Source organism: Rhipicephalus microplus, chromosome 4 (genome assembly GCF_043290135.1).
Source record: "Rhipicephalus microplus isolate Deutch F79 chromosome 4, USDA_Rmic, whole genome shotgun sequence".
NCBI lineage: Eukaryota > Metazoa > Arthropoda > Arachnida > Ixodida > Ixodidae > Rhipicephalus > Rhipicephalus microplus.
The window spans coordinates 133605542-133749720 of record NC_134703.1 but is presented as its reverse complement, the minus strand read 5'-3'; the positions used below and the strand labels follow the sequence as shown (position 1 = coordinate 133749720).

General features: G+C 46.8%; 1 protein-coding gene and 1 long non-coding RNA gene across 5 annotated transcripts in view; one reads left to right on the top strand and one right to left on the bottom strand.

Moving 5' to 3' along the window:
* The window catches only part of LOC119172369 (protein sax-3-like), a 169184-nt gene extending 156571 nt beyond the window's left edge, over window positions 1-12613 (top strand). Inside the window, exons 15-27 of one of the 4 annotated variants that reach the window (XM_075893668.1) lie at window positions 129-156; window positions 323-487; window positions 1159-1321; window positions 4066-4156; window positions 4284-4358; window positions 4928-5124; window positions 5769-6075; window positions 7846-7953; window positions 8907-9101; window positions 9393-9500; window positions 9620-9730; window positions 10312-10441; window positions 11730-12613. In XM_075893668.1, coding sequence (XP_075749783.1) covers window positions 129-156; window positions 323-487; window positions 1159-1321; window positions 4066-4156; window positions 4284-4358; window positions 4928-5124; window positions 5769-6075; window positions 7846-7953; window positions 8907-9101; window positions 9393-9500; window positions 9620-9730; window positions 10312-10441; window positions 11730-11757 — 1706 coding nt within the window. In that variant the 3' untranslated portion in view covers window positions 11758-12613. Of the gene's footprint in view, window positions 1-128; window positions 157-322; window positions 488-1158; window positions 1322-4065; window positions 4157-4283; window positions 4359-4927; window positions 5125-5768; window positions 6138-7845; window positions 7954-8906; window positions 9102-9392; window positions 9501-9619; window positions 9731-10311; window positions 10442-11729 lie in introns of those variants that run through there. The other 3 variants (XM_075893669.1, XR_012894987.1, XR_012894986.1) reach the window with 3 other exon arrangements.
* Window positions 12614-28626: 16013 nt separating this feature from the next.
* Window positions 28627-131429, bottom strand: LOC142814617 (uncharacterized). Its single transcript, XR_012894984.1, has 3 exons — window positions 131071-131429; window positions 64428-64563; window positions 28627-28929 (listed from the first exon to the last, which is right to left on the bottom strand). It is a non-coding gene; the product is annotated as an uncharacterized LOC142814617 (long non-coding RNA).
* Between the last annotated feature and the right edge of the window lie 12750 nt (window positions 131430-144179).

Genomic DNA, 144179 nt, shown 5'->3' with positions numbered 1-144179 from the left:
TATACCATATGTTTGCTATCAACTCCACACTTTACATTGTAAAAGAAGTCCCATACATACATTTTGTCTTCTAATACTGTCTATTTTCATTGTACAATTCCTTTTTTTTCCTTATTTTTTTTTCCTAGTTCCTGTGCACAAGCAAGAAGACATCAGGTAAGCAATTCTGCTTACTAAGGTTTTGCGTTTGCGTTACTACTTTTTAATCATACTGTTTTACACTTGGCATGCCTGTTGCATGCTTAGAGAAAAATGTGTTGACAAACCAGACTAGTGAAAATAACGAACCAATGACTTCCTTGCTTCCCCCCTAAACCCCCAGCAACTGCTTCAATTCCCTCAATGGCCGTCCTGGCCTCAGTCCTCACGAAGCCTTGTGGATTAACCATAGTGCCTGGAGAACCTCTGACCAATCCAAGGACCCCTTTTGCGAAACCAAGCTTCTTAACAAAATGAGCTGTGCTACGAATGATCTTAATTACTCTAGGTGAGTTGCTTCCCAGCATGTCAATATTATGCTTAAACTTAGCATGTAACCGTTATGATAACCTGCAAATATTGCTGTTTGCATAAGCAATGCTGTATAATATTATCCTTGGCATTCCCAGAGGATTTTTCAATGGAAATTGCATCGTTATCAGGAGGTGCTTCTCAGCTGATATTTTAGTCTGTGTGAGTATAGAAAGAGTTTTTTAACGATTTAGAGTACGATGTGCTCTGCCATGAAAGAGTAAAAAGCCGTTCGTTGGCGTCGAACATCGCGATGCCGAAAGAAGCCCACGTATAATAACGAAAAGTGTTCAAAAAAAGCGGTTAAAAATTTTGAGTACTTGGTACTGTACAATGGGAGAGCATAGAGCCGTCCCGTGGGCCTCACAGCACCATTTTCCTTGCTTTCTGCACAGCAAAATTGCTACCAATCAACCGTAAATCCAAAGTACAGGTGACGAGAAACGTTGAATTGTGCAAAGCTTTGGAGATGAATACACCATTTGAACATGTTAACGTGTCCCAGGAGGTAGTTGAATGGGCCAAAATAAATATGCGCCTCAACGGCCTGTCAACATAACGATATAAAATGGAAATACGTGAGTTTCACGATGCGCATTAGTGTTTTTACCGAGTGATAACATTGTTATTCATTTCTTTCATTTACAGTGTCTATGCACCTCTAAACTGTGGGATCAATGCGCCTGACTATGCAGAAGTAGATGCCCAAAGCATGACAACTTTCTACAAGAAAGACCTTCCCTCAATCCCAGAGCCCTATGCAACAACCACGTTGATAAACCCATCACTCCAGAAGAGCCTAAATGGTTCTGTAAGTGAAATGGTATTGTCGCACTATTTTAACGCAGAGGTGCGTTTATTCGAAGCATTTTCACCCGATGAAGTTATGACTACTGAAGGCAGCTTCGTAGAAAAATATTGTGACGGCTATGCGCTAGGGGTGCAAAGACAGGAAAAAGCAGAGCTGATAGCCGTATTCTCATTTTTTTTCTCCTCCTGAGTCTCACATCACTCCTAACCTTCGCAGCCCTTTCCCATGTCCTTGCTATACTGCGATATTCATAACTATGCTACGCTTTACACTCTTGCCCAATTCCTTCCCTCCTCCTCTTCAATTTCCATTCACAGCCCCTGATTGATTGATTGATTGATTGGTGGGGTTTAACGTCCCAAAACCACCATATGATTATGAGAGAAGCCGTAGTGGAGGGCTCCGGAAATTTTAACCACCTGGGGTTCTTTAACGTGCACCCAAATCTGAGAACACGGGCCTCGACATTCACAGCCCCTAGCTAAACTACACTATACATGCTATGTTATCTTTTTTTTCTTTTGCTCTTTCCTTTCTTCCAAAGTTTTTATTCCTTGCATTTTTTCTCATTCTCTCGCCAATGGAAAAGCAACCATAAAGGTTGCCGTAACTACTTGTAGTACTAGCGTGCTTGGGTGGCCGAGTTGTTTACCACGATTGCCTTTGAATAGTGAGCGTCCGTGTTGGACTGCCGCCTCACCAAAAATATTAATTTCACATTTGTCTCCTCCTTCATCTCCTCATCTCCATTTTTTCCCTCTCCACCTCGACGAGCAAAGATTTCGCGTAACACTCACCGCCAACCTACCACCGACTCGTTGCCTGAGCCCTTCTCGTTTTACTTGGCTTTACTCTCTCTTACCCTTGCGGACTTAAACCTAGATCTCCCTCCTCCCCTCCTCTATCCGCCTCTCTTCTTCACTGCGCTCTTTCCTTCTACTGTTTTTGCTTTCCCTCGCACCTGCTGCACATAGTAGTGAGGGGGGGGGGGGGCTCGCCCGGTTTCTGTGACGAACATCCGCCTGAGTAGCTTTAAGCGAACGACACAGGGACCAAGCTCGAGCTTAAACAGCTCCGACGCCAAAGACTCCACGAGGGTTGGATAATTCTCGTAAGACATGCATTGTCAATGGTTACTGAATCTTCTGAATAGACATGTGTATAGGCATCTATATAGCAGCGAAGGCTGTTGTGAGATCGCGACAAGAGTCGCGTGCGCCGTTTTTGTCCGCCACCGCCGCAGGGGCCCTTAACTACTGTTACACGAAATAAGAAAAAAAAATGTTAGCAAATAAAGGCACCAAAGACACAACGGCATTCAAACCCGGGTAGCCTGCGTTCCAGTCCAGTATTCTACCGCTAAGTCATGACGACGCTTGAAATTTCGTCGCGAACTTTCCCTAGCAGACTTCCTGACGGGAGAGTGCCCCGCCGCGGTGGTCTAGTGGCTAAGGTACTCGTCTGCTGACCCGCAGGTCGCGGACTCGAATGCCGGCTGCGGCGGCTGCATTTTCGATGGAGGCGGAAATGTTGTAGGCCCGTGTGCTTAGATTTGGGTGCACGTTAAAGAACCCCAGGTGGTCGAAATTTCCGGAGTCCTCCACTACGGCGTCTCTCATAATCACATGGTGGCTTTGGGACGTTACACCCCACATATCAATCAATCAATCAATCGATCCTGATGGGAGAGGGATCGCGTTAGTATAAGTAGTAAAGTGCTTCAGCACAAAGAAGCAAAGGGACAATTGGGCGCCTCACAATGCGAATTGCGTAACGAGTGGTCGGCCAATGCTTCAACCCATTACAAAAGCTTGTTCTTGTTCATTTATCAATTGTCACGCATACCCACTTCAGGTATAATTCTCTATAGTCATCAGCTCCTGCGTAAAAATTTACGCAAAATTCCTTGTAAGTGTATCGTGGATACCACGCTTCTCCCAAGAACGCCTAAGGATAGCGTAGTGAGTGCCTGCCTGCTACACGAAATTTAATAATATTGCGTAGGATACCCTGCGAATATGCCTGTAGCAGTTACCCAAGAAGTGTTTAGAAAAAGCTCTGAAAGGTCGCGCTCACAACTTTTGCTATGACTGTGCTGTGTGTTCTGCGTAGGCCTAGTGGTTTTTAATTTTTTTTTGAGACATCTCGTTCGTGCGTTCTCAGTAACGCGGCAACACCTTTTCGTGTTGATTAATCTGTTAGCACATCGGCATTTCTTAATATTGGGAGAGCGCACTAACTGTGTAGTTAGATCAGTTGTTTCATCGAGACATTAGCGTTATGATCATACACATGATAAACTGTCAAAACGTGTCTTGTATATTGGTGGATTTGGAATACGAACTAAAAAAAACGCCTTAGCTACATACTTTCCACGAAGGTTTTATGTAGCGGCGGACAAAAAACGTTCGTCTGTAATGCAGTGGTATATATTCGAAAATCAGCAATCAAGCATGGAAAGCAAGTTCTAGGTCATAAGATATAGCACTAACAGCGCTTCGCTAAATAGTATACCTTGACAAATCCACCCGTTTTAGTGTGGCGTCTGCGTCTGTTGACTAGTTGAAACTCGGCGATTATAACGCATGTTTTTTTTTTTTTCAACTTTTTGCGAAATGTTTTATTGAATAATTTTATGCACCACCACTGATCGAAATATGTCTTCTACATATCGATTGTTGTTCGAATTTTCACAATTCCAATAGAATCAAGAAACCTTATTTCTTTTTTTTTCTCCATCTCAGGCTAAGGATGCTCGCAGTGGTAGCTCAGCCGAGGAAGGAAGCCGGAAATCTGAAAAGGGCTTTGACTTGGAGCTCACGCGCGCGAGTGAAGGTGGGCATTGGTGTTTCTTTTTTTTTTCAGCTGGCTCATGAAGCCAAATTATTACTTAAAACAGCTTAACCATTATGATGCTTTTTTGCAGTAAAATTAACCCTTAGTGCTTTGATAATTTTTGCAGATGGTATTACAGATAGGCTGCTAGATTCTGACAAGCTTGCCAGTCCAGCAAGTGACTCGGGAAGCTACACAACAGGTAATAGTTTTGTTCACAGTATATCGGAGTTGATTTCAACTGTGTACAGCATATATATCTGACCACAAGAACAACTATTTCTAATGAAAATAATATGCCAGCCATGTAAACAATGAGAGGTATCATGTGGCTGTTTAACGTGAGTGGTTATAGAGGCAATACATTTTGGTGCTTTCCGTACAACTTTGAAATTCTGACACTTACTCTTATTACAATAAAATTTTTACTTGGGAAATGTTCCGAGTGCATAACGCATTTCCGTTGAGCGATTTTTGTTTTATGCTCAACTTCTTACTGTTCTTTATTTTGATGAGCGTTCAGAGCTTCGACCATTTTTATTGTAAATATTTCTAACGGTTATAACAGTGCTTTTGATCTAATTGGTCATTATTTGTACTGCTAATAGCTCAGAACACCCTGAGAAGCCGTATGACGCATACACACAATGGGGATTAGTATTTAGTATTCATATGGGGCTTAGTATTTAGAAGCACAATCACTGCGGCCAAAGACTGCGCTAGAACAGAAGTGTACCTTGAACGCCGTGCACGGTATGACTGTCGTTTCAGATGAGTATGGAATGCCTATCAAAAAGTGCCGCCAAAAATTTTCTCGGGGAGGGTCTTCGTCCAAGGGACCAATGATGAATTGGTCCGAACTTATTCCTCCACCGCCTGAGCAACCACCCAGCGAGGCTGGGTCTCCAACAGGTACTCCAGCCTGCCTTAGAGGAACGCCACCTCGCAATGCGCAGCTCAAGCAGAAGGTGAGCACTGTTAGAATGCGTGCATTAAGTACAACGCATGCAGTGGAAGCTCTACATTTGGAGTGGTAACCAACTGGCATTCGATAAGCATTTATTGCAACACCAAAATGATAATTAGAAATACTTTGTACTCCCAGCATAGTTTTGTTTTTAAATATTGATTATCACTATATGTGACCTAGGGATGTACCTCGTATCTGTTAAGGTGTGTCTTTTTTAAAGGAAGCACCAGTGTATGTTATTTCATACCTCAATCTTGTTAAACAACTTCTCTGTTTACGGTTTTTTTTTCTTAAGGGCAGTTTAGTTAGACGGGCCTTTTGATTGAGCTACCAATAAAATGAGCATATGAACAATGCCTCAAAGGCTTTGGGGAGAGGGTTTCGCTTGAGTGGTATCTGTGTGTATTGCATGACTGTGCATATGCATATTGAGTATATATCCAACCAATGCATGAAATAGACATGAAAACTAAGCCCTGTTTTAGCCTAGGTAGGCTGCTAAAAATAAATGAACGCTCACGTTTGCCTGTACACTACAGCATCTGCCATGTCCTTCAGCTTCTGAACGAGAAGCATGGGTCTATTTATTCGTCGCCTATTTTGCTTCCATCTCTCGCAGTACAACAAACTTTTTTTTTTCAGTTTCAAATAAACGGAGCACAACCGACGTCCAACATGAGGGGAGCACACGGTCAGCCTCGAGTACAAACGCACTCCCCAAGGAGCATCATGAACCAATCCAGCAACAGCCTAGGAAGCTCCTATGGCGACTCCTATCAAAACGTCCCGCCATTCTTTCCCAAGGGGCAAAGGCCCCTTCTCAAACCGCTGCTGCCCCAGCAGTCACAGCAGCAGCCAAATCAGCAGCAGCAGCAGCAGCAGCAGCAGCAGCTGTTCAGCAACCCTTTCATAGACAGGGGAGTGCAGTCCTCGCTGCCATCACTCATCAGTGAGCCCCGTTATTCGATCTCTGTCACAGACCCAACAGGATATCGGTTCGGCGCCGCCCAGGTTGAGTACAAGCATCGACGTCTGTTGAAAGTGTGTCGTAGCACAGTGCCTGCTTTTTCGTGTACCTAAACGATCGAAAAAGTTGCGTCCCTTACACAAAATGAACTTAGAATGTACGAACGATAACTTTAAAACAAAAAGAAACTTGAAACGAACTCTTCTACCGAACCCGTTGCATCAACTAGTGCTGAAGATGTTTTGAACCACTTCTTCAAGTAATCATGAAATGATGCTGGTGTCGGAGTTTATTAACCCGCAAGTCGACCACCGCGAAACTTTGCCGAATACGTTGAAATTGTGTGGAGCCGCACTGATTTGTCACACGCTTTATGTGCTCTCTGATCGCGTACAGACACGTTCGGTGGTAGCTGCACAGGGGTGGGTAGCACGGGAGAAAAGAAATTTAGTCAGAACATGTCACGACCTTGAGCACTGTAATGAGTGCTGTCGCTTTTTTTTTTTTCGTAGAGGTTCCTGTGCGTGAGTGTGGCTATAGCTTTGTATATTAGCAGACTATCAGGCGTCGTGCCGGCAATTCGGGGAATCCTGTGGCAAGGAGCACATCAGATCTAACCACCTCTCTCGATTCTCTCGCATATTGGTCAAACGTATGATGTATTTTGTTCGTAGTGAAAAAAAAAAAACAGTAGGTGCTGCCAACTCCGAAAGCAGTTAGCCCAGGCCGCTGTATAAAAAAACTGGTGCCCGAAAAAATAGCACCCTCGCGCAACGCTGGTAAGCTCTCTTTGCCACACATGAGTGCGAAATTTGGTCGAGATGTTCATAGCGGTGTATGCTATCCTCTACAGGATGTGTTTTTCCACCGAGCACAATTGCTGGTTCATGACCCTCTCATAAATGCAGCTGATACATCGCAGAGAGTTAGGAAAGGCGGTTAAATGTAGGCTTTAAACGTCAAGAAAGCGTGGACATGAAATAAGAAACGAGAGTGTTCGCCCAACTAAGATCTGTTTTTTAACACGAAAGTGTTTAATGCCGGGGTTCAACACGGCTCCGCTGACGTCCATCGCGGAAGTGATGTTGAAAAATCTATAATAAGAGCTTGCAAAGCAAAAGTCAGGAGGTAAAGATACGTCGCGCGGAATCGAAGCAGCAACTTCTCGATCCTCAGCGTGCATTACTACGCTACAAAACGTACAATGTCTGGAGGGCTAGCGGCAAGGCATTTGTATACACCAGACACCATTTGGCAGTTCTCAGAGCTTTGAAACTTTAGCGCGTTTTCGTTATCAGTGGCGACATGACGTGACGATCTCGTGTTCGACGAGCTCTCAAGGTCATCGCCTCCACGAAGCCCCACCCCCATGGTCCCACCGAGTGTGGTTTCTTCTGCGCGTGCACTTATCAGACTCGTAATTCTGGAGAAGACGAAGGTCACTTCACAAGCGGCCACGGCCGCGGTAGCGAAAGGAGCACGCTGCTGACGCACGACGCAGGAAAAAATGTGGCAGTTTTTAGTCCGCACTCCTCCTGTGTATGCTAATTTCGTGAGTGTGTTCTGCTTGAAGTGCGCGCTGCAAGTTTCGAGCTGCTTGCCGTTCCTAACGCGTCTTAGCAATTTGTTGCTGATGCTGAAACGATGCACAATAAACGCTCACCTACCTCTGCAAAGACACGTTTTACTTTAGTGTTAATCGATTTCTATATGGAAGGACCAGCCAAGTTTTTTTTTGTTTTTTTTTCGTAGGTTACATATACGAGCCCACAAATGCTGACTCGGATTTGGAACTAATGACACGGCCGCGTTCAATAGAGTCCAGCATTGCCGGAGACACAGATTATGCACCAAGCCACGGTTAGTATTTGTTGCCACGAAGTTTAGTACGCCTTCATATTTACGAGCAATAAAAAAAGAGAGCTTGGGGCAACCTTAGCACGATTTATCTATTGACAGCATCACTGTATGTTTTCATGTGGGCTTGTGTTGACTATCAACTGAATTTGCCCTTGTGGGGTAGCATTGCCATGCCTTATGTTAGGCTTAGCTGGAAAGTATGCCTTAACCCTGCATAGATGGAGCGTGCAAGGCCACGCTCTGCCGTTCGGAGAACACGACGTTTGCGTAGATTTACCCCCATTCCTACCAGTATGCAAGTCGCACTAATACGTCACACGAAAGAACAGAGGAACGAAGGGCCGCTTGTGCCGACGTTAGCTGGGGGAAACAAGGAGATTGCGTTCTGAAACTGGCGCTCGCAGCATAACAGGGTAGTTACGTTACTTCTAACTCATCGAAAGCAAAAATAGTATCAAAATTATTTTGGTAAAAGGTTGTCTAGACAATAGCTTACACCCTACAACTGGTTTTGAAGGGGAACGAAGTAATAATGTGTGAACAAGATACGTTTTATGATGTTGGCGGAGAGAAAAAAGAGGTGTGTGATTCAAGGAACCGGGGTTGTATAGAGGCGTAGCTAACAACAGGTTATAAAGGCGGTCTTGTATATAAGCAAGAAATAAAGAAGCAGGAATCGTGGACCAGCAAGAAATGAAGAAATAAGCGAGAAATAAGGTTGTACTGTATTTCGTAAAGTAAAGCTGTGAATAAAAGGGACATCCTGTGTAGCTATTGGTCATCGCTACGTTTTGAAAAAAAAAAGGATGCCGACAAAGATAACAATCAGTTACAATGAAAACTGTTACTCGTCACTTGTGGTGGGGTACTTCCGTGTTGCTGTTCCATAACTGCCGGCTCAGTAGTTTTTATTAGAAGTTACGTAATGTTCTTCTCTTTGCTTCTTTACGCAGCGCCATCGTGGGCCAGCACGACGGAGCGGAGCAACAGCTCTTGCACCAGCGGCCGCTCTAGCCGCGCGAGTTCCTATGACGACCCCGTCTACAACGAGGTGGACTTTGCTAGCGCAGTAGTGCGAGCAGCGCAGAATTCCGGCTTCCAAGTCAACGGCTCAGTCGTATCTACAACAACACCGGCACAAGAGCAAGGTCCGCTATTCACCATTTTGAGAGAGGCACTCCGTACATGATGCGCGAACTCAGAGATGCGGCCATAGTGCTGATAGATAGCTGCCGTAGATTATATTGCCTGCGATATCTACTAACCAGTAAAAATTGCATTTAATGACGAGAGGGACGTCATTTCGCGTCACGTAAAACTTGTAAATGTGTACGTTACTCATGAGATTTGAATCCTCGGCATAGCTTAATGGCAGAAAAAAGAAATGCTCCTCTATTTCTGCTTTAAACAAAAGCGTGTGCCGTCTCATTGATGTGCAGGTGCCAAGCGCCGTGCTAACGAAAGGCATCATAACCAGCAAAATCAAAAAGTCACGAACTTGCCGCCCAATGCGAGTAAGACACTAACGCATCAGATGAAGAATACTGGTAAGTACGACAGAACGAAGCGTTAAGGAGGTCTTGTTAATTGAAATGTACTATTGCAAAAAGAAAGTTCCACGACCTTCAATATATTTATTCTTGAAATTTTTATTTTCGTTTTGCAGAAGCACATCCCCAGAATCAGCTTTTTTCATTAAGCCTGCCTAGTCAGAGGACGTTTGATGACCAGCGTCTCGAACACGATGAAAATAATCAGCCTATGCAAAGCAATGATGGTAAGCACTTTTAAGCGGCCGAGAAATGTTTGGCATGACCATCGCAGTTTAATAGACAATTTAAGGACATGGTCTTTACTAGTCGATTGCGATTAAAAATTTTTAAGTGGCGGGTTTTTTTTTTAAGTCAAACTTGTCCAGCAGCGTCTGCAACGCAATGAATTGGGCGAGCTATATTGAGCTTCAGTACTCACTTCATTACGGAAGTGAAATGCCATTCACAAATATTTATATTTGCGCAGCAATAAAACAACTTTTGGTGCTCCGATTTTTCTAAAACTGTTTACCACAAGTGTGCGCTAGTCGCTTACACCTACTAATGCGACAGTGCATTTACATAAAAGCTACAATCTAATAATAATGATTGTCTGTGATAACGCGCCTGCCTCAACTCATAGCCCGATTAACACACCTTCGCTGTCCTTCCTCCTCCTCCTCCTTAATAACACACACATAGTTTTTTATGTTCGTAGAATTACTTTTTTCTAGTGATGTGAGTGAATTCTCAATAGGCATTGTGCTAATTTTACGTTATCATTCATGAGCTCGTAACTGCATTTACTTGTTTGTTTACTTTTCAGGTGCACCATACAAGCCACCTAGCTTCCACATTTACCACGATCCTCCCCACTTGCTGACGCCTCCTGAGAGTGGACGAAAACAGTGGAGAGCAGTAAGTCGAGACGGAGAAGTCAGTGCCCAAATATTAAAGTGAGTAGGAAAAAAATCTCCAGTTTATTTTTTGTTTGTTCTACAAGTACATCAGGCATTTGTTGCCCAGTGGCTGCTTGGCTCTTTTGTAAAGATTCAATCGACTATTACGTGCCGGAATATTTCTTTAGAGGGGCCCTTAACCACTTTTCTAAGTAATCACCCTATGGCCCCATTACCTTCGTTTACGGTCTCACGAATACACTGCTGCAAATTTTCTCGACTTGTTAAAGAACGCGCGCAGTACAGGACTCAGTGGCTTAGCGAGGGAGGAGCATACCGGGCCCGCGCCCCCTCCAGAATTTTTGTTTCGCCAAGGCATGCCAAATGAAAAATCACCATTTCAACCCTTCCCCCTCTTCCATCCGCCCCTCCCCCCGAAAAAAATTCCGCCTACGGCCCTCACAGTAGTTTGCCATGCCCTTTAATTGGTTTTTCTGTTCTCTCGTCCCGACGTGCATGCTGGGAGCGGCATAAAAGCTGCAGGCAGAAGTGGCGTGGCGTAAATAAGTTACTTCAGAGCGCGTCCTGATCTTGAACACGCGTGATGAAACGCTCTCTCGCGTTTTGGTTCCCCTGCGCGAGTGTGGTTTACGGTTAGCAGTATATAAAGCACAGTGCCGGCATGAGGTGCTATCCCGTGGAAGAAAGTGCACTTTAACCCAATGCCGTCGTTTCTGTCGACAGCGTTTGTGTCGATCATTGACCAATGGCATGTTAGCTGGTTTTTGACGCGATGCAGCAGGCGCCGGCAGTTTTGGAGAGAGTGAGCATGGACTACTCAGAAAAGATTGGCTTCGTGCTCTCTTCTAATGCCTTTTTGTCATGCACGACTGCAAGATTTGACAGAACTTTCCGTAACAGTATGTGCTATTCCTAGGATGTGTGTGTGTGTTTTCACCTAGCCCGGGGGTAACCGTTGACTTTTTGAACACGTTTTGTGGTTTCCAAAGGTACAAAGGCATATTTTCTTAAGGTTACTTATAAAGATTGAGGACGGCAAGCGTGAAGGCATGAAAAAATATTAAGGCAAGATTAATCACAAGACAGAAGAATAGGATAACATAAAACATGTGGAGTAAAGGTGCCAATAAATTGGTTTGAATGCATATGAACTTAAGTGACATGTGCAAGAAGTGGAGGCGTGCACTTCAGTTTAGCTGGAAGCTCACATACTCCATCAATGTTGTCGAACACGAAAGTTTGGCGCGCAGTGTCTGCATATGCCTGGATGCCTTAAATTTATAGAGAACCTCACAGACTTTCTTTTTTGTGTGTGTGTTTCCAGTGACCATTTCTACCATGGGTCGACATGAAGTGCGTTGCTTCTTCAAAGAAGAAAAAACAACAACAAAGAATGAAAGAAGCGCTTCTACTTCATCAAGACAAAATGGCGGTCCTGCATCAGGACCGCTAATCAAGATCCTGCCATTTACATACGGATGCAAACGCGAAAAGTTGGTGGAAATGTAACTGCTGTGTAAACGCGTCGACGTGACTTGCCGACCAAGTTCCTTCCGTTGCTGTCGTAGAAGGTGCACTTTAGCGCGACAAGTCCGTCAAAGTATGCAAGTGGATGCGACGAGTGCCAAATACGGATATACTATGCAATAATTGGAAGAAAAATCGAGACACCTCGGGCATCAGGCCTCTCGTGTACCGGAGGACGAAGCTGGTGTGTTTGTGTTTTCGTGAGTGTGAGTGCTTGTGTGGTGCGTGTGAACTTAGCAAGAGGTGTACAAAAAATTATATATATGCAAGATTCTGTTTTGTAGATATGCAAGCGCGAAGGCGATCGCAACCTGTTGTATGTGCCGACTCCAAGCCTGTACAGCGGTGGACATCGTCAGCGCCTCGCTCACTCTTACAGTGCCGCCACTTCAGAGCATATCACTACTGGACTGAGCTCTGCGTATTGTGATTGCTGAGTGGGCGCTGCGGGACACTCTTCCTACGTGGCGCAGCTTTTAGCCGAAGTCTTCAGAGATGATCACCGGTTTGTGTACAGACGACATTATCCCTTTCGTGTGGGTCAGCGTACCCTGGCTTTTTTTCTTTTAATTTATTGTTGAAGACTTTGCTTAATTTTTTACGTAAAATGCGTGTACAAAAACCAGAAGACAGAATGAAGTCACGGAAATAAAAGAAGTCACTATTGTTTACCTGCTGAAAGTCTGAGACGTGTGTTACTCGAGAACGATTGTCTGTCTTCTTGCCGCATGCTGTTCTTGAATTTTGATACTTCTTCAGAAACATATCTTCTTACTTTTTCATTGACATATTCAGGTCATTTTTTTACGCTATCTGTCAAGTGCCATTGCACTGTTCCCCATTCCTTCTTCGCTTTTTTAACAGAATGAGCACCGAGTAAAAGTTTTTTGCGATCTTCCAGACCATCATGTCTTGCGCCGTTTCGAGTTGTGTGAAAACGATCATAAAAATAAAACCGTATATAATATGCGTGGAATAGGTTAAGTTAAGACTTAGAAGGCACAATGCGGTAGGCCGTACGTTAAAATTGCAGTCATATCTTTAGTAGCATTTCAGGAGTACTGACCCAGCTGTCTTTAAGGTTAACGGTTTTTTTGGGCGCTTCTACGACTTCTCGAGAAATTTTTTCTACCAGAACTGCGTATATAGTGTACGCGTGCTGCTGAATTGAGGTGAGTATTCACAGTCTCGGATTATTGGATGCCTAGATGCCCTGCAACTAGCACGGTCACAATGTCTAAGAAACTTTTGTTCAGGTTAGACCGACATAAATGAAGCCGCTAGACAAGGGTGTAGAATAAACGGCGCCTTCACCACAGCACGAACTGATCGCGTTGATTTGTGGTGCAGCCGACATTCGTACGTCCTGTATTATTTACTCTTCAAATTTATTGGGCGAGTTGGTGAGTCATGACGGTTTGAAATGCGAGCGCAAAACGTAGACAGGGGCAGTAAAGACGGAGACAAGCGCTCGTTCGAGTTTTAGCTTTCCCGTCTACGTATCACGCTCGTATTACTCGTTTGCAAAGACATGGCAAGCGACCAAGAGCCGAAAGAGGACGCGTATTCGATTTCTGCTGCCTATATTTTTCAGGTTGACTGTGAAGTAGATTATGTAAAGAAAAGGCACAGCAGTGCGAGATGCCATGCGCTTATCGAAAGAGGGCACACTCTTTTACGTATGTCCTTTCTGTCCTCAAAGAACTCTTAACCGCGAAAGTTTTGTTTGAAAGTTATTTAACAGTAATTTGTAGCTTTGCGTCTGGCACTGCCAAAATTATACCGTAAATGTTTCAACACAACGTATAATTAATGCTAGCGGCGTTAATTCACAACGATTTCACGTCAGTTCAAAAGACCCGCCTAAACACCGTAAGAAACTTGCGCCCGACAGTGAAGCAGCGCCTAAGACCTGCGTGCGATGAAGACTGAAATGATGCGTTGGGTTTGAGAGTGCCCCCCCCTCCCCCTCAAAAAAAAAAAAAAAGAAAAGCATTCCTGGTGTTAGCAGCCTAACCCATCTGGAGAGTAGGCTGACAACAGAGTGAGAGGGGATTCTGTCTGTGTGACCGTTCGTCCATCTAGTCAACACTCCAAGTACCACCACCTCGCATCGTTTCATCATATATTCCGCATATAGAAGCACCGCCATCCAGCGGACATTCCAAGGACTAAAGGAGAGGTGGCACACGCACGCTTTCTTAAGGCTTGCGCTTCATGTTTACTTCCCACCTTTAACCACCTCGAGTTCATGGTATATACTAGTTAACTGTATTCATGGCACTGCGGCTCAACGCTCGCTAAACCTTTCTAAAACCTAAGAGGTTACGCCCAGCGAGTATAACGTAGCAACCCTTTCTTGTCAGATAGCGCTCAATGTACATGCCAATGTCTGCTAATAAGGAATGAGAGACAGGAAAATTCGGCTTTTAGTTAACGCGCACGCTGCGAATTTTTTATTGTTCAACAACACACAGGAGAAATCTCCCACCGGCACCACCTTGCAGGTCAAAGCGTAAAACATGTTACGCACTACTACGAGGGACGAACGGGTGCCGCTTTAAGGAGCTTCGCCCCTAAAAAAGCTCGTTTTCTTGAATGCTCCCGCGTTCTTTCTTCGGCTAGTACATGTCTCCCGCGGCTTCGGTACCACCAGTGGCTCTGCTTTCTCTTCGATTAGTGCGAACATAACAATTCTATCCGTGCTCCCTCAGTGCATTTCTATATACATCGCAAACTTTTGCCCTACGTGTCGTGATTGCTTTCCCGACTGCAGCAAGCGAGGTCAATATTTGTTTCGCTACCGGAGCTTCGGTATGTCAGCTCGCCGAGTTTGACATTTCCGGCCGTGTCCCCTGTTCCCTGAAGCGTGGGCCATTTCATCCCAACCTTCTTGTCTTGCCTTGCTTGGAAATGCCAAGGATGGACCGTCGTCATCTTTGTTCTTTTTCTTGAGCTGTCAGCGCACACTTCCGAAGTGCCCATACTGCCCTTCTTTCTTCCCAGCCTGCGCACTCTTTATTGTCAGGAAATATCGAAATATAAGCCGACTGTGGGAGGTGATTGACCTCTGGGTTGCTTAATGTCGGCATCCAAGGCGCCTATTTTACGCCTTTCGTTGATTTTGTAACAAGGGAGATATTTTACTCCATCGTTTCGAATCACGCTTCGAAGGACCCTCATCCTGGTCTTCATTGACCCGCAAAGGATCTATATAACGGTTGCGTATTTATCGGGTACGTTAGAAAACGAATACGGAAGGTGATCGATCAATGCCAATTTATGGTGTTTTCGTTCCAAAATAGCCAGCGAGGACAAAGCGCTTAGCAAGGGTATCAGCAATTGCTGAATGCCTATCAAGACTTGTGCACAGGAAACGACCACCTTTGTTTTTTTTTTATTTCACCATTGCTCTTGTTAGGGTAACTCGAGAAACAACGCCTATGAATATGTTTATATTATAGTTAGTTTCTTGATTCTTTTTTTTGATGTTGTTGAAAACTTTCTGAAGCATACCGCGCCTTTAGACGCCTATGCTTGGTATATAAACAATCAGGCAGAGGGGAGGGAAGTGATTTAAAATGAAAAGAAGAGAAATGTGAGCCCCGTAACTGTCTCTCAGGGGGAGGACACCTCAACAGCAGCTCACGAGGGGTAGGGGTAAAGGAGGGATTAAAAAAGATAGGATTAAAAGGTAAAGAGATAGAGAGTGGGGAAGGAGAGAGCGAGGCGCAGTGACAGCAAACGACGGAATTAAGGAGAAGATAGGAATGATGGACATAGTCGCAAGAGTCCGATAATGGGGCACCACTCGGCGAGAGCTCTTGTCGGCGTCAGGAGATGGCGTAGGGCGAGCCCAATCGGCCAGAGCTGTGCTGTCGTTGGAGATCGCGGGGCCACAACTGGTCGGCACGAAATCCAGCGAGCGAGTAATCAGGCACTCCAGGGAGTGTTTGAAATCTACTGCTAGGCTTCTGGCACATTTATGTCGCGTTCGCTCAAAGGTAAACAACATGGCGTAAAAATTTTGACCTCTTCATGTGGAACATACAGCTACCGCTCAGTTTGCTTTATAACGTAGGTTCTTTTACTGTGTGTCTTGCACTAAATCTGCAGAGATGATAGATGCACGATCGAAAACAAAAACATACAAGACAAATGGGTTATTTCTAACAGAGCCCGCGTCTCAAGCACGTAATCAAAAACAGCCGGAGGCGTCAAGATTCGAATAAAGGATAGCTGAAATAGTTGGTGCTTATTGCCAGTAGAATGCTGGGAGTGCAAGCCCTAGCATTGCCTACAAACAACGGCGTACAAATACGCCAAAAAAAGTCACATTGCAATCTCTCAACAGCGCCACAACAGTGCATGTTACCGCTCTGATAAATCTTACGTTAACCGAATATATCCTGCCTGAAACCAAGGAAATCAGGATATGGAAAACAGATTGCCCTATTCAATTCGTAGAGTCACGGATGACGCACAGAAGATGTGAATTCTCACGCTTCGTCACATCTCACTCTATGTGTTGGAAATACATAGATGATGTTCGTGTGTATATCCGCTATAAATGTCCACACTCCCACCTCTTTTCACCGGAATGCTTGAGCGTTGAGACAAACTGTTTTGGCACCCGTTGATTCTCACAGTTGCATACGATGAGTAAGGCTGTTTATTATTGGGGGAATTGTACGTGGTATACGAACCAATGACATTTTTATATTTTAGCCTTGGCGATTCGATGTGTAATAAACAATTAAAGTACTAACTAAATGATCTGAAAATAATGTGCTATGAATATATTGCCTCTTCTCGTTATCCAACAAATTCGGCTGATTTGTATTACCCCCATAGCAAGATGCAACGGTGGGAGTAAACTTCTAAGATTGTTTTCTTCATTTAAATAAAAATGCTTTAATTAGTTTTTTTGTACAAAAGTTGTCATGATTCTGAATCGTAGGCGCTAAACTGCTTTTCTTGAACCATCCTAGTGCGGTGCAGACGTCTGAACTAAGCCCAAAAAGGAGTTCTTACCTAATTCAAGATTTTATTTTAGAGCTTATGCACGGCATTATTGAAAAATAGAAATTTAGGAAATGGTATATTTTATGAAAAAGTTCTATACAATAGTTCATGCATTTCATATTTGATCGTGTTTTGTAAAGAAAAAGTTCTTGAAATACTAAAATTTTGTCAATATTACCCAGCTGCTAAGGAGCAAAAGATATAATGCCACTTCAACGAACACTCCTAAATCAAATAATGATACTCTAAGAACGCGAAAACAAAAGCCCGTGATGACAGAATCTCCGAAACGGCCTCTTTATAGCAAATATTTTTGTACCTGTTTTTTCAACGTTTGATGAAGTTCAAATGGCACTCACGTGTACAAGAATAGCTTTGCCGATCATAATATTTTGGGAAGCTACTGTAGAAGTAATGAGTGTATGCGCGTAATGTGCTGCCATTTACAGAGATGTCGGTTTTTTTGTCGAGCGCTGAAATTGGGACAGGTGGTGTGGAATATCCGAACCCAAAGTTCCAATGGCACGTGTTATGCTTCGGGTAAGCAGAATTTCCCACAATTTCCGAACATAATTTGAGTGTAAGCTGAACAAGTATATGTTTCTAAAAGAAAACTATTTTGCACTCTTACCAACCAAAACCCCAATAGGATTGAGCACACCTTCTTCGCGAACTAAGTACAAATAGGGGAACTACCCGGAAATCCTTGGCGTTCGCCTTGAAGGGAGTACATGGGTGTCCAAGCATTTCGGCCCCATCAATATGTGACCGGCGAGGCTCGAAATCGAACCCGTGTCATCGGGCTTAGCAGTGCAAAAACCTTAGCGACTAAGCCGCCTCAATGGCTAAGGAATTCCACTTTCTCTCTCTCTCTCTCTGCTTGTCGGAAAGCAGGAGAACTGAAACAGGTTATTACTGCCATAAAATCGGGAAGTTTGAGGGGGAGAAGGAGGCTGAATTCTGTCGAAGGAGGAAGCCTCTATCGGAAGGGATTGCTGCCGCCCGCTTGGTTGTGAGTCGATTGCGCGTGTCTCCTGTGCTGTGCTCAGCGAGGGAAAAGGGGCGCCGAAGGGGTGCATCCTAATTTCGCGGTCCAGTGGCCACGCTCCCCGAACGGCGCTCAAAGAGGGAGAGGCTCGCTTTAAAAAAGAGCAGCTCGTGGCTCTCCCGGCATGCATGCGCGCACGAACTCTGGCCTCCCTGCGAAAGCTTGCAGGATGTGCGCGTTCGCCCGGCGCGACTTCGGTTTTGGCAAAGAGGGCCGAATGGAAAAGTGGAGACAGTAATGGACGCTCAGATTTGGAAAGTATGGCGACTATTGTGATCCACTCGAAGCTCACCGCTATCGCATTTGGCATCACTAATGATACGCGTGCAGGAAACAGGGCTTCACGACTGGCTTCACAAAGCACACAAACAAAGAAATGAACACCACGAGTGCTGTTCTCAACCCCATAAAGCACTCGTGGTGCTGGAAACAATGATAGAAAAAAACGAAGATGACTATGCTCAACAGCGTCAACGCGGCACTTTCGCATGACACCGTCGTAAAGGTTTTTTTTTTGATTGTGGCTTCGAATCCCATTGCTTCGTCAATGGCGGAAGAGTGCTGACCGCGGATCCCCTCATTCTCATGGGCATAACGGACTTACCTGCGAAACAGCGGAAATAGTTGCGCTGTGCACGCAAACATTGAGCCTCTTCGGTGAAGAGAATCAGATTAACTTGAAGTGGAAGAACCTGTTTAGCGAGCCTGAATTTGAAGAAGACAACTGTTCATGAGTAGTGGGCTCCTCTTTAGGGTGTTAGTACTTTTGCGCTGCGTCGCTACATTGCTACTGGTAAGACCCTAACAGTTTATAAGGTAACTACGCTGCGACTCTGCTGCCGTATCCTATAGCTGCACGTATCCCGTTGAGTTTCATTGTCCTGTCAAAAGCTGAATACAGCATACTGCTCACTTGAATACAGATATGAGCTATGCCTGCCTGAGTCACTGTATATTAAGATAAGGCAAATGATAACTTTGATCGTTATAGGAATGCTCCTTTCTTTTTCTTCGCTAATTCATGTTATATTAGGTTTCTAACGAATAAGGTCATTTGCTTCCGAACAGTTGCTTGTTCATGTTAGCAGTATATGGTATTCAAAGCCGATATATGCACGAACACTTGACGTGCTATGAATGCACGTACACACACACACACACACACACACACACACACACACACACACACACATATATATATATATATATATATATATATATATATATATATATATATATATATATATATATATATATATATATATATATATATATATATATATATATATATTAGGCCCGGAAGACACGATGAAGCGACCACGCTCAAGGCACAGAACTCAGACAGGCCAAGTCTCCACAGCAGATGAAGATGACGACCACTCACGATGATGAATATGCGTAAAGAGAGCAGATGTGCTTAATGAATGCCTACACTAACTTTAAAGCGAAGATGAACGCCGTATAAAAGGCTTCATGCGGAATACGTGGACTATTTCTGCTGCCCGGTAGCGGCGGTTCGTCGGAAGAAGAACGGGCGCCACGCGATATTTCACAGGAGACGTTTGCTCCAAGACAGTGTAGGGGCTAATAAAACGTAATTGAAACTTCTTGCACAGTCCGGGAGTGCGAATGGGTGTAAGAAGGAGGACTTCATCGCCAGGGCTGAAAGACACGGCACGATGAGAGGCATCATATTCAAGCTTGCGATCCTGTTGCTTGGCTTCAGTGTTGACGCGAGCCAGCTGGCGGCAATGAAGTAGACGAGACACGTATTCTTCACTTGAAGATGAACATGGTTTGACAGGTGCAGAGAAGAACGAAACATCGAGTAAAGAAGAAGGGAAGCGACCGTGGACGAGGTAGAACGGCGAGTAACCGGTTGTGCGCTGTACAGAGGTATTATACGCAAAAGTGACAAATGGCAAAATGGTGTCCCAGTTTATGTGGTCGGGTTCGATATACATCGCTATCATATCTGACAGTGTACGATGAAACCATTCAGTCAGGCCGTTCGTCTGAGGATGGTAACTGGAGCTTGTTTTGTGTGTAGTGCCGGATGCCTTGAGCACTTCTTCGACGAGTTCTGAAAGAAATACTCTTGCACGGTCGCTCAGGATTACACGACGAGCTCCGTGTCGAAGGAAGATTGCTCGAAGCATGAGGTCGGCCACTTCCGAAGCTGATGCAGAAAGGCACGGGAGCTGTTTCGGCGTAGCGGGTCAGGTGGTCGACAGCTGTAACTATCCATCGATTGCCCGTGACAGGCATAGGAAGCGTATACCATACAGGTCAATGCCAACTACCTCGAATGGTTGCAGGCGACACGGGAGCGGTTGTCATTGTCCACTTCGGGTCGATGTAAGTAGCTTGCGACGCTGACAAAGGGTGTATGAGGCAACGTACTTCGCGACACAGGTGGACAAGTTCGGCCAGTAGTAGTGACATCTTATGCGGTCATACGTTTTCTGGAAGCCCATGTGTCCAGCAGACATGTCGTCGTGATATGTCTTGAGGACTTGAGCCCGAAGAGAGCGAGGTAGAACGGGCACCCAGCGTTGACCATCAGGGTGGTAGATATGACGGTACAGGACGTGGTTGTTGAGCTTGAATTGCGTCAGCTGTCGGCGAAGATGGGCGTTAGGGGGCCGGCAAGTCCCGTCAAGACGGTTCATGATGCGGCGACAGTAAGGGTCAGCACGTTGGTGAGATAAGAACAAACCGCTTGGAGAAGTTGGGTCCACAGTAGCTAATGACGAAACATGTAGGGAAGAGACGGCCGAAAGCTTCTCGAGTGCGGCAGTGGCGGGTTTGTTAAGTGGCTCCGAAGAGAGCGGGCAACGCGAAAGTGCGTCGGCGTCTTGATGCTTGTTTCCCGACTTGTATGTGATCGTGAAGTCGTATTCTTGTAAGCGAAGAATCCAGCGACCAAGGCGGCCGGACAAGTTCTTGATTGTCGAGAGCCAGCACAAGGCGTGATGGTCCGTAACCACAGTAAAGTGGCGGCCGTGGAGATAAGGTCGAAACTTTTGTATCGACCATACGACCGCGAGGCACTCCTGTTCGGTCATGGTATAATTCTTTTCGGCAGGGGTCAGTGCACGGCTCGCGTATGCGACGACTTTCTCACGTGAAGATTTGTCTCGCTGTAGGAGAATTCCACCAATGCCTCGACCACTAGCCTGTGTATGCAGGAGCGTAGGCGCGGTTTCGTCGAAATGGCAGAGGAATGGTTCGGATGTGAGTGCACACTTCAGTTGAGCAAACGCCGCTTCACATTCAGGAGACCACACAAAGGCGACGCCTGAACCGAGCAACTTGTGCAATGGTGAAGCTATTGAGGCGAAGTCTCGAATGAATCGGCGAAAATAAGAAGCGAGGCCGAGGAAACTGCGCAAGTCTTTGGCTTTTGCAGGACGCGGGAAGTGTTGGACAGCGGAAATATTGTCAGGATCGGGACGAATACCGTCCTTGCTTACGATGTGGCCTAACACTTTAATTGTCTTGCTCGCAAAATGGCTCTTCTTGGTGTTCAGCTGAAGGCTTGCGTTTGCAAGGCGCGTAAGAACTTCGTCCAGTCGTTGCAAGTGCTGAGGGAAGGTTGACGAGAAAATAACGATATCGTCTAAATAGCACAAGCAAGTCTTCCACTTCAAGCCTCGTAAAACAGTGTCGATCATCTGCTCGAATGTTGCTGGAGCATTACAAAGGCCGAATGGCATGACGTTGAATTCGTACAGCCCATCTGGTGTTGAAAACGCTGTCTTTTCTTTGTCATCCTCGTGCATGGGTATTTGCCAGTAACCTGAACGCAGGTCTAGGCTTGAGAAGTACTCAGCACCTTGCAGTGAATCCAACGCATCGTCTATGCGCGGCATGGGGTAAAGATCCTTGTTGGTAATCTTAATAAGTGCTCTGTAGTCCATGCAAAATCGCACGGAGCCACCTTTTTTCCTTACTAAAACAACAGGGGATGACCAAGGACTCGCGGAGGGACGTATAATGTTCCGTTGCAGCATATCGGCTACATTTTGTTCAGTGATCTGACGCTCGGACGAAGAGACGCGATATGGTCGACGGCGTACGATGGAAGTGCCATCGGTCTGGATACGATGCCTAATAATGGACGTCTGTCCCAGAGATGAGGAATGGGCATCACACAATCTCCTATGTTTTTGTAGCAAGGCAAGCAACTCATCTGTCTGTGAAGAGGTCAGTTCTGACCTAATAGTCGCAGCAAGAACAGAAATGCTTGATGAACGTCCAATAGAAGGAAGGTCAGAACACGCTGGCATAAGCGGGACAACAGAGACAGGTTGAGATTCAGAAACGCAAGCCATTGTGGTGCCTTTAGGAATGAGAATTTTCTCAGAAGTCTGGTTTGTAGCGTAGAGAAGTCCGGAGCCATTGTGGAACCGCGCTAGACCTGAAGCAAGGGCTATACCTCTTGTGAGACAGCGTGCAGATGGTTGGACAAACACGTCACCAGAATCGATCACATTAGAAGTTATGGTAACTATCCGCTGATGACCAGGTGGTAGCTCGGTATTTTCAGCAGCGAGCAAGTGAACGGGCTTGTCATCCGCATACAGGGCATAGTCAGTTTCCATCATATGAACAACATTTTATCGACAGCAGATGGAAGCGTTCGCCGTAGACAGAAAATCCCAGCCTAATATAAGCTGGTGGGCACACGAACTCAGCACAGCAAATTGCACAAAATGAAGAAGACAGCTATAAAAACACAAGCGGTGCACATAGCGGCAGGTCTAATGGCGTCCCCTTGAGCAGCGTGCAGTGTAGGTCTATCGTAAGGGGTGGTGACTTTTCGCAGACGTGAGCACAAAGAACGATGAATCACAGATAAACAAGCACCAGTGTCTATTAAAGCGTCCACGTACACACCTTCTATTAAAACAGATATCGTATTATATGGATGCAGTGGAGGAATTTCTGTCTTTTCGTTCGATGCAGCTTTTCTTCCAAAAGCTGCAGAGGTTAGTTTTCCGGGCGTTGGTTGGTGAATTGCGAGACAGGTCGCAATGGAGACGTGGAGCGGCGGAGGGGTGAGAGTGAGCGGCGTCTAGTAGAGCGGTAAGAACTGGTTGGCTCAGATGTCGCAGTTGGAGACGTTGAGCAACGTATCGGCGGATCAAAGGGACGACGTTGGAAAGCGTACCAGCTTGTCCCATCATCCCGTCCGTAGGTGTCGAATCCACGACGTTCGTCCTGCTGACGCTTCCGACAGACGCGTGCAATGTGCCCCCGATAGCCGCAGTAATAACAGATTGGACGAGGTGGCCGCCACGGTGGGTGAAAGGGTTGGCTAGGCGCAGTCGGAGTCAACGAAGCCAGCGGGACAGGCGTCAAGAGTGCGGGCATCGGTTGTACGACGGGTGGTGATCCAGCGAGGACTTGTGCGTACGTCGGCTTGGGTCGAGGTACTGGAGCGTCTACATACGCTGGCCCAGTCATGGGCGCCAACTCCTCTTTGATAACGTCGCGCAAAACAGTGTTGGAGGGGGGAGGTGGACTCGTTGTCGTTGAGAGGCCGAACGATTGTAGCTCTTCCCGCATAATCGCCCGGATGATGGCACGCAATGAAGCATCAGTCGTGGTGGTGTTTTCAGCGCTGTCCGGCGGTAACCGTTGGGATTCAAGTTCCTCTAGGCGTTGGCACGTGGCAACAACGTCAGCGATTGTAGTCGGGTTTCGAATGACCAAGGCATTGAACGCGACTGTGCCGATCCCTTTCAATAGATGACGAACTCTTTCTGATTCAGACATGGACGTGTTGAAACGGTGACAGAGAGCAAGCACATCCTCTATGTAGGATGTGTAAGACTCACCGCATTGTTGCTTGCGAGCATCTAGTGTCTTCTTCGCGAGAGCTGAACGAACCCCCGGGGTGCCGAAAATTTGGCGAAGCTGTTGCTTGAAACGTGTCCAGTCCGTAATGTCCGTTTCATGATTGAAAAACCATGTTTTCGCTACGCCTGTCAGATAGAAAGAAACACGGCGAAGCTTGGTAGGATCATCCCAATTGTTAGTGGAACTCGCTTGATTGAACTGGTCCAACCAATTCTCCACATCTTCACCTCGAAGTCCGGCGAACGTGGGCGGCTCACGCTGGTGCGCGGTGATAATCCACGATGAATAGGCCGCGGTAGGCGGGGCCGTGGAGGTAGACGCAGAAGCGCCGGTTGGCTCGTCCTGAGGCATGTTACCGGACACCTGGCACAAACGACGACCTGAGCGGAGCTCCAGGAGGCAGATCGGGCTGCGAGAGGACGGAAGATCGTAGAGCACACTCCACCACTTGTGATGTAACGGTGAAGGAAACCTTTATTAGGCCCGGAAGACACGACGAAGCGACCACACTCAAGGCACACAGCAGATGAAGATGACGACCACTCACGATGATGAATATGTGTAAAGAGAGCAGATGTGCTTAATGAATGCCTACAATCTATATATATATATATATATATATATATAAATATATATATATATACATATATATATATATATATATACATGCAGTAACATACACATACGCACGCGCGATCTTCGCGCAGGCGTTGCGTGATATACGCACATGTGAAAAGAAAAATGCTTGGCAGGAATGATTACAGCAGCTTAATTTTAGAATGGGTAGCACTACCAGTTGCTCAGAAAAAAAGTATATGCGAGAAATACATTCAGGCACATAACAAAACACATTTCTTAAAACGCTTACTCATATAAACAATATTCTGCGCCTAAAGAAGCCCGACAACTGGTAAAAATGAACATACGCCAAAGATTAGCGTACTCACCAAGAAACATTAAGTTGTCCGAGTGAATTGTTTAGAACAAACTACCGTAGTGTCCGGCACCTCCTTTCCATTGCGTAAGTTTCTGATTTGCATAAGTTTCTGATCTGGCTAACCTCCTTGTTTTTCCTCTTTCGTTCCTCTTCCTCCTCCTCCTCTGATTTGCGCTGTTCTCCGTGGCGTGTCTTCTACATCCCTCCGGAAGTGCTAGAAGGATACGTTGCCGTCTTTCTACCGTAATGAAATTCATTGCACGTGTAGCAATGGCTTCTGGACATGGCTTTCTTCTTTTTTGGGATTGCACGTGTAGCATAGTAAAAAAAAAAAGAAAAGTAAGCGGCCGCTTCTCAACGAGCGCGACGTATTAACATATTTTCTTTCAAAGTTGTCCTTATTAGCGTCGTTTGCCGGCGTTGCCACTAGGTGGCGAGCGCTCAATTGGAGTCACGAATAGCGTTCATTACGTTCTTCGCCAAGCTGTCCGTACTCTTATCTGTTCTTAGTACTCACACAATTGTTACCATGCATCCGTCGCTACCATTACACTTTTTCTTCGTGTGTGCGTTGCGCAATCATTCATGAATCGGTTTCAACTCGTGAAATGGCCAGTACTGCTGTGACTTGGGTCTTGACTGCTGCTTTGTGTTCATTTCTGAAAACTTTAATTCCGTAGACTTATGGAGAGTTGAGAGAATAAAAATCTGTTTCCCATCTCGAGAAATAGTAGTCACTAAACCATCCTTGATACACAATCAAGGCTGTATTGTTCAATCACTTGTTCTAACGCCTCTTATATAAATCTTACAGGTGACCTTTCCGGATTTCTTGAAAAGCCCTATATTCATAATAAGCCATCGTCTTTGTCAACCATGGCTTCAGTGCTCTACACAAGTAATTGTATGATTGTTCCCCAAAACTCAATCATTAATGCCGCCCGCATCTTCGATGTCTGTCTTTAACGCCCAAAAATAAACAACTTACGAATCCTTCACGATCAATTATTTTTGGTACTATATTTGCAAACAAAGAGTAAATAATGACTGAGATTGTGCCAGTTAATTCAACGTCATATTTCTCACTGCGAAAAATTTGAGCTCTTGTGAGCCATGCACGTGATAGCTTTGAAACCAAACAGTTGTATTCTTATTTTTCGACCAAAATCAGCAATACACTTTCCTTGATTATGCAACGTATATGATCATGGTCTGTCTACTGAGTGTACGTATGAAGTTAAACAGGAGAAGTATCTTCGTTTTCTAGCATAAAATGTGAAATTTCAACGTTAATAATTGAGGTTTTATAGAGCAAGCACGTTTAATTAATTTATATCAGGCGTCGTGCTCTTCCATAAACTGAAACAAAATGAATAAATGTATATTCAATATACAATACTTCAACTAATCCTGTATTAACACGATGATTGCAATATAGTTCGCTTTTATCATTTCAAGCATCGCTAAGGTGTCAAGACGTTTTGTCATCTCAATCGTTCTTTACACTAACCCCGGTATTCATGATCGCTCCTTCACTCAAGAACTCTCCTCGACTTGAAAAAGCCGATGGGAGCGCTGTCTCTTGGCAGACCAAGTCACTGCATATCAGCAATATTCTGCAGCGATTCTTGAGAAGCGCAGCGTCGATTTCAGTCGAGCAGCGGCGCAGTGCTCAACTCAGTCAAGTGAAGGATGGAATTCGAGTCGAGGAGTGTTTCTGAATACGGGGGTTAGAACAACGCACTACCGCTGTTTAAACTACAAAAGAGCGGTCCATCATTTCCACTCGTTATTTATTTATCGTGTTCCACACGGCAGGAGAAAGATAAATAGAAATAATCTTTCTGTGTTTTAGCGTTTCTGCTTCGTCTCTTCTCCAAATGAACAAATCCGGACTGCCCACGGTGAACAGAAGTCATTCACTTTATCGAGTCATCATTTCATGTTTCATCGCTTGGTTATATTGTTTCATATGACCCACTTTGCAACCTCTTGTGTAGAGATGACAGAGTGAGTACTTCACGCTGTCACAATACGAGCCTTTAATGTGTGCAGCCAATGGGCTCTCTCCTGAGACTCTCGTGCAGAAAGAGAACAAAGAGGTGAGAGCAAAGCCCGTAAAAATCATCGTTGTTTGAAAGAAAACGCGTTAGCGTCACGAAGCACATGATTGATTTCGCAAACATTGGTCGCTCGTCTTTTGTCATCTCCTCCGTCGTTCAGTGTTGAGCGGGTCACCACCGCAAGGAGCATTGCAAGGCTGCGTGTTGCGTTCACGGCAGAAGCGGTCACGGTAAAACGGTATCAAGTTTCCAAGGTGACATTTGGTGATTAGGTGTTCATTGAAGAATCTGCAGAAATATTTTTCCTTCTACTACTCTCTTACGAGGCCTATGTATGTGGTCTGGGCAAGGCCATGAACCCACCGCGCTGTATGCCATCCAGTAAACAACAATCACAGCGAAACTGTGGACCTGGTTTAAAGCTTTTGGTCGGAATATTATCAAAACGAAAGTTCTGCGCAACCATTCTGTACTCAAATGCGTAGCACATGGCGTATTTTTTATGGCTTCATTCGCTCATTTTCTGTAACTTGGTGTGCACAGTGTGCGCAATCATTTCTACCTAATTCAGGTCAGAGGACCTTCTCAGATTTTTTTTCATGACTGGAAGCGAAAAATCGTGGCTAAATTCAGAGATCGTATAAAGCCCGGGAATGGACGATCCGCCTGACCTTAAAAGCAGTGTCCCTGACAGTGGCCATGCTGTGTCTTTTAGTGAAGAGGAATCACGACCAGGGAAACCTGGGGCGAGGTTGGTGTAGAAAACCTTTCCTAAAAAATTTAAGGACACTTTGTAAATTCCAAAGTGTGTTCGGCGAAAGCTATTGGCCATTCGACTGACTGTGCCATGTCTCTTGCTCAATATTTTGTCTGTTCTTTACTTGTTTCTTTTTTGTATTTTTACACTCACTCAGCAACGCCGCGATTCTTGAGAGAGTGTGAGGAGGAGAGGCCACGGTCAGCACCATTTCAGGGCACGGACAGGCGGATATAAAAAGTTTAAGGTTTTCAATTTAAATTATGTGTGAGGTGCGATGTCTGTATAGGATGCATTTTATAGTTGGAAGACTCTAAGTACACTGAAACTTGTGCCGTTGGGAATGTCTCTTATACTTTCTTCCACGAACAGCCTCTTAGCTATCGTGTTTTCACCTAAATTGGGGTGTTCGCTTACGATCAATCCCTTGCCTACTGTCTGGAACAGGCATTATGCAAGGCAACGTTAAAATTTAAATTAAAACGTGCATAAATTTGCTCGGATCACTCTATAACTTTGGAATGTTAAAGGCAGTCTTAGCGAGAGACCATACTTTGGCTAGACAAAAATGCACGCTTCGAAATTGAAGTTAACAAAATGGTGTATTCAGTCAATGAACATGAATATGAGCATTTAAATGCTTCTTTATCTATTTGCTGCCACACCACCTTAGTGATTTTATTTTTATTGCCCCTGTTTTTATTGATTTTCGTGGTTTGTTTTATTTTCATTGAAAATTTTTGTTCCACTTGTCCTGGCCTTTTCTTTCATTTGCCCATGTCGATGTTCTATGAACCACGTAAATAACGCAACAGTTTTCCTGTTTCCAACACCACTCGTCGTGTTTATTCCCATGCAGATTTGCGAGAAAACGAATACTTATGGTTCCCACGTGAAATTTGTGGGGCCGTTCATGGCTGTAGCAGCCCCATCAATCTGCTTAGTTTAGCAGCTTCCATGTGGTTCGCTTTTCTTGACAATTACATAAAAATAAAATTGGTGTAATAATATGTGTATTTTATTGATTTACACCGGAGAACATGAGCTTGTTGTCGATTCTCCAAGAAAGGAAAGAAACCACAAAGGATCGAAATTTATCTGCTCGCGAGTCGGCTTCTGAGAACACGCTCGAAAGGCGTCAGAAACTTTGAAAAGTAAGAGCCTGGCAACAAATATTCATACGGTGCGAGAATGCGCTCGGTAGCGCCACGGTGGGGCTTGATAGATGGCGGAGCGGATTGAATGTGCGCCCGTGCTTTTTCTTCCCGGACATCGACTGCAGTTGCGGCGGAGATGTATCTAGAAAAAAGGAAAGAACATACGAAAAATTAAAATTGAGAGGCTCTAACAATACGTCCGGAGGAATGGGCAAAGAGGATAGATGTATGGCGCCAGCTGGTTGGCGTACCCGGGGTAGAAAGGAAAAGCTACCAATCATCGAGAAAAATGACGACTCTCCGTATTCAGAATTCGGCTCGATATTTCATTGCTCGCGTATACCTCCGCGACCCGGCTCCCTACACTCAGAGATCTATGTATATTTGTTTTTTGTCTCAATGTTTTGTTTCGTAATGCGATGTGCTTCTTTCGTTATTTTAGCGTGCATGTCGGGAATAAAGGTTGGGCGGCGTTCCTTTAAAAAATGGCGATATCTTAGAAGTTCGCGTTTCGAAGGCTATACGCGTGTAGTTGCGCGGGTGTTTGCACAACCAGCACAACGTTGGTTTATTAGATAGTTTTAGAATACCATCCGCAATGCTTGTGGGTGTATCGTTGCAGCAGTCTCCACAACGTTGGTTTATCAGAGAGTTTTGGACATACGCAAAGCTTCTAAAGTGGCTGCTTGGGCGTGATTGCACGACATATTGGAAGGAAACTTAGCGAAAAACGAGAAACCAGACAGAGAACGACAAGAAGGAGGCTCTCTGTATGTGTCCTTTATTTGCTTTCTCAATTTTCTTGCTGTTTACTTTTAATACGCAGAGCTTGTAGATGGTGCGGGTGTATAGCGGTAGTGTTCGTCACTTCACGGCAGTCTGCAAGAGCTTAGCGTATGACGCGTGTGTAACAGTTTCAAACGCTAACACAAAGCGCAGCGTCACGCTATTCTAAAACTCTCTATCAAAGTCAAAGGCTTAGATGCCTCATAAAACTTGAAAGATAACTATCACCCGCTGGTCTTGGCGTCAGCACGACTGATGCCAAAAAATCATTCCCACATTCACTAAGTTAATGGCGTTAGTAGAGCTTGCTCAGAGGAACACGGGGTGTTTCTTGGGGAGACCATTTCTGTAGGAAGGCTTGTAACGAGCCAGTGCATGTCGCGTACGTCAAAGGCAGCGTTGTGAGCCAGGTTCCATGGCGGGCACTGTACAGGGTTGGCCACGCCGATCAGAACGTTAACCACCGGCCTCTTTAGGCCATACTGGCCGTTGCCGTGAGTCAAATGCCTAACGCTCATAAATGGCAGACGTAGAGCTATCACGAATTCCTCAACGGGGTTGACAGCAGGCACCTAAAAAGGGCTTGGGAAAATTTCAGTACCCGTGAGTAGCACTCATTGTAGGAACTTGCCACGTGATGTCACGCCTACGAGAAGACGAGAACGAAGTGGACATAGTCACGAGGAGGTGGGTGGGTGGGCCAACAGAAACCGATGCCTTGAGCGGCGGCGTGGCACTGTTGGCACTAGTGGGCACTGTTGGAATTACCGGCGAGGTGACCGGGGCAGCGGCCTTGAGCGGAGACTGGAGAAGTGTACACTGACAACAATGGTGCACATGCCGGCAGCCACTGGACAAGGCGCGAGCATGAGAAGCTTGCCGAGCAAGCTTCCGAATTTATAGCGTGATGGTTGCCATAATTTGCAAAGTCATCATGACGTCACATGGCGTCATGTCATCACATTGCGGCTAAGTCAAAAGTGGGCCGATCCCAGAGGCACTTTGCACTCTGCAGGCTCCAAGCACGCGAGGTGCAAACAGAATACGATGCATTTGATCTCGGAGGCATTGCAAAAGCGTGTTAGGTGCAGAAGGTTTTCGGGAGAGAGATGTGGGGTGTGTATCACTGCGTCAATCATGCGATCAGTATTGTTGCTGCCTGGCAAGAAAACGAAGATCTCATTGGCCTTCCAGTCACCTAGGCAAATTAATAATAAACCTTGTGTGGCTGTTCTTTCTTTACAAAAAAGAAAGTTGTCGTTGTCGACCGTGTCATGAAACACTGCACAGTATTCGACTATGCCTAGAGATAGCTTTGACTGATCGTTAAGCTATTATATAAAAATCGATGTCACGCACATGTGCGTAGGACAATCAAAAGTAATTGTGTATCATGTCAGCAGCCATTTTTTTGACTCAGATACCAAGCGACGTAAGATTCGCAAGAGACACACGTAAGATTGGCAGTGGATAACACTGCCAATCTTACGGCAGTGGCATCCACTAGACTCTTGCACTAATGGTAGTCCTCGCGAAAGTTTGAAGAGACAATCACTAGTAGTTGCTCGCGCTTGCCTTGACCATAGACCGATGATAGCAGAACCATAGACCGATGATAGCAGAAATCGTTGTAGAATACCGTCCTCAAAAGACATCGTAGATGAAGGTGACGAAAGCATTACTAAACGTTCTTCAGGATGACAGATTTTCCCCGGAGGTTGGAGACCGATGAAGATCTTAGGATTGTGAGGAGTGTAATCTCACAATCTGTAGGATTGTGAGGAGTGTAAACCGCACGTCTGTCTCGCACGTCTGTCTCGCGCTTAAGCGCGAGACAGCGTGAGACAGACGTGTGGTTTGCTCTGCGATTCGGCGTGCGGTGCGACGATGCGACTGGCGGAGTGGTGACTATTCGTGACGTTTCGTGACGTATCATCGCGTCGCACCGCCGCACAGCCAATGCGGCGAGCATCAAACCGGCCAGGAATTTTCGTCGCAGCATCGCACCGCCGCATGACAGCAGCCAATCATAAGACGGGCAGATGAGTGACGTCACGCTGCTAGTGGCGCCATCTCCCTGTAGCTACTCCCATCACCCGTGATCCAGGCCAGTTCAAGCGATTCTATGGAGTGGTGCGAGCGTTGCTTTGCTGGCATCGCCGACTGTGGTGGCGTGACAATCATCTAGTACATTTCCCTGGTGACGTGATATCATTCCGGATTGAATAAAGTGAGGTTTGAAGTGTGCCATTTATGCACGACAACGCCTGTTTTGAAACCGCTAGCGAGATCGGAGATCGTGAGCAGCGATGCAAGGCCATTTCGCAGGTAAACACGGCTACCGGCGTCTCTGCGCTGGCTCGCTTCACTTCCACCTTTGCTCTTTACATCAATGTATGCTAACGCATTGCATACGAGTGCAAAGCTTGATAATGTTGTCAAACACAAGCACTCAATGAAGAGCTCGCGTTTGAACGGCGTAGGCGACGGCCGGCACCCACGATGCTAGGCCTACCTGTCGGAGTCGTGAATAATCAGCTGTGGCCGCTGTTGCGACGTGCTTGTCGTTCACGAATGCGATTTATTATATATTTTAAGTGTGAATACACTTTATAAGCGACCCCAAACCATCCACCGCCGTCGGCGGCGTCCGCAGTCTTCTCTCTATCTTTAAAAGAAAGAGGACTTGGCGAGCCGCAGCGCGACGCTCTACCGAATAAGCTACGGACGCGACGCTGATATCGGTTTCAGTAACGCGCCTTATATCTTTAACGCCGCGGCGCACATCCCACTCCTCCTTCGCTCGCTCCTCCGCTCTCTTCGCTCGCTGCAGCTGCGTGCGCACCCCTCTCTCTCGCGTGCCTGCCTTCTTTCTCAGTCTCCCGTCGAGAGTGGGTCGTGCGATGGATGTCCCGGAGGCAACGCTACCATCAACAACGAATGCAGTACAACCGAATGCCAGCACTGCACCCGTCGTTGGAGGTGACGGTACCGCGGTGGTTTCGCCGACGTTGGAAGACAAGGCCGCGCTGCGAAGGGCTCGTGAGACAGAACGTAAGCGGGCGAAGCGTGCAGCGGATGCCGAACTGTGTGCTCGCGAGGCCGAGTGCAAGCGGGCGAAGCGTGCAGCGGATGCCGAACTGTGTGCTCGCGAGGCCGTGGACAAGCGGGCGAAGCGTGCGAGACGTTTTTAGTGGTCAAGGATTGCCCGTACGAGCTACTAGGTGGTCTTCCTTTTTGTCGAGCAGCCCGGCTTCTCATTGATTTCTCCAAAGAAGAGCTGCAACTAAACGGTGAAATTTTCCGGCTACGTATAGACTCAAGTGCCCCCGAACATAATGATGTACTTACAGTGCGGTGCCACGAGCAAATTCGCATATAACCTCGCACAGAAGTCGCTATTGAAGTAAAGGTCGCAAGGGACGGAACTCACCTCGTCGAACCGAACAGCACGCTCAGAAACGGACTTCAGGTTGCACGCACAATAACGAGGATCGTGCATTGGAGAGGCCTCATTCGCATAGCTAATCCTACCATGTCGCCAGTAAACCTGCTCAGCGGAACAAAGCTTGGATGGGCTTCATCTATTCATGACGCACAGCTGGCAATCACGGCCCCCGAGAATGATTGAGTGCCTCAAGAGTTTGACACAGAGACTGGGGATCACCTACAGCCATCTGAGCGGGATGAACTGCTGTCGCTCATTGAGAAGTACCGCCATCTATTTACGAGCAGTGACAACCCCATCCGGCAGACTCATGTCGCTGAACATGTGATCGACACAGGCGATTCTCGACCAATTCATCAGCACCCATATCGTCATTCCCCTTTCGAAAGACAACAGATTGAGCAACAAGTAGAAGAAATGCTGCGCGATGGGATAATTAGAGAGTCTCACAGTCCTTGGTCATCACCTGTCGTCCTCGTGAAGAAGCCAAATGGGACTTGGCGTTTCTGCGTCGATTTCCGCAGAGTCAATGAGGTCACTAAAAAAGATGTGCACCCACTGCCACGAATTGATGACATTCTCGACGTGCTACAGGGGTCAAAATACTTCACAACACTTGATCTAACATCAGGCTACTGGCCAGTGGGCATCAAGGAGGAAGATAAGCAAAAGACCGCATTTGCCTGTGGACCCGGCCTGTACGAATTCAATGTTGTCCCTTTCGGCCTGTGCAACGCCCCTGCCACATTCCAGAGAATGATTAACAAAGTCCTCAGTGGTCTTCTCTGGAGAGTTTTTTTGGCCTACTTGGACGACATCGTTATTTTCTCGAAGACTATGGCAACTCATTTGCAAGATTTGGAAAGTGTGTTTTCGGCTTTGGACGCGGCAAAATTACGACTGAAGTCCGAGAAATGCAGCTTCGCCCGCCAGGAGATCAAATATCTTGGGCACATTCTCACAGGTGAAAGCATTCGGCCAGACCCAGACAAAGTAGCAGCGATCGAAAAATTCCCCAAGCCACGAAACAAGAAAGGTGTACAGAGCTTTCTCGGAATCTGTAACTACTATCGGCGATTCATCAAAGATTTCTCTCGCATTTCTCGACCTCTGACCAACTTAACCAAAAAGGATGTTCCTTTTGTCTGGGATGCGGCATGCGAAGTGGCCATGCAATCCCTCAAAGAGAAACTGATCACAGCCCCAATTCTGCGTCAGTTTGAGCCGGGAAAGCCGATAGAGGTGCACACTGATGCCTGTGATAACAGCATTGGCGCCGTGCTTGTACAGAAAATTGAAAATCAAGAGAGAGTCGTCGCCTATGCCAGCCGCCACCTTAACAAGGCTGAGATGAACTACAGTACAACTGAGAAAGAATGCCTTGCCGTTGTGTACGCCTGTGGACAGTTTCGGCCATACGTCTGTGGTGCTAAGTTCACGGTCGTAACTGACCAAGCCAGCCTGGCTTGGCTAATGAAAGTAAGGAATCCGAATGGTCGTCTTATGCGATGGTCCCTGTTGCTTCAGGAATTCGACATAACGTTGCGACACCGCCCTGGCCTCAAGAATGGAAATGCTGACACGCTTTCCCGCCTTCCTCATGATCCCGCGCCTGTGAGCGAAGAAAACTCCTTACCGTTGCTGGTTCTGGATCAGGTGGATGTTGGAAAAAATCAAAAATCAGAGGGCAGACCCATGGATGAAAGAAATTATGCAGCACCTCGAGCACCCGGATGCGCCCGTTGTCAGAAAAACTAAAAGAACGGCACGGAGCTTTCGGTTGATCGCCGGTGTACTGTACCGAAGGGCGAAAGGATTTCAGGAGGATCATGCGGTGCTCGTTGTCCCCAAGTGCTTGAGATCTGAGATTTTAAGGTACTGCCATGACGACACCACGGCAGGCCACTTAGGTGTCAAGCGCACATGGGAGAAAGTTCGTTGCCGATATTTCTGGCCGAAGATGTTCTCGTACGTAAGCAAGTACGTTCTCTCCTGCCCTGACTGCCAGACACGAAAGCAACCACCGGGGAGGCCGGTCGGTTTCTTCCAACCGATCCCACCTGCAGGTCGACCTTTTCAGCAGGTGGCCATGGACTTCATTGGGCCTATCACTAAATCCAAAGCAGGGAACCACTACATCGTCGTGATTACCGACTATCATACGAAATGGGTCGAGGCTGTCGCGTGTCCAGCGGCCACTGCCGTAGAAGCAGCAAGAGCTTTCGTCGAACAAATCGTCCTACGTCATGGTGCCCCGGAGAAAGTAATAAGCGATCGGGGGCAGCACTTTGTCGCCAACTTGACCGAAGAAATATTCCGGCTCGTGGGTAGCGAGCATGCCACCACAACAGCATACCACCCACAGGCCAACGGCTTGTGCGAGCGTTTTAACCGCACGTTGGCTGACATGCTCAGCATGTACGTTTCCTCACACCACCGCGACTGGGATGAATTTCTACCGTACGTTATTTTGCATACAATTCTTCCACCCACGAGACGACTGGATTCACTCCCTTCTTTCTTCTTCACGGACATGAACCGACACTACCGGTGGATGTAGGGTTGGGCGCGCAACACGGATTCGGCTACACCCCGGATGCAATGAAAGTGGCTCGCAGGCTGCGGCAGGCTCGAAAAACAGTAAATGAACGGGAGAAGCGTTAGCAGGAGAAGAACAAGCGCAGCTATGATGCTAGGCGATAAAGTGTTATTTATCATCAGGGCGACTTGGTGTACTTGTGGACTCCCTCCCGGGCGAAAGGGAAGACGACGAAGCTTCTTCACAAATATCACGGACCTTTCCGTCTTATGCGCCGGGTAGCCGAGAACAACTGGGAGGTGGTAGACCAAACTGGGAAAAAACGTGACGTTGTGAATGTGGCGCATTTAAAGCCCTGCCACGTTCAATTGGGCTCCGAAGCCGACGACGCGGACGATGAGTCTGATGATAATCATGAGGTGCGCGATCTCGGTGGTGATGTGCGCGAGGGCAGTTCCAGGAGAGATGACCACGGATTGCACCGAAGTGTTGTGCGCGGGAACATTGCAACGAGTGATGAACAGGGATTCCATCAAAGTGATGTGCGCGAGAGCGGCTCCAATGGTGATGTGCGTGAGTGCGGTTCGCGAGTGGGTCAAGAACTCCGTTTGCAACATTGTGCGCGCATGACACAGACCAGTGTTCCACTACAGCAGTGCGAAAGCTACGACACGGACACTGAACTTTACTCTGACTGGAAGACATTTTCAAGTAATTACAACGCACAACAGAATGTCAGTGCTTACGAAATGGACACGGAGTTGTATTGCAGTACCGACGAGAGAACCTGTATATTTCTGTGCCCAATGATTTTGTTTTGTTTTTTCATCTGTTGTTTTTATGTAATTTTTTGAAGCCTCTCACCTTTTATACACATGCATAAGTGTCTTTCAGTAAGCATTTCACACACTTGTTGAATGCAAAACCTTTTTGTATATTTAGTCTATTTCTTGTCGTGTTTTACAGATAAAATGAGTGGGGCACTCTTTTTCGTAGGGGGGAGGTGTCGCGAGAGCAATGTTTCGCGGAAAACCTTGTTCTTTTTCGGCTGCAGCTGGAGCTTGTTCTTTGCCAGACGCCCTTCTTAGCGGCCCCGTTTAACTTGTCTCGGGGAGCGCGCCTTAAGGAAGAAGGAGTGAACAGAAAGGGCTGCGTCTAGCTGGTCTCTGTGCACTTGGCGCCAGGGTAGGCACGACGCCGTACTTTGGACTAGATTGCAGAAATTGGGTGCCTTTCTCCTTCTTCTAACCACTAAGCCCACACGCTTCAAACGAACGAGCCGCCGTTTTGGTCCTCCGGGGACAAAGGGCACCTACATTTGAGCGGTCGGTAGCGCGTCAAGGCCGTTTCGGAGAACGCGCCCGTTTCAGAAGCTGCCACAGTGTTGTCGCAGACAGGCTGCAGGCAACCACATGTTGATTTGATTATCCTCGGCTTGCCCGGTTGGTCCGCGCCACCGGGGACGCTAAGAAAAACCCTATTTAAGCAGTGACTTGGTCTCTTTTTGGAGTAAGCGGAGTCGGGGTAAACAGTGGATCTCACCACCGGAGACCATGCCATGCAGGCCGAAGGGTATGCCACCATTTTCTATGTTTTGTCTTTGTGACCTAGTGCATTTTGTAAATTGAAGTTGTGTTAGCTAAATAAACCCCCAATGAGTGCTCCCCAAAATCATCGTGTTGACTTCTCAACGATTGCCTCCGCGGAGTTTCACCCACACTTATTCGTCTCCCTGGTCGTCCGATGCGCCTAACTTTGAACAACCCCGACGTTTCGCTACAAGAGGATGCCGAACATCGCGCTCGCGAGGCCGAGGACAAGCGGGCGAAGCGTGCAGCGGATGGTGAACTGCGCGCTCGCGAGGCCGAGATAAGGCGTCAGCATCGACCCGCGAACGCGGCCCAAGAAGCGGAACGACAACGCAAGCGTAAGGCGGAGAAGGGCGATGAAGGCCGGCGTCAAGACGACGGATTTTAACTTTACTCCCCCTCATAGCATCATCCCGTGCATTCGCACTTAACCATGTTTACCCTCGGGGAAATGTTTGGGAGTTTTTTTATGGAACAAACCGTGCCTGTGCAATGTTGTTTGTTTTGAGCCTCATTACGAGGATACCAAGTCGTTCGACCCTGCGTGCCGAAGCGCCGCATGGGGGCGGAGCCTGCCGCTGATAGCACCTTCGCCCTCGTGTGTCCCGAAACGTCGCATGCGGCACGCCGCATCGCACGGAAAATCGCACGTCTGTCTCGCGCTTTACGTAGACAACATGCGTCTCCCTCGTTTCGTGACGGAGGGACGCTGGACGCGCAGAAACACGCATGCGTCAAAGCAACGTCGTGCGGCGCGCGACTGCGAGTATATGGCAGGACCGGCGCCTGGCATGGCAACGCTGGCGCGGCGCGACGAAATGAACGCCGGCGAACACGCGCACCTCGTCACGTTGAAATGTATTCGCGTCTTGACTGTGGCATGCAGTCATGGTCTCACACGACATGCTACTCATTATTATCACGTTTGCACCAGTCACCTACCTTCGTCATCTATTGGCGTCGCGCAATACCGAGTTTGGTACATGTGAAGCTAACAAAACAGCCGCGAGCGCATCATGACCGTAACATGTAGTCATGTTGTTACATGACACGCATCTGATGTTTATCATGTTTGCACCAATATCATACCTTTGTCATCCATTCACGTCCCGTACTATGAAACTTGGTATAAGTGAAGCTAGCAAAACCGCCTACAGCGCATCATGAGCGTAGCATGTAGTCATGCTGTTACATCTAACGCATCTCATGATTACCATGTTTGCACCAGTCATGTACCGTCGTCTTTCAATCACGTACCGTAATACCAAATTTGATATATGTTACGCAAGTGAAACGGCCGTGAGTGGATCATCAGCGCGAGATGTAGTCATGTTGTTACATGACATGCATGTCATGATTTCCATATTAGGGTCTGTCGCTTGTGTTCGCCATGCAATCATGTCATACCTTACCAGTTTTGCAACAAGCCATGTGAGCGAAACCACCGGAAGAGTTGCAGGACCATGACATGTAAATCATGACATTCATGACAAACATGTCATCATTTTCATGTTATGACTAGTCAAATATATTCTTCATGCAGTCATGCTATGCCATGGCAAGTTTGGTATCCCCCGCCGTGGTGGTCTAGTGGCAAAGGTACTCGGCTGCTGACCCGCAGGTCGCGGGTTTGATTCCCGGCTGCGGCGGCTGCATTTCCGATGGAGGCGGAAGTGTTGTAGGCCTGTGTGCTCAGATTTGGGCGCACGTTAAAGAACCCCAGGTGGTCTAAATTTCCGGAGCCCTCCACTACGGCGTCTCTCATAATCATATGGTGGTTTTGGGACGTTAAACCCTACAAATCAATCAAATCAAGTTTGGTATCGGTACCTATATTGAAAAAGCCAGGACAGCTAAAAGTCTTAGGCGGCTAAATAGGTAGATAGAGAGATAGATAGATGGATAGATACGCTCAAAGTCGTCGAAGTTCGCTAAGAAATGCTTCGCATTTAAAAGTGTTTAACGATTTAGAGTACTCGGTACACTACCATGGGAGAGCTCAAAGACATCCCCACACCACTACACAATCAAACTTGTTTGTTTAGAAAAACCGTGTGTTTAGAGAAAGTTGTTAATGATTTAGAGTACGAAGTACTCTACTATGGCAGAGCATAAAGCCGTCCCTTTGCAGTCCTAAAGTTCCCGTTCAACGAATTGTGTTTAGAAAAAGAGGGTAACGATTTAGAGTAGTAGGTACTCTACTATGGCAGAGCATGAAGCCATCCCGTGAAGAGTTGAAACGAATGGCCAAGGTTTCAACGGCTTGTTTAGAAAATGGAGGTAACAATTTAGAGTACCGGGTATACTCTACTATGGGAGAGCTGAAAGCCTTCGCGTGGGCTTCCCACCTAATTACGGGCAAAAACAATTTTATTGCAGATACCTTGCAGCAAGTCAGTCGCGCGTGCTTCGAGGATTTCACACTGAGGACATATGCTTATTTTCCTCGTTGTAGGAACGAAACTTTGAACACCCCTAACTAAACTAACAAGGATTCTTCAAAGAATACTCCGCCACACGAAATATTTTAAATATACATGTCCGACTCTTATTTTCTAGTATGCCTAGAGAATAACATTAGCGGTATAAATTGCGCTCCGTACTTCGCTCAGTCCAGCGCGGTCGCGCGCCTATCTTTACAGACGTTGATCAGCACACGACTCACCCATATCAACCAGATAAAGAACACAGGGGATTTAGAAAAGGGAAGCATTGGTTCAATGAGTCAAACGATCCTGGTGGGCCGGACACAGCAATAGGACAGTAATTACTAGATCTAGTGTAATGGGCTTTTGTCAGGTAACTAACCTTCAACAACCTCGGCGGTGAGCATGGCATCTTTGCTGCGGTGTGGAGCCTCAGGTCGATCGTTGGCAACTGGTGCTTTTGAACTACTGTGGTTGTTGCATAGAAAGCGGCAAAGCCAAGTTCAGGTTGCCAGCACACATTGGCCCCAGTGTGATTCCGAGTGAATTGCTCGTGTAGTCCAACAGACAGCTCTGGAAGAGTGGCGGCGAGAGCAGAGTGGCTTCGTCTGGGGCATGAACTTGAAGTCGTAGTGTTGTCGCAGGAAACGATCACGAAGGATCCGTGCGTGAATTCGCGTGCAGAAGACGACCATTCCGGAAGGGTGTCACATAGTAGCCTCACGGGCAGCGTGCGCTTATTCATTGACGAAAACGACCTTTATAGCCAGGGGAGAGAGGGGATGAGCGCACTGGTTGGTGCCTACGTGCGACTAGCTGTGTAGTGAAGTGATAAGCGGCGCCGATGGCAGCAAGATAGGTTCAGCTTCTACAAGCGCTGTCCACGAGATGCAGGTGCCCAGAACGGAGAAGACCACAGCCCAGAGCTCACATAACCGCAGCCTGCAACAACAATGGTGGTAAGCGTGACACCTTTGCTGCGGTGTCGAGCTTCATCTGTCATTCTTTTTAATTTCATACTGAAGTACACGTACTAAAAGGGTTGCCGAGGGATGGTTTAAGTGCACCTTATATTGTTTTTTTAATTTATCAGCTGCACAGCCCAGCATGATATCAGTAGCTGAGCACAATAGATGACGACTTATTGCCGACAAACGTGTGTGAGCTGTTAATAATAATATTACTCCTATTACTATCGTTATGGTTACTTTAAACGCAGAGCAATTTTTAGTCGCACGATGTCACACTTCGACGTCGACGGTGCCCTCTCAGTGCCACTGCGCATGCTCACGTCTCGTGCCCAGACGCACATGCTCGGATTTCGCGCCGGCCCAGAAAGACACCCGAAAAACTGTCGCTCTAGGAGACAACAAAGGATAGGACACCAACGGCCTTTCAGCAAGTCGAGCACACGGAGAGGGCTCGCTTACCTTTACCCGTACTCCTCTTCCACAAACGTGGGTGGTGTGTATACAATCGGTCGAGCGCGCGTTCATAATTGTCACGAGCGTCATCACTTGGTTTTCGCTTGACTATACACTTTGCTTGCCTGGAGTAGATGCAATGGAAGCAGCAGTACTATACGGCCGCTGGGTTACCTTCCACTGCAGTATTGGGGCACAACCCAACATCAGCTTCCCTCCAGATGTTGAAGGGAACGCTTCTCCTTCATTCAATAAATAAGAAAATTAAAGACAAAATAACAAGCGTAACCAAACCATCCCCAGTTACGCAGCATTTACGCGATACCCTAATCAATATGCGGCGCTTTGCTTGCGTTACCCCCATGGGAAGATGCGGACGTTTTCTTGTTCTTTTAAAGAAATTGAGGCTGAATATATTACAGAGCCTACCGTTATAGATGGAGTTTATTCAAAGCCACGTGATACTTTGTTGCTCAGGTCATGTCTCAAGACCACTACTCTCTCCTCTGTGTATGCGAAAAATAACGTTATGAAAGGACAAGTATTCTGCGGCAAGCGAGCTCATTGCTTTAAGATAATGTGGGTTGTTCGTTTGGCCCGGCGATTCGTCTGGGCAGACGCCATTGTGCGTAAGCTGGTCTACTGGGGAGGCTCTCTATCCCTTCGGCGCCCAGTCTGCCAGACGCTGTCGAAGATTTCGGCAATTACCCAGACCATGTGGCAAGCAAAGGCGAGTTCCTGACTTTCAACTACGGACCCCATCGTCGTCCCTTCGAACAGCAGCGGTGACTGATGGCCTCGGCGACTCATCTGGCGATGGGGAAGCTGTTGTGACCGGTGCTAGAGCTGACAGGGGAGCGGCGCTCTTTTAATCCTCAATCACGTAGCCGACCAGCGGGCTGCCTATGCCCGCCAGGCATTGTCCCTGCTAGCCCGAGGGTGAGACGTCGTGTCGCCACGACACCGTTAACCGTTCGAGAGAGGACAACAAAGACAGCATCTTCCTTGGAAGAGACCGTGGCGGCCGCCGCAAATCGCCCCGCTAATTAAGCGAACAAATCGACGGACCCTTTGATGTAGGTTGTCAGGATCTTGGGACCTCTCCACTAGCAGCACACACACGACGAGGAAGAGCCCTGCTGGCGCCACCTTGCAGTGCAGTGATCACGACTCAATATTCAATATTGGATGTGCACGTGGGCCGTGCATGCTCGTCCCCCTCACCTGTTGTGTGTGTGTGATTGGTGTTCCACACAGAGAGGAGGAGCCAGACAGGGCTTAAAACGACGTTGCAGAATGCTGAACGTCGCTCTGAACCATGTAACGCTTCAACCACCACACTCGTGATTTGTAAAACCACTAATCTTTCTTCACCGTAAATAAGTGTAATTAGTGTCATAAACCTGTTTGTTTTCGTATCCTCTTCTTGTCAGCGTTCGTTCCCTCCACCCGGTTATACCACGCTACCACAAGAGACCGGGTAGACCCCCATTCGCTACAACTGGTGGCAGCGGACGGATTGTCATCATGACCGATCCTCCTTCCGAACCTTAATAGGGTGTGGCTGCACACTGAAGTTATGAAAGTTTATTAATAGATACAAGGTAGAAACATAAATATATATTTGGAGGGCCCACAGTGAAAACTGTCGAGGGAGCCTCCTAAAAAAATAAATAGGGTTTACAAGAATATCAGCGAACAGCGAGTTATGCATTTTATACAATATGAAGTGTGTCTATAGCAAAGGGGAAGTCTAAACCCAAAAATAGCTATATGATAATCACAATGACAAATAGACGGATTGAAAAAGTAAATTAGAATAAAGTATAGGTAAATTCACACAAGAATAAATGGCACGTGCAACCAGCAAGGTGAAGACGCATCAAATATTGCCAAGCTTTATACATAGGCAAAATTCAAACACATAAAATGCACAACTGTACGTCAGAAAATCTTTCGTAGAAAAAAAACGTAATGATTTCTATGCGTGCGACAGAGTGTTAGCTTTCATCTCATATATCTTTTCCTCCTCAGAAAGTCGTGATGATCAATCGAATATGTAATATGGTTATCTTCAGTGCTTTTTCTTTAATTCGGTATTGAGTTCGCTATTGTGCTTCTTTTTCCGAACATTAGATGGCGCCTACACGAAAACTGTACTGCACATAAGGGCTAATGAGTTTAGATAAGGTACAGTTTCTACGTGATTGTTTTCTTTGCTCCACTTCGACATAGCAAAATGTAGTTAACGAACCACATCAACTTTTATCCTCACTTCGTTTTAGTGAATCGGGTATTGCCCGTTGTTGGACTTGCTCGTTCCTTCAAAATGTTGTTTTATAACAAAGTCGCCGACTTGATCTGGGGCTTGATTTCATCAATGGCACCGCAGTTATTTTCTGCAGAAAAAAAATGTAAGAAGAACAGCGCGATTTCCCTGCTGTAGCTTGGGAAACCACTCGAAGCGCAAGAAGCACAGCAAAAGGATCATTGAGCGGGAAGAAGCGCTGCTACGTGCTCGAAGCTGTAGGCGGACGTGCTGCCTTGATTGGTCCAGATTCGGCCTTGTGATGGATGGTCTCTCGGTTAGCGCTGAAGGGTGCCACCTGACTGACGACACCTGCCGTTACTGAGAGTGTGGAGGCCCGACTGGCAGGCATAGGCTGGCGGCGTAACTGATCGATGTTGGTACGCGCTACAACTTTCTTGGTGGGCATTAACAGCAACAAAAACGATGAAAAATAACAAAAAACTATAAATATTGGGTCGTGCGGGTTCCTGACAAGACTTAGAATTTACACCAAAGCACAGGCCAAGCGCAATAAGTGTTACATGGTGGGATTTGACGCCCCACAACCACGATATGAATATGCAGAACACCGTAGCCGAGGGATCCGTTAGTATTGTTCTCCTGGTGTTTCTTAACGTACACTTAGATCTATGTACCCTCCAGAAGAAAATAAGAGCTGCATCTCACCGGTACTTACCTACAGAGCAGAAACTTGGGGAATTGTAAAGAGAGTCCAACTTAAGTTGAGGACGACGCAGCGAGCAATGGAAAGGAAACTGAATAGGTTTAATCCTAGGGACAAGAAGTGAGCAGAGTGGATCAGTTAATAAGCGGGTGTTAAGGATATCATAGTCGAAACCAAGAAGAAATGGTCATGGGTAGGGCACGTAGCGCGAAGGCAAGATAATCGCTGGTCATGAAGGTTCACAGACTAGACTCCAAGAGAAGGCAAGCGGGTGAGGGAGAGGCAGAAAGTTAGGTGGGCAGAGGGGATTAGAAAGTTTGCGGGTATAAAGTGGCAGCAGCAAGCACAGGACTGAGTAGACTGGTGGAACGTGGGAGAGGCCTTTGTCTTGCAGTGAGCATCGTCAGGCTGATCCTGATGGTGATGATGAAATCTATGTACAGAAGCCTTTAGAACTTTGCCTTCATCAAAGTGGCTTCGTCGCGGATGAAATGCAATCTCGTGACGTTTGGCTCAGCAGTAAAGCAGTAGATTGTGCACCGGGTAGGCGTAAGTATCGGATGAGGAGACGAATTCTTTAGCCGTGATCACACAGCGAATGAAGCGATGAAAAAAATCGTCCCGCCACGATGGTCTAGTGGATAAGGTACTCGGCTGCTGACCCGCAGGTCGCGGGGTCGAATCTCAGCTGCGGCGGCTGCATTTTCGATGCAGTGGAAAATGCTTTAGGCCCGTGTGTTCTGATTTGAGTGCACGTTGAAGAATCCTAGGTGGTAGAAATTTCTGGAGTCCCCTAATACAGATTCTCCCAAAACAATATGATGATTTTGGGACGTTATAATTCACATATCAATTGAATCATCAATCGAAGAGATGAATGTTGGCAATTGCGGCTTTTACACTGCTGCTATGCAAAATAGGCACTGATATTGTGTATGAATATAGGAAAGGAAAGTACACGGTAGACATCTGTTTCTTCTTATAATGCTTTGACGAATTCAGCATTTGGTTAGTTTGGTGAAGTATTCAAGACCTTGATATCTAAATTCTCGAGTCTTATTGTTTCGCAATAGCAGTTTTGTAAAAGATATGGTATGGTACAGCCACTGGATGAAAACGCACTGGGTGTGCTTTTTGATCCTGTGTCAGTGGGTACAGTAACATAGTGTGCTCGGTTCCAGGCGATGGTGGCCACATCTCAATATGGACGAAATGCAGCAACACCTATATAATCGGATTCATATGTTCCTTTACAACAGACACTAGATGTTCATAAATATTGCGTAGCCCCACAGTAGCACGTGCCTTATAATATTATTTTGTTCTTGCTCGCGAAACTCCTGAAACACTCCTGAAAATAATTGTTAATTGGAACTCAATTTATTAATTCAAGTTTTCACTTGTCGAGGTCCGTAGACCATACTTTCGGAGCTGCAATAAATTTTGTATTCTCTGTCCAATCGTTGCTTATAGAATGTAGATCTGCAGTGGTACCGGTACTGTTTCTGTGGAGACCCACGCTTCAAATGATGACAACATAGATACTACATAGATTATGAAACTTTTGAGTAGGCTCTACGGTACTGAGTCTTTCAATTCTTGTGTTGAGACTAGTCATCCAACATTTTTGTTTATTTGTGACACGAAGCGCTCACACCCGTAGGCGATAAAACCTGTCAGGAGGTCAGGTGACCAAGGGGAGGTACGGGGAGACGAAATGCCCAGTGAGAGACAGGTGATCGACTGCAATGGAACCTGTAGCGTTGGTGGCATGAAAGAGAGAGTAATGATGGTCCCGTGTCGTCCACGTTGATTTCCCAAGGTGCCCCATTTGCCCCGCGGCCAGATTCAATTAGCCACCCCTGCGCCTCTATGGCAGCCACATCGCTCTGATAGGCGGCGCCACGGCGGCTGTCTCCTGTGCCTAGCGTCACTCCGTAGAGTATTCAAATCGGCCGCCACCACAGCCGCACGCTTGCCCCTTATTCCCCTCGCATGGCTTAATTAAACGAAAGGTCACGCAGCCTTCCTGTCTAGGCCACCAATGAGCCGTAGCTGCACCAACCCAAATGCTTCGCACGTAGTTCCTGTTGTTCACAGAGCGACTAATGTTTCAAAACCTAGGATTGAGCTCCTGAAATGCTGTGCAGCCTTTCGGAGGCCGTTTTGCCTGAGAAATTTCTGCACGGGAAAACAGCTTCGTTCCAATAAAGAACGTAGAGTGGAGCAGCGTCGTCACTGCAGTAGTGCTTACTTGAAGTGAACGTGAACTGATCGAGGCTCCGACAGTGCTGCAGAAATATTTCCGAATAAAATGAAATAAAGTGATGCCATTTAGTGCGACAACTTACGGAACATGAAAAAAGGTGGAGATTTTACGGATTTTGGATTGTGGAAAAGGTAGCCACCTTTTCTACAATTCGATATCCGTGAAATCTCAACAACGCTTTATGTATTTGCAAGCTGGCAAGTCGAGTGCAATATATTTAAAAGTGACGCATGATTATTTCCGAATTTCGACATACCATGACATTTTTGTACTTTATTGTGACCTCGCGTGACTGCTGTGCAGTTTTCATTCTTCTATTCCATTATTTGACGAATACGTACTTTTTGAATCCTGTCCAAAAGATCTGTGTTCAGTAGCTAAGCGAAACAAGAAAGCTAACAGCCATCTGACCAGATAAATTTTTTATACTGACATAACAGAGGACAAAGCTCCCGCCAATGTTCGTGTGTGGCGTGTCTGAACATGGCGCACTAAACGCGAACTGTGGCAGCGAATTTGCGATTACGCCTTTTTTTGCTACGGTCAATTATGCAGAAAATCACGTTAGAAGTTGCCGTTGTCTCTCTGCCTCGTAGAGGCCCGCTTCTGCATGCATTGGACGAAGCTCGCTGGTAAAAAGGGCAGTTTCTCTGGAATTTCCTCGTGGATGAAATAAAAGCAAAAAACTGAAGCAGGACGAAGACGTCTGACAGGTGAACGCCTCATTACCCGTAACCGATGGCGCCCGCATCTAAATGCAAATTCGCAGAATGGGTCTTCCTTTCACTCCATCTGCTTAGAAAGAGCGATAGCTCCCTAAACGGCGTTGGTTCCCGCCTTCCCTTCGCAGCAAGTCTTTACTCGTCTCGCCTTGAGTGTGCGCCCCGCACTTGAGGAGTCCCTTGTGCGTTGTATTTCCCGTGCCCACTACGCTGATCTTGGGGGGTAATTAACTTCCTTCGGGAAGAAAAGGTAAAGAAACAAAGGGTCCTCTTGTACATCGATGCAAGGTAAAGGTCAACAACCTTGCTTTTGTTTGCGGGTACGTACGGGTGACTTGCTAGCCTATTGCCAAAGACAAGCATCGGTGTACAAAGCTCCTTGGATGCCACGCCCTTTGGTCTTTTTTAAACGTAGATTTGTTCACGTGACTGTGCTTGAAGGAGGAGGTGAATATAGTATAACGATGATTTGGAAGTGTAATTGCTTCTGTTTTGCTTCCTTCATGACTCGGACGATTCCTTTGGTAAACCGATGACTGCAATAGAAGTGTGATTTGAGATCGCGTATTTCCTGACCGAGCTGCCTTATCCTACTCGGCATTACGCTGTTAAGATTCGATCACTATTCGCGGCACTTGGTCTGTTCCATCGCTGTCTAGTCACGTTTTGCCACTATCCCCATTTTTTTCATCCCTTTTTATTTCTGCACTTTCTTTCTTAAGATCGTTCAATGCCGCTGTTTTTCAAGAAGAGAGGAAGTTAAAACTAGAAGCTTCAAGTTCCCGAGCTTGTAGTGATGGACTTCTTACGTACTCCCCACTTCGGCGCAGCGTGTCTTCCGCCTGAAAGAAGAAGAATCCGGGCTGCAGTCGACGCATTCGGATAGAGGTAGGTGTATGTTAACGCATCTGAAGTGGGCGAAATGTCTGGACACCTCCACTACTGCATATTCGTATTGTTGTATTGGCACATAGGACTTCAGGTATTGTAATATCAAACAAAATACTCCTCCGAAAGCTTCTTGTGGAAACTGTAAATTCATTTCATATAGTTTCAGACTTAGAAAAGTTAGCATGCCAATCATCCATGTACGTGCTAATGCAACAAAAAAGTTAGGTAACGGCGTCATTTGTTAAGTAATAGCATTCAAGTAATAGCAATCAAGTAATAGCATTCAAGTAGCATCATGTTTTTGTTTTTCTTTTACACTTGCAAGAAGCACACAACACAATTATAAACTGCGATAGTATGCGGCTCGAACTTTCTTTGCGTGAAAATACCGTTCACTTGTCCGTAGTTATCAAGCATTTAATGTTCTGGTAGCCAAATTTAGCTGAAAGAGAAACACATTACTATCCCTCGCTATCTCCATCTTGCCATTTTCTTTTCATTGCGTTTGTCGCGCAACTACTCATAGACGCTTATAAATGAAGGAATTAAGTGTAAATAACACACACCACACATGCCGAAGCAGGTGAAGAATAAGCGCCGTTTCCGTCCACCTTCGCTCGTGAAAAAACGCGTAAGACAAGACTGGACTATCACTGATTGTGCGCGCGTGTGCTGCCGAATGTGCAGTGTTTATCTATCTTCCCTCTCTGCTCTCAATTTTGCATCTCCCCCATACCCCTCCCTTGCGCAGGGTAGCAAACCGGCTGCCTATAGACTGGTTAACCTCCCAGCCGTTCTTTTCCTCCTATTTTCCTTCCTTTCATTTCCTTGGCGCTTGTATCCAACATGTCTCGAACCCAGCGACTACCGGTACGCGGTTCTTGTCCAGTCCGCAGCCAGCCGATCGAGTGCTCTGGACAAGTCTGATTTTGTCTCTACTTTATTATTTGTACTTTCTTACAATATTCTTGCACTTTCATCTTCTGGTAAAGCATCGGGACGATGCCTTATAAAGAGGTAGTCTTTCTTGGGTGTCTTCAACGCAAAAAATTTTGCTCTGTCTGTCTGTACACTTGTATGTTTGTCCGCCCTTAACGGTACCTATTACGACACCAAACGATACCCCAAAACGGCGGACCCCGTCCGCAGCGCCCACCATTATTGCTCAAGTTATAGCGTTCCTACTTGTACAACTGTCAATTGAAAAGCGATTGTTGCGCATATCCAAGGCACAATAACAATACGTAAATATTTTGTAGGTGTGTCTCTATACTAGAAAACACATGCATAAGTAATTCTAAGGACCGTAGCGTTTATCACGCTGCGCTGATAATGCAACGCTTGCACGAAAAGGCAAGTGTTTCCAGCGCTTTGCTAAGACGACACGGTGGCGGCACCTACCCGCCGTTTTGCGTTCTACACCTTATCGCCTCGAAGACGGGTGCACACACCACGCACTTAGTTTTCCAAGATAACTGCCAGATAACGCTCATGTCTCACGTCTGACGTGACCCAATGCGCTCGTTCGCCTCCGCTGCACGCTCGTGGCACTCTGACGCAGCGCCTCCAGATTACCATTTACCGATTTTCTCGCTCAGAACATCAAATAAAAATTTTCTTCACTCTCTACAGACGCCAGAGTATCGTGTAGATACGGGGCCAATTTTTGAGAGGGGGGCAATGCCACGCCCTTTCCTCAAGTTTTCTTATCACTCCGTTACGATGTACGCGATTCTCAGCGCAAACTGCGCTTACAGTGTTCGAGAAGCTTCAGGGCTGCCGTAGATAATTTTGTTGAGATTACGCCCACGTCGTCAGCATTTCCGAATATTCTGGAATCGACGTCGCCGCTTGCGATAACGCAAGAATGTTCAAAGGCAAGTGTATAGATGCAGGCACGCTTCGCCACTAGTCTGTTGATCAACAGCCGACGCTCTGCTCGCCACTATCAGCGCCAGTGTCTTGGTGCAAGCTGACTTTCTTTTTACGTGGCCACAAGTTCAGTCCGAATAAACAGTTTATTATTCCACCTGCAGTAGGTTCCCTTCGTCCACGTCACGACGTCGTGACAATATCAATTACAAGGACAAAACGTCCCTGATACTTTGCCCTAAGCGCGCAATGGCAGAAAGATCGCCATTCATTTATTGCTCTCAGGCCAGGTACATGTGCGAGTTCTGATTGAAGCGAATGATCGCTTTTTCACAGAGGCTGCCATGTTGTCGCGGGATAGCAACTATCGGCAGCTGCTTCTACAACAATCGCATGCTTCTCACGAGCTTGAAAATCATGAATAACAATAAATGGGGCTTTACGTTCCAAATCCAAGATATGATTATAAGATACGACGTAGTGGAGGGATCCAAAGGTCTTGAACAATTTTTCTTCTTCGTGCACTGACACCGCTTTGTACATAACAAGGCACGCATGATTGCCAGTCCACCGTGGCGGACAAGGAATTATGATTAGCATGTCACGTATTGCTTGGATGTAACACGTGCCGCACGAAAGTGTGTGGCTTGCTCACTACTTATAGCTTCCACCATGCTGCAACCAGCTTGTGAATTATAGATACGCACTTCTATAACGAGTATAGTTTCGTTTCGACAATTATGCAAATATTTATATGCTCCAGGTCATGATCACACCAGTGTTGCATGTGCCTGACGGATTGGTGGTCAACATATTTGTGTACAGATGCATTGAGTATCTTAGTCACGAGAACAGTGATTAGTTCTTTTCCCTTGTGTTGTTCTTCTTTTTTTGTTTTGATCGTATACCGCAGTGGGTTGGTGTGCCTTGTTCTTTCTAACTCTTGTTGTAGTTAACTTTGCTGGATTCTAGTGTCTTTTGTCTCTTTCGTTATCTTTTATATCTAAGACAATACTGTAGACACCAGACACTTAGCATTTCTGTCCTTCTTCTTCGGTACGAGTTTGTCCGCTGTCCGCGCGAGTGCTGCGGCCTCAACGACGGCGCGTTGAAGCTCGGGGCAGCTTTTTATGGCTCCCAACGGTGCCACCAGCTGAGCCCACCAATCTTAAGAGCTTCGCTCTCCCTGACAACGGCCAAGCCTCGTCGAAGACCCGGCAAACACCAGCAACAATGCCAGAAGGTCGAAACATTCGCTCACTCTTTACTTAGTCCTCTAACTTCTTTTGGAGTATTATTCCTGGTACGGTTTCTGGGCCTCTTCACGTGAAATTGGTAGCCCGTCGGCCTTAGTGCGGCGCGTTCCGAGGGGCCTTTAGGAATTGCAGTTTCTTCGGGGTGGCGGGAAATCTTGCGAGTTCTCGCGATGGGGAGGCTGATCCCCATGCGGGCTCACTACCATTCTCCCTGTTTCGAACTACGCCATTTATTCCCTACGTCTTTATCGCTGGCAGCCATCGCTAGCTACGCCGCATTTCGGCGGCTCAGTGGTTCCGCGCCAAATAAATATCCGCCCACTTTTCTCTGAACCGGTGCCTCCCGTGCACAGTCGTTTATCTCTCCCTGTTCGGGAAAGGAAAGCCTCGCTCCGACCATCACGTCCGGTCTTAAGGACATAAGCAAGGAATGAGGAGGGAAAGAGGTTGCACAATACCACGTTTGGGTTTTCGTACACTTGAAGAAAAGGCTGCCTTTTATTTTTACTTGGCCCCGCTTATCAAAGTAGCTTAGCCCGCTAGACTGTGCTCTAGATGTCCTTGAACTCGATAGCGTTAAAGAGCTTGTTTCGAAGAAGTTTTGATGTCAGCATGTTGTGAGCTAAAGGGAGCTAACTAGTGACCGAAAATTCAAGACATATACTAACATATAGTAAAAACCTGTGGTTTAAGTAGGAGTGCTCCCAGCTTTTTTTCGTCCTCTGCACGACAAGTAGGCATTTTGCTATGAAACGACGCCAGTACTTAAATTCGCTTAAAAAGGGACACTATGCGAGTGTCATGAGGCACGACGAGTTTCCCTACCGCATGTTATATTGCATTGCAGAACAATACTTTGTGCCAAAACATGCGAATTCACGCAGCGAGTTTTTGGTTTAAAGGCCCTCCGCAAAGCATCATCAAAGTGTGCCGCAGCGCAGCAGCATGTGTCGCCTTATAAATGCATTGTAAGTACTTCGCCAATCGCAAAGGGAAGAATTATGGTGTAGCGAGCCCTTCACAAATGCTCTTGCAGTAGCCATTTTTTCATAGTTTGAAGATAGATGCTGCGTCCTGATTTTGGCGCCCTCCATGAAGAGAAGTAAGACTAGCTATTGAAAAGGCGATGCGAACGGCACCCGATTGGGGAGTGCCAATCTTTTCTTGAAGGTGAAGTTCAAGCGTGTTCCACTTTTTTATTTGAAGGTAATACCCTTTATGAGCTCTGGACTCTACCTCAGTAAATTTTCGTACGCTCTTGTACGCTTATAATAAACATCTTATCCTCCAAGACAGCGAGTACATGCTCAACAGCAAACACAAGTTATCGAACCAAAGGAGAACGAAGCATTCCCAAGAAATATTTGACGATTGTTTGACAGACTCATACTTTTACTGTAGCTAACCGTTTGATAATAAACACCCTAAACAATGCCTAGAGTTGGGGCCTGGAAAACTGGCAAACTATTGCGAAACCCGAGACAATTTTCTTCCCGTGCAATTATCAACGTACGCCTATTAACAAAAGTGGCTGTGACTGTGTTTAGCAAGTTTAGAGAAAAACAGACCGCATTATTTTTGGGCCTGCTAACAGTGTTTATTAATGGCGATGTACTGTTATATAATTGCTCTCCTGCTGAGAACTGAGCGATTGCCTCGAATTCAGTCACTGCCGCAAAAAAAAAAAAGATCAGAAGTGCTGTTCTAATTGTATATTACGAGGTGTTGCTTTTTTTACTGAGCTTTCCGTTTTTCCTGTAGCTTATTAACAAACATCTGATATCACTGCTGTTTGTGGCGATACATTCCGAAATGATGACTTTTTAAGTGACCATGTCGTATTTTTACATATGTTATGCTGAAAAAAAAACGAACCTGAAATAACGAAATACCTATTACATGAAACAGAAAGGAGTGTGACGAACAGTAACACTCCTTTTTTTCAGACCAGTATTTCATCAATTAGTTTTATGAGACGGTTACTCATAACTATAATGAATTACATGTTTCACCGAAATGACTTTATTTTACTGACTGCTTTTTCTTACGTGTGCAATGGACACTATGTGAATATATTCAAGGCGGCTTTCCAGTAAGGTCGTTTACCGACCAAAAACTCTTGTTTACAGACTGGTCATCTCGCTCATTGTGCTTTTACCACTCCTAATTCTATTGAAAGGCACACAAGAACAACGAAACGTTTTTCCCCCCAACAACTACTGTGGAATTGTCCCGCTTCATACGTACCCTCTGGCGTTGCATGGAGGACGACATAGCACCGGTCGGTCGAGAGCAAAGGGGGAAAGGTAAAAAGACAATAGGTGAGAAAAGTAGTGCATGAGCGAGATTTGTTTGAAAAACTACCTTACAGGAAAGCCGCCTTCCACATTTTTGCAATCAGTGTGCAATCAACTACGAGAAAATGAATCTGGTCGCTTTCCTGAGTGCCCGTAGAGACCGTAAAATGAGTGCCAACACAAACGTTAGTTCTGAGATGCGTTTCAATACCAGAGCAGTGTACAATGAACCACCATATCTAGGAACCACATGCTCAAGTCTCGCGCTGCTCATTCTGCTTTTTGAGTCATCCTTCAAAATGGCTTCCTGTCCTTGCAATAAGTAACATGATCATCATCATAGTAATAACAAAATAACAGTACTACTACTACTAATAATAATAATAATAATGATAGTTTGGCTTTTACCTGCCATAGCCATCGTATGAGGCACGCCGCAGTGAAGATCTCCGGAAGCTTTGACCATCTGGTGATTGTTAACGAGCACTGACATTGCATAGTAAAAGAGCCTCCAGCATATAGTGTCCATAAAAACGTTACCAACTTGGCCGGGATTGCACCCACGACCTTTGTGACGCCAGCAGAGCACTGCAACTGCTACAACAGCACTGCGTACTAAGTACCATTCGGTTTACGGGAAAGCGGGACATAGACTATAGCTTAGTACAGAGGAAGGGCGTGTCCAGAGGGGAACAAGCTCGGAGGTGGTGGTCATTGTTGCCAATATTGATGAAACTCCCTCTCATCGCAGACTGTAGAAGCACACAAATTTATTGGCAGTTAGCCCTTGAAGCGGTTGTTCATGTCATTCTTTTTCACGCTTTCCTCGTTTATGTTTACCATACAAAGAAGCCCTATCTACATTTGTTGTGGCAGCATGGATTGGGGGCAAATACAAACCATGTGTAGGGCGAGAAAGCGGGACATAGACGATATCTATAGCTTAGTACAGATATTATGAACGAGAGCATCGACGCCGTGATCGTTCCTGAGACGCGATTACCGGAAATGGACATTCCATTCACCATGGAAAAACTGGAAGGTGCTTTAGTCGCTTCTAAGCGCATGTCATCGCCAGGTCCTGATGGTATTACTTATAGTGCGTTGAAACACATTGGACAAAAAGCCAGAAAGAACTTATAACATGCTTCAACAACTCCTGGCTCAGCGGCAGTGTTCCCCGAGAATGGAAAATAAGTCGATTAATACCACTTTTGAAATCGGGAAAATCACCATTGGACTTGACAGCGTATCGCCCTATTGCCCTCGCAAGCTGCCTCGGAAAAGTGATGGAAAGAATGGTTCTATTTCATCTCGAGTGGTACTTCGAACGATACACCAAATACCCTTCTTGCATGGCAGGCTTTCGTCGGGGCCGCTCCTCCATCGACTGTGTGCTTGACTTATCGACAACTGTTAAACAAGAAAAAAGTCGCAAGCGCATATCAGTGGCACTCTTTCTTGACGTGAAAGGTGCATATGATAATGTAGCTCACGATGCCATCCTCACTTCTCTCGCAGCAATGGGCATTGGTGGACGAATGTTTCATTGGATAAAAGATTATATAACTGGCAGGTGTTTCTTTGTGCAAACATATGAGGGTACAACTGCTGAACATTACACCTACTGCGGAGTACCTCAGGGAGGTGTTTTAAGCCCCACATTGTTCAATGTGGCCCTTATTGGTCTGGTGAAGGTTCTGCCAAAGTCGGTGTGCCTATCCATATACGCCGATGATATTTGCCTCTGGAGTGTTGCAGTTAATCGCCCTCAGGTGCGTGCGCGAATACAGCGGGCAGCAACCCTCACAACAGCCTACCTTCAGAAACAAGGCCTAACTATATCAACTGTGAAGTGTGCGTTGATGGCGTTTACACGCAAACCAATGACGCCATACCCTGTTTACATCAATGGACAGAGTGTGAAATATGCACGGATGCATCGTTTCCTGGGCATAATAATCAACAGAAGTCTTTCGTGGAGCCCACATTGTGCGTACTTGAAGAAGAGACTGCTATCTATTGTGCATATAATGAAATTCATGTGTGGAAAAGCATGGGGAACTTCTGTGGCCTCCATGCTACAGCTGTACAGGGCCCTATTTCTGGGTCTATTGTGCTACAGCTTGCCGGTACTGACTAACACTTGCAAATCCAATACTCATTCATTGGAGAGTTTGCAGGGTCAGGCACTGCGTATCTGCCTAGGACTGCCCCGATGCGCTTCTACTTATGCCACAATCATGCTTGCCAAAGACCACACGGTCAGGACATATAGAGTTGTGGATTGCCTCAGAGCGCACATTCGACATGCTAGCCGTGTCCCCGACCACCACTTGGCCCTTCTACCTTCCGGAAGACCACGTGCTTTGTTTTCAGACGTCATAGCCAAGCACCTAAACAGTATTCCATCAGGATATACGCCAGCTGCGAGAATGGCATGTCCTTTGTGGTGCCTCGACCAGCCGCAAGTACGTCTAGAAATTCCGGGAATCAAAAAGAAAAGCAATCACTCCAGAGTAGCATTGAAGCAAGCAACACTGCAAATATTACATGAGTTGTACTTAGACCGAACGCAGGTATACACTGATGGGTCCGTCTCGTCCAGCAGCTCATCAGGTGCCGCTGTAATTCCGGCTGCAGCAATGAGAATCAAGTTTAAATTGTCGCATATGACTACATCTACGGCATCAGAGCTTGCTGCCATAAGGGCTGAGTTACAATATCTCGTTCAAGAACGTCCAGGAAAATGGGTCATATTCTTTGATTCGAAGGCAGCGCTTCAGAGTTTGCAGTCTGCCATGCGTAGGAGGAGTCATGACTAATTGGTACCAGAAATAAGACATTGCCGTCATGAAGCTCTAGCACGAGGGCATTATATTATATATCGATGGCTGCCTGGACATATCGGTATTACCGGAAATCAATTAGCCGATGGTGCAGCCCGCTCAGCCCATGAAGGAACCCGTGTAGTCCCGATTCCTCTATCAAGGAATGATGCAGCAAGACAACTTTACCTGCTGGCTCGAGATCTCACACGCACGTTCTGGTCGTCTACCAGCTTCCAAAGGTGTCAATTTTATGAACTGGATCCTTCGCTCAAGCTAAAGCTACCATCACAAGTTTCCCGCTCCGATGCGACACTGTTATGCCACCTTTGGTTGGGTGTTGCATTTACAAAGGTGTACTCCTTTCGCATTGGTATGGCAGACACTCCTACATGCGACTACTGCGGAGCTGAAGAGACCATCGAACACGTCCTGTGCAGCTGCGCTTGCTGCGACACATAGCGAAGCCAGCTCCGGATGGTTTTGAATCAACTTGACCCCGGACCATTTTGTGTGCAGAAGATAATAGGACCTTGGGCATCTGCCTCAGTTGCGCAGAAAGCAACTAAAGCACTGCTAATTTACCTAAAGTCAACAAACCTTAGCGACCACTTGTAGACTGTGTGTGCTCCCCGAGTGTGCTCGTGATTGTGTGTACCTTCTCATCTCTTTGAAACCTCTTTTCTCCCCTTTATCCCTTCCCCAGTGCAGGGTAGCAAACCGGATGTGCGTCTGGTTAACTTCCCTGCCTTTCCTTGCATTTTTATCTCTCTCTCTCTCTCTCTAGTACAGAAGAAGGGGGTGTCCAGAGGAGAACTAACCCGGCGGTGGTGGTCATCGTTGCCAATATTGATGAAATTCACTCTCATCGCAGACTGTAGAAACTGAAAAATTACTTGGCAGTTAGTACTATCTGCTTCAAATACAATGCATACCACGGGAAGGATATGAAATGGCGTGCCATCCCGTCGTCGCCATCAACAATAGCGCAGCTACCACTCCAGTAAGTCAGCACTGCGCATGCCGATGGTGCGCAAAAAAGCACGTAAAATGGTTCGTAAAAACAGCACAAATATAAACAAACAGATGCAGAACTCCAGAGGAAGTGCACAACCGCAGGCTTTGCATTCTCTCACTGCGTTAATGCTTCCGAGCACCTGCGGCTTTATTCGCTTCCTTTTGAGTCGTGTCTTTCTGATTTCTCCCTCTTCTATACACGCCTTTGTGGTTTTGCCCTGAGGGTGGCGTACTTCCGCCAGTCCATTTCTCGTCGGCGCCACTGCTCAAATGCACGAGGAGGGTTCTTCGATGACTCCGGGCAGGCGTTTCCGTTTTGACGGCTCTTCTTTTCGAGTTCTACGCATTGGCTAAAAACAGGTCTTGATAGAACATGCAAAAGCGGTGTTTGGCTGCTGTGGGGTGCTGCTTTGAAGCTTATAAGGAGAAAACCAGGGAGCCTCGCGCAATGGCATTTCATGATTCGTAGGTGCATGTGTGCTTTCGGCTGTGAAAAGCTTAAACGATGTTTGTCTCTTTTTAAATGCGAAGCATTTTTTAGCAAACTTCGGCAACCTTGAGCATATCTATCTATCTATCTATCTATCTATCTATCTATCTATCTATCTATCTATCTATCTATCTATCTATCTATCTATCTATCTATCTATCTATCTATCTATCTATCTATCTATCTATCTATCTATCTATCTATCTATCTATCTATCTATCTATCTATCTATCTATCTATCTATCTATCTATCTGCCTACGACATTTAGCTCTCCTGGCCGTTTCCGTAATGTTATCGATACCAAACTTGGTGTGGCAAAACGCGACTGTATGAAGAAAATATTTGACTAGTCAAAACATGAAAATCATGATATGTATGTCATGAATGTCATGAATTACATTTCATGGTCCTGCAGCTATTGCGGTGGTTACGTTCACATGGCAAGTTGCAAAACTTGTATGGCATGGCATGATTGCATGGCCAACACAAGCGACAGACCCTAACATGAGAATCACGACATGCGCGTCATGTAACAATATGACTACATGCCGCGCTCATGATGCGCTCGTGGCTGTTTCACTAGCGTCACATATTCCGAATTTGGTATTATGGGACGTGAATGAATGCGAAGGTTTGATACGGGTGCAAACATGATAAACATGAGATGCGTGTCATGTAACAACATGACTATAAGCTACGCTCATGATGCGCTCGCGGCCGTTCCGCTAGCTTCACATGTACCAAACTCGGTATTACGTGAAATTTTCCTCGGGATTCACTCCTGCATCTGAACCATCCATACCCCCTTGGTGTCCTATTCGACCCACAGTGCATTTTAGTGTACCAGGGATCTGGAGGAAATCTCAGCTTTCATCGCCCGTGCTGAAACAACTCTCTTCTTCCTTTGCACGAGAAATATTCAGACAGTGTACATATATATACCAGTAGCTCCACGTACCACCAGTGTTCGTCAGGTGCAGTAGTCGTCCCAGCAAGAGGTGTTACCATCAGCTTTAGCACTGACCACTCCACGGCATCTACAGCAGCGGAACTAGCTGCTTTGCGCGTTGCACTTTGTGTGATCAATCGGGAACCACCGCAACAATGGTTGACTTTCAGCGACTCAAGGGCTGCCCTACAGTCTGTGCTCTCAGCACTGCGTCACGGGCCGTACGAACAGCTTCTTTTCTAAATTCTATGCCTTCTCCACACTTCACACGAGAAAGGGCATAATGGGACGTTTCAGTGGCTGCCAAGTCACTGTGGCGTTATAGGGAACGAACATGCCGATACTGCCACACGGGCAGCTCTTGAATGAACACTAGAAGAAGCCATACCACTTTCGCGGACCCATACAGCCAGTAATCTTCGATGACTTGCGCGTGAAATCACGTTTTCACTTTGGTGCCAACCAAGCTACGAGACGATTCTCCAACACCACCTGTCTTCTTTGATGGCTCTCCGCATGCCCACTGATGGCTCTCCGCAAGACACGAACGGACGACGTAGGTAAGTGACGCCTCCAAACATGATAATCACGACATGCGTGTCATGTAACAATATGGCTACAAGCCACACTGATGATGTGTTCGCGGTCGTTTCGCTAGCTTCACATATGCCAAATTTGGTAATACGTGACGAAAATGAATGACGAAGGTATGTGACTGGTGCAAACATGGTAAGCATGAGATGCATGTAATGTGAGAATATGACTACATGCCAAAGTCAAGGCGCCAATACATTGCGACGTGACGCGGTGCGCGTGCTCGCCGGTGCTGCCACGCCAGGCGCCGGTCCTGCCATATACACGCAGGTGCGCGCCGCGCTGCGTTGCTTTGACGCATGCGCGTTTCAGCGCGTCCGGCGTACCTTCGTCACGAAAAGAGAGAGCCGCAGTGTTGTCTGGGTAACGCATCGGCGCGAAATGCAGCATGTCGTATTTCGCGCTGGTTGCCGTCGGGCCGTGCCGACGGACGCTGGTCACGCCTGGCGTAAGACTCGCGTTTTGCTAACGTATAGCGTCACTGTGCCCAGCGTGCGCTCGCGTCAACGCTACATTGGAGTATATTGGGCGCATCATGATGCGCTCTCTGCCGTTTTGCTAGCTCCACATATACATAGTGTTCATGTGATGCCACTTCCACCATTGTCGCCCTCTCCCGCCATGCCGGGGTACCTATTTGGGTACCTACGGCAGTTCGCGTGCTGCAGCGCGGTTTGTTTGGAGCTCTTCATCTGTTACTGTGTACGATGTTGAAAGGGAAGCATTGTGTTTTTTAAATGCGAAGCATGTCTTAGCGAACTTCAGCGACTTTGAGCGTATCTATCTATCTATCTATCTATCTATCTATCTATCTATCTATCTATCTATCTATCTATCTATCTATCTATCTATCTATCTATCTATCTATCTATCTATCTACCTATCTATCTATCTATCTATCTATCTATCTATCTATCTATCTATCTATCTATCTATCTATCTATCTATCTATCTATCTATCTATCTATCTATCTATCTATCTATCCAGCTATCTATCTATCTATCTATCTATCTATCTATCTATCTATCTATCTATCTATCTATCTATCTATCTATCTATCTATCTATCTATCTAGCCGCTTACGTTTGGGGGCTCTCGTGGGCACCTCCTTAACTTGGCGTGAACCAAAAGTAGTATGGAAAGGTAAAATGGTTTTACAAAAAGGACGCGCTAGTGAAGGCATGAATAATGTCACACTCCCGTCACGTACGTCGTCAAACACTTCCCGCCAGACAGTGGCACACACCCATGGGTGAGTATGTTCCGCTGCTATGCGGGTATTTGCCACAGGTGATTGACACTTAGTATATACCTAGGAACGACGAGATACCAGACATTGGTAGCGTCGACCCGACAAATGCAAGGAATAAATGCCAGGGTCCCAGCTGCAATCGAACCCAAGCATTCTGCGTGGCCGTGAAGCATCTTACCACAGAGCTACGCCACGTCTCGAAACTTCTTTTTAAATGACGCTAATCTTCGTGAAACGTCAATATTGGTTGCAGTGCTGCCTACCCAATTATAAAAACATCACTATGTACTCTTTCGATACAGCCGTCACGTCGGGTTAACATCAATTGTGGTTAGTCACCATGTACTCAAGCTGATTTATGTAGCAGGGTACAGGGCCAGTATCCTCGCGAGCCTCCGCGCTTCACATCAGCTTCTAGTGTTGCTAATACGCATGTTCAAGTTGGCATAGTTGCGCAAGTGCAAACAACTGATTATATACACATTTGCAACTCTTCAACATATCTCTGTGCGTGCAACATTTGTACATATATTAACACCAGTTTATGACGAGTCACTCAATAGGAAAATTGCAACACGGTCACCTTCCCTCTGCATGCTTCGCATAACGTCGATTCCCAGGTAGGTGAAATCTGGCATTTTTTTAACGAGCTCCTTGGATCAGGAAGGCCTCGTTTGTTCACTCGATACAAGACCAGAAAATCAAGATGTGCGACACGTATACCAGCCACCGTGTTCACTGGCTGCCCGCCACGACCTACGAAGGTCCATTATCTCGCTTTCTCTACAAACACTACAAATTCCGTGGCCCAAGAACAAGTGAAAGCCCAAAGTCTCTCAAGGTACAATTTTAAGAGTGGATGAGCGAAGCAGCAGCTCCCATCAAAAAGAAGTAGCGCAGAGCTAGGCAAGTTTACAAGATATATAATAATAATTATATATTGCTGCGGCCCACGCCACCAAAGTAGCAGCACCCCCCCCCTCCCCCCAAGTGTTTTAAACAGTGCTGATGTTGAGCCTCTTTGATTGAAAGTTGTGGAAACAGCCGTGAAAAATATTATGCGAGACAGATAGAGACTTCGTGTGGTGCGTGCCGCGGTAATGCCGGTCATCACTTTTTTTGTTCGCGTATGTTATGACACTGTTTTCACCTTGTATTTTACTTTTTTGTATGCTAATGTACAGTAGAGTCCCGGGAAAGAATGAAGACCGTGTTAGGGAATTGACCAATTTTTCAAAATCCTGACCCCCCAACTCGAACCGATCAGCTATACTTCAAAGTGAACTAATATTGTTTCGCATCCAGTTTCAGTTGGTTTCAATGCAATACCCGAATTTCCGCAATCGCCATCACGATTTTAACCGCCTTCCTGACACTCTGATTGTGCATGCAGTGGTCGCGGGCAAGTTTGTATGTATGTACAGTATCTTGGCAAGCTATCTCAGTTGGCAGGTAAGTGCTTGGCTATGGCACTTATCCGGAGTGGAGTTACACCTGAAGACGCAAGTATCACCGACTTTCTTCCGTGCCAGCCAAAGACGCCGGTACTTTTCGGAAAATCGCTATGTGCGTTCTCAATTTTAGGTAACAACATTTGCCGAAGCAACACCCCGAAGCTCTGCTTCCTCTTCGGGGACTACTCAATCAACTTGCTTCACTAGCAGCCCTCAAACTTGCATCGTGAGCAAAACTAAAGGGGCGCAAGCACGAGGAGACAACATGGCAGCGGTTGGCGACGGCGTCGGTAGGTAGCTAACGTGGTTGCTTGGGCGAGTTGGTACGACATGATTCACTTAAAAAACAGCAGTGCCGCTGTCCGTCTCCTTCTTTTCTCTTGTCCCTCGTTATTGGCGCTGTTTTTTAAGTGAGTCGGTAGGTAGCCGGGCATGTCGGTGGCGCATTTCGGAAGTGACGAAGGGGCGCTGCGTGACGCATGTGCACACTATGTACACCGAATTCTGTGCTAAGTGACGTCAATGGGTGACGAAATATATTAGTGGCGCAAACATGATAATCCTGACACGCGTGTCATGTAAGAACATGACATCATACCACGCTCACAGCGTGCTCATGGCCGTTTGTTTCACTAGCTCCACATATACTAAATTTGGTATCACGTGACGTGAATAGATGACGAAGGAAAACGACACATCCAAACATGAATATCATGACATGGAAGGCATGTACGGTGCCTCGCAAGGTTGTGCTGATTTTAAGGTTACATATAAAGATTTCTCATTCATGCTTCGCATATCATCGTTTCCCACTGTACGTGGGATCTGCCAATTTTTTTTTATTATGAGTAAACAACTTGACTTATTTAATAAAGATATAACGTCAGAGAACAGTATAAACAGTATAGTATAAATAGAAGTGTCAAAAAAGGGAAACTCTAAGTAAGATTGCTTCTTTTTTATTTTACAATAGCGATAGACTCGAGTATTGGCAACTTTAGGATAACGATTTCATGATAAGATGCTACAAATTAACATAAGAAGCCTTTTTCTTGCGCTTGATATATTCTTCGGTTTGTTGAGTTTTGAATACACCAACCAATTGCTTCCTTGCTTCTCACTCGGAAGCTTCTTCAATTCTGACTTCGGCTCAAATAAACTCAGCCGAGCATTCAGCCGGGACTCGGCGCCGACATTGTGAAAACTTTATTTTTCAAAGGGCCTAGAAGCTTTATGAAGGAGCACTTTCTGTAGTTTAGGTGGGCCTTCTTAGAAATCACCTCCCAAGAACTTCGCTCCTAATTTTGTCTTGACGAATGTTACATCTTGGTGTAGCTTTGCATCCAGAATGCACGATGACTATGAATTTCGTCCAGTTCGGAACAGAAAATAATGGTCTTGTTAGAGCCACTTTAAGCGACCACTTATTATGCGCCTGGACCGACATCGTAAAGGCGTTCGAGAACGCGGCAATAGCAGGGAGTGGACAAACACTTGAAAGCGAATTGACACAGCCGTGCCGAATGGCGTGCAGTCGAGCCTTGGCAACAAGACACGTTTCGGTAAATAATCGCCCGTGAAGGACTCCGCAGTGACGTTGCTCGCTAGCCTAATGATCGCTTCGAAGTGCTCTCTTTCGTACGCTTGTGTTCAGAAGATCTCGGGTTTTGACTCGCTAATATTGATCGTGTGATTTTTTTTCCTTCTTATTTGTGGTGCTTGCAGCTCTTGTGCGAACCTCTTGTGTGCCCATGAACATGCCCGCCCCCGTGCGCGACTAGTGCGTACTTTGTGTTCCCATGTTTTCGTCATGTCATCTTACATGCCAGTGAAGGGACTCTTTCAACATCGGCTCATAGTAGCGCTGCACGATCACGCTTATCCCTTTGCATCTGCCTTCGTCGAATGATTGGCGAATGATTGAATCGGCGAATGATTGAATGCTGAGGTTCGTATTGCCCATTAATAAGGACCCGTATTTTTCTTTCTCCCTCAGTTTAATCCATATTGTGTTATTGTCCTGCCTATACAATTATCTTGACAAGCTGACAGACTTCATTGTCTTAGATTACCTCTTTGTTTTTGCGGAGTCACCTGCAAGAAGAATGTTGTCTAGTTAGTGTAAAGGTCCTAGAACAATGAAATAACGGAGATATGGGGGGTTGAGTCTATGTTATAAAATACCAACCGTGAGGATAAGAGAAATTAGGATTGTGGCTTTATTGCATACCATACTTGATAACAAAACGTTCAAAAGACTATTCGCCACTTAGACGCAGATAATTTGGCGGGCATTATGAGATGGAACACCTAAATTACATGAGCAATTGGCAAACACGACACTATAGTCGTGACATAAAGTACTCCTACTGAAAGGTATCTCTGGTCATTTATTACGTCACGTTCGTGTCCGTATATCACAAGAAATTGATCATGATATGTGAATACGTTCCAGCTCAGTGTACTCGTAATATTAAATCAATCTCGCTCCTATACCCGTCAATCAATGTGTGGCCTTTCTCATGCTTTTTATGCAGAATGTTCACAAAAACCCACTTACGGTAACTGCTCAGCAAGAACCGGAGCTTGTTTCCCCTGTTTCTTCCCTCCTCCCGAAAAAGTGAGCATGTGTTGTGCCCCTCCAGGTGGCAGTTGCGAGCTTGCTTTCTCCCTCTTTGCTCTGTGTAGCTTTGTATCTGTGTATGCGAATCAAATTAATAAATAAATATATAAATATGTGTGCATATGCGTGTTCGTACATGTGTGTGTGCGTGTGCGTCAGTGCATGCGAGAGAGTGTGCGCGTGTGTGCGCGCGCGCTTTTAAAGAGAATTTTAATGCCCAAGCTGTGATGAATAAAGGAAAGTTCTTCAAACAGTTTAAAGTGCACAATGCTCGAAATTTCGAAACCGTTTCTTTTAAAAACATATGTACAATAAAATACATGACATTTCAGTCCTGTTTTCACCACGTAACAGACTCATTCGGACAATTGCTAGTGAGCTCCTTCCTCATATTTATTGCAAGTATCAATCAATACATCGACGTAGAAGTTCTACAAGTGAATGTTCATACGATTACATCACTTATTATATGAATATGAGGAAATTGCAAAATGTAACGTGCATGTGTGCCAGGCTAGAAAAGTTTGTAATTATTCCATTTTAGGCCAGGACCCACATAATTGCTACGCCTAGATTTGCAGCATTTTATATCGTCTAAACATTTGTCACCACCTTCATGACTTTCAAGAGGGCGTCCAACATTTCATGCAGATACAATTCAGTCGAGTGCTTCAGTTCGGCCTAACAGCAATCTCTGGTGGAGTGTGGCTGCACCACGCACGTCACACATAAAATCCCGTGATTTGCCAGCGCGCGTCAAATGACAGGCTTCCTTCACCAGGCGTGCGGATTCTCAACAGTGTTGGTACACCTATTAAAATGAAGGCTTCACATTCGAGGGCTGTGAAATAGGGTGGTGAACCAGCACGAGAAACCTCAAGCTGATTAATAGTTACTTGTTACGTTTAGGTGACGCAAACTCTTACTTGCAAGAGCCTCTTTACTTCTGAGGCAGGAATGTGTAGTTGTTCGCGTGCGCCCACCAGTCAGTGTGCGTTCCTGCTCAGTCACGACCTGCGGACAGCGCAGAAACACGGTTGTGGCAGAAGAGAGAGTAGCTGCTGTCGGAGCGCTAGAGCCTGCTGAATATCCTCTCTGAGCCTTGAATGCTCGCCGAGTGGCCGGAACATACGCTACTGGATCGTACTTGGCTGCTCGCGCGTTGAAGGCCACTCTCACAACCACGTCCATTGCGTTAATTAGAACTCGCAGATTTCTCGCCACACGCCTGGGAGGTTAGGTCATTGAATAGGTGCGGGGTGCGTTATGTTTTGGCCCATCACGTGGTGAGCGCGAGCTCTTCAGAGACTGCTTTGCCCACACGCTTTATGCCCGGAGAGTCGTAATTAGGCGTGTTCCTTTCCCGCAGTATAGCGTTAGTTGTCCGCCGCTGGACATGGTAGCACGGTGTGAGAGTGTTAATGAGCGAGAAAGGTAACAGCTCACGGTGAGTCTCTTGTATCAGGTATGCGCAGCCCGTTTGTCAGAATTTCACATCCTGCTTTCGTCCCCCGACTCACTTCAACTCTTCGAGTTAATTTTTGTGCGTGTGCTTTCGCAAGGGCGAGAATGCTTCCCTGCGCGTCTGCATGTGAAACCTGGAAGGGGCAATTTTAAGTGACGAAGTGAAGAATTGCTTACCTATCTAAAGACAGTGCCGAAAAAATTCAACTGAAATCCTAACTCGTTTTAAAATGTATTAATTTGATAGAGGTCTAATAAACTTATTGCCAAGTAATACATTTTAAAAATCAGTAAATGATAAATGAGCATGTACTAAAGCGACAGATCACAAAATTGATCTTATATATCACAAATAAATTTCCTATCGTTACAGTATTTCCCTCCCACCGCCGAATACAGAAGTATCTATATTAGGCAGAAAACCGTCCCGAGAATGACCAACTGCTAACGGCATTTTTGTGCGTAAAAGATTGATGCTTGTGGAATATCTGAGAAGTTTGCTGACTGCTATGACCTAAAGTGGCAATGTCTCCAGAATTGTGAATATTTACATTTTATTGGTAAGTTCCTTCTTTCCTAAACAAGGAATGACCTTTCACATAAGGCGTTAGTCGTTAATATTATTTTCTGTTTCAGTAATTATTCCAAATCTAAATACGTTCGTTTAATATATCGTATTTGTTACTGCTTTAGTGTGCATTTGAATATAGCTGGCTTATGCGAGGCGCTTACATGCAAAGCTTAATACAGCATATCTACCACACGCACACTCACATGCCCACAGGCAGATGGCAGCGCCTTCGCAGATGCGCATACACACGCGCGGGCGCCAGCTAACCTAAACGTGTTCAAACACGCATACAAAGACAAAATCATTCGAGCGCATACATTCACACGTGTGCGCAGACACACGCACACACACTGAAATATAAAACCTAATCAACTACTGACTGCATCTTAGTACTCTAAATAAATACATATAACGACTTTTCTGCATATTGCGTACCTGTTCAGGATACTAATGGCACACTTTCCGCTGAACTAGCACATTTTTTTTTATTCCTGAAAGCAGCGTGCCCGCTTAGGGCTCTCCCAACTGTACGGAGCTCTGCATCCCAACCTTCAAATGCGCAAGGCATCCTTTCCACTGTTGTGCCACAGACATGTTCCTCGTTCGGGAGCACGTCTCGCAAGATCTAGCCCTGTTTCGACGAACTGTCTCCCCCCCTCCCAGCGCCGCCTTCTGTGCAGGAGAACCGTGCAGTCCGGGGATAACGTCGTTTCCTCCGCCGAACCACTTTGCAGTTCCGGGTATGGCTACATCTCCCCCTTCGAGCCCGAGAACTGGTCGGAGAGAATGGACCAAAGACGCTATTTAAGGCCGAGCCGGCCCCATGTTAGTAGATTTTGCCCCAGCCGACGTTGTCGTGCTGGCCGGCTCTGTAAACCTGCTACAGTAAACGCTCCTTTTGTTGCTGTTTTCCAAACGGATTGCCTCCCTGTTTCACCTTCGGGCTAAGGCTTCATCGAAGTCCGCTCGACGGCTCGCCGCTCTCCGCAACCGCTACCGTCGCGACAGAGCAAAATTCCTAACAGTGGTTGGCAGCTGCGGGATACGCTACCCCTGTCCTCAACGTTTTGCTGCTCTGGGACCCGCTACCCCAATCTCAACGGCTGAAAAGTTGGATCGGATCCCTGCAAACCCGAGGACGACCACCGTGATATCGTTTTGCTGCCCTGGGACCCGCTACGCCGACTTCTACGGCTGGAAAGTTGGAGCGGATCTTGGCAGGCCCGAGGACACCCACGACACCGCTCGACGGCAACGACCAGATGGCCGAAGTCACCCGCTCTAGTTGGGTGAGTGCCTGACGTTCGTCTTTTGTCGTCAGACCCTGTTAGCACAGAGTAGCCAAGTATGTTCTTTTAGATCTTTAGGTGGCTAGTGCTTGGCTGGTTCTCGACTTGCTTCACGTCGAAGAATATAGCTTCTGAGAAAAAGCTATTTCAGAAAGGAACGTGCACGAGTTGCGGTACACAATGGAGAAGCTCAGAGTGAGGGACCTTCTCGATGTTTGTGAGCAGCTGGGTGTTTCTGTTGCTAGGACGAGCCGCAAAGGAAATATTCTTGATGTCATGAGAGCGGAAGGAATAACTGAAGAGGAGGTAGAAGAGGCTATGGAGACAATTAAAGAAAAACAGCGGGAGGCTGAGGAGCGTCAAAAACGCGAGGAGGCTGAGGAGCGTCAAAAACGCGAACGCGAGGAGGCTGAGGAGCGTCGAAAACGCGAAGGCGAGGAGGCTGAGGAGCGAAAAAGGCGAGAAGAGCGTCAACATGTTCTTAGAATGAAAGAGCTGGAACTTGAGCAACTTCACATAACATCGGCGCAGTCTAGTTCGCTATCCGTGGCAGACGAAATGCCAAGACAGAAAATCCAAGATTTGATTCTGCCGTTTAGGACGGGTGGAGACATCGCGCTTTTTTTAGTGAACTTTGAGCGCACGTGCGAGAAAATTGGGATAAATGAGGGTGTCTGGTCCCAGAAGCTTCTGTCAGTCATTCCGGGAGAGGCCGCGGAAGTAATCGCACGGTTGTCTAAAGAAGACTCTGACGACTACGCTAAGGTCAAAGCGGCCCTCCTTCGTAAGTACCGCTTGTCTGCCGAGGCATTTCGGCAGCGATTTCGGCAAGCAAAAAGGGGCAGTGAATCATGCACAGAGTTCGTGTACCAGCTTAAGTCTAATTTGAAAGAATGGCTTAGAAGTGCGGATGCTTACGGTAACCACGACAGGGTGATTGATTGTGTGGCCCTCGAGCAATTCTATCGTGTGTTGCCTGAAGATGCCAGACTCTGGCTTCAGGACAGAATGAAGGGAACAGACATTGACAAAGCGGCTGAGCTAGCTGATGAGTATTATACGCGAAGGAATTTTCAGTTGGATCGCGATGATACAAAAGAGAAGAGAGACTCCTCAAGGCGGCTTGCTGCTCAAAATGCAGCACAAAAGATGGCTCCGCCGCGTAACGAATTCAGTCAGGGAGCGACTAACAATGAGAGAGAAAGGAGAAAGCCAGGAGAGGCACCTGAGTTGACAGCAAGTGCGAGGGAACGCGTCGACACCCCTCGAGCTTTTGAATCAAAACGACCAATTGTATGCTACAATTGTAAAAAGGAGGGTCATATCTCATCTAGCTGTAAGCAAAAGTTTGTTTTCGCTGGCATTCGCGAGTCGGACGAGAACTTGAAGTTACTCGAGCCTTACATGCGCGAAATTGTGGTCAACGGAAAGAAATGCCGGGCACTCCGGGATTCAGCTGCGACGATGGACGTAGCACACCCATCTTGCATCTCCCCTGGCGACTATACTGGCGAATGCGCCTGGATCAGACAGGTTGCAGAAGAGCAAAGTGCCTGTTTGCCAATTGCTGCGGTTGTTCTAGAGGGAAGTTTTGGAAAATTGCGCACTGAGGCGGCCGTGAGCCCTAATTTGCCCCAAGATTTTCCGTACCTTTTTTCCAACAAATCAGAGCAGCTCCTTAAAGAAAAGGGACAGTCATTTTCATCTCCCCTCGCGTGCATGGCACTCACGCGATCGCGGTCCCGCGCTCTCGCGGGGAGACTTGAGGTCTCGGTTTCGAACGAGGAGGCGGACGAGCGTGAGGCAACTCCCCAGGGAGACTCGGGCCAAGAGGCGACTAGTGTATCACCGGACATCGAAGACAGTAGGGCTCCGGATACGGTAGTGGCTGCCGAACGCGACGAGCCTGTGGAGGTGGATGAAAGCAGAGCGCTTCAGGAGAGCGTTCAGTCGTCCCTGCTTGGTCCAACATCCACTTGTTGGGAAGAGCTCAGTAAAGTAGACAGAAACACACTCGGCACTGCGCAGGCAAGTGATGATACCATTAAGAATCTGCAGCATAACGGGAAAGAAGGAGTAGCCCGAACGAACATCTCATTCTACACGAAGGCAGGGCTCATGTATCGAAAGTATCGGGACGCTGAGGGTAGAACGTTCGACCAGCTTCTAGTGCCAGAGAAGTACCGACGACAGTTTTTAGAACTGGCGCACGGAAATGCCTGGGCGGGCCACCTTGGCATCAAGAAAACAAAGGCGAGGCTCGCACAGGATTTCTATTGGCCTGGATGCTGGAAAGATGTAGAAAACTTCGTACGATCGTGCGACACGTGTCAGAGAGTAGGCAAATCTACTGACAAACGGAAGTCCCCGATGAGATTAGTGCCTGTTATCACAGAGCCGTTCCGGAGGCTCGTAATTGATATTGTTGGCCCCCTTCCAGAGTCCCGTTCCGGTTTTCGCTACATTTTAACTGTTTTGTGCGTGGGAACGAAATTTCCCGAAGCGGTTCCGCTAAAAGAGCTCACCTCTCCCTGCATTGTGGACGCACTTTTGTCCATTTTTGCTCGCGTTGGCTTTCCAGCCGAGATTCAGAGTGACAATGGGAGCGTATTTACCAGTTGTCTCACAACAGCGTTTTTTGAACGCTGTGGAATAAAAATAATCCACAGCTCTATAGGACATCCACAGTCTAACCCCGTGGAGAGGATGCATGCTGTACTCAAGCGAGTTCTGAGAGCTCTTTGCTTTGAACATAACAAAGATTGGGAGGCATGCATACCCGCGGCACTGTTCGCCATACGGTCCGCTCCCCACGAGACAACGGGATTCAGTCCCGCCGAGCTTGTCTACGGAAGAAACTTAAGATCTCCATTTCGGCTATTGAGAGACTCGTGGGAAGGATATGAAGAAGACCCACGCGTAGTCAGCTACGTTTTAGATCTGTTGGAAAGACTATCTGAAACCAGAGAGCTAGTTGAGGAAAACATGAAGGCGGCTCAGAGTTTAGCGAAGACTTACTACGATAAGTTGTCCCGGAAGCGCACGTTCAACATCGGCGACCAGGTAATGCTGCTACGACAGTGTAAAAAGAACAAAATGGACATGCAGTGGGAAGGGCCAGCTAAAGTAAGGTCCAAGCTTTCAGACACAAACTACGAGGTAAAACTGGGCCGAAAGAAAGGTAAGGTTTACCACAGTAATTTAATGAAGCCTTACATCCAGCGCCATGCCGTGGTTAACATGACACTGAATGCGGCGAACGAAGTGGAGACCGACCTTTTAAGTTTTCCACGTGAGAGCGACGCGCCAGCTAACAGGCTCGTACAGCTTATTGCCGAAGAGCAAAGTCTCACGGAGAGTCAGCGTGATGATCTCACGAAAGTAGTTAGAGACTACGCAGACGTGTTTTGCGACAAACCAGGGAAAACCTCTTTGGTAGAGCATGATATTCAGTTATCAAGTGAAGAACCGATCTCTAGCAAGGCTTACCGCGTATCGCCGAGGCAAAGAGAGATCATGGAAGCCGAGATCCGCCGCATGTGTGACCTGGGGGTCATCATTCCAGGTGAAAGCGATTACACCTCCCCACTCATACTAGTCGAGGTTCCGGGAAAAGACCCTAGGCCATGCGTGGACTACCGCCGGCTAAATAAGATCACTTTAGATCAGACGTATCCGATACCTAATATCGAGGAGAGAGTAGAAACCGTGGCAAAATCCACATATATCTCCCTCTTAGATCTGGTACGGGGATACTGGCAGGTCCCGTTGACGGAGCGAGCCTCTCGTTATGCCGCATTCATTTCCCCATTGGGAACATTTCGCCCTTTAATGCTTGCTTTCGGCTTAAAGAATGCTCCCTACTGCTTCTCAAACCTCATGGATCGGGTGTTGCGGGGTTTAGGAGATTTCGCCCTGCCGTATCTCGATGATGTGGCAATATTCTCTGATACGTGGGTCGAGCATGTGACTCACTTGAGGACCGTTCTGGCTCGACTACGTGATGCAGGCCTCACCGTGAGAGCGCAGAAATGCCACTTAGGGTGCGCAAGCGTAAGTTATCTCGGCCACATCGTGGGTCGTGGCCAGCGTAGCCCGTCCGAGCTGAAAGTTGCGGCCGTTTTAGAGTATCGTCGTCCCACCACAAAGTCGGAATTGAGGGCGATTTTGGGACTGGCGGGGTATTATCAACACTACGTCAAAGGTTACTCAAACCTCGCTAGTCCGCTGACGGACTCTCTCCGCAAAACCGAGCCCACCGTCATTTCGTGGGACACAAGAAAAGAGAATGCTTCCAAGAGCCTCAAGAGCGCTCTCGCAGAACGACCCGTGCTAGCGGCACCGGACTTTTCTCAGAGTTTTATTATTCAGTGTGATGCCAGTGACCGCGGCCTAGGAGCAGTTTTGTGCCAAAAAGACGCCGAAGGGCACGAGCGGCCAGTTTTGTATCTCAGCAGAAAGCTCAGTGTCAGAGAGGAAGCTTACAGCACTTCAGAAAAAGAGTGCGCCTGCCTTGTTTGGGCAATTGGTAAGCTAGCATGTTACGTCTCAGGGTCGAGCTTCATAGTAGAAACTGATCACTGCCCCTTGACTTTGTTGCACAACATGTCGTCTAGAAGCGGTCGGTTACTTAGGTGGAGCCTGATGCTTCAGCACCATAACTTTAGTGTGCGCTATAAGAAAAAGAAGCTGCACACAAATGCAGATGATCTCAGCAGAGCTTATTGAAGTGCAGCCCAGCTCCCTCATACAAGTTGAGGCACATGCTTCTGGTTTGACGTGTTTCGCAAAATTTTGGCGTCTATTATTTCATTTTGATTTAAACTGTATTAACAATGTCGCATTGCACTAACAGATGTAATTTTGTTTGAAGTGTACTCTGATATGTTACCAGGAAGCCCAGCCTCTGCCATTCTGGTAAAATTGTTCAAAAAAAATGCACAGAATTGGTTTTGGGCTGCTTCAGCAGGTTCCGACCCGCTCGTATGGCATTGGGGATGGTTTCGCGTGGCCTTTCTTGGCATAGGGACTGCGCAGTGTAATCACGGCATTCGTGAGGGCCAGCGTTTTGAGGTCTCTAAGGGATACGTTTCTCGTGCTTTTTAAAACGTACAATAGTAGAGACTCAATAGATCTCTTTGCTGCCTTGGTCTGGCGCAATGAGAGACGTTCAGAGGGTGCTTGCTTCCACGAAAGTGGTTTGGCTTTGAGTTCAACTCCGTCGTCCCAGTGATTCCCTGCAGGGCTCTGAAGATCACCACGGAGTGGCTACAGCCTCAACGGTCAACCAGCATTCCTCCTTCCGAGCCGCGCTGACGGCTCAAAACTCCGGATGCATTGTCTGGCGGCGGGGGTGCTGTTGTGCCACAGACATGTTCCTCGTTCGGAAGCACGTCTCGCAAGATCTAGCCCTGTTTCGACGAACTGTCTCGCCCCCTCCCAGCGCCGCCTTCTGTGCAGGAGAACCGTGCAGTCCGGGGATAACGTCGTTTCCTCCGCCGAACCACTTTGCAGTTCCGGGTATGGCTACGTCTCCCCCTTCGAGCCCGAGAACTGGTCGGAGAGAATGGACCAAAGATGCTATAAGGCCGAGCCGGCCCCATGTTAGTAGATTTTGCCCCAGCCGACGTTGTCGTGCTGGCCGGCTCTGTAAACCTGCTACAGTAAACGCTCCTTTTGTTGCTGTTTTCCAAACGGATTGCCTCCCTGTTTCACCTTCGGGCTAAGGCTTCATCGAAGTCCGCTCGACGGCTCGCCGCTCTCCGCAACAACTACCGTCGCGACAGAGCAAAACTCCTAACACCACGAAGCATCCTTTCAAGCTTGTTATTAGCCTTTCCTCCGGAGTCATGCTGCGCTGTTTCTCCTATCCCTGAAATAAAATGCGCTTAGCGTCGCTCCCCACAAAAGCTTTTCCAGTACTGCGAGCAGCATCTGCGCTCCGCCGGTCGAAAAATGGCGGCCACTTTGGTTTCCAGGTCAGCAGGCGCACGCTCGACGATAATTGAATCTGGGCGCTCCCGCGAGGAGAAACAACGCTGTGGCGCACATCGCTATACCGAGCTCGGTGGCCGTCAGCCCGTCAGGCTTTTAAGATTCGCCTTAAACCGTTTTTACTTCTTACACAAGAGTCTTGCTGTTCCTTCCAGTTGTTGTTGCAGAAGCGACTACTTTTTAGGACGACGATGTTGCTCCCGCAAAGTGAAGCATTGATAACAAAAATAAAAACTTCGTGCATCTACAATCGTGAACCTTTGCAGATTATGAAGCCGCATAGTTTGCGACAAACGGATTCGTGCGAGCACGCGCTGGCATGAACACATCACGTTCAATGGTCCCACATCCGCCGATGCACTTAGGAGACAAGTTGTTGCGATGCATGATAAGCCCTAGTGCGCGAGTGAAATCCCTAGTTACGGCGACCACATGCCGACGGAGTTAAAATAAAAGAATACACGCGTGCGGGTAGGTACACTTGAAGTACCTCGAGGGGTCAAAATCGATGCGGAATCTCCTATACCAGAGTGAGGTTTTGGCCCGTAATTAACTCCAACAGTTATCAATGACCACGAACACTCGTTATAACAAGGTTGCCGTCATAAAGCGTGAGCCATGCGGGAGTGAATCATGCGTTTTCTCACCTAACCGCATCCTTTAAACACGATGCTTCGCAATCCTAAACTCTAGGCATGCGTATACATCCAGCTCGTATGAAGCAATCGGCCGTGTATGTGGTGTCGAAACTCTGCGTTAGTCGCAAATCACGGCGTAGCTCGACGAAGAGACAAAGGTCCTCATCGCCTGAGTACGCTTGACCGCGTGACTTCCAACATTAAACGCACTTTGCGGCGGCGCGGCAATACGCAGCCAGCCAACTTCACCTTGACTCGCTTTCTTACGCTTTCTTTTTCATTCATTGTACATGGCACATGGGGTGCCATATTGCGTGATGACACTAAATATTACGGCGACGGCGAAAGTTCACCTGGACTTTGTACGCAGTTGCAATGAGTATAATTGGAATATTTTAGTGCTCCGAGATGAATTGAGTAGTGGCAGTGAATGTGTTACATTGGGAATGAGAAATATCCGTATATGTATTCTAGTAACAGTGCGACGATTCCAGAAAGAGACAAAAAGGACAGGAAAGAGCGTTGTTGCTGGAAACAGCGTTCTTTGTTGTTTTTTTTTCTTCCTGAAGTTGCCACGCTGTTACTAAAACACGACCACGACGAACCAACTTGCCTACATCAAGCTCTTGTTTAACCATACTTGTATCGACGTGAAATGATGATTCCATCTTTAGACGCACACTTCTGTTGAAAGCCTTAAGACCTGTCGAGCAAATGGCTCTTAATAGAAGGAAACAACAAAAGAAACCTTGGCATAACCTATAAAAGTAGGGATAAAGAAAATGAGCAGCTGAAAGGGGCTAGCTTATATAAGTGCTGTTATTCAAAGCAACACGCACATATTTTTTTAACGGGAACTGCAAACTAGAATGGCTCGTGCTACTCTACTACCAACTGTCAGCATTTATAGGAATTTCTCGTGTTACTACTCTCAGAGAACGCTACAGGTTATCCATACAATAGTGTAGATAAAGTTTGCTAAGAGATAGCATGCAACATCGAAATGCAGATATGAACGCATACGATGTTCCTCGCAAAATGCCATCGATTCTTGTTTTCGCATTGTCTTTTCCTACATATCACATTCTATTTTATTTTTCAAATATAAATGCGAGCATTTCTTAGCAAACTTCGCCGACATTTAGCGTATCTATCTATCTATCTATCTATCTATCTATCTATCTATCTATCTATCTATCTATCTATCTATCTATCTATCTATCTATCTATCTATCTATCTATCTATCTATCTATCTATCTAGCCGCCTACGACTTTTAGCTCTCCTGGCGGTTTCGATAATGGTATCGATAATATAATTGGTATGAGATAACATAAGTGTATGACGAGCATAATTAACCAGTCATAACATCAAAATCATGACATTTTTGTCATGAATGTCATGATTTACAATTTATGGTATTGCTGCTCTTGCGGTAGTTTCGTTTAGATGAGATGTTGCAAAACTGGTGTAGTATGACATGACCGCATGGTGAACACAAATGACAGACCCTAATCATAATATGCATGTCATGTAAAACGTGAGTCATGACTACATGCCACACTCATGATGCGCTCAGGGCCGTTTTGCTAGGTGCGGTATACTAAATTTGGTATTACATCACGTGAATTGATGACGAAGGTATGTGACTGGTGCAAACATGGTAATCATGAGATGTGTGTCATGTGACAACATGCCTACATGCCACGCTCATGATGCGTTCGCAGCTGTTTCGCTAGCTTCACGTATACAAAATTTGGTATTACGTGACGTGAACGGGCGACGAAGGTACATGACACGCCCAAAAATAGTAAGCATGACATGGAAGTCATGTTCAACACAATTTACGTCTGTCTCGTAACGTTGTGCTGATGTTAAAGTTACATATCAGCCTTCCTCATTCGTGTTTCACATATAATCGATTGCCACTGTACGTGAGATCTACCACTTTTTCGTCGTTGCTTTTGCTGCGAGAAATCCAGCAGCCTGTGCTCTCCCGGTGAAGGAACCTCAAAAGAGAGAGCAGCGGCAGTTGAGCGTCGCGTGCAACAAATGGTTGAGCCCCCCAGCGGGAATAGCCCGCCTGCTCTCTCAGATGCTGCTCTCTTTGGGGGGAGGGAGTGACGCTCTGAGCCACATTTCACGCATGTTTGCATAACTGTTCGCATTCAATTCCGCGAGATGTGGGCATAGCCCAGCCAAAATCGAGGCGAATGAACAGAAAAAACGTTCGGTGTAAGATGGAAGCATGCTCGCGCGATCGCCGACGCATGAAGCCGGACCAAACGGATCGAAATACGCCACTGAAAAAGAGTAGTGCGCTAAGAAAAAAGATGCTTGTTCAAACTATCTCGCGCGTTTTCTTATTTTTGTCTTCTTTTTTTTCGGAGCATGGCTGTCTGCCTTTATGTCCATAGGGTGTCCATGATAGAAGACTGTAGACTCATACAAAAACAAAGTACACAAAGACCCCAGGACACTGCAAGCGCCGGTGCTCTTTATTCTGCCTGTGTTTAGACACCTAGCGCCTCTTACCATAGATGCCCAGCAGCTAGACCAGCTTTCTACCATTTTAAGTCTCTGAGGTGGTGTTCGACATGCACGCGCACGCACGAACACATAAAGGCACGCGCAACCAAATACGTATGCGAATGCATATTGGACCGTCGAACTAAAAAGGAAGCCAGAACGATTCTATGGTATTCATTGCATGCATACAACAAAAGACTTCCACATGTGATTCTGACAGGGCCCCTGTCTCTGCGCTTCATAGTGGTTTTGGGGAAGTTACCGGGCTCCCTAAATTGTCCACGAAACCCACGACCCAACGCTGAATTCAAGAAGCGAAACCTCGCAGGGTCCCTTGTTCAGTCGTCTCACACAACCCGAAGGTTAAAGCTCGAGAACGAACAATACAGTCGGTCGAGCATATTAAAAACAATCGAAAGAGCATGGCGTTCCCGTTAGAGTGATCATGGCTGACTGTAGAAGGAACCATGTGCATTTTTCTTTAGCCGTGCGAACGCAGCCAACCCGAAGTGAATCAGCAGCCAGCGCTCCTTGAGGCACGAGGCTTTTGGACGACCATGTGTTTCCTTTTTTTCTACCACTTGCCAGATTTTCCCCACGTGATCCTTCTACGTTGATAGCTTTAGCCATAATAACTGCAAGCTTATGTATGTAACATTCTAATGATTAATGGTATTCTAATCTAATGGTATTCTTATGTATGTAACAATCTAATGACTTTACCGTCCTATTCGTAGGAAATAGTGGGGAAGTGTGCAGGAGGTGCTTTCTAATTTCAGGACTACGTCACCTTGACTCTCACGTTCAAAGATGCACCACCCTACCTACAGAAGAAAATGCAGCCAGCATCTGCAATCAGGCACAAGAGGGGTAGGGAGAAGTAAGCCCTGTAGAGAACGCACCAAGAATTTCAGCTAAAAAAACTTACATACTTGGAAAAATCAAAGTCCTTGGCTGCCCAGCAGAGTGTTGTGCCTGGAGTCGTTTGTGAGAGTTTGTACAACATGGTAACTGAATTCCTGACCAATGCAGTTCTAAGATCACAAATACTGCATATTATTACTACATTTTTTTTTCAGAATATGCTAACTAAGCAGAAATTTTCATTCAAATACGCAGCATTTGCAAGCGGAAAGGGTTCAAATTTCATGTCATAGACATATCTTTTCTTTGGTCCTTGATAACAAGTTGCAACATAGCTATATCAGTTCATCGAATTGTTGTAGCGGTGAGTCAATGATTGAGCTAAGACATCGAAACGATGATTAAGCGAAGCATTGTCTGCTGTTGCACGGATTACCGCATCTTGGAGCATTGTGCATTCGTTATTGATGCTAGTGATACCTTCCTGGAAACTTGCCTCAAAACGAGCAGCAAAGGAGTAAAGCAGGGTCGTTATATCGGCTAGTGAGCTGTGTGTGAACGAACGCGGCGTTCTGTCCTGATTTGTGTGCCGTGTCGATATCTAACTCAAGCGAATCAGAAGAGGATGTGGTGTTGACATGGCTGGGTGGGAAAGATATGCTAGAGGCGGTGTGTGGTTGTGCGCAGGAGGTTGGGATGTAGTAGAAGTTGGGGTAGTTGAAATAGCACGGCTTGTGGCAAGCGTACTTATCTGGGTCTCCAGCTTCACCATGTGTTCTCGAAGGGCGGCGGCTTCAGCTCGGGCTGCTTGAGCTTCTGCTTTCGCTGCCGCTGCCTCCTCATGAAACTTGGCCAAAGCGTTTTGTAGACTGGAAGTCGCTGCTGATGATGGTGCGTGCTTGGAGGAAGAACGGGGAGGTCCCCAGTCTTATTTAAGCGGCTCGGTTCAGGCTTGCTTGTATTGGCTGGGCTCAGTGATCCCGGCGACAACTGGGGAAGTTGTCCCCATGTGTACCCAGTTCTTGTCGCTGTGTTTGAGGTTGTTTTGCCTGTTTGCGTGGCTGGTGAAGGTTGCGTCCTTCGCATGATCCAGTGCCGGTAAGATGAGAGCCCTCTCACAGAATGCACTTAGGCGTGCAAGGAGGTTCCTGGGGTGGATGTTGGATGACACAATGTGGGCAAAGATTAGTCTTGGGACTTGGGCATACGTTGTGACGATGACCCGGTAGTCTGCAATTCGTACAGGCATCCGAACTACCGCGGTATTGAGTGCAGCGGTGAATGGCTCCCATGTATATAATGGAATGTGGTTCCTAATTGGAAGTCGAAGCTGATGAGAATGGAGTGCGTCTTTGGGCTCTGAAACACGCCCACCATTTTTGAGCGCATGATAGACACAATTAATGCTGCGTCTTCTGAAATAAAAATAAACTTGCCTTTGCTACCTGGACAACATTGTTATCTTTTCGTCAACGTTTTTTGAGAACCTAGAACGATTGGATCAAGTTCTGACGTGCCTTGCCGGCGTCGGTCTCAAAATAAACACTCAAAAATGTTCTTTCGCTAGCAAATCTATCAAGATCTTCAGACACGTCATTAGCAAAGACGGAATTCGGCCCAAACCTGACAAGATTGCTGCGGTCCTTCCCTTTCCGCGCCCTGAAAGATCGGAGGAGCTGCGCAATTTCCTTGGCCTCACCTCCTGTTTTCGCCGGTTTATTCACAACTCGCCTCCATAGCAGCTCTGTTACACCTGTTACTGCTTCCAATGCCCCTGTTCTGTGGTCTCAGGAATACAGACGGCATTCAATCTGTTTAAGGGGGACATCGCGTCGTAACCAGCGGTCTGCTATTTTGATGAAGCTGCACCGACTATGCTGCATGCCGGAGCCACTCTTCTACAAAGCGACAATTAAGTGTTCCCTAGAGAGTGTTGTTGCATATGCCAGTCACGTACTCACCACTGTCGAGAGGTACTAAACGATAACTGAGCAAGAGTGTCTGGCTGTGGTTTGGTCAGTGCAAAAGTTCTGTCTCTATCTCCACGGCCGTCATTTCACAATCGTTACGGACCACCACTGATGGCTTTCTACACTGAAGAACTTGTCCGGACGCTTGGATCGGAAGATACTACGCTTGCAGGAGTACGACTTTGACATAATATACATGTCAGGTTGCCTTCTGAAGGTGCAGAGGTTACTTTACATGAAGTATTTTCAAGATGACTTCAGGGTCTAAAGTAATGTTCTCGCAAGGATGTGTTAGGACGAAACGGTACTGTGAAACTGCTTTGTATTGTGTACTCCAAAGTGCCCCTACGTAGTTGAGAATGAATTGTGTTATTATTGTGATGAAGTGTGACTATCTCTATTCAGTGTTGAAATTTTGTATTCTTAACCCCCCCCCCCCATTGTAATGCCCTTTGGCGCTGCGGGTACTATGATAAGTAAATAAAGTCTGGCAGAAAACATCAAGACGCCTACGCTTTATCTCGTTGCTAGCTTCCTACTCCCCATATCCGCGATAGTGAGAGGTAGACTGGCACATCTACCGCTGCTCATAAGCTCGCTTCAATAGGGCAACAATTTTCGGATGACGAGCCAACATTTTGCTCCCGGCAGTGGTCGGATTCATACTGCAAACGCATTAATGACCATCTTTTGGGAGCTTCTCATCCACCTAACGCGTGACTTCGTCATGAACTACAGCACTTTAGGCTGGACAATGAGGTTTTGTACCACCACAATCACCATCCTGACGGTCAGCGCTGGGTTCCTCTGCTGCCATGCTCTCTTTGACTTCAGGCGCTCGAAGCCTTCCACGATGACTTGACTGCTGACTATCTTGGTTTTCAAAAAAAAAACTCTTGACCGCATTCGGTGTCGGTACTACTGGCCTGGCCTTTCTTAAAGCGCAGCGTGGTACGTCGGTTTCTGCTCCCCATACCAGTGTCGTCAGCTACCGGCATCTGCACCTGCTGGACCTCTACAGCCAATTCCGTGCCCTTCAATGCCATTAAAAGTTGTAGGTGTCGACCTCTACGGGCCTCTCCCCATCACAACTACTGGCAAACGATGAATAGTGACTACCGTGGACCACCTGACACGCTACGCCGAGACGTCATCTGTCATTACAGGCTCAGCTGCCGAAGTTGCTTACTTCATTCGTCACGCCATAATCCTGCACCTTGGGGCTCCTTGTGCTCTGCTTAGTAATTGTGGCAAAGCATTTCTATCACAAATGGTAAATGAAGTACTACGCACTTCTGGAACTACTCACAAGACAGCTTCAAGCTACCACACTCAGACCAACGGTCTCACGGAAAGATTTAATCAAACCCTTGCTGACGTAATAGCCGTTTAAGTCCAACCCGACTACAAAAACTGAAATACTCTTCTACCATTCCTGACCTTCGCCTACAACACCACCATTCAGCGAACAACTGACTACTCACCTTTTTACCTCGTTTACAGAAGTCTCCCTACTACCTTTCTCGACGTCTTCTTCTTTAACAGCCATGTAATTGATGTCAATCTTCTACCCAAGAATACATACCCCGCCTGGCCCAACCTCGCCATCAGGCTCGCATCAATACTGAAGTGAAACAGCGCGAGCGGTTGATCATCTATGACGTATCCCATCGCGTTGTGCCTTTCCGACCTGGTGACGGCTTTTGATACCTATACCCACTCATGGTCGCTGTGACAAATTCCAAGCGCGCTTCATAGGGCCATAGTTTTGGAGCAGACTTCACTGGTCAATTATCGTGACACCACTTGTCACCCCAATAGACCACCGTTAACGCAGCACCGAGATTGTCCACGTTTCTCAACCTTTCACGCGACGTTCTTCATCACTTTGACTTACGGCAGCCAGAATGTCCGCTTCCGAATGGGGGAAACAGTGTGGGCGGCGTTCGTTATGTTATTCCGAATGGGGAAAATAGTGTGGGCGTTTGTTATTTACATCGTCATCATCCCTGCTTGAACATAATCGTCATCATCCGCTTGTCTTTTTGTCCTCGTCGCCACTGTGGGTCATCATCAATGTCATCATCCATGTGCAGGCTCTGCCCATTCGTTTTGGGAGGTATTTCCTCGAAAATACGCTGTGGCAACCAAGACGTCATAATATTGTTACGCGGACATATACACACAAGCGATCTATTGAGCAACTCATAAACCTGAGGTGGCTACATATGACTACTACTACTACAGAGGAGGGAACAACCAACGGCCTAAAGAGCTTCGGTCCTAAAATTGTAACATCAATCATTATTGTTTGTTCGTTCATCTGTTCATTCGTTCATTCGTTCATCTGTCCGTCCGTGCGTCAGTCCATATGGACGCTTGAAAGCATGAACGGTGCATGGACACTTGAACAGAATCACGGTCGCACACACTGACGAAAGCATGGACGGATGGACGACAGAAGCACGGAAGAATGAATGAACGCTTCCTCCCACTCGTATAATCATTCACCGTGTGGATATGCTGAAGCGTGGCGCGCGCGCACTCACGCGCTCAGTCGCGTGCCGTCCTCAAGTACAGCCGTGGCTCAACCTACTTATTGGTTGCAGAGAAATTCGTAACAAACATTTAAACATCTTTTCGTGTAATTTGATTACTTTGCTCTTGCTTGCATAACAGATGACATAAAAGCCTAAATCCCTTTGCGCATTTTCTTTATCGTGCAACTTGTACAAGAATATGTTTCGGCAGACAGTGGAACTTCGCCGTTTAACCAGATTGAGCAAGCACGCTTTTCAAGATGACTCAATCTAGGTGTGCTTTGCACCTTGCTCTATGGACTAAACGTTTAGCTTGTAATGTCGCCATAGTAGAGTACGAGGGACGCCCAAGCCACGCCATAAGGAGCGCCTTAGCGTCTCACGTCATCGTTAGCGTCTCACGGCGTCTCTGGGCTGGCGGACGCCCGTCATGGCAAGCCAGCCCCCGAAGAAGGCGCTAGCCTTCGACGTAGTCGTCCCCGAGGGGACTAGTCCCGAAGACGTCGTTGACGCGACGTCTTCAATAGTAGGAATCGAAGAAGTATACTGCGTTCAGCACTTTGGAGGCCGGAACTACCAAGTTACCGTCAACAGTGAGGCCGCACTGGCCCAAATCGTAGACGCGTCGCACCTTATCATCCGAGGAGAGCGCGTCGCCATCGTACCCCTGGGACCCCAAGTGACCCAAGTGACCGTCCTGTTCCTGCCGTGCCGCGTACCCAGCGAAGTCCTCGCACAAGCACTCTCTCCCTACGGGAAGGTGCTGCACATCACCAGAGGACTCATGGGATCGCGCCCAACCGTGACCACTGGGACGCGATACGTCCGCATGGAAATGAAGGCTTCGTCACCGGTGCCCAACTACCTCAAGGTCGCGGGCCATCGAGTAACCTGTGACTATAAAGGCATCCAGCGAGTGTGCCGTCGATGTGGAGACAGTGGGCACTTCCGCATGAACTGCACAGCTCCGTTTTGTGGAAGGTGCGGCGTTTATGGCCACGACGGGAAAGGCTGCTCGCTGCCGTGTCGCCGTTGTGGGGACCCGCATGCCACCGTGGCCTGCACCATCAGGCCATCGTATTCCGAGGCGGCATCCAAGGATTTCCCTCCGCTTCAACCAGGAACGCCATCTAAGAACAAGTGCGACGATTCGTCAACGCGAGCCGTGGTAACCGACCACGACCAAGGTGTGCCAATCGCGACGCTGCACCAGACGCCCACTGCGTCCCCAACGATTACGGGCCTGGTACTCCCTCCAGGTACTGAAAACTTAAGTTCCCCGCGTCCCGTGGCCATTTCTGAGAAATCGCAGGCCAAGCCCTCGTCAGACGAAGCGCCTCGTGAGGACGGCGTCTCGGATGGGAATATTGCATCTGAGGCTCCTCGCGTTGCTGCTCTGTCGACAACAAGTTCAGGTGTCATCGAGGAGTCTACATCTCAAGACGACGACGCCTGCATTAACGAGGACTCCAACAGCACCGCGAGTGAGGCGCCCCTACAAATTGACGAAGACACCAGCCCCAGTGACTTAAGCCAGGACAGTGGAGACGTCTTTGTACCATCCTCGCTCAAAAACCCGGACACCAAACGCCACCGGATAACTACTCGTGACTTAGAAGCCCCCACTAGAGACAGAAGTCCCCTGCGGACTTCGACGCGATCCCGGAGGCCCCGAGCCTCCGGTGGATCGCCTGGCCGGGAAAAATGACTCAGCCACTTGCGGGGCATTGGCTCCCGCACCTGATAAAGGTACCCCTGCATTTGCGTGATTCTATACTATGTTTTCATTTTCACCATGGCTCTTACTCTAAAAGTTATTACTTTTAACGTTCAAGGTTTCCGAAATCCGCAAAAACAGGCTGAGGTATTGGCTTTTGCACGTTCAGTGCACTGTGATTTGCTGTTCCTGCAAGAAACAAATTTTTTCAAGCTTTCTGATGTACTCGCTTTCAAGCGCGCGTTCAATTTTGATTGTTTCTTTTCGTACGCCAGCACGCATTCCACTGGCGTCGGAGTCGCTATTTTTAACCGAGGTCTTTTACGTGACCATCATGTTTCCTTCGATGCCTTCGGACGCGTGCTGGCGTTCGACTGCACCTTTTTTTCGTTAAGAATAAGATTTGTTGCCGTGTATGCCCCAGCGGCACGCGAGAACTCAAACGCGTTCTTCCAATCTCTTGATGTGTTTCTTTTAAATTCCCGACATGTGGTACTTTTAGGGGATTTTAATTGTGTCTTAGACTCACACGCAGACGTTCGAGGTCCGGGTCGCGGCCGGTCAAACTGGAATGCCAGAGAACTCGAACGTCTAGTGCAGCAATTGGCATTGAGTGACATTCATCAAAGTGTGCATGGCAGTAATTATGCCTATACTTGGCGTCGAGCAGCGTCGAGCAGCCGAATTGATCGCGTGTATGCATCCCCCAGTCTCATTACCTACGTTCACGACACCGGGGTAATGTCATTGCCACCGACACCAGTATACATTAGCGACCATCGGCCGGTTATGTTCTCTCTCCGCCTGCCAGCGGGGACGCCAACGGTTCACAGACCATGGCGTCCCGATTGCCGCGTCCTCCAGGACTCTCAGGCTACAGAGAAATTATCCCGAGCGTTACGCGCATCGCTCATTGGGGCCGATGTAGCTGATTGGGATCGCCTCAAAGAACAGTGGCGGCATCATTGCAGTGCGTCGGGCAGAGGACTTTGCAACCGTATATCGAAAGATTCGTCATTGTTAATCCAGAAGATACGCATTGCCAATCGAGATCCCAGTCCTTCCACTGTAATGCGGGCATGGCAAGAGGAGCTCGTTGAACGGTACCAGCGTATTATGCGCGCTTCTTCACTCTCGGCTGCAGCTTGGCGCTGTAGACGTGCACCCTGTGCGCACCCTGAGGTGCTAAGGTATGCACGCAGAGCTCTGCTTTGTCCACCAGGCTCGCCTGCCCATTCGCTGAACTCTATCACCCCAGCTGCTGCGGGTACGCGCGACTTTCAGGAATTCACTCAACACTTTGAGTCAATGGCTAAATCTAGTGCTAATGTCTGTTACCCAAGTTTCGTTTCTTCGCATCCTCTGCTAACAGATTTACCTCATGATTCCAACATGTCAAATGACGTCCTCCTATCACCGCCATCCGATGACGAAATCAAAGGCGCATTAGACGCAATGAAAAAGGGATCGGCCCCAGGGCCTGACGGACTCCCTGCAGAGTTTTATGTACAGTTCTGGCCTATCATTGGTCCAACTATGTCACGCGTCATTCGCAAGTGTTTCCAAGATATTACACTTCCAACTTCTTTTCACAAAGGCCGTATAACTCTAGTTCCCAAGAAAGACCCAATGTCCACGCGACCAGAAGATTGGCGCCCTATTACCCTGCTTAATGTAGATTACAAGCTCTTGGCTAACATTTTGGTGCGCCGAATCAGTCCATTTCTTGCAACATTAATCGCTCCCTACCAGGTCTGTTCTGTTCCGGGCCGAGAAATACACACCCATACGTGGTTAACGCGGGACATCATTCAATACACCATTAGCCGATGTGCGCAAGGACTGTTGGTTTCATTAGATCAAGAGAAAGCTTTTGATTTCATAGAACATGGCTACATACGAAATGTTTTACATGCATACGGATTCCCGGATAAGTTCATTGACCTTATCAACGCGATGTACACTAATTTAGAAAGTACCCTTTACTTAGATTCCCGCGAAAGTCACGCATTTAGAGTCACGCGTGGGGTCCGTCAAGGGTGTCCCCTCTCCCCAGTGTTATTTATCCTTGCATTAGAGCCCTTCTTAAGGGCCGTTGAACATCACCCGCAGATTCGTGGCTTACCTCTACCCGGTAACACTCAAGTAAAAGTCGCTGCATATGCAGATGATATCACTCTATATGTACATAATGAACAGTCGCTGCAGCATGCTCTTGATACATTCCATGATTTCGGTATTATCTCCGGTGCAAAGTTAAACTTTTCTAAAAGCCAGTATTTTTTCATTGGCAACCCTAGCGGTCGTATCAACATCACGTCGCCTTTACAGTGGTCTCCTGAGATTTCAATACTCGAAGTTACTTTCACTGTATTTGGTATACAAGATAGCATCTGGTCATCCGTTGTACAAACTCTTCTAAATGATATCAAAGCAGCCAGGCACTTCGATTTCCCCCTCTTGGAACGCCGATACTTAACTCAAACGGTGTACCTAGGAAAATTTTGGTACCTTTGCCGTTCTGTTAAACCACCGCTCCACGTCTGCAGGAAAGTGCAAAGCTGCATCAGTTCATTTTTCTGGTCTGGTGGCACAGAATTGTTATCGCGTCCAGCGTTATTAGCTCAACCGCGAGATCAAGGCGGTTTTGCATTCCCTGACGTTTCCGTCGCGGCTTATACATTTTGCCTCCGCACTCTATTGCGAATACTAAGCAATGATGACATGCCCGCTCAGACACTGGCTCGCTACCATCTGGGGCCATCACTACGTGTCTTCTTGCCGGATAGCCAAATAAACAAAGGTCCCCAATCAACTGAATTACCATCTTTGTATCGAGCCCTTCTGGCATTTCACCGACGTTTGGAAGCTACGTGCCCAGAGATAGAGGTGGCCGATTCTAAAGTGGTGGACACAATGGCCGCCCTTCTACGGCCCTTAGTGCCCCAGCATCGTCAATCTGTATTGAACCGCGCTTGGAAACCAATAACTGCCGCAGTGTTGCCAGGGCATCTCAGAGACTTTGTCTGGAGGTTGGGCTGGGGCTTGCTCCCCACGCGAGATCGGTTGCAGCGATGGCAAGTGGTTCGCACTTCCACTTGCCCTAACTGCGTCATGGTAGAGACCAATCGACATGCGACGTTTGAATGTGTGGTTTCCCGCCTTTTTTGGCGTGCGGTTAATGCTGGTTTTCGGGGACAGGGTGTGCGAACTTTCGTGTCCAACGGCCGATTTCCGCGTAGCCGCTTCTCCACTCTCTTAATAGTTGCGGGGCTGTTCAGCCTTTGGAGAAACCGATGTGAGGCCGTAGCTGCCAATTGCCGCCGACGTGCCTTGTGGCCGATACTGGGGAGAATGAGACGAGAGATCCTCGCGTTCCTCTCCGAAGAGCTTTTCTTCCTCGGGGAGCAAGAGTTTCTGCGGCATTGGTCGTGCCCTTTCGTCAAGGTGGAACACGAAAGGATACAACTCATTTTTCGACCGACTTGGTGCTAAACAGCGCCCGTTGAGTTGTTATATATGATTTAATTTGTTACAAATTGTGTTTCATTTGGATCTATTGTATCGTTATACCCTTGTATCGTGATATCACATTGAATTTTTGTGTACATGTGCGCCAACATATTCATGTATATTAGAGCAAATGTCTTCACTGTAACGTAGTGATGTTAGTCGTGAAATATAGATGTGCCGAAGTGTATGTGCCCTGTTACTGGAATGATATGAAGCCTTTGTGTTCTGTACATGCTGTAAATAAACTTTTTCTAAACAAGTAGAGTACTCTGTACTCTAAATCGTTACCCACTTTTACTAACCCCCCCTCACTGCGGTTTCCTTTGCGCTTAGTGCAAGGGGAGGAATTTCCCGCACGAACACTTGGATACTACTTTCTGGGTATTCACCGGCGGCAATTGATGCACAATGTGCACCTCATCATGGCGCCGCAGTCAATAACATTTCCCGCGTTTTATGCAACAACTGTCGCATTTTTTCGCCATGTCCAGTCGAGCTTTCCTGGCATAGATGTTTTGAACAACCACATAGTTGAGGCAACTGCTGCTTTGTTGTGCATGCCATTGGTCCCCCCAGACCACGGTTCTCGCTCTAGACGGGTGTCTTGGAGCACGTTAAAGGCTTTTTTTCTGCCTGGACACCTCCGGGACTTCATGTGGCGCCAGGGATGGGATGTGCTTCCCACTCTCAACCGCCTCAAAAGGTACAGAATGGTCCAGTCAGCAACATGTTCGACCTGCTCCCTTCGGGAAACAAATGAGCATTTCCTGAGGCATTGTGGCATTGCTCGCGTTTTTTGGAGAGCCGTACATGCCAGATTACGCTGCCTCAGAGTAAATCGCTTCGTTTCTTCTGGGCGTTGTTCGCGAGGCCACATCGCTTGTCTTCTCATTGTTGCCGGCTCTTTCTGCCTCTGGTGCAGCGGGCCGCCGCCGCCGCGCACTCTATCCGATCTTAGAGCTATTGCACTCGGAGCTGCTGTCTGTTTTGTCAGAGGAAATCTTCTTCTTCGGTGAAGAGGAATTCCTTCGGCACTGGTCTTGCCCTTTTGTGTCGGTCTGTGACGGACGAGTTAGACTTGTCTTTCGGCTGACCTGGTACTGGTAGGCTGATGTGTCAATGCGCCGGCAGAAATGGCATGCAAACATGTAAATATGCAAAATGTACATATTAATGTTTTATTTCTGTCTCTTCTTTACCTTGAAATATTTTTTGTGGTTGTGTTTGTTTGAACCATCGAATGTACATGTTCTTTCAACGTCATCTCATATCCATGTTCATGTAAATGACGTCAGTTTTGTCATCATTGTTCGAGTATGTCTAACAAGGAAATGTTCTGTTGAGTGTTATGGACAATTAAGACAATAATTTTTTTATAAACACATCTCTTTGGCTTTAGCGGGACAGCTTTTTGCTCTCCCATAGTTGAGTACTAGGTACTCTAAGTCGATAACCACTTTTTCTAAACGCGCAGTCGGTGCTACACTTGAGCGATTTCTTCTCGCTGCACGCGGGATGACTTTATGCTCTCCCGTAGTAGAGTACCTAGTACTCAATATTGTTGACCGCTTTTGAATGCGAAGCATTTCTTAGCGAACTTCGGTGACTTTGAGCGTATCCATCTATGTAGCCAGCTACGACTTTTAGCTCTCCTGGCCGTTTCGATAATGGTATCGATATGAAGCTTGGTATGGCATAACATGACTGCATGAAGAACATAATTGACTATTCATAGCACTAAAATCATGGCATGTGTGTCATGAATGTCATGACCTACATTTCATGGTCATGCAGCTCTTGCGGCGGTTTTGTTCACGTGGCATGTTGCAAAACTTGTACGGTATGGCATGATTGCATGGTGAACACAAGCAACAGATCCTAACATAAAAATTATGACATGCGTGTCATGTAACAACATGACTACATGCCACGCTCATGATGTGATCGCGGCCATTTCGCTAGATTCACATATATGAAGATTGGTAATATAGTAAGTGAATTGATTATGAAGGTATGCGACTGGAAGAAACATGATAAACATGAGATGCGTGTCATGTAATAGCATGACTACATGCTATGGTCATGATGCGCTCGCGGCCGTTTTGCTATCTTCACAAGCCCCAAACTTGGTATTACGTGATGCGAACGAACGATATAAGTAAATGACACATCCAAACATGATAATCACGACATGCGTGTCATGTAACAACATGACTACAAGCCACACTGATGATGCGGTCACGGCCGTTTCTCTAGCTTCCCATATGCCATATTTGGTATTACGTGACGCCTTTAGATGACGATGTTATGTAACGGTTTCTGATGGAGGCCGAAATGTTGTAGGCCCGTGTGCTCTGATTTGGGTGCACGTTAAAGAACCCAGGTGATCTAAATTTCCGGAGCCCTCCACTACGGCTCTCTCATAATCATATGGTGGTTTTGGGACGTTAAACCCCAGATATCTATCAAGGTACGTAACTGCTGCAAACATGATCATAACATGCGTCTCATGTGAGAACATGACTACATGCCACAGTCAAGGCGCTAATACATTTCGACGTGACGCACTGCGCGTGCTCGCCGGCGTTCATTTCGTCGCGTCACGCCGGCGTTGCCACGCCAGGCCCCGGTCCGCCATATACTCGCAGGCGCGCGCCGTACTGCGTTGCTTTGACGCATGCGCGTTTCAGCATGTCCGGCGTCCCTCCGTCACGAAAAGAGGGATACGCAGTGTTGTCTGGGTAATGCATCGGCGCGAAATGCAGCATGTCGCATTTCGCAGCGGTTTGCGTCGGGCCGCGCCAACGGACGCTGGTCGCGCCTGGCGTCAGACTATACAGTGCTCGCGTTTTGCTAACGTAACGTTGCTGAGCCCAGCGTGCGCGCTGCGTCAACGCTATTTTGGAATATATTGTGCCCTTCATGATGTGCTCGCGGCCGTTTTGCTATACTCGTCGACAGCTTTTCTTGACAGCACTGTGGAAGCTATAGAGCCGAACCGCCTGCATGCGCGCGCGCCAGGAAATAGTACCTGTTTTGTGATTCTAATGGCTACTTGGCCCAAATAAATAAAACTTTCTTCATTATAGGACGCGGCCCGTTACGACTGCCACCGCGGCTTCGCGGTCGCGATCACGGATCATGTAGGAACTTGCGTCACGAGTGCGACGATAGGCACGGAAGACACGGAGGCGGCCGAAGAAGCTGCCATAGCCCTCGCGATAGCCACCACGGACGCCGAGGTGATAATAGGCGACTCGCCGGCGGCGATACGCAACTTCGCCAGCGGCCGGATCTCCCGCGAAGCGGCCCGCATTCTCCAAATTCACGAACGCAACATCTGCCGCAAAAACGACAGTTTCCTCGTATGGACCCCCGCCCACACGGACCCTCCGCTTGCGGGCAACGCGACTGCCCACGCCGCGGCTCGAGGACTTACACGCCGAGCTGCGACGCCTGCCGACAGTCCCGATGTCTCGCACACTTCGACAGCGATGCGGGAATGGACGTGGGGGGATCGCATGACCACTTTCAGAGACATCACGCAACACTACAGACTGAACAGATGCAAATATCCACCACCCCACACCAAACTAAACAAGAAACAGCAGGTTGCCTGGAGACAACTACAGACACACACGTACCCGAATCCGGTGATCCTTCGCCTCTGCTACCCAGGCATTTATACGTCCGACGCGTGTAAGGCGTGCGGAGCCAGAGCGACGCTGCAGCACATGCTGTGGAAGTGTACCGGTAACGCGCAGCAGTCCCCTACGAACCCGGTAGACATGGCAGTCTCGAACCGCGAGGCGCGATGGGAGGCGGCTCTGCTCAGCCACGACCTTGCTGATCAACTGTGGGCCGTCCGGCAAGCCCAGGATGCCGCCCGGGTCCAAGGACTCGAGGCCGTCACCTAGGCCGGGGTCCTTGTAGCCCCACCCCGCTCAATGACGCCGGACATGTTCAATAAAGTTTTTACTCACTCACTTCTTCATTATAAGGATAGAGCAAGTATGGGACGCTGTTCTTGGAAAAGAAGTTATCGTGCGTCCTAGTTTTTTTTTCTTTTTTATTTCTTAGACGGCACCACGTTTTCCGCACGCCGGCTGAGTCTGCTGCTTGTTCATGCAGCGGCGAGCACAGCATCGGCCGTGGAAAAGCTGCTCATCGTTGGGACGCGCCGTCTTTTATACATCACGCATCGAACTTTCCAGCCTTATCACTGGTGGCCGCGCAAGCTCTGAAATGAGCTTCACTGTTCGCGTCTTGCGCGCAATCTTAACAACGATCTACAACAATTGTGAGGCTTCTCGAACACTGAGGCACAGTCTGCGCCGATCATTGCTTACAGCCTTTGAGGGCGTAAACCGAATACAGCAAAACTGAAACAAGACAGGCCCGTGGCCGTATCGTGCCGCAACCGGCCTTCAATTTCGCCTGTACCAGGGCTCAATGCCGTAAACGTTAACATTCGATCACGTGTGGCGCGTACCCGTATATACTGGGCTGAACACGGAACCTAAACTTCACTGGTGTAAAGGCTGATAATGCTAGGAAAACGTTCTGAACAACGGAAAATTTTATATGCACCAGTATATAAACAGCACAATAACTAGCTGCATGTATGTACTCTCATCAAAGTTTAACTCTGACGTTCCCATTTTGCATGCATACATTTTGCTATAATAAACACACTAGCGCAGCGAGCAAGCGAAAACCGAAACTGGAACCGAAATCGGCTGCAAGCTGCCGGACTACTTGCGTAGTAACACAAATGTGTGGAGGCCCGGCCTCCGTAGCCTTCCCTCCAATGTCAAGAAATCTGTCGCCGAGTATAGCTCCGCATATACCAAATTTGGTGTTATGTTACGTGAAATAATGGTGATATGTATGACTTATGCAAACATGATAATCCTGACACGCGTGTCATGTAAGAACATGACAACATACCATGCTCATTGCGTGCTCGCGACCATTTCGCTAGATCCACATATGCTAAATTTGGTATCACGTGACGTGAATAGATTACACGGTAAAAGACACATCCAAACATGATAATCATGACACGGAAGTCATGTACGGCATCATTGATCTCCACCTCGTAACTTTGGGCTGATTTTAAAGTGACATCAACATTTATTCGTGCTTCGTATATGATCGATTCCCACAGTACGTGGGATCTGCCAATTTTTTCGCCTTCATGTTTTCTACTTAGCCTTAAGGGTAATTAGAAAATTAGAAATTTCTATGTGATGTTGTGTTTCAACGCGTGTGAGCGTTGTTTTTGTTTCATTTTTTTTCTGCCAGTTTGTTTTCGGAACTAGTCACTATCGTTCCTTGTTCCTTGCTTATATTTATCTGCGCCTTTAGGATATATTATTTGCAGACACACTGAAAGGACCCAATAGAACCCCGAATTTCCTTCATGGAAAAGGGTTATCTTTAATGGCAGTCGCCACAAAAGATTTGATAAGACTGAAGAGCCGTGTCCAAAGAACGCCGGGGGGATCTGTCTATGCCTGCATTACATGAAAGATTTGACATACCATGCTGCATACGGCCAACTGCATATCTCCATTTAGTCACTCATCAAACCGGGTGGAAGCAAAGAATAATCAGGGACACCAATGAAGTTAGGGAGTTAGTTGAGTGCATTGCACTCATAAATTGGCGATGTACATGAACTCGAGGTTTCTCAGCAACACAAAAATATCCAAGCTGTGAGTTGTGCCTCTTCTGTTTTCAGCTGTTGTTTATGTGCATCACCTTTTCTACGAGTGTATACTACTTCGTTAAAAAAATGTATGGGTAGTATGTCTTCTGTTTCTTACAAGCTTCGCGTTTCTTACAATAAAAATCTAGATAAGTATATTTCCATTAGGTATATTTGGTCAACAACAAGGTACAATCACTTCCTAATGTGGTAAATACTGTTCTATCGTGCCATACATCATGCTCATGGTTTACTATATTCGAACGCATATTCGAACGCCCAGCGCAGTGCAGCGTGCTTGATATAGCATTTGTCCATTTGTGCAAAGAAGAAGAGAGATGCTTGTTCACACATCTTGTGGTTTTCGTCCTTAAAATGCCCCAGGCCTCACCTAAACCGTTTCTTAATAGAATAGTTTCAGCGACAAGAGCGGGAGTGCCTTGCGTAATCTCTCTGCAGAACATTCAGCAACTGCTTTGCGTGCCTGCTGCTAATTTGGAGAGGAAAAAAAAAACAGCATCGCGGGCGAACCTTGCTTCGGAGAATCGACCCAAGCAGACAGTTACCAGTGCTGACTGGTATGCGCACCCAAGGAGGAATGGTGGAGGGGGTAGGGATCACTCCGTCTTTTTCTTCCTGTGGCGCACATGCTCGGCATCGTGTTTAGGCGGGTACAATGGTGACGCTATTATAAGCGTGGGAAAGCGTCCCGTACGTCACGCCTGCCATGCGTGAAGATGGGCTCGCTAATCACTCCTGTTAGGCGTGATCGCCAAGCGTGGAGAAAAATCACGCATACCTTAAGAGTACAAGAGTATTTAAAAAGCGCGATTAGGTAAGCTTGGGATTTTTTCAGAGTGTACATGTGTACACACAAATGTTTGTAAACAAGGGCATGCATTGAACGTGGCTTAAACGTGCTGCTGGTTTTTTAAAGAAAATTCGACAAATGAACTCGACAAATAAACTCTCATCGAAGTATTTCGATGGCATTAAACTTTTTTGTTTATTGGCCGATGGTGTTGCACCAAAGCCATCGCGCGAAAATTTTCTTAGCTATACACTTCACGGTATGCACCATTTCGGATAACACGAAGACTGCTTTAAGAGAGCTAAACCATCATCTGTTATTTTACTGCAACCCATCATTCTCGAAAAACACTGATGTTACATTAAACATGCACCAGGAAGCAATTTCGGCCGGCTTTACACCAACTGGAACGCTCCTTCTGAACAGCTTATGTCATGGCTACGAAGTGTTTCGTCCCGGCAAGAATCTTACCGGAGCGAAACGCGGATGGGTACCCCTGCGCCTCACTCTCTCCTTCACCTGTCTCTATCTCTTTACCTTTTAATCCTATCATATGAATCCCTCCTTTACCCCTACCCCTCGTGAGCCACTGTTGAGGTGTCCTTCCCCCCAGAGACAGTTACGGGGCCCACTTTTCTCTTCTTTTGATTTAAAATTACTCGCTCGTTAGGAAGCTTTAGCGTAGTAATAAATAAAAACACCAGCCATTTCAAACTTTACGTGTGAAGAATGCAACAATTGCAGAAGCGTAATACGGAGGAAAGGAGGAGTAAGCGAGAGAGCGACAAGGAGAGCGCTGAGAACAACGAGTGTCGCTGCTTTGAAAACTTTTTATCTGGGAAGCTTACAAGCCCACACGCCTGCTAGCCCTGCTCGCCGTGAGTTGTGCAGCAAGTTACTTTTCCGACCGTTTTATCACGCCATGGTGGATTCAGTTTAGGTTTCTGCACTCTTTTTCGCAAATATTGGTGGTTCTCTCTCTCTTTTTTTAAAAGGTTGCCTGTAGAATTTCGCAGTGACTTGCCGCGTTTTTGGGTGAATTTATATTTTTGAAAGCATATATATTTATTTTGGCGATTACCACATTAACTTTATAGCGTGTTTGTTGATGGCTGCGTTGTTGAATCGTTGAAGCTAAGCGTGCGTTTCGATAAGATACAAGTAACGTTAGTCATGCACTGACGAACTCGCATACAACATTATGACGATGGCCCTGCGACAATGACGAAATATTTAACGAGCGATTTCATTCGTACATGCACATAATGTCACTGTATAAAAAATGCCCATTTTTTCACATACCCTTTGTAATACAGTGGTAATATTGATTAAAATTCGAGCGCTCACACAAACAGGAACATAATTCAGTGTACGCTTCATTTGAGCTTCGCAAAATCGTCACTTTTTCTTGTGTCTTTCTATAGCGAACGCTGTTATGAAATCACAATTCAGGTTACGCGCAGTTGTCCGCTGCTACCGCCGGTGTCTGTAACTACATCGCACGAAATCTAAAAAAAAAAACCTAGCACCAATGACACGGTGGGGCTTGAACCCCGGTCAGCTGTGTACCAACCCAATATTATGTTACTGAGCCACGCCGGTATTTTTTTCTTTATTGCTTACTTTTGCACATCATACAATAATAATACAGTGCATAAACAGTACATAAAGCGGTAACAAACGGAATGGTTACATAGTGACTCGAATTACTTTATACGAATAAGTGGCTCAAGATGTTCGAGCCACTCTGGAATCGGGTCTTCAGTTTTACACCCTTCAATAAACTTCGTGATCTTTTGGCGGAAATATTCAAAAGCGGGCAGCGTATTGATGTCGGCATGGCGGACTGCCATGTACTTTTCCCAAACACTGGGAAGGCCGAGCAACTTAACAGTATCATAAGGGGCTCCATCGTCTTCTTCATTGACTGGTAAAAACCTGATTCCGTAGGCATCAATCGGTAAATCTTTTTTTATAGTTCTCTGCAGAATGTCCCATAAGAACACCCCCCCCCCCCCCCCAAACAATCCCGAAAGATATTGCTCGATAGTTTCAGGTTTACGACCGTGAAAACAGTGCGTTTTTTATGGTACATATAGTCCCCTTTCTTGCATCCACGTTTTAACTTCTTAAGTACCTGTGTGAAGCTTAAAGAAAAATGAATTTGAGTTAGACGGGACAGCCATTTTTTTTACTCGGGCCAGTACATTTTGGCCACGTTCAGCAGGATGCAAACTCCTGCAAAGTGGTACCAGTGTGAAGAAGAAAGAGCGTCGTTGGCAAGCAACATCGCCACCGCTTGGGTACTGGGTGCTGGGCTTCGCTCGCTCGGCTCGTGCTGATCATCGCCGGCATCTGCTTGACCGTTGCTCTTGCACGATCGTGTTTCTTCGTAGGACCACCGTCGCAACAGTCGTCAATAAACCCTTTTTCAATTGGTGGAAGGTGCTGACATTCCCCGTCGCCTGAACCTGGGTGCTGCCATTCGCCGTCGCCTGAACCTGGAGCTGCGCAACCGAACGCTACCTCCCATCATGGCTACCAACAACGCGCAACCTGGCTCTTCCACTCCATCCCCCAGCCACCCCGGCGTTCTTCGTTTGCGAGAGCCCAAGGTCTTTAGCGGAGCTGATGAGACCGACGTGGAAGACTGGTTCGCTAACTATGAACTGGTGAGCGCAAACAACAAGTGGGATGACGCGGACAAATTGACTTACGTCATCTTTTACCTCACTGACGTGGCCGAAATGTGGTATAACAACCACAAAAACGACATCACGACGTGGTCCATCTTTAAAACCTTGTTTGCTGACGTTTTTGGCCGACCCGCAGTCCGCAAGTCCAGAGCCGAACAACGCTTGCGGACTCGCGCACAAAAGCCAACGGAATCTTTCACCAGCTACATTGAAGACATCATTGGACTTTGCAACCGACTGAACACCACCATGCCCGAGTCGGAGAAGATTCAACACATCCTCAAAGGGATAAATGACGGTGCATATCAGCTGCTCCTCGCCCGTAATCCTGCCACCGTTGCGGAACTTGTTACTTTGTGTCAAAGTTTCGACGAGTTGAACAAGCAGCGCGCCCTGACTCGGCCATTTTCCTCCCACGCCGACTCGCTCTCCAGTCTCACTTCCGTTCCCGACCACGCACCAACCCTGCAAGAGATTAAAGACTTCGTGCGTGAAGAAGTAGCTCGGCAACTGTCGTTGATTCCCTTCACGCAGCAGCCGCCGTCCTCTCGTCTGCCCTCACCACTCCGCGACGTTATTGCCGAAGAGGTAGCTCAGGCTGTTCCCGTCGCTGCCCACCAGCAGCCTGTGGCCGTGACTGTTCCCCATGCGCCGGCTATGCAGCCCGTGGCCGCGCCTCTTACTTATGCCCAGGTGGCACGCAGCAGACCCCGCCAGCAGCTTTTGCCACCCATGCCTGCAGTTGCTCCCCACTCTACCCCTCTTTCGACACCTTGGGCTGCACCGCGAGTCAGCAATTCCTGGCGCACTCCTGACAATCGACCGATCTGCTACGCCTGCGGTACACCAGGACACGTGGCACGATATTGTCGCCGTCGCTTCCAACCACTCCACGACGCTACTCGGCCGTTACCGCATGACCCACAGCCCATGCACATACCTGCTCCCTATCCCTCACCGCAGTATGGATACACTAACTTTCCTGAGTCTCGGTCGCACCAACCTCAAACTCACTCTCCCCGCTCCCCATCTCCTCGCAGGCGATCACTGTCCCCAATGCGTCCTAGACCCGCTTCCTCCAACCGGGAAAACTGAACGCCGCAGTTCCAGAGGCAAGAACTGCGCCGTCGTCGAAATGCTCAAGTCCTCGCACTTCACCAGCTAACGTCGTCGCTATATCTGTCGACGGTGTTTCTACCTTTGCCCTCGTCGACACAGGTGCTGCCGTTTCTGTTATAGCCGCCCAGCTCTGCCGCTCCCTACGCAAAGTGACCACGCCGCTCTCTGGACTATCGCTTCGTACAGCTAGCGCACAACAAGTTCGACCTCTTGGCACCTGTACGGCCCGCATATTCATCCAAGGCTCTATGTACGTTGTCGAGTTCATCGTCCTTTCGGTGTGCTCGCATGACGTTATCCTCGGGTGGGACTTTCTGTCAAATCATCATGCCATCATCGACTGCGCACGCGCTGAAGTTCAATTTTCGCACCTGTGTGACGAACCTTTGCACGAAACCCTTGAGCGGTCGCCAAAACTTGTCGTGCGTGAGGACACTGAAATTCCGCCAGCCTCTCTTGCCATTGTCCCGGTTTGCTGCGATGACTATAACGATGCTACAGTAATGTTTACACCTTCCGACATTTTCATGAGCCGCAGAGCCGTTTCCTTGCCTTTCGCTACACTCGACGTCACTGCGGGCCGAAGCAATATTTTCGTCCACAACCCCCTTTCTGCACCGCTTACGCTACTTGCCGGCGAATGTCTCGGTCGAGTGGAGTACCTCGATTCCTCTTTATTCCTTAACATGCCAGACGAATCGTGCAGTAGCGCCTCGACCGAACTTCATGCCCTTTCCCCACTGGAGTGCTCATCGAGTGACACCTTCTCGAGTTCCATCGCCGACACCTTAAGTGCCCATGAACGCGCCGAGCTTCTTAATCTCCTCCAGCACTTCGCGAATTCATTCGACGTTTCTCAGCCGCAATTGGGTCGGACTTCTGCAGTGCACCACTACATTGACACCGGTTCGCACCAGCCATTGCGTCAAAGACCGTACCGTGTCTCTGCTGCAGAACGTCACGTCATCAACGACCAGGTCGAAGAGATGCTACGCCGTCGCGTTATTCGACCATCGCACAGTCCTTGGGCATCTCCTGTCGTTCTAGTTCGAAAAAAAGATGGATCGATTCGATTTTGCGTCGACTACCGGCGATTAAACAAGGTGACGCGGAAAGACGTCTATCCATTACCGCGCATAGACGACGCCCTTGACAGCCTACAAGGAGCCGAGTTCTTCGCCTCCTTAGACTTACGATCTGGATACTGGCAGGTTCCTATGGCAGAAACTGATCGCCAGAAAACTGCGTTCATTACACCAGATGGCCTGTACGAATTTAACGTAATGCCATTTGGTCTTTGTAATGCTCCTGCCACGTTTGAACGGCTCATGGACAACACACTGCGTGGACTGAAGTGGTCTGTTTGTCTATGCTACCTCGACGACATTGTCGTTTTCTCTCCCGATTTTCCTACGCATCTGCTTCGGCTCCAACTGGTTCTGACGTGTTTAACCAACGCTGGGCTCCAACTGAACCTTAAAAAGTGCCGCTTCGCCGCGAGAGAGCTGTCCATTTTAGGGCACATCGTCTCCAAGCATGGTGTTCGACCCGACCCTGCAAAACTGCGAGCAGTCGCTGAGTTCCCGAAACCTACTACACTGAAAGAATTACGCAGTTTTGTCGGACTATGTTCGTACTTCCGGCGCTTTGTGCGAAATTTTGCATCGATCATGTCACCACTGACCAACCTCCTACGCGGTGATGCAGACCTTTCATCCTGGTCTTCTGACTGCGACGTCGCGTTTGCCACGCTCCGTAGTCTGCTAACATCTCCTCCAATTCTTCGGCATTTCGACCCAACAGCTGCAACGGAAGTTCACACAGACGCTAGTGGGGTTGGTCTAGGCGCCGTCCTCGCCCAACGCAAGCCGGGCTACTCCGAATACGTCGTCGCTTATGCGAGTCGCACACTTACTAAAGCTGAGGCCAATTACAGCGTCACTGAAAAAGAGTGCTTGGCGCTAGTGTGGGCGCTTCGCAAGTTCCGCCCTTATTTGTACGGTCGCCCATTCGACCTGGTAACGGACCACCATGCACTTTGTTGGCTCGCCACATTGAAAGACCCTTCTGGCCGCCTAGCTCGGTGGGCACTGCAAATCCAGGAGTACGACATTCGTGTCATCTATCGCAGCGGACGCAAGCATTCTGACGCCGACGCCCTGTCCCGTTCGCCTTTACCTCCCGACTCGGCCTGCGGAACTACTGGTATCTCCATCGCATCTCTCGACCTCGACTCCTTTACCAGTGAACAACACAAGGACCCGTGGATCGCTTCTCTTTTTAACTGTCTTTCTGGATCGTCAACCACTGCGGTACCACGATCTCTCCGACGTCAAGCTGCTCATTTCGCCATTCGTGATCGGCTACTACACCGACGCAACTACGCCCCCGAAGGTCGTAAGTGGCTCTTGGTTGTCCCGCGCAGCTTGCGATCACAAATCTGCGCCTCCTTTCACGACGATCCCCAATGTGGTCATGCCGGAGTTTTCAAAACTTACGAACGCATTCGCCATCGCTTCTACTGGCGCGGAATGTATAATTTTGTTCGAAAATTCGTTATGGGCTGTCCTGACTGTCAACGTCGCAAATCACCGCCTTTCCACTCGTCCGGTGCGCTTCAACCGCTTCCGTGCCCTGCCAAACCTTTCGATCGGATCGGAATTGATCTCTATGGCCCTCTACCGACAACATCAGATGAAAATCGGTGGATTATAGTCGCTGTGGACCATTTAACACGCTACGCTGAGACCGCCGCCCTTCCAAGTGCCACTGCGCGGGACGTAGCATCCTTCATCCTTCATCGCTTCATATTACGACATGGTGCACCTCGAGAACTACTAAGCGATCGAGGTCGAGCCTTCCTATCAGAAGTCGTCACGTCTCTGCTTTCTGAATGCCATGTTGTTCATCGCAAGACCACGGCATACCACCCGCAGACTAACGGGCTCACGGAAAGATTTAACCGCACCCTTGGCGATATGCTCGCCATGTATGTGACATCCGATCATACTAACTGGGATCGCATTCTTCCATTCATTACGTTCGCATATAACACCGCGGCACAGTCTACCACTGGATTTTCACCTTTCTTTCTTCTTTATGGACGCGAACCATCCCACACCATCGATACTCTCCTTCCATACCGTCCTGACGCATCCGAATGCCCATCTGTGTCCGAAGCTGCCCGAAATGCGGAAGAGTGCCGTGAACTCGCACGCACCTTTACGTCTCGAGAACAACAGCGCCAGAAAGAAAACAACGTCGGCTCTTCACAAAGCCCCAGCTATTCCCCGGGATCACTTGTATGGCTGGCTGTTCCTTACCAAACCCCTGGCATTTCCTCAAAACTCGTTCCAAAGTACGAGGGCCCATACCGCGTTTTGGAGCAAACCTCGCCGGTGAATTTTCTCATCGAGCCACTTTCCCCATCTGACGACATGCGCCGGCGTGGACGTGACATCGTCCACGTCGCCCGCCTTAAGCCATATTATAGCCCTCTGCCTCCAGACTCTTAGGTCGCCAGGATGGCTCTTTTTCGGCGGGGGCAAATTGTGAAGAAGAAAGAGCGTCGTTGGCAAGCAACATCGCCACCGCTTGGGTACTGGGTGCTGGGCTTCGCTCGCTCGGCTCGTGCTGATCATCGCCGGCATCTGCTTGACCGTTGCTCTTGCACGATCGTGTTTCTTCGTAGGACCACCGTCGCAACAGTCGTCAATAAACCCTTTTTCACCAGTAAAACAATGTCGAGAATGTCTCTATACAATCTTTTTTGTTTTACTCCCGCTAGATATTCACTGGAGAACCATGCCATTAAAAAATTGCATGCATGAACTACTTTTTTTAGATAACCATAAAGCGCCCCGTGCACATAGTCCGTGGTGACGAGTGAAAGTAAAACTCTTTCAATCCTCAGCTGAATATGTGAACGTAGAAACGAGTCTCTTGTGTCTCACAGAAACATAAAACGACTAACGACCTGTCTTAAAAACAAATGTGACAGACTGAGACCACCGAACCGAACGCGCGAAAAAGGTTAGTGTGACTAGACCGTTTCCACACTGATCCCCATATAAATACTGCAAACACACGGTGCAGCTTCTGCACGTTCATACGCGAGCAATGTCAAACCTGTAATGTGTACGGAAGTTTAGAGACAAAGAAAAGATTACATATAGTGGCCCGTGTGAACATCTAAAAGTCCCATCCTTTAACATTCTCCCCCTTTTCACGCATTTCAGTGGCTTGCCACTGCCAGTACGGCTCACTGTCACGATAAAATTCCAGTGGTACACCCAAATATTTTTCAGGCTTATTCACCCATGACATGTTGGCAAAAACGTCTGGAGTGGAAGGCCAATCAATCCCCATGCCAATATCCCAAGTACTTTTCACAGTTTACCGAACTCCCACTGGCCGTACAAAACTGTTTTGTAATATGGACTACTTCGTTAACACTGTCGTGATCTGAACAAAAAATGCCGCCATATCCACGAAGTGAATGATGATGAGTGGGCGAAGCTCCGGAGGTAAACCTGGTAAACCATGAATCCTCCGTACATTTTGCCCACTCGATTTTATTGCAACGCTCCCCCTAGCGTACGTCGCCGCACTATATCGAACGATGACACGCGCCATATGTGGCATCATTCCTATTTTATAACACCTCGCATCTTTCATAATCAACTACACGTACCGCCGTCTAGTTTATAATATCTTGCATCTTTTGGACGGACGGACGGATGGGCGGACGGACGGACGGATGGACGGACGGACGGACGGACGGACGGACGGACGGACGGACGGATGGATGGATGGACGGATGGATGGATGGACGGACGGACGGACGAATGGATGGATGGATGGACGGACGGACGGACGGATGGACGGATGGATGGACGGACGGACGGATAGACGGATGGATGGATGGATGGACGGACGGATGGACGGATGGATGAATGGATGGATGAATGGATGGACGGACGGACGGACGGATGGACGGACGGATGGACGGACGGATGGACGGATGGATGGATGGATGGACGGACGGACGGACAGATGGACGGATGGACGGACGGACGGACGAACGGATTGACGGATGGATGGATGGACGGACGGATGGATGGACGGACGGATGAACGGATGGACGGATGGATATGGCTGTACCCTTTAGATCGGGCGGTGGCTAGCGTAATACTTAGAACTGAACGAGAGGTGGCTACATACAAGGGACGCACAGCCCACGCCTTAAAGAGCTTCGCTCCTAAAAACTGCCACATCTTCAGCATATGCAAGTAATCGCACTTAATTCTCATGCAGTTTGAGTCCACGGATGGCACTTCTGTTCATCAAACTCACACATCATCATCATCATCATCATCATCATCATCATCATCATAAGCCTTACTACGTCCACTGCAGGACAAAGGCCTCTCCCATGTTCTGCCAGTTAACCCGGTCCTGTGCTTGCTGCTGCCAATTTATACCCGCAAACTTCTTAATCTCATCTGCCCACCTAACCTTCTGTCTCCCCCTAACCCGCTTCCCTTCTGTGGTAATCCAGTTAGTTACCCTTACTGACCAGCGGTTATCCTGTCTACGCGCTGCATGCCCGGCCCACGTCCATTTCCTCCTCTTTATTTCAACTATGATATCCTTAACCCTCGTTTGTTCCCTAATTCATTCTGCTTTCTTCTTGTCTCTTAAGGTTACACCTACCATTTTTCTTTCCATTGCTCGCTGCGTCGTCCTCAATTTAAGCTGAACCCTCTTTGTAAGTCTCCAGGTTTCTGCTCCGTAGCTAAGTACCGGCAAGATACAGCTTCCTCTTGAGAGATAGCGGCAATCTACCTGTCATAACTTCAGAGTGCTTGCCGAATGTGCTCCACCCCATTCTTATTCTTCTAGTTACTTCAATCTCGTGGTTAGGCTCTGCGGTTATTACCTGCCCTAAGTAGACATAGTTTTTTACAACTTCAAGTGCACTATTACCTATCTCGAAGCGCTGCTCCTTTCTGAGGTTGTTGTACATTACTATCGTTTTCTGCAAATTAATTTTAAGACCCACCTTTCCGCTCCCCTTGTCTAACTCCGTAATCATGAGTTGCAATTCGTCCCCGGAGTTACTCAGCAATGCAATGTCATCGGCGAAGCGCAAGTTACTAAGGTATTCTCCATTAACTCTTATCCCTAACTGTTCCCATTCTAGGCTTCTGAAAACCTCCTGTAAGCACGCGGTAAATAGCATTGGGGAGATTGTGTCCCCCTGCCTTACACCCTTCTTGATTGGTATTCTGTTGCTTTCTTTATGAAGCACTATGGTAGCAGTTGATCTTCTGTAGATTTCTTCCAGAATGTTTATATATACTACATCTACGCCCTGATTCCGCAGTGTCTGCATGACGGCTGATATTTCTACTGAATCAAATGCCTTCTCGTAATCTATGAAGGCTATGTATAGTGGTTGGTTATACTCTGAGCATTTCTCTATTACCTGATTGATAGTATGAATCTGGTCAATTGTTGAGTAGCCTGTTCGAAATCCTGCTTGTTCCTTTGGTTGATTGAATTCTAATGTTTTCTTTACTCTGTTAGCAATTACGTTTGTAGATAGCTTGTATAATACGTAGAGCAAGCTGATCGGCCTGTAATTCTTCAAATCCTTGTCATCTCCTTTCTTATGTAATAAGATGATGTTAGTGTTCTTCCAAGACTCTGGTACCCTTCCCGTCAGGAGACACCTCGTAAACAGGGTGGCTACTTTTTCTAACACAATCTGTCCTCCATCTTTCAGCAGGTCTGATGTTACCTGATCATTACCAGCAGCTTTGCCTCTTTGCATGCTCTCCAAAGCTTTTCTGAGTTCTTCTATCATTACTGGTGGGGTGTCATCTGGGTTACTGCTAGTTCTTATAGTATTAAGGTCGTGGTTGTCTCGGCTACTGTACAGATCTCTAAAACTCCTCCGCTATTTTGACTATCCTATCCATATTGGTAGTTATTTTGCCTTCTTTGTCCCTTAGTTCATACATACATCCGACTTTTGCCTATCCCAAGTTTCCTCTTCTCTGCTTTGACGCTTCCTTCGTTTTTCAGAGCGTTTTTCAGAGCGCTCTGAAAGAGCGCTTTTCAGAGCGCTAAAACAAACAGAACAACAATGGTGAAAGAGGGAAGCCCTGACACATGGAGCGTTGCAAGATAATGCGCGCCCCCTACCAACTTATAACAATTACTTGCGTTGTACAGCCCTTATATGCCATAGCTACTCCCTCATTGATAATACAGCCCACGTTTACGAAATCCAAGACACTCCTCAGAACATCATGTGACACAAGATCAAAACCTTTTTCTCAATTCAACTGAACCATTGCCACACATGTCTCAGCTGCATCGCAGCCCTCTAGAACAGCTGTGACCTAATGTATATTGGTTACAATTGTGCGTCCTTTGCTTTTACACGTCTGGTATGGACCTGCTATTTCCTTTATTACACCCTGTAATCGCTTAGCTAATATTTTTATGACGATCTTGTAATCTACATTTGTTAAGCTAATGGGGTGATATGATCTTATTAAGCGGAATTTAGTTTTATCATATGTTTTGGGGATTAGAATAGTGTGCGCCGTCAGAAAGCTGGGAGGCAACATCTTATACTTGTAAGCTTCACTGAAAAGACTATAGTCAAAATTGGGTAAAATTTGGACTTAAACGTTTTGTAAAAGGCTACACTCAAGCCATCTGGTTCAGGTGACTTTCCTGGGTTTAGCCGTTCAATAGCTCTTTCAACCTCCAAATTTGAAATAGGTGGTTCTAACCCTACAAGCTTTCGGACGCTTTTGACATGAAAGGTAAGAATTTGTTCCTAAACATTCCTATGTCAACCTACGATCGCTTAAAGAGGTGTCGATAGTAGTTAGAAAAAACGTTTCATATTCCCTTATTATCTGTGTAAACGACACCATTGTGATGAATTTCCGCTATAGTATTTCTGCGGGCATATCTCTTCTCTCCACCCAGGGATTGTTTTGTTGTTGCTTCGCCAACAAACAACTTTTCAGCACGAGCTCGAATTATAGCCCCCCTATAACGCTTAATATCAAAAACTTCCAGCCTATGCCTAGCCTTGGCAATATCTATCGTGAATGTTCCTGGTGGTTTTGCTTCTTCCTCTAACAATGCAGCAAAATTATGTTTTAGCAATTCTTCCTCCTTTCTCTGCTCTTGTTTAATTGTACATACTCTTTCCATTGCCATCATCTTAATATCACTTTTCAAATATTCCCGCTGAGCTCCAATCGTTATTTCGCTGCTTTTGTTAACTTTTCTGACATGTTCTAGTACTTTCCATTTAAAAATGTTGTCCTCCAGTAGCTGCGAATTCAGCTTCCAAAGGTCCCTGGAAAACTTACTTTGTGTACCGCCGCCACAGCGGATATTAAAGCTGATTAGGCAGTGATCCGCAAAAAAGACTGATTCGACGAGGTATTTGTAATCCATCGGTATTATACTCGCCGTTACATAAGCTCTGTCCAGACGAGCGTGACTGGAATTCCGAAAGACGTAAAATGAATGCTTTGCCCCGTATCCAGACATTCCGCCACATCTTCAAGGCTATATCGGTCTATAATATTGCTAAGGGCTGCCGTACTGGAATCCCTATACGGTGCACTGCTGGTCTTGTCATGAGCAGATATCACAGTTAAAGTCCCCCATTAGTACAACCTGCCTGTCGGTATTGCAATATTCATCAAGGGATTGGAAGAAATCACATCTTTCGGATCGCACATTAGGTGCATACACAGTAATTACGTGCCCCGCCACGGTGGTCTAGTGGCTAAGGTACTCGGCTGCTGACCCGCAGGTCGCGGGATCAAATCCCGGCTGTGGCGGCTGCATTTCCGAAGGAGGCGGAAATGTTGTAGGCCCGTGTATTTCAGATTTGGGTGCTCGTTAAAGAACCCCAGGTGGTCAAAATTTCCGGAGCCCTCCACTACGGCGTCTCTCATAATCATATGGTGGTTTTGGGACGTTAAACCCCACAAATCAATCATCATCAACAGTAATTACGCACCATTTAGAAAAAAAGTGCCTGAAATTCCATACTATTAACCTCCACGATAAACTAGATGTAACAGATTCAACGATCAGCCCCTGTATCTGGCGGACAAATAAAGCACAACCGGCTGAGGAACCAATGATATGACTTAGATTGACATGAATCGGGAACTAAAAGGCCGCGCCATGCTCCCAGTCTCTTGTTCACCTTCACCTTTGGATTCCTGTACAGCTATAACGTCGACATCTCGCTCTACAACTAGTCGATACAGTTTATTCTGTTTATTTATGCCAGCGAGACCCCGCACGTTAATGCAAGCAAAACGAAAAAAAGCTTTCCGTAGCCATGGTATGCGGTTGAGTTGAAAATGGGAGCATGATGCTCACCTCCACCACTCAGTGCAGCCAAGTCTGCCAACCGCACGCCTCGTTCCCCATCTGTACACGCACTCTCGATGCTACGAAGGCAACGACGTCGCTGGACGCCTGACCGGCGGGATAGTAGGCTGCGGGCGCAACGCCAATCGACACGGTGGCAATGCTTTAGATGGTGGCTAATCTACGCCAGAGTCTCCTGCAACGCCGTTCTCGCCCACGTCCTGCCGAGCCCGTTTGCTTGTTGTGCCGCTGGAAGCTTCCATCACCAATTCATCGTGCACTAGCAGATTCTCTCCGATCACGTCCTCCATTACGTTAATTCCTTCTGATGTCCGCGTCGCTGTCACTAGCGCTGGGGGTTCCGCCATGTCTATCACCATACGCTCTTTTATCTATCTATCTATCTATCTATCTATCTATCTATCTATCTATCTATCTATCTATCTATCTATCTATCTATCTATCTATCTATCTATCTGTCCGCCTACGACATTTAGCTCTCCTGGCCGTTTCAAAAATGGTATAGATACCAAACCTGGTATGTCGTAACATGACTGTATGAAAGACATTTTTGACTAGTCATAACATGAAAATCATGACATGTATATGATGAATGTTATGATTTACATAACATGGTCCTGCAGCTCTTGCGGTGGTTTCACCCACATCGCATGCTGCAAAACTGGCATGGTATGACATGATTGCATAGCGAACACAAGCGATAGACTAACATAAAAATCATAACATGCGTGTCATGTAAGAACATGACTACATGCCACGCTCATGATGCGCTCGTGGCCGTTTCGCCAGTGTCAAATATACCAAATTTGGTATTACGGTACGTGAATAGATGATGAAGGTATGTGACTGGTGCAAACATGATAATCATGAGATGCATGTCATGTAACAACATGACTACATGCAACGCTCATGATATGCTGGTGGCCGTTTCGCTAGTATCAGCTATACCAAATTTCGTGTTACGGGACGTGAATGGATGACGAAGGTATGATATTGGTGCAAACATGACAAACATGAGATGCGTGTCATGTAGCAACAAGACTACATGCTACGCTCATGATGTGCTCCTTGCCACGTCGCTAGCTTCAAATATGCCAAATTTGGTACTACGTCACGCCAATGGATGGCGAAAGTATGTGACTGCTGCAAACATAATAATCTGGAGATGCGTGTCATGTGAGAACATGACTATATGCCGAAGCCAAGGCGCCAATACATTTCGACGTGACGTGGTGCGCGTAGTCGCCGGCGTTCATTTCGTCGCGTCGCGCCTGCGTTGCGACGCCAGGCGCCGGTCCAATCATACACTCGCAGGCGCTCGCCGCACTGCGTTGCTTTGACGCATGCGCGTTTTAGTACGTCCGGCGTCGCTCCGTCACGAAAAAAGGGAGGTGCAGTTTTGTCTGGGTAACGAATCGGCGCGCAATGCAGCGTGTCGCATTTCGCGTTGCATGTCACATTTCGCAGACTGTAGGGTGCTCGCGCTTTGTCGCTGTGTCCAGCGTGCGCGCGCGTCGACACTACGTTGGAGTATATTTGGCTCTTGATGATCCGCTCGCGGCCGTTTCGCTAGCCTCACATGTACTAAATTTGGTATCACGTGACGTGAATAGAGGACGAAGGTAAATGACACATCCAAACATAATAACTATGACACGAAAGTGATGTGCTTCATCGTTTACCTCCACTTCGAAACGTAGTGTTAATTTTAAAGTTTCATATCAACATTTCTCATTAGTGCTTTGCATAAAATCCATTCTCATTGTATCTGGGATCTGCAAATTTTTGTTGGCCTTGTCATGATCCTTTGCTTGTTAACCCAGTAGGATCTGGCAACTCTTTAACTGCTCAGGTCGTTCTCAATGTTGACGTTTCATCAATGTTGATTTTTTTATTTTCATTTATTCATATTGTCATTGATACATAATGGTGCAACAAGATATAGATTTCAGCAGAAACGCTCACCGTGCTCATGGCTCAAAAACGAATGGAACTTGAGCCTACCAAGTTCAAGCGCTGTTCATACGCCCTCTGAAGCTCCAAGTGATATCACTGTCTCATTCAATACAAAGATAGGAAGCAAAGATTATAATGACCGGCAGCAACATCCTTATAAAAACTTTTTTCAAGAGTTTCCAAAAGTAAACATAGATTATATTTTTGCTTGAAAACATTTTTACCCCTGGCTGAAGTGCAATGACCAAATCTTTTTCGGTGGTTATTCGTTTTTGCATAGTCCAGCAAACACACCACTTTTCAGGAATCTACTTTACAGCACTAAACCTTAGACTAGGAAAAAGAATAGGAGACTGGATTCTGCAACGAAAGCTATAGATAAGCTACTCCGTTCATTTGGTAGCACGAAAAGAAATGTCCTTTGCTTCACTTAAACTACTAAAAAGTATGACAATTTCACCCAGAAGTAAAAGGGTATAAAAAGGTTTACATTTCTGTAGCTGAACTTAGTTTCAGGAGAACTTTACGTACAAGTACAGGCAATCTGTAATAAACCTCGAAATCTAGTGAACGGGGTTGAAGATCATTCAATTTAGGTGCGACGTGAAAAGGTTAACAAAAAATAAAAAAATACAGTTATATAGACGCCTGGGCCGAGAGGGGAAGGCAATTTCCAGCGCAGGGGCCGCAATTTAACGCTAACAGTAACTTTGCATAGGTGCCAGAGCAAAATAGCCATGGCAATGGTAAAAATCGAGAGCGTCGTCTCGAGGGCGTCATTAGACATTTGTGAGAAGTTCGCTTTACGTGCGGCCTCAGTGCAGCACGTGGAGCGATTGAGTGTAGGATGGGGATCAAGTTCGAGGAAAGAAACGGACTCACGTGAAAGAAATAAGGATTCACACAAGAAGTCCGACACACGCTTTAGGCTACGCGTGGACCTCTTTGGCAGCACTTCACCAACATTTGGACCCCAAAGTGAAGCCGTTTCTCTGCACTAGATCTTTCTTACGATGGGAGAAAGAAGGAAGCATTCTTCAACAGGCATAGTCTTTTGCCTTTTGCTTGATGATGTTTATTCTTGGCCTTGGAGAAATAGTAATAAAAAAGTGGCGGGGTGAAACCCGGCGGGGCAGATTGGTCGCTTTCGCTCTCAAAAGTGGACTCCAGCTCATGCCAGCCTCCGGGCTTCAGCAACGAGAGGCTTCGAACCGTATAACTACCACCCGGGGACCATTATAGGAGAACTTTCTTGAAGGCAGAAAAAAAAAAACTAAAAAAAGAAACCTTGGCTGATTCGATACTTCCTTTTTCGTATCGAACTTCGAGTGAGAAAAGCAGAGGGCATAGCGAGCACCATGCCCCTGCGTTTAAACTTTCTCATTTCGTGCTGGTATATCCCAAAATCACATTATTGAGCAACGTGCAAGTCACGAAGTGCAATATCACTTCCGTTGGGAAAGTGAAGTTTTTAGAACTTGCTGAAGATTTTTCAAGGGCTAAAAAGACATTGAACAAAATTCCCTTGTCTTTAAAAGGCGAATGCCTAAGGGAGAAAGCGCAGGCAGAATTTTTTTCGTGGGGGAAGCACCTTCCTGATTACGGGATGGGGACTGTCGCTATATGAAAAAAAAAGTGGAGGGGTAGCAAGGGCACAGTTGGCACCCCCTGGCTGCACCACAGCTGAAAGACCCAGTGAGTTTCGACGCTCACACCTGCGAATCATCTAGAAGGTGGAAGGTTTCCTCATGGAGAATGTGCCGCAAAGAAAAATTCCTACTTTGAAAAAATGTTATGCATCAAGTGCCTATGTGAAGCCGGATGCACTTTCCTTGGGGCAGTTCAAGACGCTGACAAAATTTATGGAGATAGGAGGAGCCCCTTAAATGCCGGCTGAGAACAACGTTACGAAGAAAACTACATTTTGGGACCTTTTCTGACAACTCATAAAACACATTCAATTAGGGTTTCTTCAACCCTGAAAACCGGGCCGGGCAATTGCCTGCAAATTATGCAAGGCTAGATCCACCGGCTATCTACAACATCCTTAACCTCCTCCACCTCAACCCTGTTCTAGCTTCGAAAGCAGTTGTCCGACTCATAAACCGGTTTTTACACCCTAGTTAGCTTTTAGCAGAATGTTTCGAGAGTGGACAGTTTGAGTTTGCTCGCTTTCATGTTATCGGCTGTCACTGGTCCCTTTAAGAGGAGGCAATAACCAGGCTGATTCTAAGGACGGACGTATTAGCCCTTCGAAACGACAAAAGAAAGTGCGGACAATAGAGTAGTGGTCCTTTTGGTGCGTCAGCAAATGCCAACTGTTGTCCAAAGAACGAGGAAGAGCCGAGAGTTGATAACAAAACAAAATCATACTTGTAGACATGACAAAACAAACAACACACAAACATGCACACTCAGCATTTATGAGAAACCATACAGCTCACATGGTACTCTGGTACATTCGAAACAACGGGCATAAAGAACAAGACGTGCTACAATGCCATCTCATAGAATAACTATACAAGCACGCTTATGGACTAGAATCTTCGTCGAATGAATTAAGTCCAACGGTCTTGGAACAAAGCCCAAGTGCTTCTCTTCCAGGGAACGCTCACTCAAAATCAAGCACCGGTTGTCCTCCCACTGTGTTTGAGGTTATTCTTCCTGGAAACTTTCGCGTCGTCAACTGACCGCCCTCAAATAAAGAAACTTCTTCGCTGGCAACATATCGGGTACTCACGCGCTGCTACTGCACGACACGCCTTCGCCCACTGGCGTAAGACACACACTCCATCTCCTGTTGTAACTCCCTCCGCCACCCGATTATATGCACAAGCTGCTCGGCTCTCAAAATTTTCAGGATTTTAGTCGGCACGCCACACATCCAAAGCTGCCGAAAGAGCAATATTTTCTCGTAAGTTCTGCGCACCGCGACTCACGCAACTCTAAAGCACCGCGGTCCTTTTCTTCTAGATGTTTCTATAGTTCTCTCGGTGTTAGGTCCGAGGACGTTCGTCGGCGTGGCAGCGGCTCTTCCGAGGGCGGGAAGGGGGAGAAGGCACCAGCGCGGCGTGTTTTGATGCTTGTTTCTTCGTTGCGCCGGTCTCTGTCGCGTCTTCTCGGTGTCTGGTTTTCGCGCAGCCGTTAGAAGTCAGAGGCGCGACCTTTCTTGAGCACTCGTCTGTGCCACTGGCTCAGAAGAATAAAATGTGAGCGAATGTATTGGAATCACCAAATGGAAGCGCATCCATCAGTTAGGCAAATGCACAAGCATGCAATGAATTATTGTCGGGCTAAGTATGCGCAAGATATATCGCTCATTTCTGCACGGGCCTCGCTGCGAAAACCTATTTTTTAATGAGTGGGAACACTTACCGAAATCGCATCTATAGAAAGTAAGATGCTGTGATAGTGTTTGGAGCCACCTTTAAATATTTAAACCAGTTTCACGCCTGGGCAATCAAAGAAGGTAGAGGAGCTGGCAAGCGAGCGTAAGTACTGGTGAACCCTAGATCCAGTTCTCGCTTCCCATTCTTCTTCATAGTGTTTTTTTTCGCTTCTTGATCTCTTTCTATCTAGACAACTGTTCTTTCCTTCTCTCTAACATTCACTTCAGTACTCCTCGCGCTCACATTCCTTTCTCATTGCCTTTGTTAAAGCGTTAGTAGAAGTTAAATATCCATTTTTAAGAGTTCAACGCAATAGCGATGTCCTGTTTCCAGTGCGTATTTCAAACACTCAGTGCATAAAACCTTTCCGAATTTGTAATGCACCTTTTTTGTGGGCTTGGGGGTATAGGCGCAGTGTAAAAGTGCCTTTCGGCCTTTCGTAGGGGGTGACCGGCTTTGAACCTCGAAGTCATTACAATAATCACATGTTATTACGCCTGATGGGAATTTACGCTCGTACAATGCAATATTAAGGCAATATTTGAAGCCGTACTGGGAAGCATCTACATCGAACGCTTGTGTTTTGATTGCATGAGCTACTTTCACTGCATTTCCAAGCACAGGAAATATTTTTCACTGCATTCACATGCAGAGGCTTGGCTATGTGCTTGAATACCCGCGTCTCACGCAAACGACCCAGGTGTGATCGCTTCTTGGGCCCACAATTTCTTCCTTTATATTTTATTTGCATCTGTATCGTACTTTTGTCACGAGCAAGATATTGATTTTTCGCTCACAACTAACGACGTCGACACTGACTCTGACACGTGAATTTCTGCGAAACAAACTTTTTTACGCTATTGTGTATAATTTCATGGTTAGTCTATGCTGCAGGCTGCTTCGTACATACCTGATTTCTGTTGAGCATACCCAACGAGTATAATGCGGAAATGAATGGCCTTACCTCCATCTTATAGGACTCCGCTGTTAGAAATGTGCCTACCATAATTTTCTCACGCAGAACTATTGCATTCATCGGTCTATGCAACCTCAAGGGACAGAGTTCAGATAAACTGTTAAAGTACCAGCAGTTCGGTATTTATTGTTGAAATTGTAATTGTCCCGGGTCTTTGCGAACATTACGGCATAGTAGAATTAAAGACAAATTTTTCCGGCGAAATATCTTCTAATACCAAATACTTAATACTTTAGAAATATTTGTCTGAAGCTTTACACGCACACAGTTCACTTAACTCTCATTTACTGACTTTGAGGTTATGCGATATCGCGATCTGGTGTCACAGGGAGCATTCCGACACACATCCTCCAATCTGAAAATGTATTCACCCACCGCTGCTTTCCTGTGCCCGTTAAAGAGCTGAAAAAGGCGGATGAGATCATTCTTACGCAACAACTCACTTCTATTTTACTTTGCCCGACAGTGCTTAAGCATTTTGACTCTTACTTTCTCGGCATCCGCTATTACTGTAAGGAGGTGGCTAGCACGTATACCACATGGTATGGACATGCCAGCTTAACCCATTAAGGACAACAAAAGAAGTACTGGTTCGATTTTTTGAAATTTCACATATATAATTGACTGCAATAGGCAACAACACAGCGAAGCCTCCGAACTCTGAAATGGGTCGAACTCTTGAGTACCTCCTGGCGGGGCTACCCAACAAGGACGCCGCTCGCGCTGAGAGTCCGTGCTTGGCCGTGACTGCCGCCATTTTGTATGCTCGCTGGTTGCCGGCTAATAAACGCCTTAACAAATTGGTGGAGAGTGCTGCGATCTCCTTCGATGCCCTTGGAGCTACGATTACGTACCCTGCCATCTACCATGTCCCACGACGCCTCTCAGCAAACGCCTCCTACAATGCCACCCCCTTGTCCCGGTGTCTCCAGGATCCGCGATACACCCATCTTCACTGGCGCCGATGGCACTGACGTGGAGGACTGGCTCGCCATTTACGAGCGCGTAAGCGTCCCCAACAAATGGGACGAGGACGGCAAGCTGACCAACTTGGTGTTTTACCTTGCGGGTGTCGCCAGGTTGTGGTACAACAACCACGTGTCTGATTTTGCCACCTGGTTCGATTTCAAGACCACAGTCATCAACGCCTTCGGCCGCCCTGCTGTTCGCAAGCTGCAAGCCGAGCAGCGCTTGCGTGAACGTGCTCAGGAGGCTGGTGAGTCATTCACCAGCTATATTGAAGATGTCCTGGACCTATGCAACAAATCCAATCACACCATGTCTGAATCTGACAAGATCCGAAAGATCATGAAAGGCATTGACGTAGATGCCTTCACGATGCCGCTCGCCAAAAACCCCGGCACAGTGGCTGAGGTCATCACACTGTGCCAGAGCTATGAGGAGCTCCGCCGGCAGCATTCGATGACCCGATGCTCCCCACCACGAGCTGCAACGCTTGCTGGCTTGGAGGCCAGTTGTGACCAAGTGGCGTTGATGGCAGACCTGAAGTCCTTCATCCGTGAGGAAATCGCGCGTCAGTTCTCGCTCCTGCCCTTTGCCCACCAACCGGATGTTCAACAATCGGCTACTACCCTTCTACCTCCCATCCGCCGAGCGATTGAACAGGAAATAACGGAGGTAATGCCTGCGTACCACCCCCACAGCCTCCGGCTCCTGCGTCCCTGAGTTACGCGCAAGTGGTCGCCAGGCCCCCCCAAGTCGTTCCAGCACCCGCCCCTCTGACCTACGCTGAAGCTGCTGCTCAACCTCCGTCCTTTGCAGCGGGTATGCCCGCTACGTATGTTGATGTAACCCCTCAGCCTCGGCTTCAGTCCACCATGCAGCCACCGTTCCATCCATCGGCCTTTACGACATGGGTGAGACCTACCCCGGTGAACAGATGGCGCACACCCGACAACCGGCCCATCTGCTTTGCCTGTGGTTACGCTGGTCACGTAGCCCGTTATTGCCATCGCGCACAGCCGGCTCCGATTTCTTCACCTGTTGCTGGCCAACTCAGCCGTCCTTATCACGAATAACCGCCGTCTATGCCACCTCGGTCTCACCCAGGTCCATCTCGAAGATCGCCGTCTCCATGACGTCGTTCCCTGTACCCCATGCGGCCAAGTGCGGCTGCTCATGAGCGGGAAAACTAGTCGTCGCAGTCCCCGAGGCAAAGACTGCGACGCTATCGCATGTGAAAGCCTTCAGAGCAGCCCCTCAAATATCATTGACGTGCTTGTGGACGGTGTTTGTGCATTGGATCTTATTGACACTGGAGCTGCCGTATCAGTTATGGACGAAAAGCTCTGCCGCTTACTTCGAAAAGTGATGACGCCACTTTCTGGGTTGTCCCTCTGTACCGCAAGTTTGCATCGCACTCATCCTACAGCAGGGTGCACAGCTCGCGTTGTCATTCAGGACGTTCTGTATGTTGCCCAGTTCATCATCATTCCGGCCTGCTCTCATGACGTCATCCAAGGATGGGACTTTCTCTCCCATCATGACGCCGTCATCCATTGTGCCGCCGCCGAAATTGAACTCTCACCCTTCTCGCATTTAACGCCAGAAGACAGTTCCTCGACACTGAGCAAGATTCTAACGAAAGACGATACAGCAGTGCCTCCGAACTCGACGACGGCTGTGTCTGTCTACTGCCCCGGTCTCTCCGATACAATTGCACTCGTTTCGCCATCCAACCGCGCTTGTAGCAGGAAAGGGTTGCTAGTACCTTTCGCGACCGTGCAGGTTAACCAGGGCAACCCGTCCCCGCACACTGTTACCTTGATTCGAGGGGAATGTCTCGGCAGAGTGAAACCAGTCGACGACGCACAAGTCCTGGGCGTACCCGATGACACGCGCTGTCACAGGTCACGTACCATCAATGCTGTTTCCACTTCTGATCCGTCGTCTGCTGATGTATTTGGCCCCTCCATCGCTGACAACCTCACGGCGGTACAGCGTTCCGAGCTTCTGGACCTGTTGCAAGAATATCGTTCTTCTTTCGATGTCCGGCGAAGTTTTCTCGATCTCACGTCCGTTGTTACGCATCGCATCGACACTGGTGCCCATCCACCTTTACGGCAACGCCCATATCGCGTGTCGCCTGCGGAACGTCAGGTAATTAATGATCAGGTTGACGATATGCTCCAACGCGACATTATTCGGCCCTCGGACAGTCCATGGGCGTCTCCTGTTATTCTTGTTGCGAAGAAAGACGGTTCTGTGCGGTTCTGTGTGGACTACAGTCGGCTCAATAATATCACTCGCAAGGATGTTTATCCACTGCCACGCATCGATGACGCAATTGACAGCCTTCATGAAGCCGATTTTTTTCTTCTCTCGATCTGCGCTCGAGGTACTGGCAAGTACCCATGGCTGATGACGCTCGACCAAAGACCGCCTTCGTCACGCCACACGGCTTGTACGAGTTCAACGTCATGCCGTTTAGTCTATGTAATGCACCTGCGACCTTTGAGCGCATGATGGACACCGTTCTGCGCAACTTGAAATGGTACACGTGCTTGTGTTACCTCGACGATGTCATTGTCTTCGCTCCGGATTTCTCCACGCATCTCCAACGTCAGAAAGAAGTTTTCGCGCGTGTGAGCAATGCCGGCTTACAACTAAATCTTAAAAAGGGCCGCTTTGCAGCACGGCAACTCACAATCCTGGGGTACGTCGGGTCCAAAGACGGCATTCTTCCTGATCCTGCCAAGCTTCGGGCCGTGGCCGAATTCCCCAAACCTGCATCTGTCAAAGAACTGCGTAGTTTCGTGGGCCTGTGCTCATACTTCCGACGCTTCATAGGAAACTTTGCCACGATAATATCACCGCTGACGAAGCTCTTTGGAAGTAACGGGCCCCTCAATTCGTGGTCATCCGAGTGCGACAACGCGTTCGCGAAGCTCTGCCATTTGTTGACGTCACCTCCCATTCTACGCCACTACGACCCTACAGCCCCAACGGAGGTGCACACGGACGCCAGTGGTGTAGGCCTCGGTGCTGTCTTGGCGCAGCGCAAACCCGGATTCCTTGAATATGTCGTAGCATATGCAAGCCGTACGCTCACGAGAGCCGAGACAAACTACACCGTCACGGAGAAAGAGTGCCTGGCGATCGTCTGGGCCCTTACAAGGTTTCGACCTTATTTGTATTATATTATCGCCCATTCGATGTCGTCACCGACCATCATGCACTATGCTGGCTTCCATCATTGAAGGATTCCTCAGGCCGTCTCACCCGTTGGGCTCTTCGCTTACAAGACTACGACATCCGTGTGCTGTACCGCAACGGACGCCAGCATGCTGACGCCGATGCCCTCTCACGCTCCCCTCTACCTCAAGACGACGTGCCCTTCTCAGTAACCTCAATTGCTGTATCTGCCATCGATGTTAAGACCCTCTTTACCGAACAGCGAAAGGATAATTGGATCGCCCCGCTGATCGACTTGCTCTCTGATCCGTCCGCAACACCATCCACGCGTGTCTTGCGTCGTCGAGCTCACCATTTCGCCATCCGTGACGGTACACCGACGCAATTACAACTCCGATGGCCGGCAGTGGTTACTCGTCATACTCCGCAGTCTGCGGTTGGAGATATGTGAATCTTTCCATTCTGATCCGCAATGTGCGCACTCTGGGGTATCCAAAACTTACCACCGCATTCGACAACGCTACTTCTGCCACGGGATGTACCGCTACGTGCAGCAGTTCATTCGCTCTTGCCTCACTTGCCAGCGCCGCAAACCGTCGGCACACATGTCGCACGCCGATCTGCAACCGTTACCTTGCCCTGACCGTCCCTTTGGGCACATATGTATCAATTTTTATAGACCACTTCCTCGGACGTCGGCTGGTAACCGCTGGGCTGTCGTTGCCGTAGACCATTTAACGCGATACGCCGAAACCGCCGCTCTCCCTGCGGCTACTACGCGCGATGTTGCGTCCTTCCTGCTGCATCGATTCATACGGCACCACGAACCACCCCAAGAGCTTCTCAGCGATCGAGGCTGTGTCTCCTTGTCGGAAGTCGTCGAAGCCATTCTGACGGAGTGACATTCTGTCCACCGCAAAACTACTGCTTACCACCCACAGACGAATGGCCTCACCGAACGCTTTAACCGCACCCTCGGCAACATGCTCTCGATGTACGTCGCTGCCAACCACTCGAATTGGGACAATATACTGCCCTTCGTCACCTACGCCTACAACACCGCCCCTCAGAGCACGACCGGTTTTTCACCTTTCTACATCCTGTATGGAAGGCACCCGTCGCACACCATGGACACGATACTCCCGTACAAGCCGGATCCATCTGAGTGTGTACCCATTTCTGAGACAGCCAGGCTTGTCGAAGGGTGTCGTGAGCTTTCCAAGACATTTACGACACATGAGCAAGAGCGGCAGAAGTGTATTCGTGATGGCTCCGCCACTTCTGAGCCCACGTTTCTTCCTGGTGCGCTTGTATGGCTCTCAATCCCGACCTCTGCAGCTGGCCTCTCTTCCAAACTACTTCCCAAATACGAAGGCCCCTACCGTGTCATCGAGCGCACCTCTCCCGTCAACTATCTGATCGAACCCGTTGAACATTCTTCGGACATGCGCCACCGTGGGCGCGGCATCGTCAACGTGGAGCGCCAGAAGGCTTATTATGACCCGTTCATATTAACAAGCTGTTAGGTCGCCAGGTGGCTCCCTCTTCGACCCCGGGGTAATTGTAGCGAAGCCTCCGAACTCTGAAATGGCTCGAACTCTTGAGTACCTCCTATTGGGGCTACCCAACAAGGACGCCGCTCGCGCTGAGAGTCCGTGCTTGGCCGTGACTGTCGCCATTTTGTATGCTCGCTGGTGGCCGGCTAATAAACGCCTTAACACTGCAAATTTTAATATATTTACGAGTTTTTGCAGATGTTTTAACTTCGTACTTTAGAAAGTATGTTGAGCCCTCGACATAGCAATAAGAAAGCTAGTGAGATGCAAAAATGAATAGTACACGAGGCCTTTGCCGAATAAATATCACATTATTCTTGGGTCATACCGATAATCAAAGCCCCCACGCTTTAAGAAAAGCGTAAACTTGTGCTTCTTGCAACACTATTTCAATATATTGTGCCACACCTGCATTTTTTTCTTGAGCTTTGTGAAAATGTCGGTATGAATGGTGCAATGGCAAGCTCATGAGCTTGCCATTGCACTATTTGTACAGACATTTTCACAAATCAAGAGATCTGTAGCACCCGCTGCAGTGGGTGCTACAGATCTCTTGATTCTTCTGTTACGGAAAACAACAATAGGTGAGTGTATTGCTATTATGTGACTGAGAAAAAAATGAATAGTCAACATGTAAAAGCCCTGCTGAAACATACACTGCAGTTGCAGACTCTGTATGCATTGTCAGCAGCCATTTCTACCATCTGGGTAATGTGGGCCAGTACTGTCTCATGGATTAATTATTCATAGTTTATCGCAGCCTGGTCGTACAGTACAGCCTTTTCTATGACATGTTACAGCGGCTTACAAGAGTTCTCCATGAAATAAAGTTTTCTTTTTCTTTTTGTTTCTTTTGAGTGGATGGCATCTTTGTTTATACAAAACGTAGAGACTATACTGTGTTGTCATACGGTATCGTAGCGACTTTGCTTTTGTCTTTGGCCTCTACGAAACAGCATTATTTTCGTTATCAAGACAGAAACTACAACACCCAGTCTCCTTTTGTTCCATATTTTTTAGAGGCGAAGAAGCGTGGGTCGGCTGCCCCTGATGTATGTAGTACGTAGTCACCTCGTTTCGGAATTCACCGTTGTATGATAGTTGTTGGGGCGATAAACAAATGCAGATGCTAACAAACAGATGGCATCCACGTCGTTTTAGGGTCAACAAGCAAAAGTAATTTTATATTTATGCTAGGGGGTACTTTCATTTTAGGGGCGATGCTCCTTAGGACGTGGGTCGTGCGTCCGCTATGTTTAGTAGTAGTAGTAGTAGTAGTAGTAGTAGTAGTAGTAGTAGCAGTAGTAGTAGTAGTAGTAGTTGTTGTTGTTGTTTTAAGTATCCTCCTCTTGTTTAGTTCTTGATGGCGGTACTTCTGTATAATGAATATATTATGACGAATTAGTTGTAACGAAGTTCATTGGCCATGAACTCGGGAACTAACAATTGCAGCGGACCCGAAGATGAACAGGTGGTGACAATGGACTGCTGTACAGATGAGTACGAAGCTCATAATGGTTGCCTACACTAATTTCCCCACGTGGAAGTAGCCAATCTGGCTGCTGTGGGCAGGTAGTCAAGGTGATGACAAACGTCGTGTGAAAAGCTTCATGAGGGAAACGTTACGACTTCGGTGCTGCGGTAACCGTGGTCAGTCGGCACGACAAAAGGTGTCAAACGATAGCTGACAGGTAAAGTCTGCTCCAAAACTACACATGGGCCGATGAATAGAGGCTGGAACTTATCGCACAGACCAGGTGTGCTAATTGGTATCAATAGCAGCACCTCGTTACCCGGCCGAAATGATACCACACGATGAGAGGTGTCGTAGACGGCCTTCCCTGCTTGTTGCGTAGCTTCCGTGATGATACGTGCGCGCTGTCTGCACTGAGAAAGGCTAGAAATATATTATTCGCAAGAGGACCGTGATGGAGGGCAATTGTTGGTAAAGAAAGGAACGTCGATAAACAAAGTACGTGAACATCTGTAAACGAGATTGAACGGTGAGTAGCCGGTTGTGTGTTTAGAAAAAGTGGGTAACAATTTAGAGTACTATAGGTACTCTACTATAGGAGAGCATAAAGCCGTCCCGCAATCCGTAAAAAATCAGCCGGTTGTGTGCTGAACAGAATTGTTGTAGGCGAAAGTGAGGAACGGTAGAAGTTCATCCCAGTTTTTGTGAGTCGGTTGAATGTAAACGGCGATCATGTCAGCAAGGGTTCGATGAAATATCTCGGTCAGACCATTTGTTTGAGGATGGTAGCTAGACGCCGTCTTGTGTGTAGTGCCAGAAACGCGTACAACTTCACAAAAAGCGGTGATAGGAACACGTTTCCATGGTCGCTTAAAAGCACGCGAGCAGCACCATGACATAGAATTATGGCCTGAAGGACGAAGTCAGCAACTTCCGATGCTGAACCAGTAACCACTGATGTCTCGGCGTAGCGTGTCAGGTGGTATACTATCCGTCTATTTCCAGCGCCGGTAACGGGAAGGGGCCCATAAAACTCGACACCGACGAACTCAAAATGCGTTGTAGGGCACGTAGTTGGCTGTAATTGACCGGCAGGAGGAGATGTCGGAAGTTTGCGAAGTTCGCACATGGAGCAGGATCCCACGTACCTCGCTACGCTGGTAGAAAGGTCAGGCCAATAAAAGCGGGTTTGAATGCAGTCATAGGTTTTGTGAAGGCTGAGGTGGCCAGTAGTCAAATCGTCATGAAAGGCGTTAAGTACATGATGTCGTAGAGTGCGTGGAAGAACAGGTAGCCAGCGTTGACCATCAGGCTGATAAATGTGACAATACAGCACACCATCCTGAAGCTTAAAGTGCTCGAGTTGTCGACGAAGCCGTGCATTGGGTGGGCCCGTAGCTCTTGAGAAATGGTCTATAATGCGCCTACAGTACGGGTTAGCCTGCTGGCGAGAAATGAAGGGTTGGTCACCGTTGATGGGTGGTTGGTACAGCGAGGCGAGCAAGGTAACAGAACTGGGAGTCACGTCTGCACTGGTGTTGTTGGAGATGGCAGCGGGACTGTCGAATAGAGTCGTAGGTATATGGACAACAAGAAAGAGCGTCCGCATCTTGGTGTTTTTGCCAGATTTAAAACTAATCTGAAACCGATACTCCTGTATGTGTAAAATCCAATGACACAAGTGTTCGGACAAGTTATTCATTGTAGAAAGTCACCATAAGACGTGGTTGTCCTTAACGTTTGTGAATGAACGGCCGTACACATGACGGAACTTCTGAGCGGACCAAACCACAGTGAGGCACTCCTGCTCAGTGATGGCATAGTTCTTTTCGGTGGCAGTAAGCACTCGGCTGGCGCATGCGACGACCCTTTCCCGTCCAGAGTCATCGCGTTGAAAGAGAACAGCACCTTCACCGCAACCACCGCAACCACTGGCGTCGGTATGCAGGTACATACAGTGTCTGTATGTACCGGCGTCGGTGTCTGGCGTCGCGTTGTATCAGTGTCTGTATCCTTGTTTTGTGTTCCGTCGCGATATTCCGTTGCGCTGTAATTGATGTCCACTGTTCGTGTGAATAGATTTCTCAAAATAAATTATGCAAAATGTATACAATTCACGAGCAATACAAGGTTTTTGTTGTTGCTAAAGCACAAGCACTACACTTTTAAATGCGAAGCATTTCTTAGCGAAATTCTGTGACTTTGAGCGTATCTATCTATCTATCTATCTATCTATCTATCTATCTATCTATCTATCTATCTATCTATCTATCTATCTATCTATCTATCTATCTATCTATCTATCTATTTTTGTAAATCATGCAAATCATGTGTACACGCCACGCTCCTGGTGCGCTCGCGGTCGCTTCGCTAGCTTCACATATACGCCCCGCCACGGTGGTCTAGTGGCTAAGGTACTCAGCTGCTGACCCGCAGGTCGCGGGATCGAATCCTGGCTGTGGCGGCTGCGTTTCCGATGGAGGCGGAAATGTTGTAGGCCCGTGTACTCAGATTTGGGTGCACGTTAAAGAACCCCGGGTGGTCAAAATTTCCGGAGCCCTCCACTACGGCGTCTCTCATAATCAAATAGTGGTTTTGGGACGTTGAACCCCACAAATCAATCAGCTTCACATATACCAAATTTGCTGCTACGTGATGTGAATAGACTGCGAAGTTATATGACTGGCGCAAACATAATGATGATGACATGCGTGTCATGTAAGAACATGACTACATAGTATGCTCATGATGTTCTCGCAGCCGTTTCGCTAGCTTCACATATACGAAATTTGGTATTACGTGACGTGAATGGATGACAAAGGCAAGCGACACGTCTAAGCATGGTATTTATATTATGCGTGTCATGTAAAATACGACTACATGCTACACTCATAGCGCTCTCGCGGTCATTTCGCTAGTTTCGCATATACCGAATTTGATATTAGGAGACGTGAATAAAATACGAAGGTAAATGACACATCCAGACATGATAATCACGACATGCATGTCACGTAAAGCATGACTACATGCTACTACGTTTATGGTGCACTGTCACGTGTTTCGCTAGCTTCACATATGCCAAATTTGGTGTTACGTGACGTCAGTGAACGATGAACACAAGCAGGCCCAAGCACGATAATCCCTTCATTGAACTCATGTACAGCATAATTTACGTCCACCTCATAACGTTGTACTGATTTTAAACTGACATACGAACCTTCCTTATTCGCTGTTTGCATATCATTGATTTTCACTGTACGTGGGACTTGCTGTCTTTTAAAATTCCTGATTAAGGATGTGCACTTTGTAGAGTACACTAATGCACAATGAGTGATTCCTTGTGGACCTTCGAACCCTCAACAAGCCCAAGATGCCTTAGATGATGCCATGCTCGGCTGCCTTGACTTTGCGGCCCAAGAAACCTTGGTCCGGCGAGTACGGACAGCGGCTACGACAAATTTTTACTTGACCGTACTCTCCGTCTGGTAAAGTAAGGGAGCTGGCCCCCTAGAGGCTTGTTTGCTAAACAGCCTCTCTGTAAACAACAATTGAATAACCTCACCAGCTTACCACAACGACCACCTGCTGCCCATGGACTACACATGCAGCTGTCTTATAGAAGAGTAGGGCTTATTCTAATAGTTTACATTTTTTCTTAATAAGCAGCTCTCAGGAACCAGAAGCACGGAAGAAAAAAAGAACAGGAGGAGCGTATCTAGCGTGTACATGCAAACTGATTAAGAAGGCACTAGCTTTTTGGGTTCCTGTTACAGTTCCGGCCATGCTCCTATTTCATTTTTTTCCCTACTGGGCTCACAGGATGTGCGGGTAGCTCTCCTGACGAGCAATGACGAATCAGCAAAGCTGAAGCACGGCCGGTCTACGCTGCATCTGCGCGCGCTTCTTTCCTAATGACCTTCTAATCTGTCGCGAAAACAATGGGATAGTTTCTGAGTATGCTCCGGCACCCGTCGGTAGGGGCACAGCGACCGTCACCTTGCATTTCCTGCGCCGCGCCCACGGCACATAATTGTTGCTCGATGTGATACTGCGGAATGGGGCTTCTCGACGAGAAGAGCGAGGGGAAATATTTAGGAAATCGGGGGTAGAGGGAGCATTGTTTTCTAAAAAAAACTTTTTTTTTTACGGCTCACCACATAAAGTAGGTATGCATGTGCTCGTGGATAATCAGGCTGACACTCAGTGAAAACGCGGAAGAATCAGCTAACGAGGAATATTGCTTGAGGCATAAAGCCCTGACAATAATCACTGAGAGAGATGTCATTGCATTCGCTCCAATGTCATGAGAAGTTGTGGCCGAGTATACGTGTTAAACTAGTGTTCAAGGCACTCAATTTCAGAGCAAGGGGCTCAGCTTCGAGCCTCAGCTCCTTGGAAAAAATATTGTTTAGTTTCATAGGGTGTTTTTTTTTTTGGTGCATGGAAGCCGTGGGTAGTGAGGGTTTTTTGGAACACCACCATCTATACCTGGTCAGTCAATACAAGCTTTGCTTAAAAACAAAAAGGCGTGGTTAGTGTTTTAGGGCAACGTATTGAAAGCTAAATAGCAGAGTTATTGCATGGAGTACTTCAGGGGCCCTTCCTGTATTCATCCCATGCCTCGTGTCGTAGGTTGGCGTAATGCTCATTGCTATGCAGCTCCTAGCATAGCCTAGAGAGGGGGTGAGAAAAGAGAACGAGGTGGAGGAAAAATAAAGAAGGCGAGAAGGCAAACTGAGGAGCTGAAAATGAAATGGAGTGTAAATCATATAATATATCCATATATATTCATACATAGTACACTAAGGGATAAGAAAGGGAAGTGGGGGTGAAGAGAAGGAAGAAGGAGGGGGCCGTGTTGCTTTACGATTTGTAACAGCACGTCGTATCATAACGAAATCATCCTATCCAAAACCCAAATTGTAGCTGATGTGGGGAAGAATGTGACACAACAGATGCTTAATACCAAGCGATGGGAGAGATGTTTAGGTTGTTGAGGGGGAGGGGAGCAGGAATTGAATTTCAGGCATTCCTTCGGGAGGTTATCTCGTGCACATCGGGGGTGTCGAAAGGGCCTCGAAGGGGCGCATTCTCATTTCACGGACCAGCGCGCACATTCGGGAAGCATTGAATCGGCGGTTAGAGTGACATGGAGAGAGAACGTGCAAGGAGAAGGTGGCGAAAAAAAAAAAAGCCTCGTCGGTTTTAAGCTTTCGTCCACTAGTTTCACATCCATTCGTGGGCTGCGCAGTGGATTGCGGAGCTGCTGCGACGTGAGCGTACAGAGGCGAAATGTTCGCTTCAGCGCCCTAAAAGTGATAGAGAAAACTTCTTGTTTTGTTACTTCTGAACTTCGAAAGATGCTTGATCGTAAGAGGTTTTTGTATTTGTACGGTTAAATCGAGTCATGGGGGGAACGATTTCGTGAGGTAATCTGCCGACCGACGTGCTGATTTGGAAAAAAAAAGTATATAGCTTGGTTTCATGGCAAACTCTGACGCTACTCGCCGCTGCCGTGGCGCCCGCGTTTTGCTAATAGTTGATGACAGGGCACAGGCAAGGACCCCGCCACGCGACCCTGCACTGTACTGCAGCATTAACAGCGAACGCTCGGTATACTAATGCCACGCCCTAACGACTAAGGCAAACAGCCGAACTGTCAGAAACTTTCCCTTCACGAAGATACACGTGTTACATTTTTATTTGGTACTTGCGATACGTACTTGCACTGTTCCCTTGTTCTGAACAGTCCCTGTGGAACTCAGCTTGAGTATTTCAGCTATGGCATGTTTGACTGAAATCCAGGGAAGCGTACTGGCGTACTTGCCAGGAGGAGGGGTGATTCTTATCGAACGTGCTCAAAGGGGTCCACAAAACGAGTGTTGCTTGGCAAAATGCACTGGCGCCACACAACATGCTTCGAACTATGACGCTGGCGCCAGCAGATCGTAGACATGGTTGGCGGGGTTCGGTCGGTAGCGTGGTGCAATAAACTAATGTGTTCGCCGCTTGATTCCACTCGCGAGCTTGTTGCTAATTTGGAGTAGACTATGCGTTGCGTTGTAATCTACGAAAGTCACTCACAGTGATTCGGTTGCCGATAGCTTTGTGGGTTCGCTCAAGTGTTGCTTGCATTCCGATTCAAGCATTAGTGAAGTGAAAGCCCTGGGAAGTCCATTAGCGATCCCGGTTGATCATTTATCTCTTACAGTTTTGAATTAGGTAATGATGCTGTCGGAGTTGAAGGAAGGACTCATTACTGCAAGTTGCAAGAGATACGTGCCTTAATTACCTAGCACTGGGAATTGCAGAAATGATCAATGTTAGTTGGTATGGTGGTTTTGTTTTTTCGAGTGTTATATAATAGAAGTTCGGCAGTAAAGTCTCACTACAGGGTAATTTCAGAATTAGCAGGAGTTGCCTGATCTTTATATTTATTCTAATATTTTCAACATTCGGCAGAAATTGCTTACGTATGTGTTTTGGCGATCTGCTTTTTGAATAGCTAAAAGGGCTAGGCAAGACTGGGTAACGGTACGAAAAGCATAAATACGAAGCTATTCATGAAGTTTTCGTGCGTGCACTTTCGTGACAGTACCTATAGGTTTGTGATGCATACTTCCATAACACTATTCTGTTTAGAGCATCTGAGATTGCTAGTCAACTTGTCAGCATGGGCTACGGCGGAAATTTTTAATTCTGCTCTGACCAAGCATTGTACACGATAAGAAGTTAGGGCAACCGCAATAACTCTAGTGATGAATACTTGGCCTTTAGTGATAACTGTAGTGATGAATTCTATGGCGACTGTATTCATCTAAACAGTTGAAACATTAAGTGGTGCCTGCCATACATATAAGTAATCCTCTATGCTATGAAACGTTGGCAGAAAATCAGTGAGGCTGAATAAATTTGCCTTACCAAGACTACCGCACGTTATTTGTGCTTATAATCAGAATGAAGGTACTTAAGCTATAAAGGTTGTAGTGTACAGCGTAAAACCTAAGGTAACAAGGTAGTCTTTGTCTTACCAGTACCACACGTGTCAGGGCCCTTTTTTGCAAACTTTTCATGGAGTTTAGCGAGAATACTTCTTCCTTCAACATAAGTTTCCCTTCGGCGTGCTTCCCTTAATCAAAACTAGTGAGTTGAAACCTGCCACGGTGGTCACACTTTGATGAAAGTGATATCTATAGAGGTACGTGTACTGTGTATTGTGAGAGCCCGTTAAAAACTACCACACGGTCAAAATTTCTAGAGCTCTCGACTACGGCATCTGTAATAATCAGATCAAAGTTTTAGGGACGTGAAACTCCGGATAAGACTGCATAATTATGGGGGCGTGCCTCACAATCACATTACTTTATTGATACGTAAAATGCTAGGCACTGGTGGTTGCAAAACCTTGCATGATGAAAACATTCTATTCATTCTGTATATAAGTGTGATAAAATTGTGGCAGTTGAAGTCCATTGTTGACAATAATGCAATAATAGTGTGGGATTTCACGTCCAAAATTCAGGATATGATTAGGAGAAAGGCCGTAAAAATGCCTTTTCTAGAAAAAGACGCACATGCATAATATATACGTGTTGTTATGGTGCCCCAGACATGCGCAATAATTGCTTATTAATATGACAATCGCACAAGCATGAACGCTCTACCTTGAGCAACATTGGTGGGCGCTGCAGATGGGGTCGACCGCTTCAAGTACCCGATGCCGTTAGGAGTGAACAAACAGACAAATGTACAGACCCACAGTCATACAGACAGACAGACAGACAGACAGACAGACAGACAGACAGACAGACAGACAGACAGACAGACAGACAGACCAAAATTTTTGCGTCGAAGGTCCCCAAGAAATACTATCGTCTTTAAAAATCTTATTGCATTTCGATCATCTGGGGCTGCTTAACGTAACCCTCAATCTAAGCACATGGGCCTCAAACATTACGCTTCATTGAAAACGCGGCTACCGACGCCGGGGTTAGATCTCGCGACCAGCCGTTGAACTGTTGATAACTGTCACCACTATAATACCACAACAACTAAAGTTCACTGTCAAAGACACTGCTTTCTGTAATTGGCAAGTGTGATGCAAACAACAAGCGAACCCTAAATAAAACGAGAAGAGAGAATAATTGTTACAGATACCTTCTAGACGGATTCTATTGCAACTCTCTCAGAAAAGTGTTTCCGTTAAGGAACTTTGTGTGCCGCAAAGGAGAGAGCAGGGGGCTGTTACTTTCAGCGCACTCAGCTGAGTGGCTTGTCAGCGCCGTCGTGTCGTGAAGGGCAATGTGCCACATTTTATGCGCATCCGACGACGCAGTGCTCACGGCAGCTGACGTTTATATCGCGACCTGCCACCCGCACGTGGCCTTGCGCTGAGTGAAACATGGGACATCGAGATGTCGTTGGTCGGTTCCGCTGACGCCAGCATCATGTTTCTTCCGATTCATCCTGCCTAACTTCTGCTTATCTTTGCAATTCTGAACGTGTCGACGCTATTTGTGCCCGCAAGCGACGTCATTTTTTGGGTACTTCACTATTCCTTCGCAGACCGAACTGCCAACGCATGCGACTAAGCACACCAGGACATCGCTGACGTTCAACCGTATCTTTATTGTTCTTAGAAGGGCAAACGACCAAAGCGAGTTCAGTTATGCAGTCGCAGCCGTCAAAACAAGGTGGAAATCTATGCGAAACCGAATGCGAATTCAAAGCTTCGTGCTGGAACATGACTAACTGTGGAAGTTTTGGCTTTCTGCAAGATATTGACTACGCGGTAAGTCCTAACTTACGTGAGGTGCGACATCACTCGCTACGCCAATGTTTGTCTTTTCGCAAATAAGCAGGGTACCCGCTAATCATCGTTAGGAAGTTATGTGCAGCTTGTTGGCGCTGCAAGTGGCTGATGGCGATAAAAGAATTCCGGGTGAGCAAGTTGCGATGGGTGGGAATCATACCACGCACTCGTTGCGCAATTAGCATTGATGATGACTGGTTGTTACATTACTCTTCTTTCGTGCTTTATTACAAAGTTGAGGCACTTCCTCGCCCAACATGTCGTATATATAGATGATCTTGCAAGTGAGTTTCCAGCCCCAGTGTAACCTCCGTGCTAGCATACTTGAATGACACACAGAGGGTGCGGGTTCAAATCACATTCCATGTAGGGTGTATTTCTACCATTTCATTTTGTCATGTTTCTTGGTTGCTTTTTCATGTCTATAGGTTACGGCCCCGACGGCGACGTTGCTTGACGCATCAATGATTGCCAAAGAGCTGCGCTTTCAAAAGGAAGCGCGAAAGGCACGGCAGCCTGTTTAGCGCTTGTGCCTATGCCTGATAAATTTGACCTGATGTCGCTTGTGATCTACGGCTGGCTGATGCGTATCGCATTGTTCTCGCTTACATAATATACCTAGAAAACAAGTATCTAGAGCGGTAGATCTACGTTCTCCTCTAGATGCGCAGACAAGAAACCACGCGTGCCGTTGGCCTTGAAGTTTAGCCCCCCCCCCTCCCCCAAGCTCGGCGCTATATATAGTTTCAGTTTCAGGGAACATGTGCGCTCGTGGAGCTTGCGGGCATCCTAAGATCTGTCTGGACGGATGAAAGTTAACGTGGATGTTAACATTTATTGGCTTTCACCTGCATTTAGAAATAAATAAATTTAATTGAACTGTAATTACCCTATGCTTTGTTTATTTGTCTTTCGAAGTCCTTATTTAGTGAATTTGCATCGTGCAAAGCAGGCGAAGACTAGTGCTTAGCGCTTGTCTTGCCCCCTTCCCCACGGTGGTCTAGTGGCTAAGGTACTAGGCTGCTGACGTGCACGTCGCCGTATTGAATCCCGGCTTCGGCTGCTGCATTTTCGATGGAGGCGAAAGTGCAGTAGGCCCGTGTACTTAGATTTGGGTGCACGTTACGCTAAAGTCCACGTTCGTGGACATCTTCTCAAAATGACCAGAAGTACAGTATTCAAAAACTTCGAACGAATTCCTGCTCAGTGTATTTGCATGGAAAGGATATCTTGAATAGGTAGTTTGCGACAACGGGCCCCAGTTCACGTCAAAGAAATTTGTCAACTTCTTACAAGAACGAGTGATCCACCTGTCGCATTCACCTGCTTATCACACGCAGTCAAACGGACCGATAAAGTGGTACAACGGCACGTTCAAGGCTTACCTCCGATTTTCCCGTCTGAGACAACGTCCGCTGCGAACGGCTGTACGGGATTATATCGTCGCATGCAGGTGTACACGACACGCCACAACAGGAGTGGCCCCTGCGGTGCTGTTACATGGAAGGCTGCCAAGAACGAAGCTTGACATCTTCGGCTTATCGCCTGAGTCCTTCGCAAAGGCACCCCCCCCCCCCCCACCCCCCTTGGAGTTGGGCGGGAGAGAGCACGCCAATCGCCCACGTCTTCCTGGTGAGTGTTACGTCGCGGCTGCCGAGAAGCGCACTGGCTTGCAGCCGCCGCCCGCTCACACTCCTCTAAATATCCGGCCATCAGCTCGAAAATAGGTGAAGTAAGCTCTGTTTATAGAACAGTCGTATCATCCTAGTCGAGTTTCGGTGTTTTTGTAGCATTTGAAAGATTTTGTTCAGTATCCATTTAACGTCTTCCTTGCTTGTAGACTTGATTATCAAAGACTGTCATTTTATTTTCCTTTTGCCGAAGCAACTTTTTAAAGTTATGTTCAGTTTTTCTTTTCAACGTTGTGATGAGTTACGGACCTTTTCAATGTGTGCTCAAATTATGGGGCTTTTGAGTATTTTACCTTTTGATGTCAGTGCACTTAAGACCTATGCACATTGAAATAACTACGGTCTATGACAAGACTGGCGACACGACCGCACGAATTGAGTGTACCCGGTCTCTTGCAGACGATAGCGGCGGAATCAAAGAAGTTTCTACAACTTGCCTTCGGGGAAGTTTAGGGGCGAATGAACTTCTCTGCTCGTTTCCGGTAGCGAAAAATAAGTGTTTTCTTTTTTGTTATATCTCTGGCGCCTTTTGGGAAAACAGGGACCTCACTTCCCCTCTAAACGGAAATGAACAGCCGCGAACTTCAAAGTTTTAATTAAAGGTGTTGTCTCTTTAAGGCGACTGCATTTTTTCTGCACTAGGTTCTATAAAGAAAGAATAAACAGCAGCAACGAGATGACTTTTCTCCGAATTCACCGCAGTTCAACACTTGGAAGTCTGGTATCGGTGAATGAAAGGGCACTCGTTTTCGTGGCTTCCTGTTTTTAGCGCAGGAAAGACAAAAAGAAAAAGAAAGACGTTTCTTTCCGTGCAACATCTTGACAATACTTACTTGGTGGCCCGAGAGCTTACGATCCTTAGGGCGACAAATACAGCAAACATTGTGGAACACCGTCGAAGCCACATACTGTTATTTCAGAGAGGAAAAGCGATGATGTTCGAAATAGCAAATATCACCTTGCTTGGAGATGTATATCTGTGTGATTATAACAGAAATTGAAGCTGAAAGGGACGGAGGCTTCGCTAATGCAATCGAAAGCACGTGGTTGCACATGAGGCTAAAGGAACAAATTGCGATAATTGCTATTAACAAGACATGCCGCTTACCAAGCGACTGAACCTGACCTAGTCGTGTAATGTGTACCTATCTTTTTAGTATGTTTGGCTTTGAAGATCTCCCAAGCCTTTCTTGTGTGCAGAGAAACATGTTGCTAATCCCGAATTGGTTAAACTGACTTGCATTCCTTTTTTTTTCTTTCTTCGTAAAATGGTTCAAATCAACTAGCCCCATTCATTGAATGCGGTGAAAATAGGCGAGGTGTCTTAAACTCACCTTACCTAGCTGGCCCCAGTCGGGAAATTTAGTCAAGCATGGTGATGATGATTGGAGCGGAAAAAGGTGGGTGTAGGAGTAGTCTGAACGAAACATCAGGCATATTGCGTCATCAATTGGAAGAACACGGCTCTCTCCAAGCTCAAATATGTTTCACTTCTGGCAAGGATTACACCACCTTACTTGAGAAACATTGATGCCGATGTACAGAATGACCGTAGACTAAAGGTCGAGTAATATTGATAGTTTTCATGGCGCGGTGGTACGTCAACACAGGATGCCTACCAGAAAACAAGGGGGCAACGCAGCTGTGTATTTTGAGACCCCTGCAAAAGACAGTCACACGTGACGTCACCCTTGTTCTTTTTCTCTTTTATTTTAATTCCCGAAGTTTCTTCTCTGGGTGTAGAGTAGCTGATGGGCCGTGCGTCATGCATGAAGAGATGCTTATACTGTTCCCAGCCTACGGATTGTGTGAAATTTATAGTGTAAATATTTAGGTCGCTGTCAACATCCTAAAAAGAGAAGGGTGATCTATAATGCGAGCAGCACCCATCCTTTGAACAAGTACCTTCAGTATTGTAAAAGAGCTAATATTTGCATAATCTTAAACTATCAGTAAGTAGCTTAAGTACCTAAAGTAGCTTCAGGGTCCAAGTAATAAAATATTGCGGCTACCTACAAATTGCCTTGCCAAAACAAAAGCAGGACTTAGGAGAGAACGACCAGACACACGCAGCTGATTCGTTTGAGCTGATTATCGTCGCCGTTGTATCGGTTCTTCCTGCGACACTTACGAAGAGAAAAAGAGGCCTTGGTAACCACATGCTCAGTAATGCTCGGAATGATACAACCACATTGGTTTTGCGAAGGTCTCCTCTTGTTTTGTTCATACGCATGTACTTTATTTGAAGGGAAAAAACTTACTTCCTATGAGTTTCTCTTTAAGTAGCCACATCTGCCATGTTATCTGCGCCAAAATCATCCAAACAATCCGTTACTCCAGCTGTAAGGCATGCAGCATGTTGCTTCCGCAGCAATTCACCGTTTAGCACACACATCCTATCAACGCAAAACAAATCCTACGCGACAGTCAGTCGGCGCCTCCCACATTTCAACGGCAGCGTAGGCGTAACTAGCTTCTCGCGTGAGACAGATAACAAACAGCCCCCAACAATCACCCGGGTAGCGAGAGGCAACGCAGTCGTCGTTCGTTATTCGCTCGAAGGCCGCACGCCGCCACATTTGCAGAACAAGGGTGTGGCAGCGAAGGTGGCGGAGAGCGTATAAGGGTATCGGCGTGACCACAGGACACGCAACTCGCGGGGAAGTGCGAGTGAATCCCTACATGCGGCGTGCGACAAACGGCCTCCATGTCGGGGTCGCCATAAATCGTCCAGGGGTCACGGCGTCTGCCCGTCACTCTGCCGCGCTCCATCGCACTGCTCCTGCCTCTCTAGGGGGACGGCTGGCCTTATTACTTCCAGCTCGTTGCCAGCGCCACTGGAGCGAGTCTTCTATCTCTTGGCTCACGTTACGACGCCCTTCCTTACGCGATGGCGCCCGCACACACGGGAACCTTCTCTATATCTACGTTCGATTCCGCACTCGCCAATCCTTTTCGCTTATTTCCTTGGGATGTCATGTTAAATGATCCCTGATCGGTTCTTTTCCTGTCCAGGTTGTTGGTCATCGGGCCAATGGTCCTACAAACGAAGACGATGATTACTCTCCGTAAACAGAACGGCCACCGCAGTACCGATAATTCCGGCCGCGAGAGGTAGCATTAGGCCCTATGGTGGTAGGGCTGGGTGAAGCGTGTACATATCAAGGATATGTCACCCTTTTCTCTGCGCAATATGAATGCAGAGTTGCCGTGAGACACAATATCATACTAATTGCCTTATGAGATTATATTCACCATAGGACTTTTGCCTTCCCTCTGCTTTGTGTCCATCGCTTGGAGTGCAATGCTTTTTTATTTGACGTATGCTTCCCATCATTCAAGTTCTCGGAGCATTGCGTAGACATCTGTGCAGCTCATTGTGGCTCCAGAACATAAGCCAGCGCTGCGAAGCTTCGACACCATGTAAGATTGCGGAATATCCGAAGGAGGTATTGTAAAAAGAAGTGCCAGTCATTTCTTGTGAATTCGTTTTAATAATGAGTGATGCACGGAAGTACATATGTAGTCATTTGCCAAAAATTTATCAGCGAAGTCGAACGTCGCAAAGCTTACACGAGGTTATGTCCTACCAGTAAGTGAAAGATGAACTGACGATCTGATTAAGTGAAAATCAATCGGACGAAACAAAAGACCAGGGCCTGTTACAACAGTGGGTTACCTGACCGATGTTAGTTGGAACACACGATCCACGTATATGCATGCCAGCCTCAATTCAGCTGTATTATAATTTATTTTATTGATTCATTTTAGTTATTTACATATATTACCCTGTAAATACGAGGCATTGCAGGGAATGGCACATACGTTACTTAAAAATGAGGCACAACTTGAAACAAATTAGAATATAAATGAACGCTAAACTGCATGTGAAGTTGTTAGCCCCGACACGGTGGTGTTGATCAAATGTCAAACGCTATTCTCTCAAAAATCAGTGAAAGTTTTATTCTTGAGTTCTTGCATAACGACGGAACTCATAACGGGAACTGAAGACATGCAAACTTCAACAGGAGAATTTGAAAGCAACTATTGGCTCTGTACGCTATACTTTCGCTGAACAGTGGTTAAGTCTGCCTCGTCAAGTCACATAATAACGTCACATAATAACGTGCTTCAGTGCTTGTACAAGTAATCGAAAATAATAATAATAAAACTATTGCATCGATAAACTATTGCATCTGCTAGCAGCTTTCTTAACGAGCATTCGAGTGCAGCCACATTTGCGTTCCCTATTTAGAGCACCAGACGATACCACAGAGAAGAATGAATGCAAAAAAAAAAAGGGAGCTCTTTCACCAGGTAGCCTTTTTGTTTTGGGACAGGGCTACAGCCAGTGGGCTTATTTTGCACTTGTCCGGTTCTTGCAACCACACCTGCGTCCTCTATTTTTTTGTTATGGCATCGCAGCATCTACCTGTGCCTGCAATCTTCCCACATTGGTTCGCAGGGTTCACCACCATTTTCTTTCAGTAGGCAATCTCTGCCATGTTTGTCCACATGGCCACAAGTGATTACGAGTTAAACACTGTAATGGTGCTTTTTTAACCTTTGGTTTAAAGGTTTTACAGTTCATCCCAACTTCTGCTTTTCATGCGACAACGACACTGATTAAATCGAACTGTCACCGGAGAAACTGCTTGACACGGCTAAATTAACATCCTCCTGATTGGCTATTCCTACAGATAACATATTTGCGCATGGAACACATTTTTGGTGTGGCAAAATTCTACTTCTGCATTAACACTATTTTGAGTTTGATGTTCTGTGAGGCCCAATGAAGGGGGAATAGAAACAACGTTCTTTTTTTTTTTTTGTTTGCGATACTGACTACTCGCTGACATCTGGAGTTTCAAGGTTATGCTTGAGTTTTTGTGCAACAGAGATCATTACCTCGAGAAGTACTCAGCATTTGTAAGGTGACTTATTTGTTGACCAAGGCTGTCTTTCCTTCTGTGGTCGCGACACTTTTAAATACATTTTCCAATGGACATTCAACAATAGCTTTCATAACAAGTTTAAAAAGACTGCATGGTACAAAAAGCAGGTTTTTTTTTATGTCGGGGCTCGTAAGACCATTATAGGTGACAAGGCGTCCAGTTAATTGAGAGATATAAGAACTTAATGGTATCATGGATTGGTGCTTGATGTGTTCAAACCAAGGGTTTGTGATGCTCAAGGAAAGGGTAAAATATTCAAAACGGTCACTCGAATATTAGGTTGCCAAAGTTCCAACATAAAAATCATCTTCAACAGATTATGTGATTATTAAAAAGTGAGCCCCGTAACTGTCTGCATCAAAGTGGGACACTTCAGCAGTAGCTCAAGAGGGATGGGGGTAAGGAGGGTTTAAAAGGATAGGATTACAATCTAAATAGATGAAGGAAGGAGAGAGCGAGGCGCAGGGGCAGCGAACGACAAAAAACGACGGAAGTAAAGAAGAGACAGGAAAGAGGAACACGGTCGCAAGAGTCCGAGGACGGGGCACCATTCAGCGAGAGCTCTTGTCGGCTGCAGGAGATGGTGTAGGGCGAGGCAGTCGGCCAGAGCTGTGCTGTCGTCGCAGATCACGGGGGCGCAAACGGTCGGCACGAAATCCACAGAGCGAGTCCAATCAACATAATAAAGTGCTACAGGTGTTCGTTCTTCTATATGGGTTTTGCAACCTTATGTCACACATGGCAAGGAGCATATCGCTGAGAATCGGGGCTGACCATGAGCTAATCTGTTTGCCACCTCTTAGGCATACCCTTCTCGTTTATTTATTGAATACGCAGAACAAAGATGAAGTTTCAGCTGTCCAAGGAAGGCGCTTGTAGAAAGTTCACGTTAATTCTGAAGCGTTACAATGCTACGTGGTTTACTAAGTACCACCATTATTCCCAGTGGCAAAATGGCTAAATATACTTCTTTAGCTTTAATTTAAAGCCCGTAGGTCATTCTATTGTGGCGCTTGCTAAATTAGGCTCATCATTACTTCATCAATTTTTGTTCTGGAATGGTCTGCTTGTGGCATTTCGCCTCGCTTTCAACGTTATTTACTTGAAGATATAGTGATGTTGTGGAAGTTCTGTCAAACATTTCTTTACTATAATATTTTAGAGGCGCCTAAGGGTTACATCATGCTTGGCGGATGTTGCCGAGGCTCGCCTGACCATGGTCTCTCATAGAATCATCAGTGTGAAATATCTGTGCGGGATACCGTTTACAGGACGTATACATGTTCCGCGTATGGTTTTAAAAACTTAAAAGGCCACAACGCCGTATAAAAACCGGCCCCTGAACACCAAACGATCAAACTGTGTGACAGAGTGGAAAATCAACAACAACAATAATAAAGGCTTTTACCCAGGACCAAATAGAATGTCACAAAAACATAGAAGACGCAAAGCAGAGCGCAAACACGAGCGGAATCTAAAACATTTGAAAACAACCACAAAACGAATTCGACGGCAACCATATGGCAACCATACAAAATAGGCATTGAGCTTACTGCTTGGTAAAGAGGTCCACGGGACAGCTTTCAGCTCTCCCATAGTAGAGTACTAAGTACTCTAAATCGTTAACCACCTTTTTCTAAACAGAACTCATATGAAATGTTGTTACCAGTTTGCAATAAACTTCCCTGTCTTAAAAAGAAGGGTAATAAAGAGTTGTTAACCAATACAAACAAACTAAATGACCACAACACCTTAAGAACAACGGCATTAAATTACCCATCAACGAAAAAAAGTCACAGAAGAAAAGGTTAACAATATCAAACGCTGTTACCTCGGATAAAACAGAATGCCATGAGTCCCAGATTCGATGCACACGGCTTCGCCCTATCATCACCATTTCCTTCATGGATCTGCCTTACTTTTGTTGAAAGTTTACCTTGAAAAAAGAAACATTCCTCTTTCTCCCAATTTTTGCTTCTTTATGTGGAATCACTGCTTTGTGAGTAATCGTTTCGACCAGAAGCCGAAGTGGTACAGGGCCACACATTCATCATAAATTGGGATAGTAACGCGCTAATACACGTGTATATCTGTTAACAATGTTATCACACAGGTTATTGTGCTAGTGATCTTTCACGGTGTTATACTACGCAGCAATTCTCTAAACCTTTATCATGGTTATTTCAAGCACTTTGTTGGATTGGTTACTTCTTTCGTCTCTAAGCAGTGATTGAACAGGGTCATTAGCCTTATCATGTCTCTAATGAGATACTGCCTTTCAAAATAGAGTTCATGGTTCGCTCGCGCTTAGCTATGCCCATCAGCTTTAATCACGCAACTACGCAGGCGTTCAGTGTGGCGCGGATAATCACAACGACGCGCTAGAAGAGATTAGCGCAACGCCTGCACCGAGAGATTAGTAGTGAGCTGGTCTGAAAGGGGGGGCGGATTTACTTTACGGTTACCTCACGAACAGAGAGTGAGCGAAGGCTTAGGCTGAGACGTGATTATCTGGAAAGAGTGTAATATATGCGCTCTAATGTACAGGGAATTCATTTCGATGGCGCTTTGGGGTAATTGGAAGCGCCCGTGGGTTCATTCGGGGAGGTTTACGAGGAGCTTCATCCTGGTTTTTCGTCTTTGTCACCTTGAATATTTGCCGGATTTCGTTAGCAGGACATGTGCATATCGATCCCGTATCTGAACGAAAAGTACTATAAAGTTTCCTTGAGAAACAATTTCAGCAATCTATATCTATACTTTTTCGCACTTCTACCTGCATGAATCAGCTGCCAAGACGATGTGGTAAGTCTAGCGCTATATGTTCCTCGGAAGCCAGAGAAAAAAGCTGCCAGGTAAAACTAGGGGAGTTATTCGTGTTTCTTCAGGTTCGCGAAATTAACAGTTGAGAGTAAACTTTTGTCCATTCAACTATTACGCAGTTTCGTAATTCATAATTTTTATAGATGTTCAGTGAATTTTCACATCTTTATATACGGAAAACGTACAATGATTGTTTTATTGAATGGTATCGCCTATAAATTACTATGATTCCCCGCCATAGTGGCCTAGTGGCTAAGGTACTCGGCTGCTGACCCGCAGGTCGCGGGATTGAATCCCGGCTGCGGCAGCTGCATTTCCTATGGAGGCGGAAATGGTGTAGGACTGTGTGCTGAGATTTGGGTGAACGTTACAGAACCACAGGTGGTCAAAATTTCCGGTGCCCTTCAATACGGCGTCTATCATAATCATGGGGTGGTTTTGGGACGTTAAACACCCCATATCTATCTAGGTACACAATTAAGCGCTAGAACGAAGTGATTGCTTTCCCACTCATGTTTTCTCTGGGCTTTGCTGCATGTATAACTAAAGCTTACAGAGCTTCGACGGTAGGGCTGATTTAAATTCTCACAGTGCGCTGGAGCGTCCTGCAATCATTTGTATTCTCGGGTAAAAGTCAGAGCTGCACACAATACAGAGTGTTAAAAACTTTTGCGGAGTTGAGACAAAAAGAAAATATGGTTTTTTAGTATGGCTGAAGGTATAACTTCTTGTCTGATCAGAATTAGACACACGACGATGACACATCACTGATGTATGAATCTTCAGTCGGTGCTTTGGGCTAAGGAGTCCACGATTTTCGGTGTTCCTTCTTTTCCAAGGCTATTCATGGACTTCTAGTTGTCTGGCCTTTCCCAAGAGCACTCGATAGACTCTCATAAACCCACTTGTATGGAAACCTCTTCAGAGATAAAGCACTTCACATTCTAAAAACTGACTGGCTTGCTTTGTCTGTGGTTCTTTCGCTTGCGTGCACACAAGGACTTGCGAAATGAACGAATCGATTGAAAGAGGGAAATGAGAGAGCCACTGAAAGAGAGCCCTCTTTCCGAATCACGTTAATTAACGTCGGCGTAAGACGTCGCTCCTAATTGATCTTTCCAGGGAATCGTCAGAGAGTGGGGAGAGAGAGAGCGACAGACACGAATTGGGGGACTGAGGAACGCACGGAGTGGGGGGCTGTTCCACTGATGGTTCCGTAAAAATGCGGACGTGGCGTGTGCCTGCGCAGCAATGCACGTCTTTTGCGGCGTGGGGGAAGAACACGGGCATCACTATAATAACCCTCCGAATTTCATGCCGTCCAGCTTATTTCCCTTGGGAGATTTGTCGATGCAGCATGGCGTGCAAGAGCACCATGGGGCTGCATTCGCGGGTTTCTTTCACATTGCGGTGTTTAGATTGCATACTTATATTTTCTTCGCGGGAAGTTCCTCACGTAATTCATCTCGTTCCCGTTTGTCTTCATCCGTGGAACTCTGCGGTGCTCGAGTGCTCTCGCCGCAATTAAACGAATGTCATTTTGTTTCCGTGTCGTCGTAATTAGCGTGAGAGCTAATTTAGAGGGAGTGATGGCGCTGCACGCAAACCGAGATGTATGGCCCCCTTGGCAGCTTGAATTCGAAATCGCTCTCCCCTTTCGCTTTCGGTGATTGGAAACGCAAGTTAGCACACGCAGTACCACCACGTACTGTTTAGAAATACTAGGCCTTTAAGCCTGCTTGAAGTGCCATTCTTCGGCTGCTGGTTCAAGACAAAACGTTCGACCACCCGCTACCAGACTACCCACTTGCCTGCGCGCACGCGCCCGCGTTTGTGTGTGAATGTGTGCGTATGTTTGTGTACACAAACACAAGGCCACGAACGGCATGTTTATTTATACTGGTTCTACCACAATAGCTTTCTATGAAAACTATAAATTTGGTGGATCTCCAGAATATTAGCATCTGGTGTTTTTTGGATGCTGTCACGTCTGTGATACCAGGATGTCTGCCATCTTCGTAAGTTACCTTAGGCTGCTGAATTCTTTTTATGAAGTTTGGATTGCGCAGGTTAGCTTATATCACGTAACTCATATGCCCTTTTTGATGTGTTGAATGAAGAATCTCTGACATGATTTTATTTGGAGATAATACTTGAATTTGAACCCCAAACATTTTTCCTTAATGATGATAGTGATCTTGCTTAGTATCTTGTTGGGCCCGACAATTCTGGGATAATGCGACCGTAAAGTTTCCTTGGTCATGCAGACAATATTCATAAATGCCAATCGAATATTCTCAAAAATGTGGAGATTTCCTTTTCTTTATGTGTTTGTGTTCAAAGGCGGGCCTTTATGAAGCTCAATAAATTAAATTTTGCGTGTATGCCCTAGAAAAAGAGGTGTAGTTGTTAGCAACTGTACTTTACTGATTATTTGCCTCCCATGTCATAGTTATGTTAGCTTTCAGTAGAGGTAGCGTTCGTAGCAGCCAGTACCTATCAATGGTGTTAACTGCAAGATATCAACAAAAGATTCTTTTCTGCCGACACTGAAATGTCGCAACCTGTATTAGCGCGCCGGAATTATAATACATGAAAGTTTGCCTTTATGAGCTTCCGACCCATGATTAGACACTGTATGTTCAAAGCATCTCAAGATATTTTTAAAAAGGGGGTTAATTCCACCGTGGACTAGCGGGACATGTGTGCTAGATGAATAATTTCATTTTTATTATTTGTACTGATCCCTGAAGCAAAACGGCAATACAAGGGACGTAGCATGGCTCATTAGGCTATATGCTTCGTACAGCAAAGATCAATCTAAACAACCTACAGCTCTTTGTAAAATGCAGGAGATGATTGATAGTGTGGTGTATTCAACCCCAGGACAGTGGTAGGCTATTAAAAGGGCCTGCTAAAAAAGTGAGAGATTTTCAGTATTACAAGAAACTCTCACTTTTACGAACAACAATTTAATAAAAATTTAATATACCTGGCAGATTTTCTTGTGCAGTCTATGCAAAACTTTCAGTTAAAAGAATTTCCGATCAAAAACACTTCAATAGAACGACTGATCTGCGGACCCAGGCTCATTTCTCAGACCTATTTAATGCGGTTTTGCGCTCTGCTGCAGTGGCACTGTTGATAGCCCCCCCCTCCAACATCACTTTTGTTGACAACACCACAGAGACAAAGTGGCCGTATGGATGATGAAAATGTGCCACGTTCACGTCAGTCTACCTGCACAGATCCATCATATTTGTGAATTGCTTCCAGCTTTCATTCTAAGCCAGAAAAGAAAGAATGTGACGAAAAAGCAATGACTGAGAAAAGTTCAAATCTTTGTATCTCTAGCCTGATTGTATTGTGGGGTATAACTTCCCAAAACCACTATATGATTTTGAAAGACGCCGTAGAGGGGGCTCCGGAAATTTCGACCACCTGGGGTTCTATAACGTGCACTCACATCTGAGCACATGAGCCAACTGCGTTTTCGCCTATCTAAAATGCAGCCGCTGCAGCCGGGATTCGATCCCGCGACCGGCATGTCAGCAGCCGAGTACCTTACACACTAGAAAACCGCGGCGGGACGTGTCTCTATCCGAGGCTGTAGAATGTATTAGAAGGTTCTGAGAGTTTGTGTTCCCTTAAACAAGCTTTGCCAGAAGCAGTGCACAGAAAGGTAGACTTTCTAAACTGCTTTTTCTTTCTTTGTGCTTTGAGGGCGCCAGTTTAAATGATGTCACAAAATTATGTTTGAAAGTTATTGCCTTTCACACGTTTGACTTGGTTTCTGCTCTGCCCAGTGCTGTTCCGCATTGTACAGTAGTGAATAAAGAGATCAGTGAGCTTTCAGAGAAATGAACTAGTTGCTTGGGTCTTTGAACGTTATTCACGAGAGAGTTCGCTGTATTTACTCTATTCTAGAAGATTGACCACGCATCGCTTCTCTGCTTTTCTAGATCAAACATATGTATACAGTCAATCTACTAGGGACCATTTGACATGTGTGGTGCGCGATACACATCGTCCTGCTATTGAGGGAGTTATTTCACATATACCTTATGTGGTTTTCTCACATTCCTGTAACGTGATGTGTCCATGCATGAAGACCATGACGTGGTACGTATACGTGTCGTACAAAATAGCGAAAGAACCTACGGCTTCAATATTCTTTTTACAGAAGTTACCATCGTTCAGCACAAAGAACCACTGGTACGATGAGGTAGCAATACCATAACTAACTTGCTTCGTTCTTGGCTGTAAATCCGTAGCTTTAAGGTAAAGTTGGTAAATATAGGTAATTTTGCGCTAATATAGTCATTAAAAGTTGCTGTCGCTAACTTCATGCTTGCACTAACAAGTCTTTTACTAACTTTCAGATACATATAATACCGCGAATGGACGATAATCTTAATCTGTTTTAAGCTTTCTTAATTTCAACTAAATCAATCATTTGTACTCGTCCGCTTTGGCGCATGCCATAATAGACTCCTATTTGAAGTTAGCAATAATGGAATCAAAATGCCTGTGCAACGACCATTAAATTATCCTTTATATAGCTGCAGTTCACCTAGTTCACGTGATCGTCTTATTTTCTTGAATAATTTTGATTGATTGATACGTGGGGTTTAATGTCCCAAAACCACCATATGATTATGAAGACGCCGTAGTGGAGGGCTCCGGAAATTTCAACCACCTGGAGTTTTTTAGCGCCTACCCAAATCTGAGCACATGGACATACAGCATTTCCATTTCCATCTGAAATGCAGCCATCGCAGCCGGAATTCGATCCCGTGACCTGCACGCCAGCAGCCGAGTACCTTAGCCACCAGATTACCGCGGCAGGGCTTAAATAATTTTTGGTCATGAGATATCTTTTTTTTTTTGCAAATAAGCGAGATGATAATTTTTACCTTAAAAATGTCTCTTTGCCCGAGTCATTCACCATACTTCGAGCGGACGTAAGGAGCTCGAAAACACGTTTTTTTTTTTTATCGAAAACGTGTAAACGTCATTCGGCAG